Source organism: Martes martes (assembly GCF_963455335.1).
Source record: "Martes martes genome assembly, chromosome: 17".
In the NCBI taxonomy this organism is placed as follows: Eukaryota; Metazoa; Chordata; class Mammalia; order Carnivora; family Mustelidae; genus Martes; species Martes martes.
The window spans coordinates 7,405,960-7,550,138 of NC_137905.1; the positions used below are offsets into that span (position 1 = coordinate 7,405,960).

Consider the following 144,179-nt stretch of genomic DNA (forward strand, 5'->3'; position numbering starts at 1 on the left):
GTGAGAACCCTGTTTTGGAGACGATTCATGGCACCCAGTTAGGGTTTATGAATGAGGCAGGAGAAAGTCAGGACCCCTCGAGCCAGCCCTCGGGAGAGTAGTTCAGCTGCCAGTCTCTGCCAGTCCTTCGCAACCTCTTTCCCCACTCACTGGGCCCCTCCCTCCTCCGACGGCAGCTGCTTCTGGAACTCTTCCTGACTTCTGCACCTTCGTCCTTCTTTAGGAGAATTCTTCCCCTGCGCCTTTGCTCCTCGGGCCTGGGAGGCCCACAGTCACACAACAGACCTGGAGCACACATTTCTCATTTGCTGCGGAACCGGTCTTCTCGTCTTTCTCTCCAAGCCCACTTCTGGACATCTCCAGAACAAGCCATGTCTCCTTCACTCTTGTTAAACCCCACTCCCGTTTTCCCCAACACAGAGACTCCTGGGTAGGGCTATCCTCACAGGCAGAATTTGAGAATTCTCCAGTTATGGTTTGGTAAGTGATTAGAATGCACATTAGATTTAGATCACCTGCATTTCACCTTCAGAGAAGTATACTTAAGACAAATAAAATACCTGTTTCACGAGAGAAAATTGAGAAAATGGTCTGTCAGGGCCTCTAGGACATCCTTCAATGGGACAACAGTAGAATTTCGGTACAGTTTTCAAATCCTTTCTTATTGTTGGATTTACTATGCCATCCTGCGAAAGAAAAAATTACTTTACATAATTATTTAAAAAAAAAAAAACAACAGAACAAAACAGTGGAATTGGCTGGGACCAGAAACAAGGAATGACTAAAGATGGGCATAAGAGATCCTTTAGGGGAGATAAAAATGTTCTAAAATTAGATTGTCGTGCTGGTGGCACAACTATGTGGATCTACTGAATAATTAAATTTTTCACTTAAAATGGGTAAATGTTACGGTGAATCAAACCATAGCTCAATAAATCTATAAAAATTTTTCAAAACAGGGGCACCTGGATGGCTCAGTTGGTTAATCGACTGCCTTCGGCTCAGGTCATGATCCTGGAGTCCCAGGATCGAATCCCGCATCGGGTTCCCTGCTCAGCAGGGAGTCTGCTTCTCCCTCTGACCACCCCCCTTCTCATGCTCGCTCTCCCTCAAATAAATAAATAAAATCTTAAAAAAAATTTTTTTTTCAAAACCAAAAAATCCTCCATGTTGTTTAAAAATCTTCTATCCATTCCTTTAAAACTCCTCCTCCTAAACTTAAAATTTCTGTCCTTAAAGCCAGCTTTCTTTGTTTATAAGTGGTATATTCCATTTCTCAGGCTCAACATTTTGGTACCACCCTAATTCTTCCCTTCCCTTTTACCCCACCCTCAATTATTGGGAGCCCCTAAAAAACCCCTCCTTTGATTGTTCTTCAGGCCTTCCTCCTGGCACCCTGACTTCCTCTGATCCTTAAACTCCTGAAGGAGGTGAAGGCAGTTGACACAACTTTTTACATAGCAACTTGCATATAGTCACCATGCTAGGTTTGAAACTTAATAATCATTATAGCAACCAGTACTTATATACAGCTTTTATTACTGTCAGACACATATATAATATTAACTCATATAATCCTAGTCATCCTTTGTTACTAAGTATGTGATTGTCTTTTTGGCTGGGAGTTTAAAATACCTCGTGACTTCATTTAGCTTGGAGTGCTCTGTCCCTGCACCCCTGATGAGCTCACATACTGCAGGTGTGACACACCTATGACCTCCAGCGTAATTCCTGTCTGGCCCTAAAGGGGGTGGGGTGGGGTGGGGAAGGACCTCTTGACAGGTCACTGGAAACAACCGGAGATGTACTCATGTAACCAGGGCTCAAGGGTAGAAGAGCGCCTGGTTCCGGGGGTCCCAAAAGAGACCAACTTTGGCCACTCACCACTGACACAAAGGCAGTGAGACAAGTGGTGGTGACACAAGAAAAGGGATTTATTTCAGTGAATCCAGTACCAGGAAGACAGTGGACTAACATCTCTAAGACTGTCTCCAAAGTGCTGAAAATACTTTCAGGTTTATGTTAGGAAAATGTAGGACAAAGGTCGGTGGATATGGGCAGGCAGGCGGGAAAGGTCAGGTCAGTCGCTATCTTGGGGTCAACCATGCGGGGTTCTTACTGGTGTAAAGGGAATCCCTGTTGCTTGAGGGAATAGTTTTGGGTCCCTGTCATGGGATGCCCCTCCCCTGGATCTTTTGCCTGAGTTAAGAGGTGAGCTGGAAAGAAGAACATAATCAGTTAGAAAATACAGACTGAGGTCCAAGTGGAAGGGGTAGAACTTCCCTATGACTCAGGTCTCAGCTGTTGCTGCAGCGCTCAGGTAGGTATCCTGGTCATCTAGTGTTCTGATGAGCGAGGATTCAATACTGTTGGAACATGTCCACTTCCCTCTCTACCAGTAGTGTTTCTGGAGAAGTGAGAAATGAATAATCACGTGTCTAAGACTCCTTCCCTTTGCCTTCCCAGTGGATCTCAAGAGGAACATGTTGATCTTGTTGAGTCTGTGTCCACTCATTTAGAGGGAAAAGAAGCTGTTCTTGTTTTATTTTTAAACAACATAATTTATCTTTCCATATCAAATTCAATTAGTCCTCCATGTCTTCCACACTGGTCCATTCTTTTACAATCCTACTGTGCCATACTGCCCAGATATTCATATTCATTTGGGTTATTTAAATGGTCTCTTACATAATTTTCCTTCCTCTTCTAATGTTATAACAAATGTGACATTCTGAAAACTTATTTGTATGTATCACCTAACAGTGTGTTATGCCTCAAATCTCCCATTATAACTGTATCTTTTTCTGTTCCCTTTTCATACACCACCCTACTCAGCCTCACATTCTTCCCACTTCCAATGGCTCGGTCTATGCAGGCCCAATTTGCCCTACATTCTCCTGGCTCTCTTCAGACAGACTGCGATGGCGGAAAAAGCACCTGGCATGAAAGACCTACAAACCGCTTCTACCACCAATTAGGGTTGTTGCCTTAACCTCTCTGAGTCAGTTTACTCATTTCTGAGATAGATACAGTAGTTAACTCTCAGGATGATCTTGTATTGGATTAGCATAAAGCCAAGCCCAGATCATAGCCTCAATAAACAACACTCCCTTGTTCTGCTTACCACCACCCAGATGTAGAGATCTGTTTCCTGTTTGAATTCTGAGATAATGAAACTTAAGCTATCTTAAATATTACCATTTTTTCCCTAGAGTTCTTTCTCCCCAACTAACTTTCTTAAGGGCAGAAACTATCCTGTACACCTCTTGGTATTGTCTTAACCCTTAAAGAAGAGAGCATTTGCCTACTAACTGGCAGCGCATTTTTTGAAAGGCAGTCCAGCGTAGGGTGGTGGTTTTCAACCCTGGAGCCTGTGAAAAATCACAGGAGACACTTTAGTTTGGAGTGGGGGGATTAGGGATCCATACTTGGTTTTTAAGTCTCCCCACATAATCCAAAAATACAGTCTAGCTTTGGAACCTCTTACACAGTGGTTAAACGCCTGGGTTCTGGAATGTGGACTGCCATAGTTTGAATTCTCTACCTTGCCACTTTCCTGTGACCTTGAGAAAATGAACTGCCTTGGCTTCCTTACCTGTGAAGAAGGTAAAACAGGATCTACTTCATGGTTGTTGTGGGGATTTAGTCAATAACACAGTGCTTATCATGTAATCACTCAATTAGTTATTATTGTTATTTGCTGTGGAGAGTTTTGTTTCTTCTTTTGCTTTCTGCCAACCAACTTAATGCCAAAGATCTAATCTAAACCAGTACTTTACATTAAATTATTGTCCTTGTGAAAGTCAGGCTGAAAGGCTCTTCTGTTAACACTGGCAGCTACTAGCTTTAATGACAACTGACATGGTCTCTTATCACCAAACTCATCCTACTCACCAGTTCATCTAGTGGTTTTGTTTTTTTTTTCTTTAATGAAATACTTTCAGTTAACTTGGTATTTTTCCATCTAGTGTTATTAGCAAGAAAAAATGACATGTGGGGAGAATATTAAGAAAGACTGAGAAATTCTTCATTCACCTGACAATTATCAAATTCCTCTTAGTGATATGCCAGGGAGATGGCCCCTGCCTATGGTCCAGGCTGTTCAGATGTTCCACAGAATTGCCTACATGCTCACTTCTAATATACTCTCAACTCTGCTTAGCATGCCTTTTTTTAAAACTTTTAATTTTCATTTTTAAGTGTTTTATTTATTTATTCATGAGAGACAGAGGGAGAAGCAGGCTCCCCACAGAGCAGGGAGCCAGATGCGGGACTTGATCCTAGGACCCTGGAATCATGACCTGAGCCAAAGGCAGACACTTAACCGACTGCGCCACCCAGGTGCCCTAACATGCCTTTTTTATTATCCCTTTTTAAACTCCCAATCATGTTCTCAAAGACATGTTCACTTCACTTTTTTTTAGAAGTTAATGTTTTAGAGATGTTTTAGGTTCACAGCAAAATTGAGCAAGAAGCACAGAGAGTTCTCATATATCTCTCCCTCCCCAAACGTGAATAGCCTGTTCCACTATTAACAGTTATCCCCTACCAGAGTGGTACATTTGTTCCAATCAATGAACCTACATTGGCACATCAGTATCACCAAAAATCCACAGTTTATATTAGAGTTCATTGTTGCTGTTGTATATTCTATGGCTTTTGACAAGTGTGTAAGACAAACATCCACTGTTACACTATCACACAGTATTTTCACTGCCCTAAAAATCCTCTGTGCTTACACCTATTCCCAATATTCACTTAAACCCACACTGGCAAGGACTAATCTTTTTTTGCCTTCTCCAGAATGTCATATAGTTGGAATGATACAGTATGTACCCTTTTCAGATTAGCTTCTTTCATTGAGTAAACTCTTGACCTGAATTTCCGCCATGTCGTTTCATGGCTTGATAGCTCATTTCTTTTTAGTGCTGAGTAATATGCCATTCTCCGGAGGTACCACAGTTCATCCATCCATTCACCTACTGGTGAACATCCTGCTAGATTCCGAGTTTTGGCAATTAGTCACTTCTCTTTACGTGTCTTCCACCACCTCCCTCACCTTTCCATTCTCACTGTTACATCATTAGTTCAAGTCATGATGACTCTGTTTGGATTTTAATCATTAACCTCTTAACTCATTTCTAGAACTTCAATCTTTTTTTCATTCACTTTGCCAGATTCATTTTTCTAAAGTATAGCTCTGATCATGCCATTACCTCACGCAAACATTTTTAGTGGCACCCCATATCTTGCCGGGTCCAAATTTCTCTAGCTTAAGACATTCAAGTCCCTTACTATAAATACTTTGAATTGCCCTTCTCTTCTGTTACTTACCTGTTTTGTCTAATGGAACTACTTGAAATCCCCCAAACCTTTTCAAGGGGAAGAAAGTATTTGTATCGTCTGTTGCATTTGGGAATGTCTGGACAGAGTAAACGTTCAATAAAAACTGGGAGCATTATACTGAACATGTTCACGTGGCCATCAAAGCCAAAATTGTATCATGCACTAGGATGAAACACTAAAGACAGCTGTAATGGACACTGACCATCCCCTGGTGGCCTTTATTACAGGCATGGCAACAACCTGAGAGCGTTCACTTTCCTGCTTTCTGAGGGCCAACTCCTCACCCTCCCCATCACCAACTTCCCATCCCAGTTCCAGGGCCTTCCTATCCTGTGACAATAAACTCAAGACAGGATGGCTGGAGGGGGCGCCTGGGTGATTCAGTGGGTTGAAGCCTCTGCCTTCAGCTCGGGTTGTGATCCCGGGGTCCTGGGATAGAGCCCCGCATTGAGTTCTCTACTTGGCGGGGAGCCTGCTTCCTCCTCTCTCTCTGCCGCTTCTCTGCCTACTTGTGATCTCTGTCTGTCAAATAAATAAATAAAATCTTAAAAAAAAAAAAAGACAGGATGGCTGAGATGAGGATGGGGGAGATAAGAAATGGGGGTGGCACAACACCGCATGAACCGCAGTGAGAAAGTCATGTTTTGTTCTGGCATCCTCTATATATGTTCAAAAACAAAATTCACCAGACTTCTTGTACTTCATCTTTTGTATGCATGACTAAAAGGAGAACACAAAAAATACTTCATGTTTTGCATTCCTTTTTTGGGTACCTGTTACACACAACATTTTAAAGTAAAAAAAAACAAGCATTTCAAAAATGTTTATGAAACATTTTAACCAAAAGAATTTGGGGAAAAAATCTGTGAGAGGAAATAATAAAAAAACAAGATGGAAAAAAGTAAACACACGGAAGAAGAGAAAAGCAGGAGTAAGGACACACTTTAAGGAGAAAGGGTAAAAGGAAACGATTTTAAGAACCGTGGCAAAAACTGGCGGGGACAAAAAAGGCACTATAACTACACCAGCACCTGACTGCCTTTGCAGAAAGCATCGAAGAAGAAAATCAGTTCGCTCTGTTGTCTTCTTACTGTAAATTTAAAATTGCAGGTCTTTGTATAATATGGCCTACAGAATGACCTGGAACCTTTCTTTTCCTTTGTTTTTTTTTTTTTTCTTTTTTTCTTAAAACAAACTTTCTTGCGAATCATTAAAAGCAAACCCTGGACCGAACATAATACAAAATCCTTTAACCCAGGTTTCAAAAATAAAAATGCTGCTGGGTAAGAGGTTCTTTAAGGGCCCTCCTGCCCCCTTCACTGCTTTCAAACAAGAAATAAAAGAATCTCTGAGAAATGTCCATTTACTCCTACTCTTCCTTTTCCTTAATCCCCAGCTTTCATTTCCTCAGGAATCCCCCTGTAGGCAAGGGAGATTTCCTAGGAGGAGATTTCCTAACAGGAGATGAAACAGAGACATGTATCTTAAGAACCCGTGTAACACCAAAACACAGCTGTCCTTACACCTTACAATTCAATCCCTATTCTTAACCACTACCCTTCAGAAGGGTTGGTTAATTATTTACATTAAGAAGGGAATATTTGTTTGGGGGCAGGGTACCCTGTGAAGAAAGTCTAGAGTAAAATAAGGACCATACAGCAACTAATGGGGAAGGGGATAAAAGAGTATCATAACCTAGAAAAAATAAAAACTAGGAAAGAAACTAGAATTTTGCAAGTGCCTGTAACCAAGAGAACCAGCAGGAAAAATTCCCACTGAATATTATGCAAATCTGCCAAGCAGCTAAACTCAGACTACCTTCAGGGCAGTATGTAGGCAGGCACTTGATTGGTACCGGAGTCTCTCCAAAAAGCTTCAAAACCACTGGGAGCTCCCAGGCAGCTCTTCTCCCCAGGCCTCCTCCTCCTTCCTCCCTCCTCCCAATACTTTGAAAACAACACGTGTCAAGAGTAATGTTTGAACTCAAGAGCCTTCTCCTCAGGATGCAGACAGAGAGTAGAGATTCACCCCACTGGGGCACCTCCGTAAAGGTACACAAAGGCTATTGTGTCACATAGGTCACGCTCGTGAAAGAAAATGAACCCCTTTCCTCCCATATAGCAGATGCTCATGGTTGGCTGGGTGCTGTGGTTAGAAAGGCAGAACAAGACAGGAAAGTGAGCCTCTCTGACAAGAAAAAAATAAACAAAAACAATGATGGTTCTGGGTGAGATTCCTTTAATTCCTCCTGAAACAGGTCTCCCTAATGACCTATGAAGGAAAATCAGGAGAGTCCACTTTTCCCTTCAACATTTTTAGTTCAGAAAGGGATCCTGAGGGCACTGTCCTGGGTGTAGACAAGAGACATCTGAAAACCGGCTTAGAAGTGGGAGAATGACTTCACACAGGTTCTAAGCAAGGGAGGATACTGCTGCTCAAAATTTTTATCTGCTTCAAACATACGCCTCCTCCTTAATCTCATTATACTTTGTATGTGCGCTGTGCATTGTACGTGTTTGTGTATTTTGTAAATGTATGGGTATCTCTAGATATTCCTAAACTTAACGTCTCTTAAAAACATAATTAGCAATAGACCTATTCTATGCTATCACGCTAGTCCTGAAGAGCAAATGGTATCTTTGTGCTTAACAGATGCTTCGCAAAGTCTTGAGAGTGAAAGAGCTCCAGACAGGAATTCCAGACAAAAGGACAATAAAACTGTTAGAGCGATCTCTGGGCCAATATAGTCGGGCAGCTTCTCTTGGGCTCAGAGAGGTGCAGTGTCCTGGCTGGTTCTCAGTGAGGACACGGTACGAGAGGTGGGCGACGGCCGTTGTCTCTGAGCCGAGAGAATCAAGGCATGTAGAATTTCTGCAAACATATAGTTCACCCACTTAAGTTAAAATAAAAAGGAAGAATTTCCTTGAAATTTAGTATGATAGAGAAAACACGGTCGAAGACCAGTCCCAAAGACCACTGAAGAGGTACTGCACTGGAGTCCTGGAAGAAACGGCCTCTGTTCGGAGGAGAACTGCAGCCCCACCTGCAGGGCCCCCCTCAGCACCTCCTGACCCCGCTCCCTCATCTTCACGGGGGACCATGCGGCATCTGTTCAGCTGGTGCCAGACGGGGTGGGCCTCTCATGGGCACCATGTCTGGGCTACTAGAATGTATAACCTCTGATAAATTCTCACCGGAAGCCCGATTCTAAGGAAGTCTCCAAGGAGGATCTCCGTGAAGGGCAGACAGAACCTGCAACACGTTGGGCAATTCAAACTTACTCCTGAATCCGTTCAGACCATCCGAAGCTACATTCACAAAACTGCCGTGAGTGTCATGCTTCGGAATTCCGTCACTGTTGACACGGAGAGAAGCGAGTAAGGAGTGGGGGGAGGACACTTCCCGTTGTAACGACGGGGAAATTGGGACTTAACAGGTGTAGGGTGGGGCCGGACCTCTGGATTTTCGGGGAGCTGAGCTCTCCACAGACGTGCACTGAGGGGTAAAAATCACTGCCCCACTTCACAGACCGAGCAAGGGATGGTCCCACGACTGTCATGTTAACGTACGGGTTCCCTTTTTAAGAGAAGTCCTGCGGGAAATTTCCCTTACGTCTCCCTCCTGAGCACACCCGATTCTGCCAATACTGGGAAAACGAGGCAAAGCTGCAGCGCCCTTTTAAAAGCCGGGCAGAACCTAAAGGCCTCACGCAGGTACTGTGGGTGTGGTGGAAAGCTCTCGGGCTGTACAAGCGGACACCGGGTTTAAATTCCTGCTCCAGTCCGGCTGCGCAATCCGCTTCTCAACAGCAGGATGAGGATGAGACGGGCCTCCGCAAGTTACTAGGAACTGCCGAGGTCCCTGTGTCGAATGCCCGGGCCGCGAAGCCAGAGGCCAGCCGTGCCGGCTCGTCCGAGCCAGACAGCGGAGAGGCATGACACAGTGTTTTCTACTGGGTGTCCCTGCGTGCTCGCCCCCACTCTGCCCCGCCGGGACTCCCTGGCCGGTTTGGCCCGTTTTGTGGCTGGACGCCAGCCGGCGACGCTGCACACACGCGCACACACGGCGCAATCCCGGGCGCGGGCCGGGATTCCGCACGCCCCGCACGCCCCGCACGCCCGAGCCCGCGCCCAAGCCCCGGAGCGCCAGGCCCGGGGAGGCGCCGTTCCGCGGCGGGCTCACCTGCAGGCGGTGGCTCTTGACCAGGTGCATGTTGAGCGCCGGGCTGTTGGGCAGGATCTTGCCGCAGCCGCGCACGGTGCACAGGATGTTGGTCCGCACGGCCCGGGACAGCTCGCTCACCGACGGCTGGATCAGCTCCCGGGCCGGAGGCGCGGGACCCGCGGGCTGCTGTCTCGCCGCCGCGGGCCGCGGCCGGCTGCCCCTCAGCCGTCCGGGGGGCCCCCACGGGCCCGAGGCGGCGGCGGCGGCTCCCCTCGCGGCCGTCGGGGCGGTCGGGACACCCGAGGCCAGAGCCGCGGACCCCGCCGCCGCCGCCTCAGACGCCGCCATGGCTCCCGCACGGCAAAAGAACCGAGCGAACAGGCCCCGCCTCCCGCCGCAGCCACTTCCGGCAGGGGGCGGGGCCGCCGGCCTCATTAGCATCCGGCGGGGCCGGGACGGCCGCGGCGCCCCCTGCCGGCCATGGAAGGACTGTCTGCGGGAGGCCGCTGCCCGGTGAGGCAAGAGGGTTACAAAACTTCACAGGGGTTCTTGGGAACAGGTCGAAGGTATTGGTCCCACTGATTCATTTTCATCTTCCCAGAAAACTTAACTTTGGGCATTAATTGTATAGAAGAAAAAGCGATACGCTCAGGAACTTTATTTCCCCAAATATTAGAAACAACCCAAATATTCAATGGCAGGAGAGGCAATAGTATGTTAATTACATCTATTGTTCATTGAGGGTTTACCATGTGCTAGACTTTGGGGAAGGCACTTTTCACTTTGTATCTCATTTTGTCCTCAAAACAGGTGTCGCGGGTATGTACTGTAAGTTTTACCCCATTTTGCAGAGAAGAAACTAGCCCCAGGTCGCATTGTACAAACAAATAAGTTGCTATGGTTGAGTTAATCATTTTTAAGGGAGACTGGATTTACTTGCCTGTATCTTTTTTGTTTTTGCCTCTTCACTGCTGAAGTCCAATTACTACTTAGGAGACAGTATGACTCAGGGCAGGGTTCCAAAACCTAAGTACTTGGACGGACTAGCTAGACCAAGGAAATGAGCACAGGAGGCCAGGTGTAGACAAGAGAGAAGTGAGGACTAGTGAAATGAAAAATCCATCCTTTGTTTAAAGGATGCTACTCACCTTTGGTGTTGCTAGATGTATTTTTCAAGGTTTTTATGTGAAAACTGCTAATTTATATGTATCAGAAGCTGTACTAGTTTTTTATTGCTGCAGTTACAAGTTACCACCATCTTAGTGGCTTAAATCAACACAGATTGTGGCAGAGTTCTGACACAAGTACTACCCTAAGATCAAAGTGTGGGCAGGGCCGCATTTCTCCTGGAGGCTCTACAGAAGAATCTGCTTACTTGCCTTTTCCAGCTTCTCAAAGTCCGTAATGGTCAGTTGAGTATTCATCATATCACGGACTTGTTCTCCCTCGGATCTCTCCTGTTCCTGTTCCACATCCCCCCCTCCCCCATTCCACTTTTGAAGATCCTTGTGATTACAGTGACTCCATTCAGCAAGTCCAGAATAATCTCCCCTTTGCAAGTCCCTTTGCCTTGTAAGGTAATGTATTTACAGATTTCAGGGATTAGGATGTGGACATCTTTGAGTAGGGGGCATTATTCTGCCTATCACAGAAATTACTTCTGCTTTTAAAAGTACTGGGGGACAAATAAACAAACTCTACAGCTATGTGTGTGGGGGACAGCACCTACAGGCTCTTGTTTCTTTTGGCATGGTGTCTCAGAGTGCAGGCTCTCGAATTTGAATGCCTGGGGTTAATGTGAGCTCAGCCACTTACTAGCATAGGCTTTGGCATTCACTAGAGTAGCATAAGACTAGTAATGCTGCCTGCCTTATAGGATTATGGTGAAAATAAGATAATGCACATAAAATACTTAGGGCCGACACAGCAAGTACTCCAAAAATGTTAGCTATTCATTTCTGGAGACCCTACCTAATGTGCCATAAAGTCCTTTGGCAGTAAGGTCTTTGAGTCTACACTTCCTGATCCATCTGTCCCCAAGGCTGCATCTGAATGCAGTATGTGTCCCTGGATCATCAAGTACATAACATAAGTTCCTGTGCAAGACAGCGGCCTAGGAAGAAACTGAACTCACCTCCTCCATGGAATACGCCAAATTGTATCTATTTAAAGAATCATTCCTCCTAAGGAAGAGCTGAGGGCCGACTGAACATCAAGTACAGAACAGAAAGAGTTCCACGTATTCTCATTTCCTCAAGTAGGTGCCTCTGTCTGGGAGGGCCGTAGGGTGCAGCCTCAAATGATTCCCCTATGGCTGGGTATTACGATTAGTATCTTCCTTGTTCAGGCTCCAACGGCCAAGCACCACGGAGGGCTGCGAGCCTGTAGGAATCCATCCAGGAACCTGCAGAGCCTCTGTGCAGACCTAATAGAGGGCTTCAGGCACCAAGCAAAAATGCCTACCACATGTGTGCACATAGGGACAGATGCTCGATACCATGTCTATGTCTTCAAAGAAATTAGCATTACTGAGCCCCTGCAGACCCAGGGCCTCACTCTGAGATAATGGAAGTGTCTATGCCGTTTGCTAATTATGTCTAAAAATGTATTCTTCCCATATCTGTAATCTATAGACAATACCATTACATTATAGAGCACTGTTCAGCCCTGCTTCTCTGACTGTATTTACATATCTGTATATTAAGCCGGTTTTGATTTTCATCAAAAGTAACAAATGTGGCCGCCTGGGTGGCTCAGTGGGTTAAGCCTCTGCCTTCGGCTCAGGTCATGATCTCAGGGTCCTGGGATCGAGTCCTGAATTGGGCTCTCTGCTCAGCAGGGAGCCTGCTTCCCTCTCTCTCTCTCTGTCTGCCTCTCTGCCTACTTGTGATCTCTCTCTGGCAAATAAACAAATAAAGTAAAAAAAAAAAAGTAACAAATGTACCAGTTTTTAAATATCTTTGTTCACAAATTGGTGTTCTCTTCTCTGTTTTGACCACTGGCTGACTTCAGCCTAACTGTTCAACTTTCTAGCAGCTGGAGGCACCTGACCTGTGTGTTGTTACATGGCTATTTTATCTCTGGCTTTATTCTGTCTTCTTTGCTTTTTGTTTGCTTTCCTATTTGCCCAGAGTGCCCCATCTTTTCATTTTATCATCATTGTAATATATGTTTTTTATATCCCAAATCTTTGGGTGGAACAAAATAGGAACTATATTTTGAAATGTTATTAAAAAAGGACACACTATTTAGAGATGATCACAGAAAAATTTCCATCAAAAGTAACTGATACACCAGTTTTGCAATCTTTATTCACAAATCAGATAGTATGGCGAGTCTGAATGTATCATAAAACAGATTACAGAAAGTATCATGTTTACAATGAAACTATTATTTTATATTACTGAATCATCTGATATGCTACCTCCTGCAATAACCTCATGGGCCCAACTTTACCTCTGAATGGACCAATTTTATGATCTTCCTAGAAAGTTTTGAGTTGAGGATGGTTCCTTGCGGCTGCTTTCCAGGATCCAAGGTTTCAGACAAAATCCTTGGAAACAAGAACTTAGAACCTGATCTCTCCACGACAGAGGAGAGATAGGAATGAGAAAAAGGAGTGAGAAAAATGTCACTCTTTAAAGGCCCACAAGTGCTATGCTTTGCAGGATATGGGGGAGACGGTACATAGTGGAGGAGGAAAGAATCAGTCCCAACAATTATACTGAATGTTTCTGAACTGTAAATTTAAAGAATTAATTCCTAAAACACAAGTTCATAAACAGAAACTATCCAGCTAGCCGTTGACTGAAATTCCTAGGAAAGAGTCAAAGAGATGCTGTGCTTACAAAACCACATACATCTTATTTATCTCTAATTTTAAAATAATTCATTCCCTTATTGGGTATGCAAGTAAGCAATGGAGAAAGCGGTGCATCTGCAATTCCTGAAATCAAAAAAAAAGAAAAGAAAAGAAAAGGAGTCAGTTTAACAATGGCCGAGATTCGAGGGTGGATCATGGACCCCCATGAGGTGTGGAAGCCGAACACGCAAAATAGGGCAAGAGGGGATGGTGGACGGGAGCCAGGAGAAAGCTCAGAGGTCATCAGCCAGCAAAAACAGAGGATCAAATGCAGTGTGTTGTTAATTCTGTAAGATAAGCTGACTACTTACCAGCTGGTGCTAAGGCTTTCAAAGCTTCCAGGAGATGCGGGCTGGAAAACTTTATTAGGCACCGGAGAGGCTCTTTTCTCTCTGCCAAGATGTCTCCATTGAGGTCACTTTTGAATTTTGTTTCAAGCTGTCAACACATACATTTACAAATAATTACTAAATATATGAGCTGGAATGGTAAACTATATTGAAACGAGGTTTGCATTTCGTTAATTCTTGTCATCAAGAAATACAGAGATTGGGGGGATGCGGGCCATTTAATTTGCGAACCGCAAATGCACAAGGCAACCAGTGTGTCAAACGATATCACACACAAAACACCTTGGTGCTTGACACACAGGGACCTGGGAGGTGAGTTCGACCCTCTGGGGACCTTTACCTGAACGTTTAGTTTGCAGTCCCTGTTTGTTTGTTTGTCTGTTTTAAGATTTTATTCATTTATTTGAGAGAGAGAGTGCGAGCATGCAACCATGAATGGAGGGAGGGGCTAAAGGAGGGAGAGAGGCAGACTCCCCGCTGAGCGGGGAGCCTGATGCCTACAGGGAGCAGGTGGGGCTCAATTTCAGTACCTGAGCCAGAGGCAGACACCAAACCCAGGCGCCCCCTGGTTTGCATTCTTCTTCTTTTTAAAATTCAATTCAATTAGCCAACATAAAGTACATACTTAGTTTCAGATGTACTGTTGTTCAACAATTTATCATTTGCGCCTAATACCCAGTGCTCATCACATCCTATTGCATTCTTAATGGCAAATTACCACTATCTGTTGTAATCTGTCATTTTGATATAAAAATGTCATGTTTTCTGAGTCAGACCATGATTTCTTTTTACCTTATTATGGAAGATTTCAGAAGTACACAAAAATAAGGAGCACAGTATAATGACAGCCCGTGTGCACATCCCCCAGCTGAAACCATGATCAATTCAGTTAGTTTTGTTTCAACTATGACCCCACCTCCCTGCTCCTTACGGACCACCGCCGCTGGATTATTCTGAAGTAAATGCAAGACACAATACTATTCCAATGGCGAATATTTCAGCATGTATCTCAAAAAGACCTAAGAAGACCTCTTTTTTAAAAACTTCACCCCTATAACCTTATCACATCTAAAAAAATTAGTAACAATCTGCCAATCCTTTAATATCATAAAATATCCAAGTATTGATGCTTTAATAGGTTCTTGAGTCTTAGGTTTTAATTTCATTTTTTTTTAAACTTAAAGGGACTCTTAAAATTTAGAGGCAGTATGCTGAAATATTTAGAGGGTTAGTAATGTCTATGACTTGCAAATGGTGCAGAATAAATCAACAAAAAGTAAGTAAGTGTGGCAAAACGTTAACAGGTGGGGAATTGAAGCAAAGGGGAAGTGGGTATTTGTTGTGATCCTTCCAGGTGTTCTGAAGGTTTGGCATTTTTCAAAATAGAAAAGGTCGGGAAAATTTGTAGAACGTATGAATCAATGTGTACCTTGACTTACAGAGTAGCGATATTCTAAACTGTATATACGGGTTGATTCTTGCGGATTCTTATTCCCAATCAGTGGTTCTCTTTAGTGGGCAGAATCAGCCAGAGGGCTTGTAAGAACAGATGGTTGGGTCCCACCTCCAGAGTCCGTGATCCAGTAGGACCACAGTGGGGCCAACAATCTGCATTTCTTACCCGTTCTCAAGCGACGCTGATATGGTGGGTCCAGAGACCACTTTAGGGAACCAGTGTCTTAGAGTATGGGCTGTTCAAAGGAACTGGGTCAAAACTGCCATGTAGGGAGCCCAAAGTGAAAGATATCAACTTTTCCCACTAAAAGAACAAATCAAAGAAAAGAGGTATTGGGCCTGAGTGATCAAATCAATGATGGATTTAAAGCATTGCCTGTGGCTGTAGGGGCTGCTAAGCAGAATGGATTTCATGGGGGGCGGGTGTTAGGAGTATGAGCACAAGTATTAGATTAGGGCAATCATGATATAAACCTTGAATTCTTCTAATGTGGGGAGTGGGCTTGCCCCCAAGCTGGGCCTCCTGGTGAGCAGCAGCACACTTCTGGAGTGAGGTAGGTTTGTAGGATTGACTAGGCTACTGGTTTTTCTCCTGGGATGCCGACTGGGCTATGTTATGACGTGTTTATTCATTCACTCTTTTATTCAATGAGTATTTGTGCACACTGACTACAGGTAATGTTGCTCTAGGTGTGGATGGACTAGAGGTATAGCCGGCAATTTTCTCCCCTCAAAAATACAGGTTTTGGCCAGTTCCACATAACTAAATTAATATGTAAGATGAAATAAAAAAGCAAAGTTGTGATTTCTGAGTCTCCTTTGTTAACAGAGTCACTTAACTAATATGATAAAGAAGTCCATTCTAACTCATAATTCATCATACAAGATTAAAGTGATACTGACTACGTTTATTGTGGTGAGCCCTGAGTAATGTACAGAATTGCTGTATGCCCGAAATTGCTATAACATCGCGTGTCAACTCTATTCAATAATTAGGAAAGGAATTAAAAAAAGAAAAGAGTGATAAAGGAAGATAGAGTTTCTCGTAACTGTTTTCCACTTAAAGTTTTAAAAACATATGGATAACTCGTAGTTCAAATTTATAGCAATGTCCCACCTTATACTGTGCGAATTCTAGTCTTGGTTGAGGATAGTCTCCAAAAGTTTCTTGAGTCACTCTCTGGACTCTCTCTTTTTCTATTCTGTTTTCATGAATGATCCGCGAATCCACTATAAATGGAAGATTTCAAAAGAAAACAGATAATTAGAAATGTATTTCAGTCATAAAATATCCTCCTCTCATTCCCAAGCTTTCAACTTGCTGGTGTTATTTAAAAATAATGTTTAGGGGCGCCTGGGTGGTTCAGTGGGTTGAGGCCTCTGCCTTCGGCTTGGGTCATGATCTCAGGGTCCTGGGATCGAGCCCCACGTCGGGCTCTCTGCTCAGCGGGGGGCCTGCTTCCTCCTCTCTCTCTCTGCCTGCCTCTCTGCCTACTTGTGATCTCTGTCAAATAAATAAATAAAATCTTTAAAAAAAAATAAAAAAATAAAAATAATGTTTACTGTTTGTTCTCTTGATTGCAGTAATTCCTTTCGTAGGAAAGTTGCAAAGTGCAGGCTGATAAATAAAATAAAAATCCCCCATAATTCTACCAAGGCAGAGAAAGCACTGTTAACATTTTAATACAATTCTGTCTACATTGTCATATGATCTCCCTGATATGAAGAATTTGAGAGGCAACGTGGGGGGTATAGAGGGTAGGGAAGGAAAAAATGAAACAAGATGGGACCAGGAGGGAGACAAACAACAAGAGACTCTTAATCTCACAAAACAAACTGAGGGTTGCTGGGGGGATGGGGGTAGGGAGAGGTTGGGTTGGGTTATGGACATTGGGGAGGGTATGTCATATTGTGAGTGCTGTGAAGTGTGTAAAGTTCATGATTTGCAGACATGTACCCCTGGGGCTAATAATACATTGTATGTTAATAAAAAATTAAAAAATAAAAAATAAATAAATTTCTGTCTAGCCTTTTTCTTAATGAATAGAAAGGTATGTATTTTCTAAACTGGGATTATAAAATACACACAATTTTGTATTCTGCTCTTTACTTAATGTGAAATCAGTGGCAGTCCTTGCAACCATTGGAAAGTCATAAAAATGTTTACTCATAATTGCTGTGCCATTTCACTCGATTGCCAGATCACTGCTGAGAGACAGGAAAATGTTCATTTCTAGAAATCTAGATTGTACCCCACCACTCTTTTCAACTTTCTGGTCCGCTACAGCAGTTTCTTAGATTCTTCTCCTGGGTTTTCCATGGAAAGACTCCTGCCATCTGCGGGTAGCAACACAGTCCCAACTCTGATTATTCAAGAAGTTTATCCAGCACATTCAGAGCTGGGCTCGGTGCAGATTAGAATTTCACGCCTGGCTTTGGCGATTCCTAGATGTGTTACTTCGCCTGGCGAGTTACTAAACTGTTCTGAAACACAGCTGTCTGCTAAACAGGGATTTTTCAGGGGACTATGATGAAGAGGAAGGAAGTGATACCTGTGCGTGTTGGAGTGTGGTGCTTGGCACACCAGAAATGCTTGACTGTTAGTTAATTTTTGTTTTTAAGTGTTATTATTTGATGCTCTCATAAATTCTAAAAGGAACCTATGGTAGCTTAGTATCCCTTTTCTTAAAAAAAATTTTTGTTTTGTTTTTTTAAGATTTTATTCGAGAGAGGGACACCTGGGTGGCTCAGTTCATTGAGCATCTGCCTTCAGCTTAGGTCATGATCCCAGGGTCCTGGGACTGAACACAGCATCAGGCTTCTTACTCAGCGGGGAGCCTGCTTCTCCCTCTGCTTGCCGTTCCTTGCTTGTGCTGCCTCTCTCTCTCTGACAGATAAAAACATTTTAAAAAAATCTAAAAAAAAAAAAAAAAAAGATTTTATTTGAGACAGAGATAGTGAGAGAGCGAGCAGGAGTGGAAGGAGGCAGAGGAAGTGGGAGAAGGAGACTCCCCGCTGAGCAGAGAGCCCACGTGGGACTCGATCCCAGGACCCTGAGATTATGACCTGAGCAGAAGGCAGTCGCTTAACCGACTGAGCCACCCAGGAGCCCCTTAGTTTATCTTTTCAACAGAAAGTTAATTTTCAATTTTTCTGAAAGCAGTGGATAGTTCTGAATCCGGCTCCGAGTGATTAAATGTTTTACCAAGTAACAGAAACCTAGAAAGGAATGATGTGCTTCCAAATTTCGGTTTTATCTTAAAACACACATACTGTGTATATCCAGCTCCAGGGTTCTGTCCTGCAGAGGTACAGTGGAGTTGTGAGTTTCAAAGGTCTAAAAAAAAAAAGGAAAGAAAGAAAAAAAAAAAAGTGAATCTTTACCTGATTTTAACATCTTAAAACATGAGTAATAAATGGTTTTAGTGCCTAACAGTGTGTTGAATCTTTATTTATTTTTTTCAACCAAAAGAGATTTGAGGCCACATCCAGGCTGAGTTAAGCACTTCTCCCAGACAGGAGACTGGCAGAGACTGCTGGGCCAGCAACATGCCTGTTTTGAATGAGGAGCTCTGTCCTTTGTTAGCATAAAAATGGATCTGGATGAAGCCCGGGGTCGTGAGTGCAAAAGCTAAAGGAATCCCAGGCAGGATTTGCAATGTGCTGCTTCAGCATTATGGCTCTGTCTTCATCACTGTGAAATACCCCCCGAAGCTCCTGGAAAAATCATTGTCCTACTGAAGTCCGTCTCTCGATCGTTTTTTCCCTTTGCGGCTGATGTTTTTATAATTAAGTGCGTGACAGTGTGAATTATCCTAGGGATGCAAATGTCACAGCAGAACATGTGGAGGTAGGTAAGAGCGGTGGTTGCTGTGGGCAAAAACCACTAACTTTATGTTAGATTTTTTTCTTTAAACAGTGGCTTGCAGAGAGCTGTCACTTCTTTCTACTTAGAACAGATGAAAATACGTAAGTGTAACCTGCCTAAGGGCTCAAAGTTAGACCCAGAGCATTAACAATCCACCTACAGGAGTCTTAACACGTGAGCACACTGTTGCCATGCATAGGAGAAAACGACGGAGTCTGTGAGGAAGGCCAGATCCCTCCTTATCATTAAAGGATATAATGCATTCAAATAATTTAAACCAACAGAATAATTATGGGACTTCGTAATAAACCAGTGCTTTCTCCTTTCCTTCTAACTCTTGTATCACTTGTATGACTGATGGGACAAAAATGAAATCGACTTTTCTCTTGCATAATCGAATAATATAATTAGCTTTGAAAGATAGTGTCGAGTTACTCTAAAGATAAAATAAATTCTAATTGGAATACCTGACTTGGAAATGCGGATCTGTAACATAAACTCTAATGACTAGGGAACAGTATAAAACAGAATGCGATTATAACAAGAGGAAAGTGAGGCACTATGATTTCCTTTCATGTTAACTCACTGAAAGCCTTCTCCACTTCAGTAATATCTCGAATGACCTCCTTCTGTCCGAGGTGGACGTTCCCACCTGCGCAGACACTTCTAAGTCAATCAAGTGTGAACCAGAAAATGGAGGTGTAACTTGAAAGAGCATCACTGATAGGCTCACCCGATTATACTGTTTAAAAACAATAGCCTTCAGAGAGTCCAGATACCGGCTTCTGAGGTCCATTTTCACAATCTTATGGTGATTGCTGGCAACTGTCAGCGCCTGGAAGTGAAAATTTGCCAAGACTATTAGGACTACCCAATATTTATAGTATTATAGCCTGATATTTATAGTATCTACAATATGTGGTTGAATTTTTGTTGAAATTTTGGTTGAATTTTTGCATTAAGCACATATTACTTCTAGATGAAAAGACAGTAACAGAGAGCTCCAAACCAATGCTTGTGCCATGCTCCCACTAGTAGAACACTTTCTGCTCCTTATTTTAGGAAATCAAGAATTACATGTGGCATTTTATATAAAATGTTTATCGAGGAGTTTAACTCTATGCAAACCTCTGAGATAAGAATAATAATAAAAACATTATAGCCTAGGGTACTTGGTTCCCTACCTGACCCAGAAGGGGCATATAGCTTTTCAGCGGACAGGAGGAAGTGAAGGCGTAGGGAGTCTGGGAGTAATACACCACATAGACAGGTTTGTACTGATTTGGCTTTCTATACTGTGTTCCCCAAGCGATTCGAATCCATACGGCATTCTCCTCGGCATCTCTGAAACTGACCGTCACCTTAAAAAAACCAAAAACCGAAAAACAAGAATTAAGTTTCCTAATTAAAGTCTGTGGCACCAGGGGCCTTTGCTGACTCAGTTGGTAGAGCATGGGAGTCTTGATCTCGGGGTCAAGAATTTGAGCCCCACATTGGGTGGAGAGATTACTTAAAGAAAAAGAAAATTCACATTAAGAAAAAGTGTATGGCACCAGCAAGCATTCCTTAGGGGTGAAGGATGTCACCATAACCTTGCACGTAGGCTGAGACCCAGCAGTCTTTCTACTTTTTATTACAGTGTTTGGGGGATCTTTGGGAGAAGATTTTGTGGTTGCTTGGGAAAGACACATTTATGCCTTGCAGAGTCTTTTGGAGGGAACACAAATTTTAAATCCTACAATCAGGGTATCACAATTTTTCAACAATTTCTTGGGCTTGTCTCTAAAGAACTCTTCTCTGATACATATGATTTTATGAAATAAGGCAGCCTAACAAATGACATGCCTGTTTAATAATGAAGGTTTTTCAGCATCAAGCACAGACCTATTGTGCACTGTAAGGTTTAATAGTAAGATTTCTATGTAGTAAAGGGCTCAAATATATTAATCTCGTATGCATTTAGCTCAGATGCTAACAATTACTCTAAAGTAATGCGGCAAGAATATAGAAAATTCTATTTCATTTCCATTTCATGGATAAAACACAGATCTTTCTCAGCTTCTAAATGTGATGGCCGGTTGGTTTGGAATTTAATGGCCTGTTCCTAGATTCTTAGCTTCCCCTGGATTCAGCTTCCCCCAGGGAGGTCAGAACCCGGATGGAGGCATCTGAGACAGGTGCATTTGGCTTGCCCACATCTCTTGACTTCCTTCCCCTTGTACCTGACTCCAGAAAAAGCGGCTGCAGTGTGGCTGCCAGCATTAGCAAAGAAGGCAGTTATTCCAACGCCGCCCACTCTATCTATCTGGCTGCTTTCCCAAATTCCCTCAGAAGGCAATGAACTCTCCCCGGTCCGGGGTGCAGACTGCTCGGAGCGTGTGCTGTGCGCGGAGCTGTCTGACCTTCCCAAGTGAACAGCATAGCCCTTGGCCTGAACAGGTGCTCAGTGGACCTTTGCTGGCTTGAATGGAAAAGGGCAGGGTCTGATTCTGAATAGCCTCTTTGTGTCACATTATAAAAGCAAAGCCTGTCCAATTGAGATTGAATGCGGTATGCGGAGGGCACAATTTTACCAGAGGGAGAAAATTGGTTGCACTCAACATATTCAGGTAATCTCTGTAGCCCAGAATGAGGATAGCTGAAATAAAGCCTCACGGAGAAGCTTAAAGAGCTCTGTGTCCTCCTTATATTGGATGCAGAGTTGGGCACACATGTCTAAGTGTATACCTGCCTGGAGAGAGGTGCTGTACCACTTATCAAAATTTTCATAAGGCTCTATGATCTAAAAAAGGTCAAATAAAAAAAAATCAATGGGCTAAGAGATAAGGATATTCACAGAGTCAGTATAATCCTGGCCCAGATGGCTTTCAGAGTCTGTCTCACATTCTTCTAGTAAAGATGACATTCAGATCCCCTAAGAGGCAGGGCCCCAATGCAGACCTTGACTATTTTCCTAAGAAACTACCTTAATAGATAGCATCCTTCAGTAGCCAGGAGAAAGCATTTTTCATTGAGGATAGCTCAGATAAATATTGTTCAAGCTTAACCGGGACACTTGCTGGCCAAGGGTCCTAAGTGGTTTGGTTAACCTGGGACTGTCCTGCTGGCCAGGGTACTCTGGCCATAAATTGGTTAGAACTGGCCACGACCCACAAGCCACAGACATATCACAAACAAGTTTAGTGTGGGAATCAAATGAAGCTTACAACGAACAGAATTGCTATATATTTAACCATACTAATATATTTAGTACAGACTATCCTATGAAACTACATGATATATAGGTATAAAAAGGGGAGTAAATGTACTACCTTTTTACAATTGAAACATATTTTTTAGCTTGTATTTTCTTTCCCTGTAAGTTTTATTTCCTTTTTAAAGATTTTATTTATTTATTTGACAGAGAGAGAGAGAGTGAGAGCAGGAACACAAGCAGGGGGAGTGGGAGAGGGAGAAGCAGGCTTCCTGCTGAGCAGGGAGCCCGATGCAAGGCTCGATCCCAGGATCCTGGGATCCTGACATGAACTGAAGGCAGACGTTTAACCACTGAGCCACCCAGACACCCTCTCTGTAAGTTTTCTAAGAACATTGTATTTTGAATAGTTTTACCTGGTAAGATATACAGTTAGTCTCTCTCTCTTTCTCTTTCTCACCTGCAGAGACGTGCACATACTCAAAGGCTTTGAATCCCCTGTAGCAGCTCCGCCCATCACTCCCCAGGCAGGCTCTCAGCTCCCTCTCAGACCAGCTTCTCTACCCAATTGGCTCAAGGGCAGGAAGTTCTTAACCTGCAGTCCCTGGATAGAATTCAAGGTGTCTCTGAACTAACTGAAATGGAGCATCTCCTTCAATTGTGAAGGTAGGCAACAAAATAGTAGAATGTTAGGATCTGTTACTTTGTTATCTGTAGAAATCCCAAATCTTTTCTTGACACATTATAACTGTTGAACCTGCCTCAAAAATACCTTTTATGCCCATCTACTTTGAAACCAGTTGTTTTTAGACCTACTGTGAGATCATTTACTGTTACTAATGAAGCACATGAATTAGCACAACTTGGTATTTTAACATCTTAATAATGGTATTTTAACATAGTTGGTTTTACTTACATTTCTATGTATTTTATTATGGCACTTAAAATAATCTTGTAAGAAGTCATCTGTAACTTTCACTAACAGCAAAAGGGGTCCTTGGCATAGAAAGGTTAAGATGTCTATTCTACAGCAGCAGGCAAGTCACTTTTCAGTCCTGGAGACTCGACGTAGCCTGACATCACCAGCATCAGCCTTTGGGCTGCTAGTTATGAGGAAAGTGAAGTCGAGCTGGGAGTCTCCGGTCAACTGAGAAATGGGGTAAGCACACGTGGGCCAGCTCAGAGCAGGGGAGACAGAGAAGACACAGGGTGGTGGGCCTTTGCGGCCTTTCAAGCAGGAAGACGTGACTAATAAAAAAAAGCTCCTTTGTTCTCCCAGCCTTTCCCACTCACTAGTCTGCCTGAAATTCATTCAGGAGGCAAAAGCTTTTAGAACACAGCGGTGATAAAAGAGGAAATCTCACAACTGAAATACGTGGCCATTGAAGCAGGAGGATGTGGGAGCATCTCGCTCTTCTCCTAGAACGGTTGGGGCAGGAGCCGTGCGGTTCAGACAAAAGAAGTTCCCGGTGCCAAAGAGAAGGGCAGGAAAGACTGTCGAGGGGGAAGAGGGCACTGGAAGCGAGCAGGTCTCTCTAGGCTTCTGATCCGGGGTGAACAGGGCGGGAACACAGTTGCGAGTGTTTCTCGGGAGGAGTTAGCCAGTCATGTTCAGCTTCATACGGAGGCTTGCTTCCACAAGGGTCCAGACCATCTATCCCCATTTATGGACAGCTGGCTTGGGATTCTGTGCCAGTAAGGCTCTTTGTTTAAAGAAAAGCAGGTGCACATGCCATACCCACAGTCCAGATGGGACTCTCCTTTAATCTCTGAAAAGTGCGTAATTTCATGGTAAGAATATTTTTCAAATAATATAATAAAAAATATCAACTGAGGAACAGAGTAGCAAAGAGTGCTTATTCACAAAAGAGAAAAAGAAAAAACCAACCCCAAAAAGGAGAGGCATACCTTCTCTTGGCTCACAATAATCCTTGAATTAATTTACAGATCAAAGTGGACCCACACTCAAAATGATGAAGATTTTGTTTTGTTTTGTAAACTTGATAAAAATGATTCTAAGGTTCACCTTGAAGAATAGTCAGGACATTTTTGGTAAAGAAGAGTAATTGCGGGTAGGGACAGGGTTGCCTTGCCTTAATGGTTATTAAAATATTTTACAAACTACAGCATTATAGGAATGAGGACTTTGCAAAGAATGTGCCCAATCCATTCATTCCCAGCATTTGTTCCGCCCTCGCTCAGTCGTGTCAGAGGGCAACAGGACGGTCGGTTTCCTCTCAGGGAGACTATGGGTAGGGAGGAAGACTGACCATAAAAGCAGGAAGTGGGAGGAGTATGGTGATGGGGGAACTGCCATCTGGGTGGGTCAGGGAGACTCCCCGAGGGAGACCTAGTTAAGTGGAGGCAGAAGGATAGGGAGGAAGGGAGGAAGGAAGGAATGAGCTGTGCAAAGGCCAGGTGGTGGAGGTTGTTCCAAGGAGAGGGAATAGCCTATGGCAAGTTCAAGAACTTGAAGATTGGTTGGGTGTGGCTGGAGCTGCAGATTAACGCCCGAGAGGCAAGCAGTGGATTAGGAGTGCATGGGCAGAAATGAGGAGAAACAGATCAGGAGTAGAACATAGACTCTTAAGAGCATGAACGAATCAGAAGGATCCAATGGTGATAAAGCAGTGGAAAAAGCTACCTCAGTCAGCAAATGGTGTTGGGACAACTCACTCGCTTCTGAAAGGGAAGAGGTGAATGACTCTCTCCCTCCCTCCTCTCTCCCGCTAAAGTTAAGTTCCCAGAGCCGAAACTCGCGGGGGGAGACTGCAGAAGCTTGGGGAATGCTCTAGCAAAGGGCAGAAGGAAAGGAAAGGAGTTGGTCACGGAGACGATGAAGAGTAGTTTAGGAGGGCCAGAAGACAAACATTCAGGAGCAAGAGGGTCTGATGGCCGATTCTCCGACGGCGTGACCTTCCTGAGCGTGAGGAATTGATGTCATATGACTGGCACACAGCAGAGCTTGAGCTGCAAGAGCCGGTCAGTGTAGACGTGAAGAGCATGAGCGCAAGCCACCTGCCTAGATTTCGACCCTGGCTCTGACGCTCACCACTGTGGGACCCACCCGGCTTCATCAGTAGGGTTCAGTGAGTTAGTGACCGGCAAGGGCTTAGCCCCGGGCCTGGCATGCACAGGTGTTTTCGATCAGCACTGCTGTCGAAAGAGAACCATCCGTGGGATTTTGTGACGTCACTGGTCCCTCTGAACAGGGAGGTTCTCACACTTGAGCGGGCATTAGCATCACCTGGAGGGCTTTGGCCCCCTCCTACTGTGTCTGAGGGAGCCCAAGTATTTGCCTGTCCAGTATGTTCCCAGGTGATGCTGATGCTGCTGGTCTGGCGATCACACGAGCACCACTGTCTTTCACAACTCCCTTTCGATATGGAGGTGAGAGCAGTAGCCTGAATGCAAGGGGCTTAAGCATGAAGCTGGCAAGGATGCATTACCCTTTTAAAGGGTCTTTCTGAAAAGGTTTTTGAGGGGGCCAATATCTCTCCAGTCCTTCTGGACCCACCGAGAAATAAGGCAAAAGAGTTGGTAGGTGGAGGCCAATGCGTATTACCGAGACACTGGTGGTGGCTCCTACCTGCAGGCAAGTGACCCTCCAGATAAGAGAATCCAGTCAGGCAGGGCTGCCCATATGGTCACTGACAGAACCACTCCGGGTAGCCTCCCATGCAGGGGCTGAGCCGGACCCGGGGGAAGAGAGAAGAATGGGTGTCCCAGTGGGCATGATGGCTCTTCTTCAGGCCAAGTTGGTGGTCCTGCCAGAATAAGGTGAAGGGGACGGTAACGGGGGGCCAGCACCACTGTGCCAGTGGACATATCAGGAGCAAGAAAAGAATATTTCCCTCCAAGAGTGTTGTAGAAAAGACAGAGCTTGAGGATGAGGATGGGGAGGGGATGTCCTTCCACTGAGACTTGAGCATGATTATAAGCAGTAGAGAAGAGACTGCGAGTGTGAAACAGAACAGAGAACGGCAAAGCAGGGGCCTTATGGGGGCGCAGGGGACGGACTCTGGCCTCACACAGAAGGGACGCTGTGAGAAAGGAGATGGGAGAATAGGCCAGGGACAAGGGGTAGGTAGAGGTACGGCAGAAGTCACAGGGTGAGCTGAAGAGATGGGAAGCCCCAGTCAGGGAGTTTGTGTATGGAGAGGGAACACTGCTGTTCTGCAGAGGACGGCTAGAGCACGGTGACTGGGACAGGTTTTTGGGAGCGTCTTGCTATGCAAGGAGGACTAAGGCAGAGCAGAGTGGGAAGAGGATGAAGTAAGGGAGGCTATTAAAAAAAATGATTGCCTGAACCTACAACAAGATATTTGGTGGTGGGGCGCCTGGGTGGCTCAGTCAGTTAAGCGTCTGATTCCTCTTGATTTCAACCCAGGTCAAGACTCAGGATTGTGAGATCGAGCCTTGCCTCAGGCTCTGTGCTGGGCGAGGTGCCTGCTTAAGAGTCCCTCCCTCCCTCTCCCTCTGCCCCTCCCCTCACTCTCTCTCTCTCAAAAGGGAAAAAAAAAGATACTCGGTGGTATTTGTGGAAGTGGAACGGCAGCTGAAGATTCTAGGGGTGCGCTAGGCTGCACTGACTGGTCCTGGAGCCACCGCCAACCGTGGCTACTGCACGAAAATTCTCTACAGTTACCGAAGATTAACATTCTAGTTCTGCGGTCACACTGTCCGCATTTCAAGTGCTCTGCAGCCACGTGTGGTTACTAGCTGGTGTGTGGATGCAGGACATTTCCGTCAGGGCGGAAGGCACACAGAATATTACTAACTAAAATTCTTACACATTAAAAAAAAAACAAAACTGTGCAGATGCCTTGACACTGAATTTCATGGAAATGCAGGTAAATTTTGTTCTTACGTTTTTTAATGCTCTCTGAAGAATTTTCACAAATGAACGTTTGAATTGTTCCATATCAAAAAGGTCAATGTCTTCACCTGTCAGAGTGAAAAGAAAAGGCAAATCAAGCGAGTACAATGTTCAAGAAATATATCTGCAAAGATACTGAAGGTGAGCATTTTGCGTGACCTCAAAGAGCCACAGTGATCAAATGACACCAACCAGTACCTCAGAGCATCACCAAATATATTTCTCTTTTTTCCCACAAAAGAGCAATTTTGAAATCACTCATTTGAAAGAAGAGACATTTAAAAGGAACCTATTACTCTTCATTTTAAAATTCCCAGAATATCAAATACAGATGTTCAGTTTAAAATGGGTCACCCGGCTGGGTCAGCTGGAAAAGCATGTGACTCTTGATCTTGGGGTTGTGAGTTCGAGCCCCATGCTGGGTATAGAGATTACTGAAAAAAAAAATTTTTTTTTAAAGATTTTATTTATTTATTTGACAGACAGAGATCACAAGCAGGCAGAGAGGCAGGCAGAGAGAGAGGAGGAAGCAGGCTCCCCGCTGAGCAGAGAGCCTGATGAGGGGCTCGATCCCAGGACCCTGAGATCATGACCTGAGCCAAAGGCAGAGGCTTAAACCCACTGAGCCACCCAGGCGCCCCTGAAATTTTTTTTTTTTAAATGGAAAGCATTACCTGGTTCTTTACTCATCTGAAAAACATCCCAAACTTTCTGGTGCCGATGAAACTGAGTATCTGAGAGAGAGGGGAAGAGCTGATTACTATTATATCCTAGAACTCCCAAGGAATGAGCTTATGAATGCATATTTTAAGCATGTATTCAACATAATATGACACCAGAGAAAATACTAGTAATTTACAAATTAGGTTGTACACATTTTTATTCAAAATATAACTTTTATATGGATTTAATTTTCTCCAGACAACTAAAATAAATCATGAAGAATTAGTGATATAGTCAAGATTTGGCATTTACTCACACTTTGACCATTTCTCCTCTTTCCACACGACTCTACTCCCCAGACCGTGGCACTCTCCCAGCATGACAGGGAGGACGCGCTCCCCACGACTGGCCCTAGCACTGGCTGTTCCCTTTGTCAGGAGCCCTCTTCTTCTAGCTGGTGGTACGCCTCATTCTGGTCTCTACTGACAGGCCACCTATGCAGACTGGCCTATCCCGATCCCTTGCCCAAACCCACCCGCCCTCCACTCTGCTTTGGTTTCCTCTGTAGCACTTACCACTACCTGAAGCCACGCGTGTTCCTCCCACTCACTTCACCATGACCAAGCCACCAGCAAATCGGGTCCATTATAATCCTTGTGGTTCTTGGTCCCATTCGGCTCTCTCCGTCCCCACCCCCCCACCCCACATCACCCTCTCACCCAGGCTACATCCCCCTCTTGCTCAGATGCTCTAACAGACTCCTGTAGGCCACTCCCATCCTCCTTGGTCTCTGTCTCTGCACTGGGAGCTCTGGAAAAACAAGAACCTGATTCTTTCTTGTTCGAAATCATTATTCTTAGAATAAAGGCTGAAATCCTTTGAGACGCCTCTAAGTCTCCATAGCATCTGCCTACCTATGCCTCATTTGGTTTGACCCCTCCGGCATCCCTGAGCTCCCCTTTCCCGCCTTCTTTCCACTCCTCTACTTAACCCTCCTACTCCAAGACTTGCAGCTCTGTGCCCTTTGCCCTCCTGCTCCCTAACCTCCCTTCTCCTCTATGCCTAGTTAATGCCACTCATCCTCTGGCTCTCAGCTCATGTCTCGAGGAAGCCTTCCCCAAACCGTCGGTGTGGCAGATCCCACTCTGCTCTCACAGAACCCCTCTATGCTCTCCTTCACAGCACCTGCTACTGTCTGCAAGAAGGCATTTGTGTGATTAAGCAACCTGTCTCCTCCATAAGGTGGTGACCTCTTAAGAGAGAATGAATCAACCTGTTGGAGCCACCAGCACCTAGCACACACCTGCCACGTAGTGGTGCTCAATGAACATTTGAACAAATGCATGAGAAATGGGAATTACATGGATCCACCTTATATGGTCTAGGTATAATCCAATCCCTGAAAATTAGACTTAACCAGAGGCAGATGTGTAAATGAATTCAGTTATTTCATAGTTGGAGCAAAATATAAAGCTGATTTTGTTACACACCAGGTCACAGAAAGTTAATATAAATTGATAATCATTAGTAAATACCAGGCTTTGTTCTAAGAACTTGACCAGGACTCTCATTTCATCCTCATCATAACCTTATGCGATATCATCCTTATGATATGGGTTTGTCAAATGACAATATTGAGGCACAGAGATGTCAACAGCCTCCCAGAGGACACACAGGGAGACAATGATAGAGCCACGAACTGAATCCAAGAAATCTGGCCTTGGGGCCTGTGTTCTTAGACCCTATACTCTGGTTCCTCCTGATGAGGAGAGTAGACATCTTTAAAAAAATACAGAAAAGAAAACTAGGACACAAAGGGAAAAACCCAAAGAAAGGGAAGGGGAGGGGAAATAACAAACACTGTAATAAGAAAAAATTCTTGTAAATGTATTTTCAAGTTCTGTTAATAACAAAACAAAGCCTAACAAATATCTACTAAGTGCTTCCGGTAGCCAGAGACCGCACTAAGAGCTTTCCAAGCATTATCTTGTTTAAGTCTCTGAGCCGTGGTGTGAAGTAGGTATGACTGCTTTCTCCGTTTTACTTAGGAGGAGTCTAGGCTCAGCAAGGTGATGGGCTCAGGCCAAGGACACGGGACTGGTAAGTGACATAGGAGGGACCGAAACTAGGTCCACCCGACTGAAGAATCTGAGCCCTTACATACAGAACGGCCTCACTGATGAAACAGGACTGGGGTCTTCGGGGGCACCTGGGTGGCTCAGCTGGTTAAGCGTCTGCCTTTGGTTCACGTCATGATCCCAAGGTCCCAGGATCGAGTCCCACGTGGGGCTCCCCGCCCAGCGGGGAGTCTGCTTCTCCCTCTTTCTCTGTTCCTTTCTCCGCTCTCCCCCTGTTCTGTCTCTCTCACTTGTTCACTCTCTCAAATAAATAAATAAAATCTTAAAAAAAAAAAAAAAAAGAAGCGGGACTGGGGAAGTGTAACTACAAAGCACCGACACTCACAAATAATGTCTAAAAGGGCGGCGTCACGGATACTTGCACGTCTCTCCTGAAAGAAGAGAGAAAATATTTCGTAAGCGTGGTGATGGTTTGTTTCTGCTCCATTCACAGTAATTTTAGGGTTGCTTGAGCAACTGTGTCCAGTCTCCCCACTCTCCCCCCACCGGCCTCCTGTTTCGTTTTTTGATCAGCTGTACCCTTCTAAACTTCCTCTGCATCAGGGGCTCCCAGCTGGGCACGACTGACATTTAGTCGGACAACTCTGTGTATGGAGGGCTGTCCTAGGATGTTAAGGAACGTTCTGGCCTCTACCCACTACAAGCCAGGAGCATTCCCACAGGTCTGACAACCGAAAACATCTCCAGACATTGTGTTCTCCGGGAGACAAAACCGTCCTAATTGAGAACCGCTGCCCTACGACATACATTTTCATGTATATAGTGTTTCTCAATGCTGTACGTAAAGTTCTAGTTTATCCTTTTTAACATCTGAAGAATGTTATATGGATGTGTCATTATTTATTCTCCTACGTAGAGCTGTTTCCAATTTTTTGTTTTTTAAAAAGGCTATTTAATATCTTTATTTATATATAAATACTTATACATTTGTATCTAAGTATATAAATGTTTATTGATTATAATACTTATATATACCTCCCAGTTTTTTATTAATTTTTTAAATATAAATTTCCCACAGTGGAATTGCTGGGCCATAAAGCGGATTTATTTAAAAGCGAATGAAGGGGGGCGCCTGGATGGCTCAGTGGGTTAAGGCCTCTGCCTTTGGCTCAGGTCATGATCCCAGGGTCCTGGGATCGAGCCTCACATCGGGCTCTCTGCTCTGCGGGGAGCCTGCTTCCTCCTCTCTCTCTGCCTGCCTCTCTGCCTATTTGTGATCTGTCTGTCAAATAGATAAATAAAATCTTTAAAAAAAAAAAGAAAAAAGAAAAGAAAAGCAAATGAAGGAAGAGCATACACGAATATGAAAGTTCCATATTGGGGCACCTGGGTGGTTCAGTGGATTAAGCCTCTGCTTTCGGCTAAGGTCATGATCTCAGGGTCCTGGGATCAAGCCCTGCATCGGGTTCTCTGCTCAGTGGGGAGCCTGCTCCCCCCGCCACCCCGCCTACCTCTCTGCCTACTTGTGATCTCTGTCAAATAAATAAATAAAATCTTAAAAAAAAAAAAAAAAGAAAGTTCCGTACTACACTTGCTACTTTTCTGGAAATATGAATTAATTTTAAATTAAAAAGCAAATAAGTTAATAAATACAAGTGAAAGATGGAGTCTCTCTCCATATAACTCTACCAACCCATTTGAATATTATTTTTTCATCTTTGACAATCTAATAGGTAAAAAAAGAATACTGCTCATTCTTTTAATCTGTACTAATTGTTTTTTCTCCCATGGTGTTCACTTTCTTACTGATTCGTAAGTCTTCTATGGAAGTTGCAAAGGCTAATCAAAAACGAGTTTCTTCCTCACTGGAGTAGTACATAACCCGCATTCCTTCATGGCTTAGCAGCTGCCTTAAATCTCTTTTGGACTCAAAAAAGGAAGAAAGAAAAAACCAAAGGGGGAGTGTGGTGCTTAAGGTTCATCATTTTGATCACTGTTACCTCACAGAGCAGAACCAAGTCCTGAACAAGAGATTCCTTTCTCTGCCGGAAGTTTACAGTCTGCAGCTGCTTTTCAGACAAAAAATCCCAGGCTTTGAGGATTGGCATCATTTCAGTCATTGGAATTTTCATGATGGTCCTCTTGATAAACTCGGCAAGGGTTTCATCCATCTCTTTGGCACTTTAATAAAAACAAAAACAGCACAACAAAGTATGAACCAAATACAAAAGTTTAACTTAACTGAATTTTTCAGCCTATCTTTAGCCAGGATTTTGATTTGTAGGTCAAACACCCAAATGTTTACCTTTTTTTAAGGCACTCTACAAAGAGTGTTTCAACAGGAAGATTTTAACTATTTTCTCCTTAAGCCGTATACTCATTTTTACTTAAAAACTTTTTTAAAATTTTATTTATTTATTTGACAGAAAGAGTGCACAAGCAGGTGGAGTAGCAGGCAGAGGAAGAAGCAGGCTCCCTGCTGAGCAGGGAGCTGTACATGGGACTTGATCCCAGGACCCTGGGATCATGACCTGAGCCAGAGGCAGACGCTTAACTAACTAAGCCACCTAGGTGCCCTATGCTGTATATTTAAATATGCTTTGGAGGTTTTAAAAATTAGTCTTTTCTCTCCTTGATTGGCTAGAGTATTTTGAGCTTTTGATGGTAATGGTAAGTAAATCATTCGTTCATGGACTGATTTGCATAAAAAAATCTGAGCACCTGTGTGTACCAGGCACTTTTGTGGGCATTGGGGACAGTGACATCTTTAACCGCAAAGTCTAAAGTCCCTCGTGGTATAGAGCATCCATTCTAGTGGGGAGACAGAGGGAACAGGAAAATCATAAAATGTGATTCAATGCTGCAGAGAGAATGGAATAGAGATAGGAAACCAATACTGGTTAAAATGGAGCAGGCTGGGGATGACTGGGGGTGGAGTGAGCAGTCCTCATAAAGAAGGGGACATTTGGAGGACAGAGTGAGCCACATGGCTGGCTGGTGGAAGAACTTGCTGGGCAGAGGGAACAGCAAGTGCAAAAGCCCTGGGGCTTTCAAGGAACAGGGTGAAGGATGCCTCTAGTACCCTCTACAAGAATCCAGGGTGTGACTTATTTTTACCATTTGAGTGTTTGTGGAACACTGCATATAATCTATTACCACGGCCCACTTCCAGAAAAGATATGATAGTCAACAAGATTTTAAGAAGGTACTGAAAGCAGCAGTTAGAACAAAAATAAACTATAACGAGTTGTGAAGAAGGAGTAAAACAATTGAATTAAGAACATGAGAAGAGAATCAAGATCATGAAAACTGAGCCTGATCTGTTTTCTTATCCAGATACAGGACCAACTTCCCTTAAGGTCAAAACTAAAATCCTTACCAGGGTCTACAAGGCCCTGCGTTTGCTTCTTGCCTCCCTCCCCATACCTACCGCTTTCTCCCTGGCTTTCTGAGCTCTAGCTACATTGGCCTTGAGTTCCTCTAGTACAAAAGGATCCTTCCAGAGACGGGTCATGTGTACCTGCATTTACCCCGGGCCTAGAAGTTTCTTCTCACACATATTCACATGTGTGGCTCTTGTAAGTGAGGTCTTAGCTTAGATGCCTTCTAGTCTGAGAGACTTACTCTGACCACCCATTCTAAAGGTAATTCCTCACCTTCCATTGCTTATTGTCTTTACAGAACTACCTAAAATTATCTCGTTTATTGATTACTGTATTGCTTTACGATATCGAGCCACTAGGATAGGAACTATGGTTTATTCATGGCTATATCCCTAAGCGTGCCTGGGGATGTAAGCAGTCTGGGGAGTATTAGGGCCCAGCAGTGATATATCAAACCAATGTCTGTCACTGGATTTGGGGGAAGGCTTGTAAAAATGCAGATTCCCGGGCCCCATCTATTTGAGCTGGGAGGTGGGCAAGCACCCGGTAGGGTGTTAGACCTTGCTTTTTTAAAAATTTTTTTGAGATCTTGCATTTTTAGAATGCCTCAGAAGATTCTTAATTCCGGGTAAAGTTTGCGAAATGCCTTTCTACAGACTTCTAGTAGGAGCACTCAATCTCACCAATAAGGTTGGTAAACCCCTGCATAAACCCAGCTGATTCCCCGTGACTATCTAATTTCTTTTTACTTCTGGCTCTTCGTAGGGCAGCGCTTGGCACATATCAGGTGCTCAAGACATTTGCTGAATGAACGAACGCATGACAAAAAGAACTCTTTTAGGATACTTTTTTGTAGATCTCCTCTTACACTGAGGATCTGCCACTGGACCATAAGGAAGAACACGAGAGGCGCATGTACGGAAAAAAAAACGGAAGCCAAGCCTGATTAAAAAAAAAAAAAAAATCAAAAGATCCAACACTCGGCTGAGCCTCAACCCATGCCTCGGAAAGCACAGTAGCCCGTCACCTGACAACTGGTGGGGGGGCTCCGGAGAGGACGTAATCCAGGTAAGGCTCCGCCCCACTGAGGGCGGATGTGACGTCATGCCCAAGCGTCGCTACCCCTACTCATTCCAGCTTCAACTGTCGTCCGTCACCCCTCACCCGAGGCCAAGCGCAAAATCCTTACCTTGGGACGTGTGGCAGTCGCGGAAAAGTCGCCTCAGAGGTCTGGGATGTGGTTTCCTCAAGGCTCCCGCCACATTCAAGGGCCCGATCCCACGCCGCGCGCGGGTGTCTTGCAGTCAGTCATCGCCGACCGTGTCTTCTCAGCAGCTCTTCCCGCCCGCTGCGCCTTCAAAGCCACCAATTGCAGTTCCCGCCGCCCTCCAGCCCCGCCCCCCCCGGAGCGCCTCTTTGGACTGTACCCTGGGCACAGGGGGCCGCGTGGGAGAGCGGCAGAAGTGAAACTCGCCGAGTCCCCGCATCACCCTTGTTAGCGGAGAACGTTAGTTAAATACAGTTACTCTCAGCCCCATACATCTCGCTTGTTGGTTCGGGTTGCTGTTTTTAGGCTCCGCCGGGCCTCCGGACATTCGCACTCCCTCCCCGACAGCCCCCGGAAATGGGCCCGTCCAGGCCGGGTGGCGCATGCGCCTCAGAGGCCAGGAGCGGCGGGGGCTGGTCAAGCCGTGGTAGGTCAGCTGTGGAGGGCGTGAGAGCCTTCGCCGCCCGGAGGGGGCTCAGCTCCGGCGTCCTGACTGCCGCCTTCTGAATGGGGAGTCTTCGCTGGTGACTGTCGTTTGAGCCCTCCCGTTGTGGCCGCGAGTCCGGTGAGTCTCGGCAGTCCGGGCCGTTCCGAGGAACGCTCTCTTTCCGGCCGCGGTGTCCGGGGAGGCCGGGGGACACGCACCTGCCCCTCCTCCCGTCCCCTGCTGGCGCGCGCCCCGCCGTTCCCACCCGCCGCTCTCCGAGATGGGGACCTGGAAGGTCCGGCCGCTGGTCTTCAGGGTGGTGGTGGCTCTCAGCTCGCCGGCAGTCCACCGCGCGGGGAGCTGGAGGTCTGTCCGGGGCTCTCAGCCCTCAGGCACTTGCTGAGGACGTGCGGGTAGTTTAGAGCATGCTTGGCCCAGACCTTTCACTCTGCTGCAGTCTGTCCCGCCACTCGCGAGTCTAGTGATCCCGGGCGGGCTCCTCCCCTCCCTGAGCCTCGGCTTCCACGCCGGTAAAATGGTCGTAACCCACGGCATCGATGGTGAGAAGGGAAGCCCTTCCCAGCGTTTGGTACGGTGAGCGCTCAAGGAATTGTAGGATTATTATTGTTACCAGCTGGGGGTTTAGCATTTGTTTGTAGACGGTGGGGGCCTTGTTACGGCACATCTCAGCTGCAAAGTTGCCCCCAGTCTGTCTTGCGAAGTAGGAATCCAGTGAGATCCTCATCAGTACACTTTTGAAGGAAAGGAGACATTCAGATCCCTTTCACTGGGTTTAAAAATCACCGTGCTTGTAGGTTCACAGTAGGTGCTAGTAAATCCGAGTTCTGGAAACCTAAAATCTTAAGTGCATAAAAGAAGTTCGCACTGGCAAACTTGTGTTGTGACGCCTCTTGTAACTCCTTTCCATACATACAGGCTTCTGCACGTGCTTAGTTTATTTAAAATGAGCCTTATTTTCGCCTTTTTTTTTTTTTTTAAACTATGTTGAGGTGTGAAGCAATTCTCAGATCTATAATAATCCTAAATTCAAGATTTGGCAAACATTAATTGGGCATTTACTGTTTGTATTTACAAGAATATTCCTTCACTAGCCTGTGTGTTCTTTGGGGTATATGGACTGATTTTATATGGCCTGGTCTGTGTTTGGGAGCACTAATCACTCAAGAGCATATGTTTAGATTTGGTCACTTTGAACCTGCGAATAAAAAGGTAAGGTAGGTAGTATACTCTGCTATGTCTGCTGCCTCTGCTGAATATGGTGCGTAGTTTGACATAGTTGCAGAAATACTATTTTAACTAATTCCAGTGCTTTCTGAGAAGTAGACTTTTAAAAAGATAGGTTTTACAAAGCATTAAGCATTAAGTGTTAAGTTCACAGTTTTTCCTAGAGAACAGCTTCTTCAGACTTTGCACAAGACTTTTCTGGACTTGTTTTTTGTTTGTTTTAAAATGACATCAGAAATTGCAGCGTAGTGTAAATTTCTTTCTGGTGCATACACCAAACAGCAGAATCTTTCGAAAGAAAACCCAAGTGGCATTAAAATAAGAGGTTTCCTCCTTGTGACTAAAGATTTGCTGAAGTGTTATTAGAATGCTTACTGCTTTTTCTCTACCAGAGTTAATGTCTTGGTTACTCTTGGTTTATTTTCTAAAATTGTGCCACCTGGTGGTTGAAATCTGTCTATCATGGAATACTCATTAGGAAAATTTTAGCTCATTGTTGGTAGAATAAGGTGAAGGAGTGATTAAATAAGCCTGTAATTTTTATGCCTTTAGTGAGAGTACCATACTGCTTCTGTTCTCCCAGCTTACCCCCAAATACAAGTTCAGATTGCTTTGCAGAGACCTGTCACCCAGTTACAGAACAATCAGCTTGTCCCGGCTGAACATCTTTTCGAGTTTCAGTGGTTCTTTTGGTATAAATGTGTGCACACTTCATTCAGGCAATAGGTGGAGTTGAAGTGGTGAGGGAGGCATTGTAACTGTGACAAGTTAACCCTTCTGATGTTTTCTAAATGCCAAAGTAAAGGTGGGACTGAAGTTTTGTGTTTAAATGATAACATTTTGAACGGAGTTTATCCCTTTTTCTTATAAAAACACCCATGCATGAGGTCTTAGCACAAATGAATGTTCCCTTCACTTTTGTTCAGCAGCGCGCCTGGTGTTAATTATTTTGTTACTACCCTTTTGGAATTGTTCCGTATATTTTTTGTGGTGACAAGTTTTTTATCCACTGACTGAATTTTATTTTTGGAAATAGGTTAAAATCACTTAGTTATGAACTTAGGCTTGAGAATAAACTTAATGCAATGCAAGAATAGGCTGTGGCATCCATAATTGATGTAGCCAGTCTCCTAGGGGTACATGAGGACAGATAACTGAGAACTTCACATAGCAGCCTGTTTCATTGTTGGACAGCTCCAGGAAGAGGACACCTGCCTTTGTTAATATCCACCCTTTGGTTTCCAGTCCTGTCCTGGGAAGGGCCTTGGAAACACTACTGTAAATTCAGTTCAGGCTTTCCCATCATGTGACAGAGTATTTCAGATATACAAATAATACTTTATAGATGTCACACTCACTGCTCACTGTTTCAGATTCTCCCACATATGTTATCTTAAACCTCAGGACCACCCAGAGACACATTCCAATTTACGGAATTGGAATTCCATAAATTGGAATGTATGAGCTAATTCCAATTTACGGAATGTAAATGTAATGTAATGTAAATGTAATGTAAGAGCTAATTCCAATTTACGGAAGAAGAGACTTAGTCTCAGATTAAGTAACCAAAGTGTTATGACTTTAACTTATGGACCGATAAGTCCACAACTTTTGATTGTAAGTCCATTGTTTGTCTTACTGAACCAGGTTGTTTATCTGTCTCCTCTGATGTGCACTTCCCTAAATTGGCAAATATTCCCAGTTTCATTAATGGCTTCCTGTTTAAACCTAGAGTCAAAGCCATCTTAATCCTGAGCACTCTCTCCAGATATTTACTTTGTCAATATTTGGGACTGGCCGATCAGGACAAACACAGTACTGTTCTTTTTCTTGAGGGAGACAGACAGGATAATATTACATTGACTTCTTTGGAAGATAGGTCTAGAATTATTGTCTGTTGAACTTGTAACCAGCCAGAGGGTCTTTGGGAAATAGTTTTTACTCTCTGTATTTATTTCTTATACAAACTGTCTGTCCTGGTGAGAGATTGCATTGGGTAGTAACTCTACCACTTACTACGTGACCTGGGGCTTAGTTTTACTATGAAAATGTGAGTAATGCATATTTGAACTACGAAAAGGCAATTTCTTATGGTTTCACTGAATTTATAAAGGTACCTACTTGCTACAGTTATGGAAGGATTGTAAGACTTGTGCCTAGTGTGTGGTAAATGTTCAACAAATTGTTTTCAACACTAGTAATGTAGATATATTCTTATGGCTTTGAAGGAATCTTAAAAGAATATGGAATATACATTTAGTTTTCTTCAGTTTGTAAGTTACTTCGAGTTATAATAATGCTGATTAGAAGAGGCTTTTAAAGATGACTACTGGAAGATACCAGCACTCACATCAGTGTGTTCTAAGAGCAGTGCCATCGTTTTATAGCCGTACTTTGTAGATTAACACCCAAGAGTCCGGGAGTACACCTGTGTGTGCACCAATGGTTACAAGAAACCAGAGGACATTGGGTGCCGGGAAGGAGTGTGGGTACAGGGTGAATCGAGGTAAAGAAGAAAAGCATATATCACTAAAAAGATAGGGTGAAGGAAAGAAGGGAATGACTGGTAAAGCAAGGAATTTGTTAGATAAGAAATTTGGCCAGTGTTTAGAACTGTAAGTTAAGTAGTAGCTTAGCTTTTTACCAAGAAGACTAGGAAAAGGAAACCGTATGAAACCCATTTTCTTCTTGGACGTAGTTATGTTGGATAAGTACGTAGAAGGGAAGACGTCTTATTGGTGCCCTGGCTGGGTCTACACTGACATAAACTTTTGAAATAGAGGGAGGAAAAATATACATCGTGATACGTATGCATTTATACTTGTATACCATGTGCAGTATTTATCCCACCAGCCAAGTGTCTTCTAGAGTATTTAATTTACCAATTAACGAGGTCATTTCAGTACATTGTGAGCTCGTTTCCAAACTTTAAAAGTGTACATTTGAGGGTTCGTTGATAGAAATATGCAAAAATTTTTTGTCAGATATATTTACAAAATATAAAGACATTTTCTAGGTGACCAAGCTAGTATACATCTTCCTTCAGAAAAAAGGGAGCCAGAAATCAGATAACCAGATAACTAATAGGTGTAAATGTGATATATTGGTATAATATTAAATGGTTTAAATTGCTAGACTATACGAGATCTTGTTTTTCTGAGGCAAAAAGATTATGTCATTAAAAAGATTTTGTAGTCAGTGGCAGGCAAACCAGACTTGAACTTGGCTGCATTTCCAGTTTCCATTTCAAACACTTAGCTGGCCCCAATGGCCCTGTGTGTGATCTTCAGCTGTGGTATGCTGTGTGTGCGTGTGTGTGCGCGTGTGTCCTTGAGTGGGTCTACTCAGTTGGAAGTCACTCAATGGAATAGTGATCTACTGATATTTTTATAAATTGAGTTCTGCAATAGTAGGAATACTGTAATTCTCTGGAATTAATTTGTTTAGATATTTTTAAGGATTTTACTTGTGAGTAGAAGGTAGATAGGCCATTTGAATTTCTTGAACTTTTTGGTATTAGTTCTATTAAGGTACAATTTACGTATCATAAAATTCACCCATTGTATGTGAGTTCAGTGACTTTAGTGAACTGCAATTGTGCAACTATTACCACAATCCTACTCTAAATCATTTTTATCACGTAGAAATATTACTTTGTGCACAATGGCAAATAATCCTCACTCTCACTTTCAGGCCCAGGGAACCCATCAGCTTTTTTTTCTCTACAATTTTGCCTTTTCTGGACATTGCATATAAATGGAATCATATAGTCTTTTGAATCCGGCTTCTTTCATTTAGCTTGGTGCTTTTGAGGTTCCTCCATGTTGGTGCCTTATCAGTGCATTCCTTTTCCTCTCCAAGTAGTATTCCATTGTCTAGATACACCATATTTGTGTGTCCAATTACCAGGTTATTGGATATTTGGATAGTTTCCACTATTGGTTATAATGAATAATGCTGTGAATATTCATATACATGTCTTTGTGTGCCTATGTGTTCTCATTTCTTTTGGGTAGATTCTTAAGAGTGCAGTTTCCGTGGTCCGGGTCGTTTGGTAAGTTTGTGTTTAAGTCCTTTAAGACACTGCCAAATTGCTTTCCTAAGTGTGTACTATTTTATGTTTCCACTAGCAATGCAATGAGGCCTGTTTTCTCTGCATCCTAACTAATGCTTGTTATTGTCTGACTTGTTGATTATAGCTTTTCCGGCAGATGTGTAGTTACCATCTCATTGTGGTTTTAGTTTGCCTTTCCCTGTGACTAATGGTGTTTAGCATTTTTTCATGTGCTTAATTAACCATTCCTGTATCATCTGTGAAGTATTTATTCAAATCTTTTGGCTGTTTTTGGGTCCATTTTAAATGTTGGGTTGTTTGTAAGCATTCTTTATATATTTTAGATAACAAATCCTTTTTCATATATGATTTGCAAATATTTTCTCCTAGTCTGTAACTTGTAGTTTATTTATTTTTTAGAGCAGTTTTAGGTTCACAGCAAAACTGAACAGAAAGTACAGAGATCCCGCTTGCCCCCTGCCCTACACATGCACAGCCTTCCCCACTGTCAGTATCCCCCACCAGAGTCATGTTTTTACAATTGATGAACCTGCACTGACGTGTCATTATCACCCAAAGTGTGGCTTGTCTTTTTTTTTTCTTTTTTTTAAATTTATATATGTTATGGAATGCTCACCACAATAAATCTATTACAATATTACTGATTACATTCCCTATGCTGTGTTTTTCATCCCTGTGTCTTTTCATTTTCTTAATAATGTATTTTGAAGTGAGAAAGTTTTTTAAGTTTGGTAAGATTGTACCAATTTTTTTCTTTTATGAATTGTGCTTTTGACCTATCTAAAGAACTCTTTGCCCAACTCAGGTCATTATTTTCTCTTAGGTTTTCTTCTTGCAACTTGTAGAAGATTAAAAGAATTAATTGTTTTGGTTTTTTTTTTTTTTTTTTTGGTAATGTTTTCCAAGTTTAAAAAAGTAGGTTAAAGGAAGGAATAGGTAAATAGTGCTACATAACTGTGGCAGACACTTCAAAATAATGTTTTTCCTTTGACGTTGGCTGCTGATTTTCTACTTTGTGATAAATTTAATTTCTTGAATTCAGCTTCTTCCTTTCATTGTAATAATTGCATTTTATGGCTATCTCTGCTAAACTGAAAAACTTTTTTCCCATCTGGTTTTTGTTTCTCTTCATTGTCTAGTTGCATTTTTCTCAGCCAGATGTTAGGAATAAGAAAGCAGTCCATATGAACTGACATTAATGTGAGATTGGCTAATGAGGGTTTAGCCCTCTCCCTCAGGAATATGCATTTTAAAAGGATTAATAAACCAATTTTCTTATTTTATAGAATTTCATCTGAACAAAAGGAGTTGTAGTTAGTTTCAGGTATGTGGGGAAAATAATTGAGATCAGGCTTGTTAATATAGGCTAGTTGTTTCTACTGGAGCACTTATTTCCAGGATTGGGTCTCTTGAGGACTTCTGCTTTTTTCTGAACCTGCAGGTTCTCCAAACAACACCTGATGGCTTGCTGAATCTGTGAAATTGTTGGATAAGGAAGCTGAGGCTCAGGTTTAATAATTTGCCAGAGGTCAACATTGTTTTCTGATAAAGTTCACTGCACGTTTTTACTGAAATAGTTTTAGGTCGCATTAACAAATACAGTCACACATATTCAAGACACTCTTGTATCCACAGGTTGCTCTGCTGTGCTCCGTCACCTCCTAAAGATGCATCCTGACTTATCTCCACACTTGCACACTGAAGAATGCAACGTCTTGATTAACTTACTTAAGGAATGTCACAAAAATGTAAGAGTTCAGAAAAATGACCATAAAGCAAAAATGAAACTTAAGTACAACACACTGATATAAAATGTTATCCCCACTAATGGAAAGGCATGGTAATATAGTGGATCTTAGTTTACCAAAGATTAGTACCTGATGCTTGTGATTTTCAAGGCACCATCTCCTTTCATGATTAGTAAAAATCAAGCATGGTGGTTCATTAGGGAACTTTTGAAATAATATATAATAGTTAGAATCCATGTTCTTACCATAAAATACTGTTTGTTTGTTTGTTTGTTTTTGTATTATGGGCACTAGAACAGTTATGTTAAATTCTGACTCTTCTGATCATAATGGAATTATTTTAAGATTTTTCTAAGATTTTCCTTGATGTCTGCCATTCTGTGTTTAAAGGAGATTGAATCATTTTTTATAATAGATGTTAGCTAGATTTAAATTATGATTGGCCTAATTTGGCAGATTTGCTCACTTGTTAGTGGAATGGGAGTAAAATTCTGTGGTTTAAACCAAAAATAGAAAGGAAGTCCATTTTTGGAAATCATTAAATGAAGCTGATATTTTTACAGATGTTAACTATTTAGCTTTTTTCATATACTTGATATGTGAGACGGTTATAAGGAGAATGTTTTTCTTTAACTTTTCATGATCTGTTATTTTCCTCATGATATTCATAAACTGTAGATATATCAAATTATAATAATATCATTTAAATGAGTGAAATTTGAAGACTTATGGTAAAGTAATGAGTAATACCTATGACCTTTGAAGTTGGATATTTTTGTTGGTTCGAAGAATGTTGTTGTTTGACTGTATACTTTAGGCAGATTCTTTTCAGCATACATCTAGATCAAGAATTGATACTGTCTTTTTAACCTTAATCATTATATGGGTGTGCAGTAGTGTCTCATTTGATTTTAGATTTACTCCCCTGATGGCTAGTTTTTGAGCATCTTTTCATGTGCTTATTGGCCATTCATATAAAGTCTTTCGCCCATATTTTATTTTTTTATTTAAATTTTATCTATTATTTTTTCTCTTTTGCCAATGTTTTAAAATTGGGTTGTTTGCTTTATTATTTAATTTTAAGAATTTTTTTTTTCATTCGACATGTAAGTCTTTTGATGAGTGTATTGTGAATATGTTCTCCTAGTCTGTGGCATCCTTTTTCATTTTCTTAAGGTTGTGTTTCAAAGAGCAGTTTTTAAGTTTGATGAGGTCTAATAACCAGGTTTTTTTTTCTCTTACGGTTTGTGGGTATGTGGGAAGGTTTTTTTGTTTTTGTTTTTGTTTTTTGTTTTTTGCCTTTTAAAGATCTTTGTATGTTTCCTGGTCATGGAGATTTCCTCCTGGAAGTTGTAGAGTTTTAACTTCTACGTCTAGGGCTGTGATTCATTTCAGGTTAATTTTTGTGTATCGTGTGGGGTATGAGCCAGTATTTCTTTCTCTATGGATATTGTTGTTCCAGCACCATTGGTTGCAGAGACCATCCTTTCTGTACTGAATTATCGTGCTATCTTGGTCAAAAATCGATTGACCATATGTGGCTGGGTCTATTTCTGGGCTCTGTAGTCTCGTCTACTGATTTATGTGTCTATTCTTAACACCGGTTAATTCCGGTGTTATCTTACTGGGGCCACCCTGGCCCCCTGACTGTTTTGTCCTCTTCTCTGTCCCCTTTCACTTGACTGGAGTGATGTTCAAATGTAAGCTGAATTGTTGTTTCCCTCTAATGGCTCCCTTTGCCTGCAAGTTTTCAAATCTGAATTTCTTATTTTGTGTTGTTTCAGGGCCTTCATGGACTTGTCCCCTACTTACCGCACGGGCCTTATCACCCTCCTGCACCTCTTCTGCTTGCTCCTGTGTGCAATTGTGCGGCAACACACTTCCCTCTTCTAAGCCTTTGTGCTTGCTTTCTCCTTGCTGGTCTCAGAGCCCTTCCCACTGGCTCACTTTCCTGTGTGCTAGACCAGATTTCCTCATCCTTCAGGTTTGCTTCGGCGTCACTTGTTACTTCCTCTTCCTTTTCTCCTTTCCTGGCCTGCATTCTCTTAGTGTAGTCACTCTGTACTCCAGTAACTCCACACGTCACATAGTTCCTACTTAAAGATAGTTTTCACACTTTTGGTCTCATGACTCCTTTACACTTCATTAAAGATCCCAAATAACTTTCATGTATGTGGGCTATAGCTACTAATATTCACTGAATTAGAAATTAAAACTGAGGAATTAATAATATAAGTTTATATACAAATATAATAATAAATCCAATATATGTTAATGTAGTAAGTTTTCATAAAAAATCTTATTTTCCAAAACAGAATGAAAAGAATGGCATTAGTTTTGCATTTTTGTAGTTCTCTCATACCTGGCTTAATAGAATATAGCCAGATCCTCCTATCTGCTTTATGTTCAGTCTTTGGTGATATTGCCCTTTGTGCAGCCTCTGGAAAATTCCACAGTACCCTTGTGAGAAAATGGAAATGAACAAAACAAATAAGATCTATGATTTTCAGGATAATAGTTTTTATCGTGTACATGCCTGGAAAGGTCTTGGGAACTGGTGGGTGTCCTTGGACTACACTTGGAAAACTACTGCCTTATAGCAATCACTTTGTTAGCTGGCTCTTCCCTCTGACCATGTACTGAGAGTAGGGTCCAGGTGCACCTTCCTCATTGCTATATCCCTGGTGCTTGGGACATTGTCTTCAAGATATCAATTGATTGATTCATTTATTCAATCAATTGCTCAGTTAGTTTGGTTCTCTAGACATAGACATCGCACACTAGAGGCTTATGCCATGTGTGTACAAGAGAAATGTAGACCCCAGGCATTTCATAAACCAATTCCAATGGAGCACTTTGGGTTTGTTTTTCATGTAATGTCACAAGAGTATAATTCTTCTTTGGGTTTAAGTGTTGGGAAAGGAAAAAAAAGAGCTTCTGTCTTGGATTTAAAAATAAGATGTCTGTTTATGGATGATATGAGTCAATGTAAACCAAACTATGAAATACTGCCTTACATTCTGAAAGTCTAATCCTTTCTGTTCTGCTTCACCAGAAGGTGTGTGAAAATGCATGGTTCCTGTTCATTTGTTGCCAAGGAAATAGTTTAGGAAAAATACATAGGAAATAGTTATTCTGAAAAGGTCCTTAGGGGACCAGTAGGAGATCTTAGTTTACCTTAAATGCTTGCCTTAAAAAAATGACCATTTTTCCACTGTGGACCAGAAAAGGACATTTACAGTGGCAGGGAAAGAAAGGATTAGCATGAGGCACAGCTTATTAATTACGTGTTGTCTGGTTTCCATGAAAGCCTTAATTAGAAAGAAAAGGAAAAGGTGCTTATTATTACAAGTTCAGCACTTGTGGCATGTCATTATAGGACATCACCATGCTGTCTTACCCATTCCTTAAAAATGGTGATATGCAAACACACTAATTATAGCCCGACTAAAATTCGTGTTCTTGACTTCATTCTTCATCTTAATCTGCTTCAGAGCATTCATACTTTTTGCTGTGATAATTGTCATAGGCCTTGAAATCACTAGGAGATTTTTATTTTTCTTGGCAAAGAAAGCAGACTTTGAACTTTAGATCTAGGTTTTCTTACATTTTGGATTAGTGGCTTACTTACGTGGCCCATATAGGCCATTTAGTAATGGTGTTATGTGTTTCTGATATATTTTGATGACATTTTGGATGGAGGCAAATAAGAAAATTAGTGTTTGCCCCAAGCATTTATTGGGTAATTCTTCAAAGGGACAGAATGTTTGCTAGTGAAGAAGTCACTGGTCATGTTAATATGGCCACCCCACACTTTGACATCGCTTCCTGTGATAGATGATGGTTGTGCTGTGATTTTCACCTGCCCTTAAAGAAAAGGGTATTAGAAAACAGAATTGTTTATATTCTGTCGTTGTGAGGTTTGGGTTGGTTAATAGACTTCCATTTTATCAAGGAAAGATCTTTTTAGTTTTCATTTCTATCTATAGAGCATTTATACCTTCTTTTAAGAAGGCCAGGATAAGTCCGTTTATTTGTATGTTTTATACCTGTGATTTAACTCTTTGCTTATTAACAAGGTGGTGACACATTAAATCCATTTCTGTAAATAAAGTATTTATTTCCAAAATACTCCATTTATTTCTGGAATAAGTATTTAAATTCTATGTGCCAGAGACCTTAGTATATTACGGGATGAAATATTTTACCCCTCTTCTTCCTTTTAGCACAGCATTCTGAAATTTTTTGGTCATTGCAATGATCTCGATCGGGAGATGAGAAAATGCTTGAAGAATGAGGTAAGAAAAGTGTTAGAGGATGAAAGTGGTTGAACAGTAGAATAGAACCTTTCTGAGCAATATTTAGAATACCCCCATTACTAATTTTTATTCCAAATTTTAGTATAACAGAATTGACACCTTATATGTATGTCCTCTCCTAAAACCAAGTGGAGAAATGAAAGACATTACTTTTTTTTTCTCCATGCACACAAATGAAAACAGTTTCCTTATTATAATCACTGTAACTCCTCTGGATGAATTGTAAGGGCTAGGAAACTGAGTTTGTGTAGTAGAAAGACTTTGGTAAATCAGCTCTTAGCTATAGCAGGTAACTAACACTTTCTGGGCCTCTGTTTCCTCATAGAACATGGTGGACCTGGACTTGGGCTTCTTACTGGTCTAAAATTATGAATTTCTTCATAACCATGGCATGTACGAGCCATGCGGATCTAGTTTGACTTGATTGGAAAGACTCATTTCCTGGACCCGGTTTAAGGCCATGACTTCGACTTGGGCATATAGCAGAGTGCTTTTGAAAAGAAATTTAACTCCATTTCTGTTCTGTTCATCAGTTTTATGTCTCAAACCTTTAAAAATCTATACTAAAAACCGGCCTTCCTGTTTTCTTTCCTTTTCTGTATTTTTGAATTTTTTTCCTATTGGCCTCATATTGAAAGGTATTAGTTATAATATTTGAAGCTGTGCAGCAATTATCTATCTTCACCTTTTGTATTTTTAAATCAAGCTTTTTTCCCCCCCTCCATTCCCAGAATCCTTTTCCAATGTCTTTACCGTTTGAAGAACTTTCTAGAGTTCTGAATTCAGGGTTGTAATTTTCTTTGCACAAATGTGTACATAAAAAAGTTTTTTTTTTTTTAAGATTTTATTTATTTATTTATTTGACAGAGATCACAAGCAGGCAGAGAGGCAGGCAGAGAGAGAGAGATGAAGAAGCAGGCTCCCCACTGAGCAGAGAGCCGGATGTGGGACTCGATCCTAGGACTCTGGGATCATGACCTGAGCGAAGGCAGAGGCTTTAACCCACTGAGCCACCCAGGCGCCCCATATAGAAGTGTTTTAAATTGATTTTTAAAGAGTTTTTCTTCATATTTACATGTAAAACTAGTTTGAATGAAAACTGAGCCTAGGGCTTTGTTCCCCTTTTAACAGAGGATGAGAAAATGAAGCCCACACTACTTTATTCAGTATAAATGTTTATTTCTCACATGCTTTCAGTTGTGTTAGATTGCTTTTTTCCTAAGCTTAGATTTTTTTTTCTTCTTACAGTTTGCTAATTTTTGCCATTGGTTTGGTGATTAGATCTTGATTCAGAATTTTCTTCCCAGGTGGTCCTGAGCTGTTAGCAACTGTTTGGTAGAATGCTGTATATCTTTTTCTTACTTTGAGTTTGTTTTCATATAAATTTTGGATTTTCTCCTTGACGTATTTTCTAAGTCCTCAGTGTGGTTTTTATGTGACTTTATTACCTGATTTATAGATGTTTTTGTCTGCTCTTTCCTCCTCTGGTCCTCTGAACCTGTGCTCACGTATTTCCTCTCTGCCTTTAATGCTTTCTAGTTGACCATTTCCTGCCTCTTATGCGCTCCTCTAACCATCCCCTTCACGCGCCATTTGAGTACTTCATTCCTTGGCGCTTTCAATGAAAGAAAGGGTCTGGCCAGTTCCCTTATTAGCCTCTCTTTGCTGCTGTGTCGCTGCTTTTGTTCTTTCTGTGGAAATAATCACTAATCTTATTTCGTCCCTTTTAATTTTCCGATTCAGTTTGGTTTGGTTTTGTTGTTCAGTGAAGTTTTGTGAATAACATCATATTCATCCTTTTTTTTTCTTCTTTTATTCAAAGGCCATCTGGACTCCCTTTGAGAATATCTTAACATACATTTTAACAGAGATTTTATTTTAATTTGCTCTTTAACTTATTTTTTTTTTGTCTGCCTCTAACGTATCATCTTCTGAAGATTTACTCTTAAGACCCTCCTCCCAGCCTGATTACTGGAGGCAGTCTGGTATATGTGATTCAAGATTGATACCAAATATTTTTCTCAGAGTAGGTATCCCATTACGTTCTAGAACAGTGCCTTTAAAAAAAAAATGGTTTTTAAAATGACGAATGCCCTTTCCCCCAACAATCTTAAGAGGAAAATTAATGAGTGACAGATAAAAGGAATGATTTTGGTTAAAGGGACCTGGTGTTTCATCTGCAATTTGAAGTGGCCCTTTGATGAAGAAGAAAAAAAAAAGTTTGAAAACTATCATTCCAGAGGCTGTTAGAACTCTTCAGTCAAAACTTTAGATCTAGAAATCTTTTTTTTTTTTTAGTTATTTTTAAAGATTTTATTTATTTGCCAGAGAGAGGGAGAGAGTACACACAAGCAGGCAGAGAGGCAGGCAGAGGTAGCGAGAGAAGCAGGCTCCCTGCCGAGCAAGGAACCCGATGTGGGACTCCATCCCAGGACCCTGGGATCATGACCTGAGCCGAAGGCAGCGGCTTAACCAACTGAGCCACCCAGGCGTCCCTAGATCTAGAAATCTTCTTAGAGATGATCTAGCTTAGCCCCCCTTATTTGAGGTTATGAGACCCGAAGATGCAGTAAATATGAACCTTCCCAGCATTGCCTCAGGTGTCCAGGCAGGGGACCCAGTCAAGTTCCTGCTTAGTTCTCTGTCACTGATTTTCATTTCTGCGGCCTTTTCCCATATATCTGGCTCCTAAAAGATTTTGATGTCTAGCTGTTCACATATACTTAGTTCTTTCAACTTGAATTTACTTTTTTTTTTCCTTTTTCCATAGGGACCCTATGGAAAAAGGAAAAAAAAACCTGATTCCTTCATTCACCTTTAAAATATGTCTGTCGATGTATATAAGTCTGTACGTATATCCATACAAAAGCACTTATATTCACGTTTCTCTGCTTTAAACAAGTGCTTTTTCTAAGTGCCAGGCTGTGTATTTCCTGTTACTTATAACCTTCTGGCCAGATCCAAATACAAGGCTGAAAACCTCCAAGGTGAAAACTGCACTTAGATCCAACCGGCTGCAGAAATGTAGGATTTGGAGAGAATCCTGTTTGATGGCTATTCATAATGAAAAAATCCTGGGAAGTTCAGCTGAATATAGATTTCCATGTAAAGTAATAGGGTAATGTGGTTGCCAAGGGCCGATTACTCTTGATAATATTTATATTAGAAATAAAATGTGTAGGTCATAAGAGCTAGTAGGTCCTCTGTAGTCCACATCTGTCAGACTGCATGGAGCATTGTATTTAATTCTGGTTGTGATAGTTTTTATAAGGGATATTGATATTAAAGCACCTTATAAATGGTACGTGGTAGCTATTAGAAGGCAGAAGCCATGTTCTGTGGTCCTTTGTAGAAACCAGCAATGCTCGGCCTAAAAACAGAGGTAGTTAGTGGGTTTTCTGTAATCAGATATTTGCATGAAGAAATGGAGGGCAGTAGGAGAATTTACAGGGAAACACTTACTGGTTCAACATTAAAAAAACCTTTGGAACAAGTAGAAGTGTCCAACAAACAGCTCAGGTAGTGAACGGCTCATAACTAGAAGAGTTCAAGCAGAGATTAGATGACTTTGATAGATTGTGAGTTCCTGCAGAACAGGGATAAAACTCACTCATCTTAAATATTTACTGAATTCGTATTTTGGGAGAAATTAATTCAGTAAATATTTGTACACCTGTTAGGATGTAGGTGCTGTACTGTGTTTGCAGTTTCAGATTCAGTGAAATAGACAAATGAGAATTTTATCAGCAAAAACTATTTTGCAAATATTTTAAAATATTTAACTCAGCTGATACTAATGGTAATATAATCTGCTGTCTCTTTTCTCCCCCCTTCCTTTTATTTTCCAGTACATGGAAAAGAGGACCAAGAGCAGGGAGCATGGCAATGCGATGAGAAAAAGACTTTTTAATCCCGCAGAGGAATCTGAAAAATAAATTAGAGGCATACCTCGTTTTATTGTACTTCGTTTTATTGAGCTTCGCAGATAATGCATTTTTTCAAATTGAAGGTTTGTGGCAACCCTGCGTTGAGCAAGTCTATTTGCGCGTTTTCCAACAGCATTTGTCACCTTGTGTCTCTGTATCACATTTTGGTAATTCTCACAGTATTTCAAACTTTATAATTACTATCATATTTCTTATGGTGATCTGTGATGTTACTATTGTAATCGTTTTGGAGTGCCACAAGCGTGCCCATATAAGACCGTGAACTTAATCAATGTTGTATGTATTCTGACTGCTTACCAACCAGCCGTTCCCTCATCTCTCCCTGTCCTTGGGCCTCCTTATCCCCTGAGACTCAACATATTGAAATTAGGCCAGTTAGTAATCCTATGATGATGGCCTCTTTGTTCAAGTAAAAGGAAGAGTCCGCCATCTCTCACTCTCAGTCTGAAGCTCGACGTGGTTAAGCTCGGTGAGAAAGGCACGTTGAAAGCTGAGATAGGCTGGAGCCAGGCCTCTTGCACCAGTCAGCGAAGTTGTGAAGACAAAGGGAAAGTTCTTGAAGGAAATTACAAGTGCTACTCTGGTGAACACACACAAACGTTAAGAAAGCGAAATAGCCTCGTTTCAGTGTTGTGGACAGAAGATCAAACATCCCCTTAAGCCAAAGCTTAATCCAGAGCAAAGCCCTAACTCTTCAGTTCTGTGAGGGTTAACAGGTGAGGAAGCTGCGGAAGAAAAGTTTGAAAACATTGGTTTGTGAGGTTTAAAGGAAAGAAGCCATCCCTAGGACCTACAAGTGCATGGTGAAGCAGCAAGGGCTGGTGTAGAAGCTGCAGCAACGTTGAGGCAAGACCTTCCACCAGCAAAGGATTATGACTTGCTGAAAGCTCAGATGGTACGGTTAGCACTTTTTAGCAATAAAGTATTTTTTAAGTAAGGCATGTATGTTGTTCTTTAGACATAATGCTATTGTACACTTAATAAACTACAATACTATATAAGCATAACTTTTATATGTGTTGGGAAGCCAAAGAATTCATTTGACTTGTTCTGCTGTGATACTTGCTTTATTTTGGTGGTCTGGAACGAAATCTGTGGTATCTCTGAGGTTTGCCTGTGTCCTTTCTCTGGATGCCGTGGCTGAGAGAAGACCTAAAGACTCTTGGTCTTACCTCCAAGAATCTTACCTCATTTGGTCTCCAGAATCCTTTGAATGGAAAGTGACCCACGGAGAAAGACGGAAACCCTGATTCTGAATATTTGTTGGGTGGAACCTTAGATACGCTCTCTCATCTGCCAACATACCTGACTTCCAACACATTTCTTCCCTTTGCCAGCAGTCAGTTAATATTTGTGTAACTTTCTCCTTCAGTAAAATAATTGACTTTAATTATATTTTCTCTGTTCTCTTAGACTTTCCTAGAATTAGGGCAAAATGGTCCCATTAGACTTTGCTTTTTGACAATGTGGTGATTCTGGATCTTTAAACATTGAAGACAGAAGTTGGGCAAAAAGAGTTTGGAGAAGTCCTAGCTATGTTAATGATATGCAAATGACCCAACTTTATTGTTCCCAGACTCATTTCCAGCAGGCACCCGCACCCCTCCCCCCAGTGCTCTTTTCTGCTAGGTGTTTCTGAAACCAGTGACAATCTGGAAGTCAGCAACTTCCCTCCACAGCCACAGCAGGGACTTGATCTTCTTGTCAGATGAGGTGTCAACAGTCTGTGAGCTGTGAGCTCCTTCTAGTGAATTCTGTGTGTATGTCCAGAATGAGGCCTTGCTGACGTCGGTGTTTAATAAGCGACTTCCCCATCATCAGCGGTGTTCAAGAGGCTGGACATTCACTTAGCAGGTGGTTACACAGGATAACAGGCATTCGGTGAAGGGATGAAGGAAGAAATAGAATTAATTCTGAGGGCCTTTACGAGACTGAGATTCATACATATTTATTTACTTAGCCCCTTTCTCCATGTCAGTATAGTTCAGAAATGAGACATTTGCCTTTAGAAGTTTATAGTAAACTGACGAGTTGACTATTACAGTAGTGTTGTAGCCCCATGATGAGGTAGCTATCATGGGAAACACAGAAAGGGCATCCATGCCTGGCCTTCAGGAAGAAGGAGCCATTCTAGGAAAGCTACTTTAGCAAGGGAACCTTTGACAGACAGTGAAATGAGAATACATTCTGGGGAGCTTCAAAGTTGTTTAGCATAACTGGAATGTGAGGGCTGATGGTGGAGCAAGATAAGAAATGGCTTTGTGGGGCCCCTGGGTGGCTCAGTGGGTTAAAGCCTCTGCCTTCTGCTCAGGTCATGATCCCGGGGTCCTGGGATTGAGCCCCACATTGGGCTCTCTGCTTAGCAGGGAGTCTGCTTCCCCCTCTCTCTGCCTGCATCTCTGCCTACTTGTGATTTCTGTCAAATAAATAAATAAATAAAATTTAAAAAGAAAAAAGAAATGGCTTTGAATTCAGTTGGAATTTTTCCTTTTTTTTTTTTTTTTAAAGATTTTATTTATTTATTTGACAGAGATCACAAGCAGGGGGAGCAACAGAGAGAGAGGCGGAAGCAGGCTCCCTGCTGAGCAGAGAGCCAGATGTGGGGCTTAATCCCAGGACCCTGGGATCATAACCTGAGCCGAAGGCAGAGTTTTAACCCACTGAGTCACCTAGGCGTCCCCAGTTGGAGTTTTACTTCAATGCTGTTGTGACCAGTTGCAGATTTAATACGGTGATTAGGGATTTGTGGAGGGCTCTTAGTTGGAAGGGTGATATGTTTTGATTTGTATTTTAGTAAGATTTTTCTGGTTATAGTTTGGGGGATAGATTGGAGAAGGGAAATTACACCCAGGGAGTCCCATTCGATTTTTGCCCTAACTTAGGTGGTAAATGAAGGCCTGAAACAGAGGAATGGCTTGAGATCCAGAGGAGTGGCTAGATTTGTGGGGAATTTGGACACAATCAGCATGGCTGATAGGAGGTCTCAGGCCCCTGTGTCTGCATGCTTTTGGGGCCCTGCCCCGATTGGGAGGGGGTGTAGCAGAGGGGCGGGGTAAAGTGCTGCGTTTGAGGTGTGTGCGGAAGACCCTGGGTGGAGGTGGCTTTCCAGCTTGTGAGGATGCAGATCTAGAACGTAGTAGCCTGGATGAGAACGGAGTTGGGAGACAGCAGCTTGCATGTGGCTGCAGCACCCTGTGGGCCAGTGTTGACAGTGCGCCACCAGAGGTGTTTTATAGAGCAGGATGAAGCTTTGGGATCACTTGATTTTTTAAAATGCCACATTTTGGTGGAACATGTGGACAGTCTGTAAGTTTTATTGACTTTGCACCCTCCGCCCCCCAGCAGTATCGATAACTGACAGTTGGGTGGGTCTTCTATGTATTTACATCACGGTTTCAGGACAAGAGAAGGAGCCCCATATGTGGAGAAGGATGAGGCATAGAGGGAAGAGGGTAAACCGCAGAGAATGGGGCCATGGAGTTCCAAGAGGCTTCTGGAGGAGGGAGTGTCACTGGATCAAATAAGGACTGAGGCGCCCTTTGAGGCTTTGGTACTTCTGTCATCCCTGACCTGAGAGCCGCTTTCTGCGGTGAGGAGTGGGAGGGAGCTTACGGGTAGCTGGGGGACACAAGTGTATTTGGAAAGGCTTGGCTCTGAACAGGAGGACAATGTATGGTCAAGAGAGGGTCGTACAAAATCAAAAGGAAATGGTGAGTGACACTTGGGGATGGACGTATTTGAAAAGAATGCCAGAAAGGAAGGAGGGATTGATTTGTGGAGTGAAATGGAGGCAGAAATGAGTGAGATTCAGGGCCCTTGCTGATAAGGATACCGCTTTTTTTCCAGAAAACTAATGAGAAACTGAAAACTTGAAGCACCGTAGGAAATGGACAGCATTCCTTTCAGAGAGCAGTAAGTGCCTGTCAGCACGGGACGCACTGGACCCAAGTCTGAGACACGCCAACAGGGTTACCAATAACTAGTTATACGCAGGTAACTGTTTAATAACTCACCCTGAGAAACAAACTTAAAGGGCGCTGCTTTGTGGCCTTTGCCGTTGTCTGTGGTGTACACCTCCTGCCAAGGCAGCTGACGACCAAGCTGGCGTCACCCCGGTGGAGCTGGGAAGACGTGCTCATGGGAGGCTCTCCTGAGCTGGTCCCAGCTGCCTCTAGCCCTCCTGTGGCACACCACCCTGTGACAAGGAATGCAAGGGATCATCACTGGTTGCCCACTGATGGCCACCTCTTCTGCTTCTGGCATTTTGTCAGTTGGAAGTACCTGTGGCTGAAGATGTGTGCTAACGCGAGACGGCCATGCCTCCAGCAACAGAGCACCTACGGGCCACGACGGCTGGAGTTTCCGGAGTCTGCAGGGCCATGCCGTTTTGTGCAAGAGTGAGGAACCATATCCCAGGTGGACTAGGGAGGAAATAGGACCTGCCTGTGCCTTGGTGGCTGGCTTTGTGTGCCAGCACTCGACTGTCTGCATTTCTTTCTGTTGCGATACCATGTATGACCTTCTGGTTCAGGACATGTCAGTTACCTGCTTTTCTCAGCCTTCTGTGGGTCAGCGTGAAGTCTCATAGTTTTCTCCTTTGCAGGGCAAGCGTACTTTCCTCCTGGGGATTTCTGGGTGGTAGTGGCTGTTGTTTTTAATTTTTAATTTTTTTTTTTAATTGCCACTTGTAAGAACCTAAGAGGCTAGAGGGAGATCGGGTGCGAAGGAGAAGAGGTCCTGTGTCCTCTCGCCTTTTTTTTTTTAATTTTTATTTTTTTAAAGATTTTATTTATTTGACACAGAGAGAGAGATCTCAAATAGGCAGAGAGGCAGGCAGAGAGAGAGGGAAGCAGGCTCCCTGCTGAGCAGAGAGCCCGATGCGGGGCTTGATGCCAGGACCCCAAGATCATCACCTGAGCCGAAGGCAGAGCCTTAACCCACTGAGTCACCCAGGTACCCCTCCTCTCGCCTTTATCAGGCACCTGGCACTGCACTGAGTGCTGGTGTTACAGGGATGAATGAACTGGACCTAGTCTGGGTGAGGGCTTGGGTCTCCAAGGACCACCTAAGTCCTGGTAAGAAATTTTGTTTTCCTTTCAAGGGCTTTGGGAAGGCATTGTCAGGTCTAGGCAGGATGCAGAGTGAAATGATAGAAGTACTTCACTTAGTGTGGATTTCTAGTGGCTTTGGGTCATAAAGGACCATCTCTTGAAGAGCTCAGGCCAAGGTTTTCCTGAGAAATCTAATTTTGTAGACCGCCGTGCGCCCTGATTCTCTGTTCATGACAAATTTATTAACGTTTTGCTGCAAGAAACACGACACAGTTTTACTTAAGAGTGAGTATAGAAAGTTGAACCTTTTCTGACCCTTCATAAATGGAGTTTAAAATGACTTTAATCTCCATGGGGTTTTTGGCTCAAAGCACAGAGTTTGTTTCCCGAGAAAGAGTTTGGGGTAAACTAATAAAGGTAATGTCATTGGCCTGCCAGGGGGACACACCAGAGAGCTTTCTGTGCTCAGCAGAATAACAAGTCTGTAAGTCCCAGGCGAGCTGCCTTTGCCACCACCCTCGATGGAAATTGGTGCCCTTTAAATGATGTTACACCTGGCGGCTCACATGTGCCGGATCCCACTTTCCGCCATGGTCATGGCTGCTTTCCCCAGTGAAGTCACTGAAGGAGGTGGTCCACAGTGGAGAGTACAAGGGGCGGCAAGAAGAAGCCTTGTTGTCATCAGTCTCGTGTCTCGGTGGCATTCCAGGTGGGGCAGGTAGCCTAGGCTGGAGGCCTGGGGGCCAGTCTTCTTCCTCTAAGCACAGCTAATCACCTGGGAAGACGGGACACAGGAGACGAGCGTTATGGTAGCGAGGCAGGGTGGGAGAGCAAGCTGGCTGAGCTGCTCTCCCTCGTGGAAGACTCTGGCTCAGTGTGAACCACCTCTGACAGCATGAGGACAAGAGTGCCGCACGTATGTGAGTCACTTTTGCTAAGCTTGCTAACATTGCCATTCTCTTTGTAAAGGAAACATCTCACATTTGCAGAAGTATACAGACTTGATGAACACCCACATACCCACCCTCGAGCTTTATTAACTTTGACGTTTTGCTGTGTTCGTTTCGGGTTATTTTTTAAAATAAAACATTACAAATGTGGGTGAAGCCTTCTTGTGTGTCTTACCCCAATCCTATTCTCCTTCCTTTATCAGAGGGAACTGCCACTCTGATACAGTTCATGCCCATGTATGATTTTGTACTTCTAGTATACATGTAAGTATCCATAATCTATTATTTTGCATGCCTAAATATTTTATTTTGAAGTTGTCATGATGCGTATAGCCTTCTGTAGCTTACTTTTTTCACAGTTATGTTGATAAATGAAGCTCTTCTTTATTCATTTTAACTGCCATGTAATATTCCATTGTATGACTGTGCCACAGTTTATGAATTTTCCTGTTGAGGGTCATTTTAGGTAGTGAATTTTTGCTGCTATTAAAGCACTTCCATTAGTATTCTCACCTGTCATCTTGTGGAGTCTGTGACAGTGTCTCTTGATTAGAAACCTTAGATTTTGTTGAGCTGTAAGAACACATCTCCAACTGTACTAGAAGTTTCTAAATTAAACCGCAAATAGTTGCAGACATATAATTAATCCATCTTACTGATACTGAGTTGTTTAAATCTATGAACATGGTCTATCTTGTCCATTTTTTCAGGTCTTTTATGTTTCTCAATAAATTTTTATGATTTTTAAGTGACAGTCTTAGGCATCTTTTGCTAGATTTGCTCTTAAGTGGTACTTTAAAAATTGCACGTTCTACATTACTATTATTGGTATAATGCGGTTGATTTCTTTATATTGATCTTATATTCAGAAGGCTTGCTGAATTTTCTTAATTCTAATAGTTTATGAATTATTTTGGATATTTCTGTGTAGACGGTCATGTTGCTTATGAATATATGAACAGTATTGCCTCTTCTAATGCTTATGCTTTTTTAAAATTTGCACTTAGTTCAGGCATCTGGTACAAGGTTTAATGGAAAGATCAGACTGTTTTTGATCCTGACATGCGATCCTAACATTTCACCGATATGTACCATGTTTGCAGTAGGTTTCTGGAAGATGCCTATGCCTGATTAAGGAAGTTCTCTGTGTGGTCGGTTATGTAATACTTGGTAGTAAAATCCTTGCTGCCATTACATGCGTGATATGCGTCACACTCTTTCCCTTTCGACTTCTATCACTTTACGTCTCTGCACTGCCTTCTTGGTGATTTTTTCAAATCTGTTTTCCAGTTTATTAGCTTTTCTGCTGTGTCTTCTCTGCCGTTTCAATGACTATCAAGTTTTTACTTTCAAGGATTGTTGAAATACCTTTTTAGAAGTTTTATTTGGTTCATTTTCAAATTGACCTATTTTCATAAAGATTTTAAAAATATTTTTAATTCTTTGTTTTATTTTTTCATTTTCCTTAATGGTTTTTAGTAATAGTTCCAGTATTTGAAGTTTTTGGCATCTTACACTTCTTCTTGTTTGCTGTCTCTTCCTTAGAGCAGATGCTTTCCTTATGTGTTTTTCTTAACTGTTAGGTATCTCTAGTGGATTTATTTAACTGGACTTTGTGCAGTACAACTTGAAGGTCTGTCTGTATGCCCTTGAGAGCTCTTGCATTTGCCTCTGCTAGGTACCCCAGAGGTGTTACTGACTCAGAGCCAACTTTTGTGCTAATTGTGTTTAAGGATTCTTGGACCACTTGAGTAATTACTCAAGTTTAGGTGTGGGAAGATTCATGATTATGAATTCTGGGTGAACAATTTTTTTCTCATCTTATCCCAAGATAAGTCAGGTTTTACTGTGGTCTCCCTATGCTGGTGAGTAGATGGCTGTTTTCTAGTTACCTTTTCTTAGAGGGGTACCCTTTGGTGGTCCTGGCATGGCATGGCATTCTTATTTCTTGTACCACACCTACAGACCCAGCTTTTTTTATCTTTGTCCTGTGTGTGAATGAAAATCTCAGTTTCTAGGTTTACTGGGACTGGTCTAGGGTGCCCAGCCTCTGCAGACGCTTTTACCTTTTTGGTTCACAGTTTTCTGGGTTCAGCCTCCAAAGATTTTCTGTTTTTTCCTCTGTGGTCAGCTGTGCCTTAAAACTTTCATTTGAAATATGTTCTTTAGGGGCACCTGGGTGGCTCAGTGGGTTAAAGCCTCTGCCTTCGCCTTAGGTCATGATCCCAGGGTCCTGGGATCGAGCCCTGCATCGGGCTCTCTGCTCAGCAGGGAGCCTGCTTCCCCCTCTCTCTCTGCTTGCCTCTCTGCCTACTTGTGATCTCTGTCTGTGAAGTAAATAAATAAAATCTTAAAAAAAAAAAAACAACCATGTTCTTTAGTATTTTCAAGTACTTGTTATTAGGAAAGTTTTCAGATAACCCAATCAGCCACATTTTCAGGAGCAGATGTCCCGTGCTTAAAATTTGAACCTGCAGAGATGGCCGCTTGTGAGGACTGGTTGTGCTTTGAGCAGTTAGAGGACTAGGTCTTCATTCCTAGAGGACAAGTAGGGAGTGAAAGGAGTTGGGAGGATGTGGGGAAGTGGGAAGGGCGTGGCAGGGAGGGGAGTTATAAGGGAACATTCTCTTTTCATAGGTCTTCATCTGAATCTGGACTCTGGCTGCCCAAACTGTGGTCCATGGACCAGCAATTTCATCATCACGTGGGAGCTTGTTAGAGATGCAGAAACCCAGGCCCTGCCCCAAACTTACTGAGAATCCGTATTTTATTTATTTATTTAAATTCAGTTAGCCAACACATAGTACATCATTAGTTTCCGATGTTGTGTTCAACAATTTATCAGTGGCTTTTAATAAAATCCCCAGGAGAGAAGTATCTTAAAAATTTGACTTATGGGACACCTGGGTAGCTCCATCAGTTAAATGTCTGCCTTCAGCTCAGGTCATGATCCCAGGGTCCTGGGATCAAGTCCTGCATCGACTCCTCGCTCAGTGGGGAGCCTGCTTCCCCCTCTGCCTGCCACCCCCCCTGCTTGTGTGCACAAACGCTCTCTCTGCCCCCCCAAAATAAATAAATAAAATTGACTTAAACTATCTCTGATAGTTTAAACTACCATAAAGTGACATAAACTACCATAAAGTGACTACTTCTTTGAGGTTAAGTACCTTCCTCCTGTCTTGTTGGCCACTTCTCTAGCTTAGTTCTCTTTTTCCAGTTAATTTTTTAAAAAAGATTTATTTGAGAGGGAGAGCGTGAGTGGGAGTGGCAGAGGGAAAGGGAGAGAGAATCTCAAGCAGACTCTGTGCTGAGCTGAACTTCACCCTGAGATCGCGATCTGAACCGAAGCCGAGTTGGATGCCCCACCGGCTGCGCCGCCCATGCATCCCCTTCTCCAGTTAATTTTTAAGCATTTCTCTCTCTCTCTCTCTCTTTTTTTCTTTTTTTTAAGATTTTATTTATTTATTTGACAGAGATCACAAGTAGGCAGAGAGGCAGGCAGAGAGAGGGGGAAGCAGGCTCCCCGCTGAGCAGAGATCCTGATGTGGGGCTCGATCCCAGGACCTTCGGATCATGACCTGAGCTGAAGGCAGAGGTTTTAACCCACTGAGCCACCCAGGCGCCCCAATTTTTAAGCATTTTTAAGCACTTTTCTGGAGTGGCTTTTGTACCTAAGTTACTTTTTTTAACTTATTTATTTTATTTTTTATGTTTTAAAAATACTCGAATTTTAAGTAATCTCTGCACTCAACATGCAGCTCACACTAAGGACCCTGAGATCAAGAGTTGCGCATTCCACCGCCTGAGCCAGCCGGGTGCCCCACGCTGAAGTTTTTGTTGTTCTGTTTTTCACACTGATGCTTTTGAGAACAGTTCCAGTTGGTGATAACATTGAGGGAGTGTTAATACGACATACTGGCATATTGAATATGACAGCAAGATCTTAACTGGAGAGCAGAGCCATTATGAAACTCTCAGGGCATTCGCTTTCTACTCAGCTTTTCGGGGCAGGGAACGGAGACGCTGAGGCATTCTGTGTGGGGAGCTTTAGACCCAGCTGACCTGGAGCGTTTGCTCCACACACAGACCATTCATAATTCCCAATATCCCCAAGTGCCAACATCCCATTTTGTCCCCAACCTCCCCCACACTTACTGTCTCTTGTCTTTTTGATGATGACCAATCTAACAGGTGTGAGGTCATGTCTCATTGTTTTGATTTGCATTTCTCTGATGACTGGTGACAGTACCTGTCGACCATTTGTACGTCTTTGGAAAAATGTCTGTTCAGGTCCTCAGCTCATTTTTTACCTCCATTGTTTTTGGGTTTTTTGCTTTCGAATTGCCTAAATTACTTCTATGTTTTGGATAGTAACCCTTTGTCACATAAATGGCTTGCAAATGTTTTTTTCCCACTCTGTAGGTTGCCTTTTCATTTTGTTGATTGTTTCTTTTGCTGTGCAGAATCTTACCAGTTCAATGTAGTCCCAATTGTTTACTTTTGCTTATTATTGCTCGTGCTTTTGCTGTCGTCTGCAGAAAACTGTTGCCAAGGCCATCGTCGAAGAGCTTTTTCCTAATTTTTTTTCTAGGAGTTTTACAGTTTTCAGGTCTTATGTTTAAGTTTTAAATCCATTTTGTGTTCAGGTTTAAGGGTCGTATAAAATTAAGAGACTCAAGAAACTCAACGAAATGCAGTATATTAACCTTGCTTGGATTCTGATGGGAACAAACTAACTGCAAAAAAGACATTTTGGGGGACAATTGAAGAAATTTGAGTATAATTTGGTTTCAGATGATAAGAGATTACTGTAATTTTGTTAAGTGTGATAATGGATTATGATTACCTTGAAAAAGGTGTCCTCATCAGTTAAAGATGCATTATGGAAGTATTCACGGTGGTGGGGGGAGTGGTAGATGTGTGGGATTTACTTTAAAATACCAGCAAACAAAGTGAGTGCAGGGGGGATTCGATGAAACAAGATTGGCCATGAGTGGATAACTGTCGAAAATAAAAGGTGGAGTCATAAGGGTGTATGACAATTTTCTCTTTAATGAATGCTTGAAATTTCCATAAAAATTTTTTTTTGAAAGCGTCTTAGATTCTTTCAGTCAAGAAGCAGTTCATCTAGAAATACAGTGTGTCATCAATGTGTACTTTTCTGAGAAAAAGACAATACTGTAGGTTCTTCTTCTCCTAGGTAGGATTTATTTTTGTTTTATTTGATTCTGATGGGTTCTGGGTTTTTCTGCTAAAGGCAGAGGGCAGCCTGGAAAAAAAAACAGGCAGATGTTGACGATGGAAACACTGAGAGTGGAATTAGGAATATGTTCAAAATATGAGATGTGTGTATATATATATATCCTCATACAACCCTACTCATAGCTATTTTACAGGCTTTTTTTCTCCCCAGGCCTTATTTTCCATGACAAATTCCTATAAGTCCAAAATGTCTATTTTACACTTTGTTGACAGCCAGAGTACTGCCGTGGTGGAAAGGACTTTAGAGTCAGACAGACCTGTGTTCAGATCCCAACCCTGTCGCCGATGAGCTGTAGTGATGGAGGGCAAACTTACCTAAACTCTCTGAACCTCGGTTCCTTTGGCTGTGAAGCGGGACTGATTCTTGTACCCACTGCGCAGAGTTGAGGTGAAGATTGAATGATCGCATTTCAGGTGTGGTGTGGTTTAAATCATATTCTTGGAATACCACAGAATCCTAACATGTGTTGGGTGCCTGGGTGGCTCAGTTGGTTAACTGACTGCCTTTGGCTCAGGTCATGGTCCCGGATTCCTGGGATGGAGACCTGCAACGGGCTCCCAGCTCCATGGGGAGTCTGCTTCTCACTTTGACCTTCTCCCCTCTTATCCTCTCTCTCACTCTGTCTCTCTCTGTCTCTCAAATAAATATATAAAATCTTAAAAAAAAAAAAAAAAAGAATCCTAGCACGTGTATGTATATGTTAGAAAAACCTCCAGAACATGGCCATGGGGACGCAAATGCCTGCTGTCTGCCCTAAAAACCCTTTCTTAATTGTGGCATGTAGCTTTCTGTGTCAGTATAAAGAACTCGCTTCTCTGAAGTGAATTTGAGCAGCATTCCTCTGTTTCTGGAGTTGACTACCGAGAAGTGCATTTCCAAGTATTTGTCTCACTTCCCTTTGGACTTGATTTATCTTCTTAACTTCTCCTTGGGGAAAAGAGTGAGATGGGAAAACCAAACTTAAGCATTATTTGATTGATCGAAGAAGGTACTGCTAGATTTCACCAGGGCTACACCAGTGAGCAGGACTCAGCCTGGGTTCTCAAGAAGAAAGAAGAGATGGTCGTGTGAACAGCAAGTTTTTAGAGTCAGAATTTTTCACTAGAATCTTGGCTTCTCCGCATTTCGGCAAGTCATCTCTCTTTACTTCTTTGAATCTCAGTTTTCTCAGTCATAAAGTGGAGGCCTCTGCTTCACTAGTTGTGTGGATCAAAGGAGACCATAGCATTGCTTTTGAATTTTGAAAGGCCACACATACATTCTAGAGAGTGTGTGTCAGCCTTCTCTGGGCATCCCAAGAGCATCAGAACAAGTTAGGAGCCGCCCCGGAATGTGCTCTAGACTCTTCTGGGACATTAGCTGGGTCTGAAACAGTCTAGCCCCCTTGTCTTATTCTTGATCTCCCTGTGCTGCTCCTGGGCCTAGTCAGGAAGGTGCACAGGGTGTGGTCCTTGGCCTATGTTGCAGGATCCCTCTAAGCCAGCAGAAAAGCCCTACTCAGCAAAGAGAAGGTGTCGGGGTAACAATCCCTGTTGTCACTCTGCACCTTCTTATAAGTCCTTATGGGATTACCAGGAAAGGCCAGCTAGTGTACTGGGTGTTGGAAATACAATATGAACAAACAGACATGGAGTTATTAAGTTGGGTGAGAAGTTGGCTGGGTGTTCTGTGTGTCTGATGTAGCACTGTCCAGTAGAAATTCCCGTCATGATGGAAATGTTTACCTGTGCTGCATAATTCAGTAGCCACTGGCCGTCCGTGAGTGTGGGGCTCTCGAAATGTGGCTTATGTGACTGAGGGACTGAATTTTAAATTTAATTTTAATGAATTTAAATTTAAATAGCCACAAGTGGCTGGTGGCTACCATATTGGACAATATTGGACAGTGCTGGAAATATTCTGAGAAGGTTAAAAGGACACCCAAGCAGGCCAGAGGCTTGATTTCCCTTCTTTAAAAAGCACTTGGAGACAGAAAAGCGGGCTCTTAGCTCTGCTTCCCACTGCCTGCCACCTCTTCTCTGGTTTAGTTTCCTGGTCCGTAAAATGGGAACAGAGGGAGGATTGGATTAAATTTTTCCCCGTGTTAAATTTTGACTCTCTTATGATGTGCCTTTTATTTTTATAGTACATTAGTATCCTGTGGCCACTGCAGCAAAATGCCACAGACATAGTGGCTTAAAACAACAAAAATTGATTCTCTCAGTTTTGAAGGCCAGAATTCCAAAATTGGTTTCATTGGGCTGAAATGATGGTGTCGGCAGGATTGTGTCCCCCCCTGAAACTCTAGGGAAAAATCTATTCCTTGCCTCTACGAGCTTCTGGTGGCTCCTGACATTCTTTGGCTGGTGGCTGCATCCCTTCAGTCCCTGCCTTCGTGGCCACGTGGCCTCTTCTGATGGATCTCCCTATGCCTCCTTCTGGTAAGGGACCCTTGTGATGGCATGTAGGGCCCACCAGCTAATCCAGGATTAAAGTAGGAAATCAGGGCTTTCCCCATCTTGAGACCTTCAATTTAATTACGTCTGGAAAGACCCCTTTTCCAAATAATGTAACGTGTATAGGTCCCAGGTATTGGGACCTGATCTCTTTGGGGGCCATTCATTATTCAGCCTCCTATACATAGTAATATTTAGTGATAGTGGGTTTGCTTTAAACCTGTGTGATTCCATGTGTTAAATTTGCTGCCTGCCCACATGTTCTCCCAGGGAGAATTTTTCTCAGCTTTCTGAATAGGAAGTTGAGTTTGATTAAAAAAAAAAAAAGCCTTCCCTACTCCTACCTTGATTTGTTTATGCCAGAGCATTTTCACTAAAAAAATCAGTTAACTTACAAATGTGCCCCAGTCCCTACACTGCCACCATTGAGATACTCCCCACAGCGCCCCCAGTCTCCAAAACGTGTGGAAGGGGGCTTTGACTGGGATTTGAGTCAGGAAGATCGAGACAATTGCGTGTGCATTAAGAGGAGAGAGCATTTGTTGGATCAGCTGGGTAAGTGATGTTTCTCTCATAGCATACTCATAAATTGGAAAATATAAAGGATTGGCCCCGACACAGCCCCAGAACAGCTTGTTACTCTGATTTGGAATGTCATGTTTTAGTGTTACTTAATCAAATCTGAGAGCAGTGGTTGGGGAAGAAGACTTTGTAAATATTGCTCTGAAGCTTTCACATTTCAACAGAAAACAGATGCCAAGTGTTTTCGTTATTATCAATGTTCAAAGTTATTGGAATAAAGCACAGATCTACTCCTTCGTATACAGCAAAATGCCAGCAATGGCCTGGGGTAGGGGGAAGGTGGAGGATGGGGAGAGAAAAATGAATTTGTGAAGTTTGAATGAGGAATAAGTTGGCTGGAAGACCTGCATTTTTTGCAAATAGACCTTAAAGTGAAATATTTATCACCAGAGGGATATAAAAACACAATTATAATTTACTATGAGTCACAAACACTGTTGTTCAACCAGGGAAGAAAATGACTTGGAGGCAGAATAAACTTAATTCATCTGTGTCTTTTAAGAACAGGGTGTTCTCTTGGTCTGCTCATGTCCTTGGGTTAAATGGCTAAATGTCTATTTTGTTCTGCAAGGCAGTTATTGGCTTTATTACTGGCTATTTGGGGTTGCTTCAAATAATGAATAATAATACTAAAGTAATAATGTGTTAATATATTAAGTGCCAGGCCCTGTGCTTTGTGCCTTATGGAACAAATCTTTCATCGAACCCTCATGTTGTCCTATAGGATAAATATCATGATCCCCATTTTATAGATGAGGAAACAGGCTTGAAGAAGTTTGACACCTTACCCAAAGTCTCTCAGCTACTGGGCATCACAGCTGAAGTTTGAATCCTTTGCCTTCTGATCTAGAGCCCAGCGCTGGGTTACTTGCTCTCCCCTCTCCAAGTAAGGCGGGCTTAGGAACTCCTTTCACTTTTTCTGGAAAGCCCATGTAACTGCTCTGGCGAATTTTGCTGTGTGGTGTCCATTCATGGTCATTGTCATATGGTGGTGAGGGTACTGTGGTGCGGGGGAATTGATGTTCGTATGGCTGCTTTGTAATGTCAGAGCCTATATGCTCTTTCTTTCTTTCTTTCCTTTCTTGCTTTCCTGTGACTGTGTCTTTCGACTCCCTCATAATTCTTAGTGGAAGAAGAGATAGGATTGCATAGCTTTCTGGGGATAGAGAACAAAATCTTTTCCCCACATCTAAAGACTATTTCACTTACTTCCTGGCCAAGAGGATATTTCCCCTTCAGATTCCTAGTCAGTTTCTGATGGATGAGTTAACACTCTGGTTGTCAGCGTGTGCTTGGAGCGGGCACTTGAGTTCTGTGAGCTGGTACCATACAAGACTGCATTCACCCCTTCTTTCTCTCAAGCTTCCACCATGTGCCAGGCTCCCCTGGGGAGACACTTGTGAACGTGGCAGGCCTCATCCTCAGCCTCCCAGAGCCCATGGCATTTTCACTGGGGGTAGTACTGGCATTTTAGGTCAGAGAGTTCCTTGCTGTGTAGCTCTGACATGTTCATTTTGGGCATCCTTGGCCCTGACCCACTAAATTCCCAAGCAGGGGGATAGCTGAAAATGCCGCCACACATTTCCATGTGTCTCCAGAGGGCGCTGCAGCCCCTGGTTGAGAGCCACTGCTGGGGAAGCTGGATTCGGACCAAACAAGAAGTTTGGATGCAGTCCCCACTGTCTTGGGTGTGGTGCACATTTGTCTTTTTCTAGGAATTTGGCCCAGACTAAATTAGGACAGTAGAAGGAGGTATTTGAAAGAGGGAAAACCAAATCCATTTATGAGCTCAGAAATTTGTTGATATGCTCCCCACCAAGATGGGACCAGGAAAGCTGCTTTTCTTCTTTTTCATCCCTTCTTCCCTCCTCCCCCATCCACTTCCCAACCCCCATCTCCAGTAAGGGGTAGACAGGATGGACCTGAACAACTGAACCTAAGCCAGAGCCTGAGGGAGGCCCTGGCTAGGAGGCTTAGTGTGGGTGAAGGTACCCAGAGCCCCATGGGAGAAGGAGAGAAGAGAGGAGGACTCCTGACTGATAGATAACTTGAGGGCAAAGGTAGAGACATCTTTTCTCCACACTCCAGATCCCATGAGTGTGCTGAGTCAGCTAACAGTAGGATTTTCCCAGGAACTAGACTATACCCTCCCTCCCTTCTTACTGTTAACAGCACAGCAAAGGGTTTATGCAGAGAAGAGTGAGGCTGGGAATCTGCCCTAAAAAAAGCTCAGCATCTGCCCCATCCCTTTGTCACAAAACCTACTGAGTGCTAAGCATTGTCTGGGGTCTGGGAGTGAATGGAGTAAACACAGTGGTTGGTTGCCCATCCGTGTAGAGTTTGGAGACTAGCAAGAATGGCAGACCATTTAAAGAAATTTAGCAGACTCACAAATTTTAAAGTAAGGCTCTGCATGTGTTGGCAAGGATATAGAGGGCAAAACTCTCATCCCTAGCTGGTGGGATAGAATGTGGTATAGTCTATATTGAGAACAGTGAAAGTTAATGATTTACACACCTTATAACTCAGTGATGCTACTTCTATTCTATCCCCAAAAGAAACTCTCCCAGGAATACAGAGTCACATACTGAGAATGTTCACAGCAGCTTTCTTTGTAGTAGTTAAAGGAAAAACCGTCAACCTAAACGTTCGCGGCCAGGAGAATTAATCCATTCATTGGAATGCATCCATGAAAATGTGAGAACTGGAACCTCACATATTCCTGTAGGCGTGACTCACAAATGGCGATGATGATCTGTAAAAGCGAGTTGCAGAATAGTATGTACACATCCCATTTATATTAAGTTTAAAAACATACAAGAGGGTGAAACATATTGCTTAGGCATACAAACGTATAAAAACAGAATGAGATCCATGGGAATGACAAACCCTAAATTTACAATGGCAGGTAACTCTACAGAGGAGGAAGGGATGGGATTGTGCCGGAGGATGCAGAGATGGTCAACCGTAGCTGTGTTTTGTATTTTAAAGTAGACGGGATGGCGGGCATGTTGGTATTATTGCACCATCGTTTATATACAATGCCTACCCATCAGTGTTCCCTTCCCTGTCTTTCCTCCCGGACCTCCATCTTGGTTAGGTATCTACTCCCCATTTATGCATTCTGGGGAGACCGTGGGGAACCTGATCCCCCCCCCCGCAGGGTGCAGGGCCTCATTAGTTTGACGATGACCCATCATTCTTATGATTGGTTCAAAAAAGGGGGAGGGGGGCATGTGGTCTAGTTCTGGCCAATGAACTTGGAGAGATTTGCTCAAGTCATCTGGAAAGTACCTTCTCTAAGGAGAGAGCTACAGAAAGTATCTCTCTGTCTCTGTCTTCTCATTCTCTGACTCTCTTCCTGGACCTAGAAGAGGAAGCATGGAGCCCTGCTTGCCTAGGACAGCCTTCTTCCCACAGTGAGGGGAACGCCCTTGGGGAGTAACCAGTGCTGTAAATGGCAGAGTAGAGTGATAATTAAATCTGTCATCTTGATCACCCTGGCTCTGAAGTCCATCCCAGCTCTGCTCCTCCAGAATGTGAGCCAGTACGCGTTGAGGTTTAAGCCACTTGGGTTTGGGTTCTCCATCATCCTGCCGTTGAAAGCATTCTCACTGACCACCTCGGTTGCTGTGGAAGCGCACAATAATCACGTCCTAATCAGCAGAAAAATGAGGTGTTGCTGAATTTCTCAATTTTCAGTTTTTCCCCTGTTTTGACTTAAACATTTGTAGTCTGCTCTGATGGTTGACTATCGGTAGTAGAAAGTGTTAGCCATCGAAGAAACCCATCAACAAGAAGGAAACCGAATGTTAATGGACAAGATCTTGAAAAGTCCGGTGTGGTTAGTGTGTCAAATTGCTTTTTTTCTGCGAATATGTATATTAGTGTCCTGTGTCCACTGTAACAACTTACTACAAACTAGGTGTCTTAAAACAGCAACAGTTTAGTCTCCAGAGGTGTGAAATCAAGGTTTCAGCAGGGCAGTGCTCCCTCCAAAGGCTCCAGAGGGGATTATCTTCCTAAAAAGTGGTTCCTAATTCATAAAAATAGGAATAAATAGACCAGTATTCACTGGTGTTCTGCAGAAAGCATTCAGTCTTCTCTTTCCCAAGTTGGATAACTGCTTAGTTAATGGTTGAGAGATTTTTTTCCCCAAGATTTTTATTTATTTATTTGACAGGCAGAGAGGCAGGTAGAGAGAGAGAGGGGGAAGCAGGCTCCCCGCTGAGCAGAGAGCCCAATGCAGGGCTCGATCCCAGGACCCTGAGATCATGACCTGAGCCGACAGCAGAGGCTTAACCCACTGAGCCACCCAGGCACCCCTGATTGACAGATTTTTAAAGAAGATTTTAACAGAGGAGGAGCACCCGTCTGGCTTAGTTTGTAGAACATATAACTCAATATTGGGGTTGTGAGTTTGAGCCCCATGTTTGGTATAGAGATTACTTAAAACTAAAAAAAAAGTCTTAAAAAGATTTTAACAGGAAATAAAGTTGTATGATATTAATGTTGGAAAACATTTTCTTGACAGTGTAAGTTCCTGGATCCTTGGGAGAGAGGCAGTGTTCAGCCTCAGATATATCCCAGGACAAATGTGGACAAAGAGGCCCAGCACCAGATGTGGGTTTGCCAGAAAAGGAAAGTATGAATGAAATTAGCGGAGAGCAGATGGGTGTGAGAAGGGAAAAACCAGTCACGTTATGAGGCCATTTAATCTCCTCTGAGAGGTGGTGGATAGATCCCAGGAAGACAGCTGCAGACGCTGGAAAGGAAAGAAAGGACACCAGACTTGGACTCAGAGAGACCCACTCATGTTTCTGATGTGTTCCCATATGATCCCCGGATCTGTTTTATCTCCCCTCCATTTGAGGAAAATTGCATTTCCTGACCCAAGTTTATGTCATAAAAAATGGGGGTGACGATGCATGCCTCTCAGGGTTGTTAGGCAGATGAGTCCAGGGAACCTCATCCATGTGAGAGCTCGGTTCATGTCTGTTGAATGAGAATCTAAACTAGGAATGTCTTCAGTGAGTGGCTAGTTGGGGCCACCTATGGTGGGTATTACCATAATTCTTCAGATTCACTAGTTCCTACAAGGTTTTGATTAGAAATGGAAAGGCCAAAGTAAACACACTGGACTTCACTTTCTAGCCACAGTGGAGTAACGGTACAGATTAACCCTCTCACCACAAACAACAAGGCCTGACAAACTATGTGCGGCAACTTTGGTCAGCCAGTGGACAATAGGTGTAGCAAGACTGATCCCTGAGAGGTGGGAAACTTGAATCGAGCCCTGTAATCGTTCAGCTCCCTGCTTGGGGATGGTGTTCTAACTGTGGCAACAGGAACTGGAATTCGAGCAGAACACCATGGTCCCACTGACTGCAGGAGGCATAGGTCAGAGTTGAGGGCAACTGAAGAAGCTAGAATCCATGGGGCGGGCGGGGGGGGGGAGCTGTGTGTGGTGGTCCCCTCTGAGTCTGGCTGAGAGACATGTGCAAACAAGACTACCGGAGGTTCACCAGAGAGCGGCTGCTCCAGGTCAGAGAGGAGAGGATATGTACTAGAGGACCAGCAGTGCTGGTCTGGGGCTCATTGCATTTTCAGTCCTGCCAGAGTGGAGAGAGCTAATTGATGGCCTGTTAATGGCTCCTTAATGGCATCTGGCTGAGGTGCTAGGAAGGTTGTGCCTTAGGAGGAAGGACTGTCCTAGAGCAGGGTTTCTCAACCTTGGTTCTATTGCTGTTTTGGACAAGAGAGTTCTTTGTTGGGGGTGGGGGGGGGAGGGGAGCAGTGGGGAGACTGCCCTGTGCATTGTAGGATAGCTAGCATCCTGGCCTCCAGCTGCCGGATACGAGAGTGCCACACCACCGACTTGTGAAAGCCAATTGTCAAATGTCCTCTTGAGGCAGATTCATCCCAGTTAAGAGCTACTGCCCTTGGGTAAAACCCAATTTGTACCTCCCCTAACAGGACCCAAAACAAAGTCATGATACGATGTGCAGTAGACAGGTCTCTGGTTGTCTCAGTTGGTTAAGCATCTGCTGTTGGCTCAGGTCGTGATCTCAGGGTCCTGAGATCGAGCTCCACATCAGGCTCCCTGCCCAGTAGGGAACCTGCTTCTCCTTCTCCCTCTGCCCTTCCCCCCAACTTGTGCACTCTCTCTCTCATTCTCTCTCAAATAGATAAATAAAAATTCTAAAAAAAATAAGATTTGCAGTAGAGGCAGAATTTTGCATGCTCATGGTTGAGTCCTACCAATTGCATGCTCATGGTTGAGTCCTACCAATTGGGAAGCACTGGGCTTTCCACAGATATGCACTAACAGCTCCTAAAACTAAACCTACACCAGTTCAAGATGATCCACCAGGAACTGAACCGTGGAAACAATGCCTTTGAGGAGAAGATAACAAAATCCAGATGTGTCGACAGTCTTATGTACTCTATGCGCAGATTAATCACGACACCCAGTATTTAGTCAAGAGATGCTAGTGTACAAGCAAACAGGAAAATGTACTGTTTAGTCAAGAGAAAAAGCAGGCTTGGTCCAGATGTTGGGCCTAGAAAAGGAAAACTCTAGGGCAGCTATTATAAATGCATTCTGAGAACTAAAGGAGTGAACAGGTGATCTGTGCTAAGAAGTGAAGAACACAAGAGCAAATGGAAATTCTAGCAGAGGAAGTGAGAAGTGAAATGAATGCTACCTGAACGTTCTTAGTTCAGAAGGCATGATCCAGGAACTGGACGGCAGATGAGTAATTGTCGTCCGATCTGAAGAACAGGGAGTGAAAAGATGTCCAAAAGTGAACTCAACCTCAGGGGCTTGTGGGACAACATCTGGTGGTCTTTTGTGTGTGTCCGTAGAGTCCCAGAACCAGAAGGAGGCTGAGAGAACTCACCTGCGGCAGACCTATACTATAAGAAATGCTAACGGGTATCATTCAGGCATAAGGGAAATGATACTGAAATGTAAAAACCAACCCAGGGACCCCATCATATTAAAGCAACAACAACAAAACATTTCATGATCAAGGCAAAAAATATTCCAAGCTTCGTCCCCCAATAATATTCAAGGGAATCAAAGTCACAGTCCACAGCGATACACCCCTAAATCTGTCCAGTGATTTTAAAATATGTCCACAAATTCGTCTGTGTTCCCCCCTTCCAAAAAATGGAGGCCAGTTCCCTTCCCCTTGAGAGTGCGCTGGACTTGGTGGCTCGCCCCTAGTGGACAGAATAGAGTGGAAGTGACGGTGGGGGATTTCCAGGGCTGGGTCATGTCCCTCCCGTTCCCTCAGCTGGCCCACTTGCCCTGGGGAAGGCGGCTGCCACATTGCAAAGACACCCTAGCAGCCCTCTGGGGAGCCCTTGTGGTGAGGAGCGAGGCCTCCTGCCCACAGCCACGTGAGGGGAGCTTCTCGTCGTCTCATCTTGAGGTGACTTTAGCCCCGCCCGGTGTGGTAACTGCACCCTCATGAGAAGCCTTGAGCCAGAATAACTCAGTCTCCCCAGTTCCTGACCCGCAGAAACCATGAGATGATACATCTGTATTGCTATGAGCTGCTGAATTTGGGGAAAATTTAGGCAGCAATAGAGAGCTAATTCATCCCCTTTTCTTGGCGCATCTTGGTTAGCCACTCTCTCACGCTATCCAAACAGCCCCAGAGTCATCCCAATTTTTGTTTTCCTCTCTTCAAAACTTTCACGGATCCCTCACTGTTCAGGCCCTCTTCTCTCCTTTCCTTCTACTTTCTTTCTCTCTCTTCTCGTTTATTGTTTGCTTATTTTTATTTAGCGTTTTCCACGGCAAATCCCTATCCCCATTTCTTTTGTTCTTCCCCTGCTAATTAGCTGATTTTCCCCTAAGTGGGGAAGACCCCTAAGTGGAGGTGATCTGGGAGATGGGGCAGAAGGAGGAAATGGTGAGCAGGTAGCACCAGCTTTTCTTACACATATGTCCATCCTTTTGTCTCTATTACATTAGTTATTTCTATCTGAATTCTGTTATTTGCCTACTGTCTGTCAGGTGCAATGCTAGGAGTTTTAGATGTGTGTATTTAATTCCCAAAACACATCCCAATGAAGTAGATGCTATTACTGTCCCATTTTTCAAGGAGAAAACTGAGGCACAGAGATTAAACGACTTGCCAAGCATTGCAGAGCGGTCACGCAACAGGGCCGGGATTTGAAGGTTTGTGTAACTCGGAAGCCCAGCGCTGAGGTCTCTGTGCACGTTGCACCACACTGGGCTCAAATCAGCTCAAACTCATTGTTAACATCCATAAAATCCCAGGGCTGACTGTCTCACACACTCAGTGCGAACTAAGACATTTTAAGCCCCTGTGACCTAACTTCCTGCCTTGGGCCAGAAAGGAACCCAGGATGTCCAACTCATACTGAACTCCTGGTGGCCTTTCTCTTTCTTCAACCTCAAGTGGGATGTGAGCAGAAAATTCCTGGAACATCTAGGTTGGGGACGGACACACACACACACACACACACACACACACCCTTCCCAAGGAAAAACTTCCTGACCACTACTTTTCCATTTGTTAGTCATTACCGTAGGTGGCATTTGCCCCACGGGATTGAAATTACACACCCTTGGTGCATCACCTGACATTCGAACCTTCCTCCACACCGTGAGGTTTGGCATTGGAGGCAGTTACCTCTGCTGTCCGTACTCCCATTAGTCTTCAGGAAGGGCTCATGTCTTTAAAAAAAAAAAAAAAAAGATTGCTTATTTTTTATAATTAAGAAAGTAGCACAAAGACTATAGACGGGAAAAGTTCTCAAAACCCAAGGCCCAGAGACAATGATTATCCTTATGGCACACTTACAGGCTTTCCGTTGGGCCACTGTATTCTGGTCTTTGGTGAGTTCTCTCTTTGGGTACCAGATATTGAAAGCTTCAGCTCTCAGGATTTTCTGTTTTTGCCACTGAAACCTGGCCTGTCTGCCGCTGGGTCTCTGTCCTTGTCCAAGTCACAAGTCTCATCGCTTTGTGTCCTCTTCCCGACAGCCCTGCTGGAGGGTTCCCTCTGATGAAAGGTGGATTTGTCATATGTTCTGTTGTTCCAGCCCATGCTTGTTTCTTGGTCTAATTGATTGTGTTATTGTTCACAGCCCTCTTCTTCCTCCCTCCCAGGGTTCTGTATATCCATACCGTTTGCCACATGATTTCTAGGAGCGGTTCCAGTGAGCGGAATATATTTCTCCCAGGAGTTATGCCAGTAGGCGGAATATATTGTCAGGCTTGGCCATGGGACTTGTTTGGCCAGTGTGATGTGAGGGGACGTGACTTTATGCCACATCGAAGCAGAAGCTTTTTAAGATATTGCATAGTTTGGGTTGGCCTCTTGCCTTCCTGCCTTCCGCAGTGTGACGGGCATGTCCCTGATGGCAGCTGCTCCTTCAGCCTGAGCCCTGGAGTGAGAAGACAAATGGAGCAGAGTGGGGCAGAGATGCGGCAGAGTGCAAGAAGTAAACCTTGTTGTGGGAAGCCACGGAGAGTTTTGGGGTCTTTTGCGGCAGCAGAACACTGGCTAATACATTGGTTCTCCAGGTAAGCTAGGAAGTGTCCATCTTCTGGGGCAAACTTTCTTCGTTTGAAGCATCTAAATTACTTCCAGCTCCCTCCCCAGACTGAGGCATGACATCACTCTGCTTTCACTGATGGGGGTCAAATGCTGGCACGCACTTTCATCATGTTGATGGAAAGAAATGCAACATGGTGGCTGAGTTGGAGCCCTGCCTCCCTGGTTCTGCTCTGTCTCTCACCTCTGTGTGATCTTGCCAATCTGCTTAACCACTTGGTTCCTCTATGTGGCTCATTTCATTAAAACGAATAGCACCTACTTTAGAGTTTTGATGTGAAGAACCATGCAGTGAAAGGTGGCTGTGAAGCTTGTTGTTACAACACTTCCTGTTCACTGACTCTGTCCAGGCTGTTATGAGAGAAGTTCACAGAATGCAAAGAACTTACGGAACTGGAACCGGGCCTCCAGCAGCTGGGGCTCCTGCTACCTGTCTCTCATCTCTTCTGTTTTCTGACTGATGTTATTCTCTCCTCTTAAAGATTAGTTTTCTCCAGAATTCAAGAGGCAAAGGGACTTCCGTGCTGTTTCCATTTACATAGTCCAGAGAAGATGGCACAGACTCGGGTCATGTTTCCGTCCCTAAATCAGCCTTTCTGTCCAGAGCATGTCCCGGGTAGCTCTGTGCCTGGGTTCACATTCCCTGTGGCTTGGGGCAATGGCAGGGGTCCACTGGTAGAAGCAAGTCACGGGTAGTGGTCGGAGGGATCAAGACGGTAGCACCACAAGTGAAGTTACCACAAAGACCAGTGTGTGGTTACCAGCACTTGGACGTGGTTTGTGGTGGTGGTTGGCAGCATGGAAAAGACATGTCTTGGACGTCAGGGAGCTGTGTGACCCTGTGGAAATTTCTTAACCTCTGTAAACCTTGATCTTATATAAAAATGGGGATGATAATTTCTGTCTCGCGTTTGTTATGATTAAGTGAGATAACATTTAGGAAAGTGCCTGGAACATCTGCTCAACAGATACTAGTAACTACTCCCCAGGTCCTGCTGGGGACCCTCAGATAATGTGGCTCTCCCCACCCCCAATGTCCCCATTTCCTACTTCGCAGTGAGAAACACAGCTCTCAGGTGGAGCCAAGGGCCCCCATCAGTGGCTCACTGCGTTCTGTCCCTGGAGGGAAACTACGTGGGACAGCAGATCATCAGAGAGCATCCTGAGAATGAGACTGGAGTATACAGAAGAATTTGGTGTTTCTTTCAAAAATTTTATTTATTTGCGGAAAAAAAGGTTTTATTTATTTCACAGAGAGAGTGAGAGCACAAGCAAGGGGAGCTGCAGGCAGAGGGAGAGGAACAAGCAAGATCCCTGCTGAACAGAGACCTCAATGCGGGGCTCGATCCCAGAACCCTGGGATCATGACCTGCACCAAAGGCAGATGATTAACCAACTGAGCCACCCAGGCGCCCCCGAGAGAATCTGGTGGTTTTAAGAAGAGTTTCTCTGTTAGAATGCCTGAAATACTTTCTCTTACTACATTAGCAATCTGTTATTTACTTGGTATGATGAACCCCCCATGAGAATCCAAATGAGACTATGGATGTTCTTCCCCGAAAGATGTACAATTGTACATACAATTTCAGGAGGTTTACAAGACTCCAGGAAGCCCAGCCATGGGACCCCCCCCCCCGACCTGGTGCAGAACCCCTGCACCACATGGGGAATCTTGCCAAGGGAGCTCTGATACCTGTTAACCTGTATGACGCTTGGATGGGTACTGCCAACTCTTCCTCGTCAACCCTACTTTGGCCAGGCACGCATGTCTAACCCACGCTGAGAAGCATTTTTTTTTTAAATTTATTTATTTGTTAGAGCGCGAGTGAGTACAGGCAGACAGAGTGGTAGGCAGAGGCAGAGGGAGAAGCAGGCTCCCCGCCGAGCAAGGAGCCCGATGTGGGACTCGATCCCAGGATGCTGGGATCATGACCTGAGCCGAAGGCAGCCGCTTAACCAACTGAGCCACCCAGGCATCCCATGAGAAGCATTTTCAATGTCAGGTAACTGAGACTCTAGCCACAACATCGCCCTCAATAAGTCTTTTTCAACTAGGTTGCAGTCAAGTCTTGCCAGCCCCAGGGCCATTCTGCCTCTTCGAGTTGATCCCATACTTCTATCTTGTGGATTTTGAAGTTTATCTCCCAATGGATATTCTTATTTTAGTGTTCTTTGGGGCTATCAGGACCCTTCCGCTTGTGGTAGCTGGAAAATCCATGTTTAAAATGGCTTAGGCAAAAAGAGGGAATGGCTTACACAGCTGTTCAAGAGTCATGTCTGACTTCAGGCACAGCTGCATCTAGGGGCTCCGGTGTCAGCGGGGAGACGTAGTCTCTTGGGCAAACTGTCTTCCTTTGTGTCAGCTCCCTTCCCAGGCAGTGTTTTCTGCGTAGCAGTAGCGTGGCTGCCAGCAGTTTCAGGCTTACGTCCTAGTCACTCTCAGAAATGTAAACCAGCTTCCCACAGTCCGCCTGGGAAAAAAGCAAATGCGAGACTTATCTATCTCCTTTCCCCATCTCCAACCAGAATGTACTCATTCCCTCATCCTACTCTGTTTGAGATGATGTGGTCGTTAGAGGGGCCAGAGTGAGAGAGGACTTGCAGGATAAATGCAGTGCAGTTTAGCATGTGGCTGGAGTGGACCTGGGGAGCAGTGTAAGTGCAAAAAAGCGAAGAATGTCCTGGAATCAGTGAAAACTTTCATATGGCTGGAGGAAGGTGCTTGGGTAGGAGTGTTGAGAGATGAGAAGAAATGGGACAGCGTGGCAAGGGATACAAGACCTTGTTTACCATGATAAGGAGCCTGGGCTCTTGGAGAAGCAAAGGGCAGGGTCTCGCAGAGCTTCAAGCTCCTGACACAACCTCGTGGAAGATTTCAGAAAAATCGCCCTGACTGCAGAGTGAAAGATGAGTTGGAGGAGGAGGGCCCCAACCTAGGAGTCATCTTCCTGGAGAAGCTGTTGCCATCTTCCAAGAGGCAAAGGGTGGAGGCCTGAACTGAGGCAGATGAAGGAAGAATGGGTTTCCAAGCTTTTAGGAGGCAGAGTTGACAGAGCTGGAGACCAGAGGACGGGGGATGAGGTAGGAAGGGTCTAGGGTAATCCCCAGGCCTCTCCACTAGGAAACTAGAAGGATGGTGGTGGCCTGCACGGAGACAGGGAACGTGGGAGAAGTGCAGGTGGAGGGGTGACAGGGAGACGCGTTTACTCCTAAACCCGTTAGTGCCCTTGGGTCATCAGGTTGCAGCCGTCCAGCTGTTAGCTGGGGTCCTGCATCTAGAGCTCTGCGTGGGCAGACATGAAGGTTGTGGGTGGCGAGTGGTGGTGGGAGCATTGAGAATCTAGATGGGGCATCACCAGCACAAGGAAAATGCCCTGCCGTTGCTATAATTTTATGTTTTTATTAGTGTTTTCTTCTGTCTCTGTGTCTTCCCACTGTGATTCCAAGTCCTGGTGGGGAGGGTGAGTCCTCTTGGCCACGTCGGGTCATGTACTTACACTTGATGTGGGGAGGGCAGAAGACTTCGATTTTCAGCTACTCACGATGGCACAGGGCAGGTGAGTTAGTTTCCCCAGAAGAAAACAAGATGATATTAAGCATAAAGAGGGGGGAATGGATGCCATAGGACCCCCAAAATGACAAATGTCCATTTATAACTCCACCACTTACTTCAACCCGTTTTCCTCCTGGCGATTGCTGCCGAGATGCTAAGAGTTACTCCCCCTAAAGCGCTGACACCCTCATTGGCCTCGTGGTAGTTTATTATTTTTTATACCAATGATCCAAAACAGTTCTGTAGGTAGTGGGCACAGGGCCAAAGTAGTTCGTAGGAAATATTTCAGAAAGGACACATTTCCTCAAGCACTTGGTTACTTATACTCTCAGGGCACAAGTGACGATGACATAGACCACTCCTGTCCGGTGCGAACCAGCACCTGAGGCCATCAGTTGTCCTCCCTACAAAGCACTTCTAATGAGTGGATGAACTCACATTTTATAGGGAGCCCTTGACATGTGTCCTGGTCAGCCCAGGTGGTCACGACCACCTTCTTCACCTTCTTTATTTACTCCTCACGCCGACCCTGGGATGTAAATGGCATTTTCTGCATCTTAAAAACAAGAAGGATGAGAGCTGGAGGGGAGGCATCAGGTGACTTGCCCAAAGACATCGGGTGGAAGGTGGCAGAGCTGAGCTGACACCCTGAGCCTGTCATTCTGCAAGTTCTGGGCAGGTGCTGGGAGGCCAGATGGAGCAGGAGGAACTCTATGCGAGTCACCATGTGGGGCTCCTGGTGGCCTGGAGTGGGGGGACACCAGCCAGAGGCGAGGGTCCCAGAGCACGGGGCTCTAGTCCTCTTCCAGGGAGAAGGGCCCCTTCTCTCTGGCCGGAGATCCCACGGAGCAACTCGGGTTTAATAGACAAGCCGGCTGATCTCTTCCAACAAGGCTGGCCGCACTGTCCGCGTGGGGATCCCCCCTTCCCGGGGATGCCGGCGGGGGGTGAACCTGACAGCTGCGGGCGCGGAGGAGGAGGAGGCCGCGGCCGGTCCAGGTTGGCCTCCTCCGGAGCCCGTGCGTGTCTCCGAGGCTCCGGACTGTCTCAGCAGGAGTTCTGGACACAAACGGATAGGCTGGAGGAAAGTAGGTCAGCCTGGGACCGGGCTGTGCTTGCTGCCGGCGCTGGCGCCTCCCGCCTCCCGCGCTGCGCTGGGCTCCTCCTCCCCGAGCACCGCCCGCTCCTCTCCCAGCGCTTCGCTCTTCTCTTTGGGAGGTGGGGGGCACCCTGTCCACCTGACGCCCTGCCCCTCCCTCTCTCCTCCTGCACCACCTCGCACGTTCACTTCCGCTGTCCCTGCTTCTTAATACAACCCATCTAGAGTCTTTCTGAACAGGTAACTTGCTTGTTCTAAACGGATCAAAAGATGCACAGAAGTTGACTCAGGAGCAAAGGAAAAATCCCACCGCTCAGAAGTAACCATCGCGACACTGGGTGAACAACAAACTGTTCTAGATATATTTTTATGAGTTTAAAAAAAAAATTTCTTTTAAGAGGAATGAAAGGAGGTGAGGGAGGGACAGAGGTGGGGCGGGGAGAGAATGAAGATTAAGTGACTGGAGATTTTATTTATTATTTTATTTTATCTTATTTTGAAAGAGCACATAGGAACAGGGGGAGAGGGAAAAGGAGACAGAAAATCCCAAACAGGCTCATCACTCAGTGGGAGCCAGACATAGGGTTTGATCACACCACTCCATGACCAGATCTGAAATCAAGAGTCCTACACTTAACTTGACTGAGCCACCCAGGCACCCCTATTTATTTATTTATTTATTTATATTTTTTTATCGAGTGGTTGGAGATTTTAAAAAGATACATGTTCCGGTTTTTAGCCAGTATAATTACTCTTGCTGAGAAAGATGAGACTATTAGCATGTATGAGTTTCCTCCTATCACTTCTTTTGTTTCTTGATTTTTAAAAGTTACACTATTTTTAATTTTCCAGGTTTATAACATTCACATTCAGTTATTTAAATATATTTTCCCATAGTTCTTTACTCTTGGTTCTCTAGTGAAATAGATTCAGTGCTCATGATCACAAGTCTTTTGCATCCCTGAATTATTTATTTAAGGTCATCTCTCAGTTGTCTGGATTTCCATGGAGGTCGTTGTTTTCAGAATGATTTATAAGTCCTGTATTCCTTGAGCAGCATCCTGAACTGGATATAACATTCTCAAGATATACTTTCTTCCATTTAGAACCTTGTAGACATTATTCCATTGTCTCCTGGCATTGAATCCTGCAATGGACCTGTCTGAGGATAGCTAGGAGTTTTTTTCTTCCTTTTAGGAAGTGTTGTTTTTGTTCCTGGATATGGGAGGAATTCTTTCTGATTCTATATAATCCCAGCTTAACTGGGATATATTTGGTATTGAGCATTATCAACAAAATTTTCCTGCATTAGAGTGTGCCTTTTAGAGCTGAAAAGTCATTATTTTTTTTATACCAGGACAGTTTTTTGATACTATATCTGTAAGTACATCTTCCTAAATCTTTTTTGGATTAACAGTTTAACATCCATATGTTGGAGAATTTTTGTCTTCCATATCTGTTAGCTTCTCTCAAACAGTTTTAAGATGTTTGTCATTATAATTGTAATGCAAGACTTTTGTTTCACTAATTCAGTTTCCACACAAGATCAGTTCCTTGCTTGCTGTCTTGAATTATTTAGTGTTCCATAAACTGTTGTTTTGGTTCTCAGTTTGTTTCCTTAGTTCTTAAAACTCCATTCAGAAAAATCTCATTCTATTGTTTTTATTCCCATGTTTGGAGCTCTCACTTTTCTTTTCTATTTATTTATTTATTTATTTGAGAGAGAGAGATCATGAGTTGGGGGGAAGGGTAGAGGAAGAAGCAGACTCCCCAGGGAGCAGGGAGCCTGATGTGGGACTTGATCCCAGCACTCTGGGATCATGACCTGAGCTGAAGGCAGACAGTTAACCCACTGAGCCAACCAGGTGCCCCTGGAACTGTTGCTTTATTGAGATTTATGTTCTTAATTGTTGCTGATATGAAGTAGCAATAAGGGATTTCCTCCTCTCTTTTGAGTCATGTTTTCTTCTTGCTCAAGTTCTTTGTTTTATATTTACATGTTCCTTCCTCCCTCCCTCCCTTCTTCCTTCCTCCTTTTTTTTTTTTTTTTAAATTCAGTAAGTCTGCATAGTTTCTGTGACATTTCTTTCCATCTTTCTTATGCTTGGGCACGTCTGCATAGAATGTCTGCAAACATTCTATTTGCAATTATATAGTGTGGATGACTTCTTGACTCTCTTCCTACCCTATCTGAAACCAGATTGTTTCCTCTCCAAGCTCTATTTCAAGGGCCAAGTATTTTGTATTCCATCCACTTATCTGTGACCTGGGGGAACGGTGGAGGGAGACAGAGAGAACTAAGGAAAAGGACTAGGTTGCTTTATCCTGCAAGGGCAAAAATGCTGTCTGTTACAGTTGGCTGGGCTCTATTCCCTCTTCTAAATTATACCAAATATCCTGGATCAAGGTTCACCCCACTCAGTGGGATGGGGAGGTGTTGTACCTGTGTAACAACCTATTTAGCCAGAGCTATGCCATCCAGTTAAACAGTGATTTTGTCGTTTATGCAGTAAAACTTAAACTGACCTTGGCACCCCCCCCCCCAGGGGACTTACTTAAAAGCAAGTCCAGGAAACCAGTCCCAGGTAACAGAGCCCAAATACAAGGGCGGGTCGGGCCAGGGGGAGACATCCAATCGGTGGGGCACACATACTGTCTCCCTAGCTACCAAGGAGAGTGGGCCCCGCCTTTTGGGCGCCAGTTCTGACCAAGGTGATATGCTAGTTCAAATAGCTACTATGGGGTGAATTGTAGTTCAATTGGCCACCCGTGTGTGACCTAGCATGACTATGCAGCTTTCTCTCTGTGTTACAATCTCATTGGCCACCTCTGTGTGGCCAGTCCCAACCACATGTCCTTTGCTCTATAAAAGTTAGTCTGTGAGACAGGGAGGGGTCTCCCTCTCTGTAAAAGGCGGCCCCGACCGGTTGGTTTGATTCTCGATGCTTGGCTCGAAATAAAGCTTTGCTTGACCTTCCCTTTGTCTCGCTCCTTTGATTACGGACCTAACGCCTGTGGTCTCCCTGTTTCTTTCCAGCAGTCCTTTCCCCTATTTCTGTATCAGAAGAGAAAAGTGTAAGAGTTGGAAGATTAAGTAAAACTTTCCTGGATTTTGTTGATTTAAAGGGACAGCTTCTGGGGGATGAGGGTGGTTTGAGCACTGCGCCGTGTTATACCTTTTGCTTTGCTCCAGAATTTTTTGTTCCTTCCTTTAGTTGATTTTTCATTAGTTTACCTTTTTGGTATTTGATTGCTATTGATGACTCTTTGTTTTTTTTTTTAATATATTTTTTAAAGATTTTATTTATTTATTTGACAGACAGAGATCACAAGTAGGCAGAGAGGGAGGCAGTGAGTGAGAGGAGGAAGCAGGCTCCCCAGTGAGCAGAGAGCCCGATGTGGGGCTCGATCCCAGGACTCTTTGATCATGACCTGAGCCAAAGGCAGAGGCTTAACCTACTGAGTCACCCAGGTGCCCCAACTCTTTGGTTTTATACTGGTTTAGCTGTTTTGCTCATTGTGTTAGGTGTTGGGAATGGGGAATTTTGAAATGGAATTTCAGTCACTGTTTTCAAACTCTTAACCTGGCATTTCCGAAGTTGTGTTCTGCACATGACCACCAATTGCCCACAGGCTCACGTTTTGATTTAAAAAAAAAAGAAATCCTCCCTGGCCCTTGTCGGTACTCATTCAATGGATCATTTATTCAACAATAGTTATGTTTAAGACACTGTGGTAATTATACTGTTTTTTACTGTTGCTTCCAAATCACACATACTGTACATCCCCACACATCACATTGATCCAAATAACGTAAGTGAGTTGAGAACATTTTCATATCATGTAAGAACTACCAAAAAGAAGGAGGAGAAGGAGGGGAGAAGAAAGAAAGAAAAGAAAAGAAAAGAAAGAAAGGAAGGAAGAAGAAAAATTTAAGAAATATTTTCCAATTTATTAAAAGGTAGCTTAATTTTTAAACACATTCTTTCCATTTTAAAAAGTCTCCTGGCAGTGTTCACTGTAGAACCAGCTCCTAAACAGACACACGCACCAAAAACAAAAAAACAGAAAACAAAAAACCCTGGAGTTGTTTAAAACTTTCTGTCATCAGCCCTGCTATTTATTAGTCTTCCGACTTCCTGTTGAGCCAATGCCTTAAGTTTTTGCTATTTCCTGATACTTTTGCAACATCTTGTTTATGTGGTACATTATACTTTAGAAAGTATTTTCCATTGATTTTTTTTTTTTTTAACTCAACACTCATTATTTACCTCAACTTACTAGTGAAGGAACCAAGTCTTAGAAGGTATGGTTTTCCAACACTGCTGGTAAGGGAGAAGCAAAATAGAAATGGAATTTGTCATGATCCCTGTCCTTGTTTTCCAAATAGTTCTGCCTCCTGGTGTCTTGAAATACACGGGAGATGTTTTTGCTTACAGGAAATATAATTTAGAACTTGCTTATGGTGAAAAGCCATTATACATACAATTCTGTACATTTTTTTTAATCCAAGACTACATCATTAGCATTTTTTAATTCTCCTCAGTGTTCCAGACGTCATTTTTAGTGGCCGTGTCATAATTTACAATGCAGTAGTCTACTGTTGGACATTTAATTTCTAGTTGTTATTTTCCTGTAATAGCTGAAAAAGTAATCAACATATTTGTGATATGTAGCTTTTCGCTTTTGTTGAGTTATTTCTTTAGTATAAGTTTCCAGGAATGAAGTTATTGGGAATATTTTATAATGCTGCTTTCCAGAGAGGTCATCTTGATTGATAATGGCATCTGTAATGAACAAGGTTTTGCTCCAACTTGGCCTGCGTTACATATAGTTTATTTTGTGAAATGTTGAAATGTTTGAAATGTTGCCAAATTGGGTAGGTTTAAAATGATATGTCCAGGTTGCTTTAGCCTGCGTTAAAATTTAACAGCGTGGATATTTTTTCCCCATGCTTCTTTATGATTTCTACTGGCCCATGCAAATTACCTATTTATATTCTTTACCTATCTATTATTGGGTCTTGAAGTGTCCATATAAATCAATTACCTGGGGTTTGACATGTTTATTCTAAGTATTTTCCCCTGTTTATTTTTCCCACACTTAAATTTTTAAAACTTGAGGCACAATTTGCATATAGCAAAAATCCATCTTCTTTAGGGGCTTTGATAAATGCAAACAATTGGGTCACCACCACAACAGTCAAGATGAATTCCATGACCCCCCAAACCCCCTTGTGCCCCTTGGTAGTGAACCTCTCCCCAGACTGTGGTGACCACTGATTTGTTTTTTGCCCCACAGTTTTGCCTTTTCTAGAACGCCAGATAAATGGAAACATGCACTATGTAGGTAGCCTTTTGAGTCTGGTTGCTCTTCCTTGAATGGGCTGTGTTCCTCCTCCTTGCCGAGCCCTACTCCATTCTGTGGCTGGAGCAGCTTGTTCCTACCCCGTTTCTGCTTTAACCCTTCTGTTTTTAGTTCTGTGACAGCTCCCTTTCGAAAATTTTTGACTTTTAAATACTTATCTGTCAGCCAGCCCTCTCCTTTTGCTATCATTTCTGTTGAGATTTTGCTTCAACAATTTCTTTGCAAATAGGAGAATTCTAGGAAGCCTAATCCATACATTTGTCCACTGTCCTTTCCCAGAGGGGCTGACAGTTTGTGGACGCCTCCACGTCCACCACCGTGGGCAAATTCATCTTGGATAAAATGGCACAGTCCTGGGGCTCCCCTGCTGTGAGCTTTCAATTTCAGTGGAATTTTAATCGTTAGTGGCAGACATGAAAATGCCAGAAATGAAACATGTTCTCCTGGAGGCAAGGGTAGATGCCTGGCCCAGCAGGGATGCGGTAGCACCAAGAAGTGTGAGGAAGCCGGGTGACATCTCACCTGGTTGGGATACTTGGGCATGCTGAGAGTAAGCATCAATTTAAATTCAAGGAAATGGTTTGTTTTTTACAGCAGTTGAACAGTCAAGTAATCAAACATTCTCCTTGGCAACCTCTCTCTCTCTCTCTTTTTTTAAGATTTTATTTATTTATTTATTTGAGAGAGAAAGAGCACAAGCTGGGGGGAGCAGCAGAGGGAGAGTAAGAAGTAGGTAGACTCCCCGCTGAGCAGGGAGCCCATGTGAGGCTCGATCCCAGACCCTGAGATCATGAACTGAGCTGAAGGCAGAGGCTTAACCGACTGAGCCCCTCTCCTTGGCAACTTCGTAGAGCATCTCACAGATTGTCTCTGGTTCCTTACATGGGCCATTATTAGGAATCCAAGCTTTTGGAGCTTCCTTGGAGATATGTGGGTAAGGAAGAAAGCTTATGGGACCTGGTTAGCATGAGGATTCTTGTACCCTACGGGAAGCGGTCCACTTGGCAAAGAATCTGGGGTTTTTCCAGATCTCTGGTCATGGACAGAGATGCATGAAACACCCTTGTGTTCCCTTCGGTAGGTGACCTTGCTGAATAGGAACAGCCTTTCTGAGCCCCGGGATGAATGCCTGTTGCCACCACTGGACTGTAACCTCCAGGAGGGCAAGGCCATGTCTGTTTTTGTTGCTTTTATATCCTCAGAACATAGTGCTTCCTGAATGTTTTATTAAGTAGATGGATGGATGAATGGATGAATTAATAAACTGAAAACTTTCTGGCCTATTTCCCAAAGCAACAAAGGCGTGCATCCCATAAATCCATTCAGGAAGCTGACCATGTTCCCCTGCTGGGGCGGTTGGAAACGAGTCAGCAAGGCAGACCTTGAGATGGGGCCAGGGGAGCCACCTGAAGGCTTTTGGCTATAGCTTCCAAGAGGCCGAAGATCTGGATGAAAAGGGAACCCACACCTGTGCTGTGGGGGCTCAGAAACGTCCAGATTCTCCATGCAGAGCTAACTCAGCAGCCTGTGAAGCGTCTCTTCGTGGTACAGTTCGGCAGTCAAGGCTAGAGGGCAGGGCTCAGCCTGATGGGGGATCTCTGCCACTTTCAGGGAGCCAGGGCAGGGGAGATTCACAAGAGTGGACAGAAGACAGCTCCTTGGCACAAGAGGGTGCCAACACTGGGCTATTATTTGAGTAGATTATTGTCACATTTTCGGAAACTGTTTCTTGAGCCCTGACAGCCTCTGTTCACATCTGTCTTCCTTTCTTCCTTCTAAAGATACCTTGTAACCCCCACCAGGAGGTGAGTCCTGGGACGGCTGTCCTCATGACTTGTTATTCTCAGCCTCGCCCGAGTGACACTAAGTTAGCAGAGTGATCTCGAGCCCCAGTGGAATGCAGACCTGGTGACGTGGGTCCCTTTGATAAGGATATTGCCACGTCCTTGGGTTGGCAGTGCTGTGGTGGAGACCTTACAAACCCAAACACCTCTGCGAATCTACTGGTTACTTTCTATTTGTTTGCGTGTTTCTTTTCAGTGTTGATACTCTGTTGACAAAACAAGTAGTTTAACTTTTTCTTTTTGCAACTCTTAGGGTTACACAGTCCAAAACCCTGTATCTGAGTAGAGTCTACCAATGCGGAGAAGTTTGATAGAGACAGAGGCTTTGCAGGGAACCTGAAAACCAGCCACTAAATGACAGAAACACAGGCTACAGCCACCTCCCCACTGTTCAGCTCCAGCCGAATATCCCATAGAAACCTGGAGCTCCGTGTGTCAGAACTGAATGCGGAGAAGTTTGATAGAGACAGAGGCTTTGCAGGGAACCTGAAAACCAGCCACTAAATGACAGAAACACAGGCTACAGCCACCTCCCCACTGTTCAGCTCCAGCCGAATATCCCATAGAAACCTGGAGCTCCGTGTGTCAGAACTGAATACATCCCATGTCCCAGTGACCTCTCTTACCTACAACACCGTGAATATATCCGCTTGTTCATGTGGGTACCCACGAGTCACTTTCGACTTCCATCTTCCTTCACCCTCATATCCAGTCACCCACCAAGTCCTGATGATTCTGCTTCCTAAATGTCTCCCTAGGCTGTGTACTCCTTCTCTTCTCCACCATCCTCTAGCATGTCCAAGCAGGGCTACTCAGAGAAGAACCTTCTGACCAGTCTCCCTGCCTTCATTATAAGCTCTCCTCAAAGCTCTCCTCTCATCCATACCCCAGGCCATGGATGTTCTGCATTCTCTTAGGAGAAAGGTCATTTGTGAGCTCACCTTTGCGAGGTAGCTTGCTTCATGCCCTTCTTGTAATCCAGGCTCCTGCCATACAAAGCCTCTCTCAGTTCCTGTAATGTGTGGACCACTCTCTGTACTTCCCCTCCATCCTGGCCCCCGACAACTTATTCTTGCTGCATGGCTAATTCCTACCCATCCATTAAACCAAGTTAGACATCTCTCCTTGGCGCCCCAACGTGGCAGAGCTGGGGGCCTTCCCATGTAGCCCTCTAATGCCCTTCCTCCCCACTACCCCCGCCATGGCAGGCATCAGGCTGTGTCATAGTTGCCTGTTCATCATCGTAGTTTCGTTGTCCACGTCAGAGCGTGGCACATAGTAGGTGCTTAATAAATGTTCATACAATGAATGAATGAACAAAAACAAGAGAGATTAACTTGGCAAAAAATGAGCATATTAAGACCTAATAGGTAGGGTACCTAGGTGGCGCAATCAGTTGGGCATCCAACTCTTGGTTTCAGCTCAGGTCATGATCTCGGGGTCCTGAGATCGAGCCCTGCATCAGGCTCCATGCTCGGTTCAGAGTCTGCCTGAGACTCTTTCTCTCCCTCTGCCCCTCCCCTCCCTACTCTCTTCTGTCTCTCTAAAATAAATAAATCTTAAAAAAAAAAAAAAAGAAGACCTAATAGGTTACCAGGATATACTAATGAGAGATTATGACTTTGTGGGTGAATGATAGTGGTTATTTCTAATTTCTTCCCTCTCTTTCCATTCTCCACCTCCTCCTTTTGGCTATATACTTTCTAAAATTTCACAATTAACATGTATTTCTTTTCTAGTTATATAAGAAAAAAATGATTCATTCATTTTATTGCCCCAAAGTATGAATTTTGCATTCTGGACTTTGAATTTTGCATCAAAAGTGGAGTCATTGAACCGTGCGTGCTGCTCCTCGAAGGTCAGCGGCAGCCCGTGACTCTGGATGCATTTTTCTCATTTAGCTACATTTCAGCATTTCAAGGATTTTCAGCCAATTAAGATGGATGCAATCAGATGAAATGGCTTAAAAAAAAGTCTTTAAGATGCAAAAATAGGCAAAATAGCAAACCACACTTAAACGGAAGCAAAAACACCAAAGGGATGAAATGCTACGTATCATGGAAAAAGGAATAAATTCTGACCCATGATTGCTACAAAAAGAAAATTAAGGTGGGCATGTCCTTGGGCGAATGAGGTGAATGGCTCAAGAGTGCAAGCAGGGAACGGATTCCCCCGTGTGTGCACCACGCAAGGCCATCTGGGTGACTGCACTGTGTTCTGTGTATTCTAGACGGTCCTTCACCGTGAGGCCCTGCCCATCCCACCTGCGGGTAGGCGACCCTTGGCTGGAGGAAGCCATTCTTCCCCAGGTCAGTCACCTGGGTGCCAGGGAGTTCTCGGACAGGAAAAGGGGGCTGGAAGATTTATCACGTAGGGGAGAAGGAAGCGTCTTGCTCTTTGGACGTAGACTTCAGGGAATCAAAATGTCCGGGAAAGGGCGTCCATTCTGCATCTGCCTCCCGGCTGATTCCTGCCCCACACGGCCATTTGTTCCAGTTACCCAGGTGCGTGGTACCTTCTCCAGTACCTAGTGCTGTCAGACACACAGTGTTTGCATCCGCGCATTCTGTGGGGGAGCAACACCAACAGGACACAGTGGGCTTGTCTGTGCACCAGTGTTTGGGGCCTCAGCTGCGACAGCTCCACAAGGCTGGTGGCTGGAGTCAGCAGAAGCTTCTTGACTCCTCTGTCTTGTGGCTGATGTCAGCTATTGGCTGGGGGCCTCAGTTTTCTCTCCACATCATTCTCTCCATGTGAGCTTGTACCTGGGCGAGTTTGGTCATCCTCTTAGCATGACTCAGGCTTCCCCCAGGGCAAGCATCCCAGAAGGGATGAGCCAGGCAGAAGCTGTATCCTTTGGATGACCCGTCTTCCAGAGTCACATGGCACCGGCTCTAATGGGGAGACCATTCCCAGCCCCTATCCTGACTCAGATAGCCCAGTGCCCGGCACGTGCTATTCTCCCAGTGGAGATGGGTTACATGAATAAATGCTACAAGGTGCCTGATCAGTGGGGCTGGCTGGGAGCTGGAATCTAGGGCTGGATTAGATCCCCAGGTGACCGTATTTCCAGTAAGTCCCTGTGTTTAGTTCCCCTTTGCTCTCCCCAGGTATTTGCAAACCCTGATAACGTGCTTCAGCCTTGACCAGGCTGAACTAAGGTTCCTCATTAAGTCTAGGGAGGGTGTTAAGTGGGAAGCAGCGCCGCCTAGTGGCCAGGGTGCTGGTGCCGGTGACAGATCCCCAAAGGCAGGCAGGTGTCTGGGCAGAAGAGCTGAGATCCAGATGCCTCTGCCCACAAGGAGATGCATTGAGATTCATTTCCCGGTTGTACCCTTGGGGAATCTGGGTTTTACTGGCATTAGTGAAGGTCACTTTTGATTATAATTGGAAAGACCCCTTCACATAAATGTGCTAACCGAGGGCTGTTGTGTCATATGTTAAACGTTGCAATTCTTTAAAATGTGACTTTTAGTAGCCATCACTAGGTTAGGTGACTTACAACAACTGTGGCTTACCTTTGGCTTATAACTTCCATTAATAAAAAACCACGTAATTATGCCCTGACCTCATTGCTAATCCTCTTCCCTTTGCACACTCTGCCCTGGTCCAGTCTCCTCTTTGCTCATCTTCAATCCCCTGCAAAATGCCCCATCTCAGGGCCTTTGTGTCTGCTGTTCTCTCTGCCCCAGGTACTCTTGCCCCAGGGTACATGGCTCACTCGTCATCTCCTTCAAGTCTTTGTGCAAAGAACATCACCACCTTCTCAATTAACAATTGCAAACCTCCCGCCAAAGCTGGCCCCGTCTCCTCTCCAAAAAACTAAGCTGCTTTTAATGTCATGTAATAATGCTAATAGTCTGACTGTTTCCACTAGACTTTAAACTCTAGGAGGGCAGAAATTTTTATTTCCCTTCTTCCCTGTTGAAGCTCCTAGCACAAGCCTCTTCCGTGCTCAGTAAATACTTGTTAAATTAATGATTGAACAACTCAGTTAATAACTATTCTTTATGCTGGGCATTTAACAAGTCACTTTTTAAAATTTTCTTTTAGGGTACCTGGGTGGCTCAGTGGGTTAAAGCCTCTGCCTTCAGCTCAGGTAATGAACCCAGGGTCCTGGGATCAAGTCCCACGGTGAGCTCTCTGCTCAGCAGGGAGCCTGCTTCTCTTCCTCTTTCTCTCTTCCTGCCTCTCTGCCTACTCTGCCTCTCTACCTAACCTAGTGATGGCTACTAAAAGTCACATTTTAAAGAATTGCAACGTTTAACATATGACACAACAGCCCTCGGTTAGCACATTTATGTGAAGGGGTCTTTCCAATTATAATCAAAAGTGACCTTCACTAATACCAGTAAAACCCAGATCTCTGTCTGTCAAATAAATAAATAAAATCTTTAAAAAATAAAAAAATGTTCTTTTATTATGTTATGTTAGTCACCATACAGTACATCATTAGTTTTTGATGTAGTGTTCTATGATTCCTTGTTTGCGTGTAACTCCCAGTGCTCCATGCGATATGTGCCCTCCTTAATATCCATCACTTGGCTCTCCCATCCCCCCATCCCCTTCCCCTCTAAAACCCTTAGTTTGTTTCTCGGAGTCCATAGTCTCTCATGGTTCATCTCCCCCTCCGATTTCCCCCCTTCATTTTCCCCTTCCTTCTCCTAATGTCCTCCGTGCTATTCCTTATGTTCCACAAATAAGTGAAACCATATGATAATTGACTTTCTCTGCTTGACTTACTTCACTCAGCATAATCTCCTCCAGTCCTGTCCATGTTGATGCAAATTTGGGTATTCATCCTTTCTGATGGCTGCGTAATATTCCATTGTGTCTATGGACCACGTCTTCTTTATCTGTTCCTCTGTTGAAGGGCATCTCTGCCCCTCCCACAGTTTGGCTGTTGTGGATATTGCTGCTGTGAACTTACAATGAATTGTTTTGATGATTTACTCCAGCAATCTATCAGATATTTCTTTTTGTGTCTGTTCCATAGACGAAGAAATAGGCTCAGGGAGGTCAAGTAATTTGCTTGGGGGAACACAGCTACTACCTACCTGGCTGAGTTTGGAGTCGAGTTCATGTGTGTCTGATTTCAAAGCCAATGCTCTATTCGGTCGCACTTTCTCCCTTACCGATACAGACCCAAAGAGACCTAGCCCTGCTCTGTGTCTGGATGACGAGGGGCAGGATCAAGAAGAGCAGACCTACAGTTCCAGGGTCGGGAAGTACGGTCTGGGCAGAAAATGTGTGGGATGTGGGTTATTCTCCACACCGTTCCATAGACGCTGCATGCCAGAGGAAATGTCTGTGAGTTTCAGGAGAGCCCCGTCTGTCGCAATCTGACCTGAAGGCACTGGGGAGACCTATTCCACCCTGACTACACACCGATCAAACTTCCTCTTAATGTTTCCGAAATAGTGGAATTCAGGGAATTCCACGTCTCATGTTGACAATCATGATTATAAATGATTACAGGTTCTGTGATGATAAGTATAGGGAGTCTTTTTAAATACAGGACTTTTTCCTTAACACAAGGCATTTTAAACTAAGTGCCTGCTGTGTGACTGCTCAGTGCATGGTCTCAGTAGTGATTCAAAGGAAAAGGCTGGAGGAGTCTGTTGCTGTGAGGTTCCCTCTCGTAGCTTGGAGATAAGCTGGATGGAGAGATCTGAGTTTGGAATGGGGCTCTTCAGGCGCCCCAAGCCTGAGCAAGGAAGTGTGGTGGTATAAATCCATGGTTCTCAAAGTGTCGTCCCTGGACCAGTGGTGTCAGTATTATCCCTGGAACTCATTAGAAGTGCAGAGTTTCCCCTCTCCTCTACCCATGTTGATCTGGGGCCCAGTAGCCTGGTTTTAACAAGCTGTCCACGTGGTTCTGGAATTTGAGAACCACTGGTGCATACATTAATGCAAAAGTAGGGCCTCACTCATTCTAGTGGTTCCCCCACCAACATTTGTCCCCCCACCGCCGTGGTATAGGATCAAGGGTCAGTTCTGGGTTTGAATGCCACTTTGAATGCAAGGGTAGTTAATTTCTCTGGGCCTCAGTTTCTTTCTCATTAAAATGGGGATAAAGAACACCTGCTTTATAGGGTTATTACAGTTAAAACGGAAGCAGACCATGTGTATGACGTTCCTGGCACGTAGTGTGTATTCAGTACCTTCCTCTGGTATTTGCGTCCTGCTTCCCTCCTCCATTAGTCTGGACATTTTTGGTTATGAGCAACAGAAGGCCGTTCACAGTGGCTTAAGGAAAAATAAATATTTGATGGGTTCAAGGAATTCCTCGAATAACTGTCCATACTTGCTGCCTCCAGTTTCTCTCGTCCCACTCATTTTGAACCCACCCCCATCGGGGTTTTGTACCTCTGCTCTCCCACTGAAAGTGCACTTTGGGTTTGCAGGGATGACCTTGAGGCTCAGTCCAGTGGCCCTTTCTGAATCCTTATCTGATGTGTCTTATCAGTACTCCTAGAGACTGTTGGTCATGTTCTCCTTGATAGGCTTTCCTCCCTGGCTTTGGGGACAACCTCCTCCCCCGGTCCTCCTTCCACTGCTGGCTGACCGGTCTTCTCTGCTGAGTGTCCCTTGTTCTTTGACTCTCTAAAGGCCGAAGTCCCGCAGAGCTCAGGACTCGGACCTCTTCTCTTTTCTACCCCTGCTCTCTTCCTAGGGGATCTCATTCAGCTTCATAGTTCTGATCCGAACCACATGCTGCTGCCACCTTGCCAATGTATATCCCCAGCCTGGACCTCTGCCCTGGACTCTATTCCAGAATATCCACCGGCCTTTGTCCTGTCTCCACAGAGATGTCTAACAGGTTTCTCAAACACCGACCCGTCCAAACAGAGCTCCCGTTAGCCCCCATTCCCCGCCTCCCACCAAATCCCGCTCTGCCACAATGTTCCCATCTTGCTGGGATTGGTCAGACCAGTGTCACGTGTTCATCTCTGAATGGACAGGGGGTTGGGGGTGGTGGAAGTTACCGGCTTCCCTACGCACTGCATGGAAAATCAGAGAAACCTGTCCTTCCAAAGGAAAACTGGGGTTGCTCTTACTGCGAGAGAGTAAATGGGTGTTGGGAAAACAAAACCACAACTGTACTAGTCCGTCTGATTTTAGACTTATCTGAGATATCTGACAGGTGGAAGTCTTGGGAAGCAGGGAGCTGCTTGCAGCCGGGCACAGAAGCTGTGGCCCTTGGTTTGGGAGTCGGAAAACAGTTCCTCGTCCAGGACTGTGATGAAAGGAGAGGCCACGGGCCACCTCAAACCAAAATCAAGGTGTTGCCAAGCCTCTATTCCTTCTGGAGGTGCCAGTGGGGAATCTGTTTCCTGGCTTTTTTCAGCTTCTAGAGGCCACACACATTCCTTGGCTTGGGGCTCCCTTTCATCTTCAGAGCCAGCAACGAAGCATCCCTCTGACCCTGGGACCCTGTTTTCATCCTCACATCTCCGTCTCTAACTGCCTCCCTCTGCCATTTTTAAGAACACTTGTGGTTACATGGAGCCCACCTAGATCATCCAGGTCACTGTCCATGTCGGAAGACTGGCTAATTAGCAGCAACCTTTATTCTTCCTTGCCTTCTGAGGTCACATATTCACAGGTTCTGGGGATTGGGATGTGGCTTCTTGGGGAGGTCCTTGTTCTGCCCACCACAGATAGGACAGATGGTTGGCTCAACCCGGTTTACATGGCAGGTGGGGCAGGGCACCGTGACTGACAAACCCACAAACCCCCTCATGGGTTGGCGGCAGAAGAGTTTCCCAAAGAAACAGTGAGTGGCGTCAGAGAAGAGCACAGGCCCGTCTCTGTTCTCCATGAGAGTCTAGGCAAGCTTTAGCAAGCATCTGTGGGTGCTGAACAAGACGCTCACATGCCCGCATCAAAGCTGCTTTACGGTGATGACTTCTGGTTCCAAAGTGGAAGTGCCCCATTGTGATGGTTAATTTTTCATGTCCTCCGCTCCTCTGGGGAGCCCTGACTGATGCGCTCCCGGGAAGAGAGTCAGGAGCCCTCGGTCTGCCTGTATTCCTTGCTGAAACAAGTTTGAAGTTTCCGTCAAGTGTGGGAATTCTAGAATCTTCAGGCCTCACCGGGATGGGGTTGGAGAGAGTCAGCCTGAGAACCTTCTGACTGGCTTTTTCCGTAGAGGGTGGCAGATTCTCCAGAGCTGGAGGTAATTCTCACTGTACAAAAGAGAGCCATGGGTCAGAATCCAACACAGCAGCCCCTTTTCTCTGTCACCTGCAGGAAGCAAACAAGGTGACGCGGATGTTGGCTGGGAGCCCAGTGCTCTCTGGAGCTTTGCAGAAGAGGCGGACCCTCCCGCTACCCCCCCAGAGTTCTTCTGTGTCTGGGTCTGCACTGGAGGGGGAGAGGCAGGCGCCCAGCCCCAAGCAGATCGGTGTCCCCAGCCTCATTTGCCTGGGCAGGCACCCACCCATGAGTCTTGAGGCTCATGGCACTGCTTTGATGTGGAGACACAGCTGGCAGGGGACTAGCTAGGTCAGGACACTTTGAGAGCACAGACAGACAGACACTGCCTGTAAGGAACTGAATGTTTGTTACCCGTCCCCCGCCAAATTCATCTGTTGAAACCCTAATCCCAGTGTGATGGTGTCTGCATCTAGGACCTTTGGGAGGTGATTCGGTCATGAAGTAGAGCCCTCATGAATGGGAGTGGCACCTTTGGAAGAAGAAGCTAGAGAGTTAGGAAGTTCTTTTTCTCCTATGTGAGGATCCAAGAAGATTGTCATCCGTGAGCCAGGAAGCAGGTCCTCACCAGCCGCAGAATCTGCTCGTGCCTTCATCTTGGGCTTCTCAGCCTGCAGACTGTGAGAAGTACATCGCTTGTTGTTTAATCCTGCAGTATTTATTATAGTGGATTCAGACAATGCCCTCGATACTCTTCCAGGGCCTGGAAGCAGGAGAAGGACTAATGTGTTATTAATCAGCCCAAGGCAACCTCAGCTCCCCATTTCTGAAGTTTGGAGTTGGTTGGAGTCCAAAACTTAGAGGATATATATATATATATATATATATATATATATATATATATATATATATATGTGTGTGTGTGTGTGTGTGTGTGTGTGTGTGTGTGTATGTGTGTATGTATATGGCTGTGTTAAGATATTTCCCCTTTCTTTTGTCTAAACCCTGGAGGAAGATTAACCACGGAAATTAGAAGGAAACATGGAGGGCACCTGGGTGGCTCAGTTGGTTGGGCGGCTGCCTTCGGCTCATGTTGTGATCTCAGGGTCCTGGGATCGAGCCCCGCATCGGGCTCCCTGCTCAGCGGAGAGCCTGCTTCTCTCTCTCCCTCTGCCTGCCACTCTGCTTACTTGTGCTGTCTCTCTGTCAAATAAATAAATAAAATCTTTAGGAAACATGGAATATTTCTTTCTGAGAGGCTGAAAACAAGTCCCGAAGTCTCCTTGAGTTTGTTTATAGAGAGAAAAGTTTGGACAGAGCTCTTTAAAAACTGGCTGATGGAATGTAACCTTCAAGATGAACACCTATGCAAACCAGAGAGCATTCTCAAGCTTCTGGGTGGCTCATGAAGAGAAACTGTGTCTGGTAAATCTTGGGAAAACAAAAATAGGCTAACAAGGTTGAGAGCAATGGAAGGCTAGTTAGAAAGGTGGCAGATCACCCTGGACATGGGTCTCTGCATATCCTGAAATCCTGTCTTGAAGATTTCTGTTCTGTGTGTCTTACTAAGGTTTTTCTGTTTTGATACATTAAGAACTTAGAGTTACCTTTTTGAAGCCTTCTTATTTCTTCATTTCTCCTCCTTTCACCCCAACACCCCCCATGAATTTGCCGTTGTTGCCAAATGGATCATTTGAGTTGGATGCAGGAGTTAATTCAGGGAAATGAACGTCTGCTTAATGTACATGAAGCTTTGTCTTATCAGGCAAATAGCACCTCAAAGAAGGGTAGTGGATATCATCTACAAGATTAGAAACCGTTCTGCTTTGATTTGTTGATATAACTTTTCTTTATTTAACAGAATAGAAAATTTAGTGTAAACGTGTACTGGACAGTGAAGCCATCTCAGTAGGTTGTTTTAAACAAGGATTTCTCAAGTGCCACGTAGCCATCACCTTGGTAACTTGGTAAAATACACTTGCCTGGGTGTTACCCCCAGGGATTCTAACTTAGTGCCTCATGGGTGAGGTCTGGAGATCTGTGTTTTAAAAGTCTTCCTTCAGGTAAAATGACCATCCACTGTCATCCCAGCCACACGTCCACCTGAGGGCAGAGGAGTCAGGAGGGAAGCCACAGAGTCCTGGGCGTTAGCCTCAGAGAACTATATCCATAAAATGTCAGGAATGTCCCAGATGGAAATCAGCAACGTGGGACAGGGACCAGTGGCTGGAAGAGGAGTTCTATTGGGAGGTGGTGAGGGCCCTGGATTGCTGGGTAGATTGGACCCCTGGGCAGGTACAGACAGGACTCTGAGCTGCCAGGATCTTGAGCTCATGGACGATGACATGTGAAGAAAGCATGTGTGAGGCAGGACGGGATCAGTCCATCAGGGAGGCACCCAGATGTGCAAGGAACAGACAGAAGATACAGGTGAAGTTTCTTATCTCAGACTCCAGAGGGAGAGCTGACGTTGCCTGGGGAGCCAGAGGCTGGGACTGAGAAACAGGGTGTCCCGAGTGACCTTCAGTGGGGAAACTCCAGGAGCTTGCAGGGAGGAGAAGGCAGCAGATTCAGAGACACAGTGTGCATGTGTCTGCAGATCACTTGCTTAAAAAGGTCTGTGGTCTAAGGAGGGAAGAAATACAATGGGATTTTTAGGTGATCGAAAGGTCATTGTAAGTTTGGGGATATCCGAGCTGGTTTGTGGGCAGAGGAGGAGAGGCAGGTATTATTGATGTGGAGGGAAACAAATCATGGAGCAACAGTGTTTTAAAGACGGCTTAAGGAAGGATCCTAGCAGGAAACAGTCCACTTCAAAAGGCTTAAGATTCTTCATTAACCATCCATTCTCAGAAACGTTGTTTGGGTTAAGAGAATCAAGGGATGTTGAGGCACCCAACGACTAGCAACAGCTGGCAGCCGTTACCACCCATGGCTTTGAAAGGGCAAGAGGAGAGAGTGGGGTGTGGGAACCCCATGAAAGCTGAGGCTGTGGGCCAGACCGAGGAGCTGTGGTCAACCAGGAAATGCAGCCACACCCAAACCTGGTCTGGCAGAGGGGGCGCTAGGGAGCGAGGACCTCCCTCCCCTACCCTGTGATCACCTGCAGGTGCTGTCTGTTGGTTGAACGCACCTAACAACTACAGGGGAGAGAGAATCATGGCCTAATCCTTATAACCCGTGAAGAGGTTAGTTTACGTGGTAAAAGAAATTTTACAGATGGGATTAAGCTCACAGTCTTGAGCTGGAGAGAGTAAACTGGATTTTCTGGGTAGACCCAGTGTGTTCACAGGAGTTCTTATCAGAGGAAGAGGAAGGCAGGAGACCAATAGTCAGAGAAGGAGATGTGGCCATGGGAGTAGCCAGGAGTCAAGGAATACCAGTGGCCTCTGGAATTTGGAAGAGGCAAGGAATGGATTCTCCCCAGGAGCCTCCAGAAGGAGCAAGAGCAGCTGACACTTTGATTCTAGCCCCACAAGACTCACTGTGGACATCTGACCTCTGGAACTGTAAAAGAGTAGGTCAGCGTTGTTTTGAGCCCGTAAGTTTGTGGTCATTTGCTACAGCAACAGGAGACTAATTCAGTAAGGGAGCTCCGATGACACATTCCAGAGAAGTCAGCTTCGGGGACACGCAGGACAGAGAGGGTGAGGAATGGAGCAGAAAGGACAAATGGCATAGGAACAGATGTCCACATCTAGAAATCAGATTTCTCTGGAAAGCTGCCTTCCCTCTGCTGAAGGGTAGTGTGAAGACTGGAGGATGACTGGATGGGGGCGTGTTTTAAGCTGTGAGAGGGGATATCGGCACACGATACTAGGCGGATGTACTTGATTTTGAGTGTAGTAGATGAGGTGGGGCCAAAATCATGTGAGGCTAGAATAAGAAGCCAAGGCAAGGGCTGGTGAGGGGACACCCCTTCACCCCCGCCAACCAGCATCATTCCTCTACAGTAGTCCCTGATTTCTCTTTGGGTTTCATCTTTTTCCCCATTCTCATTCCATGTCTTTGGGGGACCTATCTCCTTCCTGTCAGTGATGGGCATGCAGTCTAGGACTACCCAAGCAGCATAGCTCTGTCCTTCTGGCCAACTGATGGGTTGGAGGATAAGCACGTGCTTCAAGCTGGTCAATCAGAGTGAAACCCAGGACTTGCCCAGCAATTCCCTGGAAGAGAATTTCTCTCTTTTCTGCTGGACTTGAACCTGGGAGGGCATGAGGGCGGAGTCTGTCTGAGTCGCAAGCAACACAGCCGAAGTACAAGATGGATAGACGTTGGCGACATTGTTCAAGTCCCTGAATCCAGGCACACCACAGTCTTCCACAGTTCTGGTCTTTTCTGTTTTATGTCAATGAATTTTCCTTTTTGCCTAACCGTTTGTAGTCCTCTCTAATTGAAATGCTGCCCTTCTGACACCAGGCCTTTGCTTGGGACCAACCCCGCCCTCCACTTGGCCTCTTTAGATCCCATTGTGCATGGAACATTTGCTCCCCTGTGGCTTCAACACCTGTGTAATTTATCAAAGAGGACTGTAGACAAGGGGACAGGTCATTGATGACAGGTTTTCTGAGTGGAGAAAACTGTCCCCAAAATAGGATACTTTGTGCCGTTCTTGAAATGGTTTCACCATCAAGTCACAAAGGGAGGTTTTTGTCCCCTACCTGTGTAGCTATGTAACATCGCAACAAAGGCCCAAGAAACAATTTCTCTTTTTCGGAATGAATAAATATAGAACTAGCCGTTGCCAGAAAGCAATGTGCTAGATAAATGTACTCTCCTAAGAGAACGATTTTCCTTGTAAGTGTACCAACTGAACCAGCATTGTTTTAGTCCTTTACCCTTTGCAAAGTATCATCTGCCTGAATCAACCCACATTAAAACCACCCCAAGAAGTGGGTATTACAATCCCCATTTTGTGGATCTGGAAATTGAAGCTTAAGAGGTTAAAACAGGTCCCTTGAGTTCCCTAATGATTGAGGGTCAAAGATGGAATTGGAACCCTGGTCTCTGGGATTCCACGATCCCATGTAATTAACATCACACCGAGCTGGCCAGGGGAGAGAGTTCATGGCAGTGTCAGGAGGATTTGGACTTGGAATCCATCTCATACTCTCTGATGCGAGGACAACCTCTATGGCTTCCTCAGACCATTGAATAAGGGTCAGGGAAAAATCAGAATGTCCTTAATGGAAAACAGGGGCAAGAGTTCCGAGCTTACCAACTCGGTCTTCCTTCTTGATATTTCATCAAGTCCTGTTGATTTTGCTTCTCAAGCAGATCTGCATATTTCTGACCATCTACAATCCCCCAGGTTCGTTTGCCTGGATAGCAGCTGTTGTCGCAGGACTCTTGTTTCCACTCTTGTCAACTCCAGCCCATTCTCCAAAATGTGCAGGAGTGAAAGAAACAGAAGTGAAGTTATGTTCCTTCTCTACTTAAGACCATTCAAGATTTCATCTTCTCTTAGGATGAAAACCAAACAACTCAAGAGGGCTTTTCCTGAATGACCTGGCCCGCTCTGACCCCTCACCTCCATAACTCACATCTCTACCTCCATCTCTGGGCTCCAGCCACACAGGTGCCCTCCAGCTCCCTTCAGTGTCATGATCCCTTTGGTCCCAGAACCTGTTCCTACTCCTGGGATGCTCTAACCATTCTTCTGACATTCAGAAGAAAGGAGAGCTGTGAGCATTGCAGAAAAACCAAGACAGAGGGATTCTTACCCTTTAATGAGGTTATGTTAAAGATGATGTCCCAAATCAAATGTTACTCCAGTTAGTTCAGGTCATTTCCGGGGTGGAAATGTTTCTCACAGGTGCTGGAACAAATCATTCTTGTTCATTCTCTTTGGCTGCTGTCTCCTCATGTGACCCTTTTCTACCTTTATTGATAGAGTCCTGGTAGGTGGTTCTCTAGTCTTTTTTGCATCCACACCTTTGCAATGCCTTCGTCATGGGTGGAGTGTATTCCCTCAGTCCTTGACCATCTGCCTTGCATTGTCCAATGGTATATGTGTGAAAGTGAGGGGGCTCGCCCTTTCCACTTGTACTCTTGCTTCTCTGCCATTATCATGCGGGGAACATGCCCTGGCTAGTCAGGTGTTACAAGGAAGAAGAGAGCTACATGAAGCAGAGGTGCCTCAGTGGATCCTAGCCTAGATTAGCTAAATTCTACCTGACTTGAAGACACATGATGATAATAATGATTGCTGTTTTAAGATAATAAATAATTGGGGGTGCTAAGGGTTTTTATACAGCAATAGCTGATTGATACAATTTTCCATGACAACATCGACCTGCTGGGCATAGCCATTTCTGCTGGTGCCCTGTGGTCTGTGGCCAATGGTGTAGGTGACTATCCTTTTTCTCCCCCCAAACTCTACCGTATTTAGTTGTATGGACCTTGCAGTAGGATGGCTTGTGCTCAACTTCTTGGTCTCTTCCGAGCATAACTCCTTCCACTTTGGGCCATCACCCCTTCTTCTATGAGGCTCAAAACCAACTCCTAGGGTTGGGTAAAGAGACAGTACTCATGACACCCCCTCCACTAGCTTGCTTTTCCCAGTCCCTAAACTCTAAATCTCATCATACGCTTTCATAAAAAATAAAATGAGTAGAATAAACAAAAGCATTCTTGCATTGACAGCCCTGCAAACTCAAGCAAACACCTGCCCTTAGACATCAGTAGCCTATTTAATTTGGCCAACGGCCAGTTTCTCTGTGTCAGTTTTGGTCTCTAAGAAGCAGACATTAAGATGGGATGAGACAAGTGGAAGATTTATTGGGGGATTGGCGTGATAAGGGGGAAAAGGTAGGACAAGCCTTCAGATGAAATCCATGCCTGGCACCTGTGAAAGGAGAGTAGGAAGGAAGGAGAACAGAAAGGAAGAGCCTCAGACCACAACACAGATAGAAACACATTTTGGCCGGGCTGATGAGGAGTCCTGATGCTAATGTCACCCCTTAGAGGAGTCCCCTGCTCCGTGGGAATGGACTGGCACTGTACTGTGCTGTTCTCAACCATTGGGTGGAGTAGCCTGAGAGAAGGTCAGCCTCAGTATGAACGTGATGTAGCCAGACAGGTGGCAGCTGTGGCTGTCCATCAACCGCGTACCCACAGTAGGGGAGATCCGAGCGATCCGTTTTCATGGCTACCATACTCTGAGTCCCAGATTGGCCCTCACTGGCTGTGTATGCCCTGGATAGTGAAATGTATTCAAATAAAGTATTAAGAGAATAGGAGGTGGGGGAGGGGAAGAAATCAGATCTCCCCAGGGAGAGAATCTGGCCTCTTTAGAGCATATTCTTATGGAGCAGACATATGGACTAGCTGTCCCAGAGACAGGCACCCAAGGCAAGGCAGGACACCAACCAGCTGGCTTTGGGGCAGGTAGCAGGTCCTGTGGTTGTTCACCAAAATGGTATTGATTATCAAAGGGCACATGGTAGCAAGACAGGAGTATGAGAATCATGTATGCACTCTCCCCTTCAGGGCAAAGGAGGAGGGAACACAGAATCCTTAAGACCTAACTCCTACAGCCAAACTTGAAGCACAGGCGAGGAGGTTCAGGGTCACAGTGGTCATTCACTTTAACAAATACTGATTTCACACTTGTGCTCAGAACTGTACCCGGGACTAGGGGAATGCTCCAGAGAGCCTCCAGTGGTCCCTTCAGCCCCACTCTCCAACCTTCTCTGGTTTGCTCTGGACCCAGTAAGCTGACTTGTATGCATGAGGCCCCAGTGTACTCTGGTTCCTGGTTGGGCCAACAGGGTGCCCCGGCAGGAGATCCGGAGGTAGAGGGAAGGTGGAGTCAATTGCTTCTTCCTCTGGCTTCCTCCCTGTGGTTGCCTCACATCTCCATGATTGGCTCTCACTGTTTCTCTCAAGGGGGCTGATTCGAGACAACTCTTTCCTTTGTGGCTTCCCTAATGAGTCCTCCCTTCCTCTGTTCAAGCCTAGGGTAGTAAGTCCTGGGTTACTGCCCCTACACCTACTCCTTTGTTTAAATCAACCCTCCTCCAGTTCTCCAGCTCAGTTGTGCCATCCATGTCCCATGAGGCTGGGAGGGATGAAAGAGCAATTAACAAGACAGACCTGGTCTGTCTGGGGCAACAGACATTAACTTGATCGGGTTTGGCTGCCACAGCAAAATACCGTAGACTGAGTGACTTAAGAAGCAGGCACTTAGTTCTCCCAGTTTGGAGGCTGGAAGTCCAATATCAAGGTGCTGGCAGATTCAGTTCCTGGTGAGGACTCTCTTCCTGCCACTTCTCGCTGTGGCACAGGGCACACACTAAGAGCACTCGAGTCTCTCTTCCTTTTATGGTAAGGACACTGACTCCATCACAGGTGCCCCATACTCATGACATCATCCATGACCTTCCAAAGACCCCATCTCCAGATACCATCACATGGGGGAATAGAGCTTCCATATATGAATATGGGGTGGGGGATGCCATTTAACCAATAGTAGACATCAAACAAATTATTCCACAAATATTTAAAATTATAATACAATAAAGTCTATGATGGAAAAGTGCTTAGTGCCCCCTATCTTCGGTCAGTTGGGCATCAGAAAGGGCTCTTCTGAGGAAGGGACATGTTTCATGTGTTCTGTGCTGGGCATGGAAGGAAAGTTTCAGAAAGTTTCAGGCAGAGCAATAGCACACCTGAAAGCCTGAGGTGGGAAGAAGCTGGCGGTGTTTCGGGAGCTGAGAGACGGCTTGGCAACAAGGGAAAGCAGCCTAATGATGGCATTGGGGAGAGTGGCTGAGAGGAGGCTCTGGGAGGGTGGGGACCATCGGGGACCACCCCCAGAAGATGGGTAAGGAGTCTGCATGGGACGACAAGCTCAGCCTTCCTGAGAAGTTCCTCAGAACTTCCAAAGGGAAGTTCTTCCCTTTGTTCTGACCCCTCAATGGGATACACTATTTCTATTTGGCTATTCCCTTGTTTTACCTTCTCGAGTCCTGGGATTTGAGGGTCCTTTGAACTTATTTTTCAATTCATACTTCATCAGTTCATGCAATTCTCAGTTTCTCTCTCTCTCTCTCTCTCTCTCTCTCTTAGAGATTTTATTTATTTATTTATTTGACGGGGGGGGAGAGAGAGAGAGAGAGAGAGAGAGAGAGAGAGGTGTCACAAGTAGGCAGAGAGGCAGGCGGAGAGAGAGGGGGAAGCAGGCTCCCTGCTGAGTAGAGAGCCTGACTCGGAGCTTGATCCCAGGACCCTGAGACCATGACCTGAGCCGAAGGCAGAGGTAACCCACTTAGCCACCCAGGTGCCCCTTCCCCCTCTCTCTCTTAAAAAAAGAAAAAATAGGCTTTAAAGACCAAGGTCACCTACTGATCTTGAGAAGGATATGGGGTTAGGGGCCTCCTGGCTGAGCCAGTGGACAAATCCCCAGGTCAAAACTGCTGAGTAAAGGCTGGGCTGTTGTCTTCTGCTCTTCTCATTTTTCTCTGGGCTTGAGGGTGGATGGGAAGATTAACTCCCTGTGGCTTGGGTGATGAGGGGGTCTAAATGACTCAGAAGCAGAACCAGCCTAATGTGTAGGGGGCTGGTTATAAAACGTTCCCAGATGCCAGGGCATGTAAAACAAAGTGCACTTGGCAGAACACTGTGGGATCTCATTTATTGGGTCCATTATCTGAATTATGAGCAATTTGAAATTAGGACCATGAGATAGAAATAAAAGATAAGGGGCGCCTGGGTGGCTCAGTGGGTTAAGCCGCTGCCTTCGGCTCAGGTCATGATCTCAGGGTCCTGGGATCGAGTCCCGCATCGGGCTCTCTGCTCAGCAGGGAGCCTGCTTCCCTCTCATTCTCTCTGCCTAGCTCTCTGCCTACTTGTGATCTCTCTCTGTCAAATAAATAAATAAATAAATCTTTAAAAAAAAAAATAAAAGATAAGAGTGTTTGTAGTCATCCTTGTCCCTGCTTGTCTGTGTTGTGGGCATCGTGGGGCCTCTCTTACTGTTCTCATGTTTCAGATCATTTAATTAAATTTAATTAGTTCTCCTGGACCCTGGAAAAGGAAGGAGGGAGCCAGCATTTACTATGGACTAGGTATACATGAAGCATTTTGATCCTGGAAGCCACATGCAGCCATTCACTTCATCATTTGGTCTTCCCAGAAGCCTTCCATAGAAGGTATTACTACCCACATGCTGTGGGAGAGGGTATGCTGGAGCTTAGAAAGATTAGATAACTTAATTGTAATCCCTTATTAGAGTTATATACCCATCTGTCCATCCATGCAACTGTGCATCTAGCCATCTGTCTGTCTATGCATCCATCCACTCATCTTCAGTAATACTCACTGACCATGTTTTATATGTTCTCCCCTGGGCACTGAGGTATCATCAGGGAAGGACCACCTGGTCTCTTGCCTTTATGGAGCTCACAGTCTAGTGGGGTGGGTGCTCAGACCTCTCTGGATCCCTTGAGTGAGATGTCTCAAAGATCTTCTTATCCATAGCCCCATTTCCAAGGTCTCTTACACAGTTGAGCTCTGAACTTGGGTGTCTAGAAGAACTAAGGGCTTTTCAATGACATATGAGCTACCTTCAGCCTTCAAACGGAATGTGTTTTGGTTGAGTGGTGATGTCAGTTGCCAAAAACTAAGGGGGTTTCCCAGGATATGGGACTTTTAATGCTAAAACCAGAAAGTCCTAGGCAAACTTGGATGGTTGGTCACCATAGTTCCATGGTTCTCAACAGGGAAATGATTTTGTTCCCTCTCTCAAGGAATAAGGCAATGTCTGGAGACAGGTTTGGTGACACAGGGGTGGGGGAGCTGCTCCTGGCATTTGTGGGTAGTGGTCAGGAATGCTGCTAAACATCTCACAGTGCACAGGGAATCCCCCTTCACAAAGAACCCTTGAGTCTAAAATGTCAATCAACAGTGCCGCTGACTCTAAAATGTCAACAGTGCCGTGGCCGAGAAGTGCTGCCCTGTTTGGGTACAGTGGCATGGGAGAGATGAGTACTTAACCAGCAGATGGGTTGATCTGGGCTAAAGTGAAAACTGAATGGCCTTGTGGGCTACCAGGTGGTTTAGGATCAGCCCCACCCCCTTTCATGATCCATGGTTCTGCTGGGTCATTGTTTCTCAGCCTTGCTCCGTTGTAAGAATCACTCCGTTTTAAGTTAGCCAGGTTACTAGGACCAGTCCAGTCCTGCTGAATCAGAATCTGCAGGATAGGAGACAGGGAATCTCAATTTTTGTCGAGTTTGGGAAACACTGTTCTGAGTCTCCAGTGGAGTCGCTCAAAGTGACTTGTGGAGGCACCTGCTGTTGGCTTCCTCAGTGGTTTGGTGGTGGCCCTGCCACACTATGGGACCTGGTCAGGTCCTCACGCTCTCACCCACGGATTACTTGAGCCGTGGGAGGCTAATTGGCCATCTTCTCTATGAAGTCATCCTGAGTGGATGTTCACTCAGCTGGAAAGGCTCTTGAGGTCAAATGTGGACCCCAACTTGAGGAAATGGAGGTCCTGAGGTCCAGGAAACACTTATCACAGAGGGAGAAGGAGTGGGGCCATGACGGAGACCTTGAGAACCTTCTCTCAGGAGATGATTGCTGAGGCCCTATAGGTAGGGGAAGCGGGCGGGCTCCTGAGGACTGACCATAAACCCACAGTGAAATTCTCTCTACTAGTAGAGTAGGAAACCGTTATCTCTTTGTCTGATTTTGTTTATATCCTGCCATGTTCTATAAAGGATTTTGAATCAGCTTACAAAAAACCTTACATGGAGTAACATAGGAAAATGTACATAAGAATTAAAAAATTCACCCCAGAGGAATTATGCATAAGTTGGGGGAATCATCCTCAAATTTGACTTTGAGCTTCCTACCAAAGAATATGCTGTAGCGTTAATTAACTCATTCCTTAAATATGTCTCAATTATTTCTATGGTGACAGGTTGTATTCTAGGTATAGGCGTCGGCTGGTGATCTCGAAGGTCAACGATCTATAGTGTAGTCTAGTGGCTTTGTTCTTATTAATGACATGTCATTGACCTTGACATAGGCAAACACAAGTGTGTCTCTGTGTGTCGAAGTAGTAGTAATAGTACTAGAAGCCCTAGCATATGACAGTATTGCACCAACAGTTAGTTAATTTAATAGTTAATAGTTAACATGGATAACCAATGCAGCTCACTCTGGGCTAACCAAGATGAGGCATCTGATGGAGGTAGAAGTATGTGGGCACAGCGGGAAGTACCATGTTAGCCCTAAGGGCTTAATTATCAGAATGATGTGCAGAAGGGATGGGAGACACTTGTTAAACCGGAGAGTGGTAGGTGAGGGTGGATGAAAGTTCTCCCACACGTGAGGCAAATGCTGCCAACGCCCTGTCCATATCCCTTGGCCTGACCACACGCCAGAGGCATTGTATTGAAGTATCCATGCCTCTCCATCTGAGCGCCTGCTCTGGCCCACACATAGGGGCCTGGCTAGAAGCTGAAGAGTTACCCACGTCAGGAGTAGCATTCAGCCAGTGGTGCGGGGAAAGTACAGGGTAACTACCCTGCTTTGTCACCTCTTAGGTGGGAAAACTCTGGCATGTAGTCTGCACTGTGTCCGGACTTCCCCAGTGGAGCCGAGCCCCGCGTTGCCCATGGCGGCCGCCTGCTCGGTCACACGGTGCTTCTTTCCTTGACCCGTGCTCCCACTTTCCTGCAGATGCTGTCCCCAAAACTACTTGCTCTCAGGTTCTTAACCCCAGGTCAGCTTCCAGAAGAACCCAGTTGTCCTTATGAATAGAAAATCAAACACAATCTATCTTATTTAAAAGACAGCAGTGGTTTGGCCACTTTGAAATGCTGCCTCTCCCATCTCCGGCTCTTAAGCTCAATTTCAGGGTCCTGCTGTGTAGCCAGATGCAGACACGTGAGAGTGGGTGGCCACATAATGCCAAGCACCTGCTCATGCAGAAGCCCTTTTGGGGCAGCCTCAGGTGCACACAGATTTGCCCAAAGGGACGTGGGAAGTGGGTGGGGGTGTTGAGGAGAGATATGGGAACGGAGAATAGAAGCAGTCAGGCAGGCTAGGCTTTGCTGACCTTGCCTCATTGACAGGAGGCACTCATTTCTGGCCTTGTGATTGTACATTGAGGCTTTTTGTGGCCTCGGTAAGTGGGGGTTAGTATAGCAGGGTGGGCCACGTTCCAGGCTCTAGATCCAACCGAGGTGGCCTTAAACCTGGAGCTGGCATTCAGGAGCTCTTTGACTTTGGACGACTTACTTGGTCCCTTGGCTCGTGTGATTTTCATGAAATGAAATGATAACATGCACAAAGAATTGTATGCATTGTACCTGACATGCCAGAGAGCATAATTGTAGCATTTATAACATAGGTGACTATGTGTGTCCACATAACGTGCATGTGTGTGTGTGTGTGTGTGTATCTCTAAAATATAATTAGAGCCTAGAATATGCGGCTGGCTTGTGCTCCAAAGTATGTATCTGCGCAGAGGTCAGATCCATCCATGCAGGATAAAGACCCATTTTCTTTAAAAATTGTTCTCGATATTAGAATTCCCAAATCTCCCCAGAAGTGGAAAAAATAATGTAATGAACCCCCAAATACCCATCAGCCAGCTTCAGCAGCTATCAACATGTCCCTAATCTTGCTTTATCGTGTCCCCAACGTTTGTGTCCTGGAGCACGTTGAAGAACTTTCCAGTGACCAGTCACAACAGCTGGCATCTCCAGGTTGCACTGTGGGGGGTTTTGCCCCGTTCTTCTTTGCCCAGGGCTGGGGACCCTGCCTGGAGCCCCACGAGTTGGCTGTCTGCCCAGGGCCACAGGCTCTCCGTCATGGTCCCTTCCCACAGTCCCGAGGACCGATGTCCCCGCCCTCCACCTGCGTGCTTTTTCCTCCCAGGTGGCGCTTTGTACCCCTGGTTTCGAGGTCGTATCTCATTTACAGCCAGGTTCCTGCTGCCTGCTTCTCTAGGCTTAGCCGGTATGTATCATTCATGCTGAGCGTCTATCTCGATTCTGGGAAGGTGCTGCTGCATCCCCATTTCACAATAAATATCTTTTTAAACGGCCTGGTGTTCAGGCTCACTTTTCATTGCCAAGGAGGCTTTTGACGGATGACCTGAAGAATCGCTTCCCTGTGACTGACAGGGGAATACAGCATCACAGCCTCCTCTTCTCTCCCTGCGGGAGGCTGGGTGAGAGCTGTGACATGAAGTGCCACAGGCTGCCTCCAGCAGAGACATTTACCCCAGTTACTGCCTGGCTTCTTTTACCCCCACGGGGCAGCTGGCTGCCAGCCAGGGAGGCAGGTCCATTTTGGGTGTGCTCCAATGGGACGCTTTTTCACAGGAAAGGCCTCCAGGGGCGAGGTGAAGTAGGGCTCCCTGCTCACTAGGCTCTGGGAATGCCCTTGCTTGAGTCTGCAGGTGGCCCATAACGGCATGGTTTCATAGTCACCTTGAACTCCCCTGAACACAGAGGTCTGCCAGGAAGAGAGCTGTGGTTACAATTCTCTCCGGCATGGAGGCCCCAGGCTGCGAAGGCTGGTCATTTTGAGGTCACCACAGTCCCTGGGTTCTCTAACTTCATGAAGCACCTTCTTCCATCCCTCATAATAAAATGAGCCCACCTCCTGCGTGAAATGTAATTCCCACATAACCACCCAGTGGCAGTTAACTGGAGGCATGGGGCACGTTCTTTCCTCGAGCCCTCAGTGAGAGCATGGCCTTGTGAACGCGAGGAGGCCTTGAAGACCAGTGGTACAGAACCATGATGGGCCAGAAGAGGTCGCCTACATTTTTCAGTTGTATTTTCCTGTGTTTTCTGGAGGAATATATTGCCCAAGTCTGGAGTTTTGTGATGTAAAAAAAAAATGAGCTTGCGGCTCCAGGTGACTCACTGCAACGGCGACAACAAGCTGACCTTTTGTGTTCTAGGTGACCTGGGAAGGTTTTTCAGTCTTTAGATGAGGATGGAATCCAGTTTTGAGGGACCCGGGTTAATTCTGCTTTAATGATTGATGATGCTTCAAAGCTCCAACCAAGTCCGTCTCAGAAGTCAGTCAATAACAAATAAAAGTGCCATAACAGAGAAGGGCCCCCACAGGGCACCAGGAGGCTTCTGAGTGACTCGGACCTCTTCACTTCGAGATTCATCATCAGGTCGTCCTGCTGCCCACAGTTTGGTTCTCTGTGTCCCTCCGAATTCACGTTGAAATTTTAACCCCCAGCACCACAACATGTGAATGTATTTGGAAAGAGTGTCTTTAAAGAGGTAATTTACATTAAAATGAGGCCATTAGGGTGGTCTTTCATCCAAACTGAACGGTATCCTTATGAGAAGTGGGGATCCGGACATAGACACAGGTAAAGGGAAGATGAAGTGAAGACACAGGGAGAAGACAGCTGCGTACAAGCCATGGGGAGAAGCCTCAGAAGAACCAACCTTGTTGACGCCTTGAACATGGAAACATGGACTTCCAGCCTTCAGGACTGTGAGCCAACGGATTTCTGTCCTTGAAGCCCCCTACTGGGCGGTACTTTGTTGTGGCCCCGCTAGCAAAGCAATACAGTTCTAGTTGTGTTATTGAATGTCTGCCTTAGTCCCTTGGATGGGGAGTCACCCTCCCCCACTCCCACCCAGGTCAGTCCTCCCCACCCCCTCCCAGGGCTGGTGTCTAAACTCCACTACACTTTTCTGAAGCTAGCTCTCGTGACCTGGGACCGTCACGGCTCCCGGATCCCTTGCTGAGATGCTGTTGTGGATCTTGCTTGCTCGTCATCCTTCTTTTGGGAAAACTCACCGTCTTCCATGCCTTGTGTTTCAAGTTAGGGCAGTCAGTCATAGTGATTTTTTGGCCTTTCCTCCACTGAGCCACTTGTCCGGTGCACGCCCTGCACCGTTATTCTTGACCAAGAAACATTTCAGAAGGAGAATCAAACAGTTTTGGCACCAGATGAGGGGAGACGGTGGAAGGTACCAACAGCTGCTTTGGGCATCTGGATGGATGGTTGTGAGGCTGGTAACATGGAAGGAAGAGCAGCTTTGGGGGGAGACGATGAGCTTTGGTTTTCAACAGCTTTGAAGTGAGCTGAAGAAGGGATGTCTTAGGAGGGCTGGTTTAGGACAGAAGGGGACCCTGGAAGAGTAATAATTGATCCTGGTGTGAGAGAGAAAAACAATATATATTTTTGAAAGATCTATTTGAGAGACAGTGAGCATGCAGGGGGTAGGGCAGAGGGAGGAGAGAGAATCTGATGGAATGGAGGAGAGACTGGAGCTACCAGGGGCCCCATCGCAGGAGCCTGAGATCACGACCAGAGCCGAAACCAAGAGCCAGACACTTCACCGACTGAGCCACCCAGGCACCCTGGAAAATGACATTATGAACAGCCACTTCTGGATCCCAGCGAATGCCAGGTCCAGCTGAGCCTGGTTTTCAGAGGTGGGCCTGGAGCCATGGTGGGGAGTGGAAATTGGGCAGGGGTCATTATTTTGCGTATAGAAGGGAGAGAATTTGAAGTTCCTAAGGGCCCTCAGGAGGTGAGGGGTGAGCGAGAAAGCTGGAAGGCGGAGACAGCAGGAGGCAAGAAGCCCAGAGACCCGAGGCAGCCTGGAGTGTCCCATGCGGAGCAGGGTGACACATGGAGAGTCCCTGCCGAGGCAGAGGCTCAGGAAGGGGCAGCACGAGACGGACGACTCCCTGCCTTGCTCCCAAGCACACAGACTGAGCACAGTTTGTTTGGTTTTGTTTCTGGAAGGAAATCGAGGAAGGGTCTGGGTGTTGGTATTTTCAGCCAAGTGAGAGCATCGGAGATGTGGTTATGAAGCCTGTGCGAAGGGGTCCCAGCTGACAGGCGGCTCTCACGGGCACGTCATGGGCCTCAAGTCTGAGCTCACCGCCGGCTGGCTCGGAGGCCTCCTTCCAGACCGCTGCGTGCCACCTCGCGGGGAGTGCTTCGTGCATGTGTAGTTTGGCCCGTCGCCTCGAGAAGGCTCCCCCACGAGAAGTCCCCGAATGACCCACCTTCCACTTCTGTCCAGCGGCCTGGCCTTGGCGATGCTGGTCCAAAGATAGCACAGAAATTGCCCGTTGCCACTTTGAGATCACAGTCGGGGATTTGGCTGCATGTAAAGAGGCAAGGTTCACTCAGCAGCTTCAAAAACATTTTTTTTCCCCCCAGCCAAGTTTCTGTTCTGCTAGCAGTTCTTGCTTGTGACCTAGAAGCGGCCAGTGCCCCAGGGAACGATGCTGTCTAAACTTCCTCCTATTTACTGGCCTCCCCTCCCCCTCCCATTACCACTGGGCACTTGGGCTTCCCAGCAGCCTTTGCAGGCCAGCCCTTCCTGCACCCCACAGCCTGGCTCCGACCCTCGTCCTATCAGGAGCAGGCCCGTAGCTGGATGGCAGCCAGTCGCAGCCATGAATGTTGGCACCGGGCTTAAATCCACACTGGCCTCCCTCCTCCCTGCAGCGGGTCCAGCCTGGTCTTCCTGTTCTAACTTCTCTCTCTGTACGGGCCAAGGTGCGTGTGCAGACTCTCCTGGTCCAAATCGTACTCGAACAGCTGGGATTTCTGTTTCTACATGCATTCTGAGCTTTGCGCATATGTACTCGGAAAATGTTGTCTGTAAATTAATTTCTCTTTTGCACACCGGGTTTGTTGGATCCGTTAACATATGTACTCCCCCTCTGTCCACCCCCAACTTCAAGAAATTCCAGAGTCCTCTTTTTCCTTGTCTTTGAACAGAAGTGATTACCTGTCTGGTTGCCCAGATCTGCTTAGGAGCAGGGCCAAGAGTTCCCTCTTAGACACACCACTCCGTGCCCACACCCACCCCAAATCCTCTTAAAGGCTCAGACTCATCCCCTTTATCACCATCATTTATTCATTTGCAAGAATACTGAAGCCCGCTGTGTGCCGGGGACTGTACTGGGTGCTAAGGGCAGTGCTGAAACCAACAAGAACGGCCCCACATCTGGAGCTTGCTGTCGAGCGGGAGACAGAAATAAGCAAACGATTTAATCAACTGATGTAATAGGAAAAGATGAGAACACCCAACGCCGGCTGGGACATTCAGGGAAAGTTTCAGGAAGAAACGCCATACGCATGGGCCCCACAAAATGTTGACATTAGACAGGGAGGGTGGGGTGGTATCGGCCTTAACTACGGCCTTAAGCCAGGCCGCATGTCTGTCACGCAGGCAAATACCATAATAGCACCAGACATAAAGACACGGGGAAAGACCTTGGATCCGTGGTTTTCCCATTTCTTGGTTCAAAAGCTCTTCCTCGGCCGCCTCTAAAAATGGTATCGTGGTGAACTGCTCGTCCCTTTTTCGCCCAGAGAGCCCGTGTTTGGTAGAGTCGAGACTTTGGAGTCTCAAGAGTCAAGGCTTCTTCGGTGTCCTAATGGATAACTTATCGCTCCTGCAAAGGTCCAGTTGGAACCCCCAAGGTCAGCCTCATCCCCGAGCTCCACTTTCCGGGCCGCTGACCATGAACTTCCCCTAGGAGTAGCGCCTTAAAAGTACTTGTTGAAGGTTGGCAGACAGGGAAAGAGCAGTATTATTTTATACACGTGAAACCAAATCAGCCAGCAGCTTCGGGGAATTCAGTTAAATCTGGAGTCATTTCAGGGGGCTCAGAGCAGGGAGCATGTATTGAAGGCTTGCTGGGTGCTGGGTGCGAAGTACCTGCTACATATGATCTCCTCTCATCCTATAACCGCCCGGGGCAGTGGGGACTACTGGCTCTCCAGTGTAGACACGCGGAAAATCCAGCCAGGCCCCGTGACTTGACTTGACCTGTGTCTCGTGGTCAGTCATGAGGCAGGTTTGAGCCTGGGCTCCTGCCCCTGCTCACTCTCAAGAATACTGCTTTCTCTTTGTTTTTTTTTTCCTGCACAGAACTGAGCTCCCTTCTAGGTCCCTGGGTTGATGCTTCAGGTTAAGGTTTGGTCTGGGGAATCCGGGCATGATGAGAGAAGGAGGGAGGAGAGTGTGCACAAACTGAGTTGTCCCGGCCAGAGGGCAAGGCGGCAGACCCATTCTCGCAGCTTCTGCGCTCCCCCAGGGCCACCCCACGGTGGATGGGCGGAAGCAGAAATCCAGCACAGCTGCCCGTGTCAAGCCCAGAGGGGAGCTTTTCTTTCCCGTGTTCTGCAAAGGTGCCAGAACTAGCCCTGGCCCGCTCCCCTGCATACCAGCGCTGCGCAACCGCCCCTCCCTCCTGGACGCGCCGCTGTGTCTTGCCTGTCCTCGGGGGCAGACCCAGCTCCTCAGAGCCCATTTTTGCTTCCCCACCTGCCACCTTTAGATCTGAGACTTTGGAGGGCCGCCGTGGTTCTTGCCGTACCCCAGACGCACACCCAGCTGCCGGAATCTGACATCAGGATGTGGATTCGGGTTTCTGACTTTCCAGGGAGGGGATTCCAACAAGAGCCGAGCAGTAGGGGAAGATGGAAGAACAGAAAGAGAAGAAGACAGAGGAAGAAATAGCATGGACTGACCATTTGAGGTCACTAAATGAAGCCTTAAGAGAAAGGGGCCACATGTCTCAGCCTGGGGACGAGATCCCTGCCCCTCAGCCCTTCCCATCTAATGTGGGAGATAAGCTGGACCTGTGGGACTAGCAGATGTTTCCAAATAGACATACAACATTGGGTTTTTTCGATGTCCCCCAAGTTAACTGAAAAAAATATTAGATGACAGATAGGAGAACAATTAAATATATTCTTGGAAAGCTAACTTCTCTAGCCAGATAAGAAATAAGATGACATTTTTTTCTTTTAAAGATTTTATTTATTTATTTGGGAGAGAGAGAGCACGAGAAGGGGGAGCTGCAGAGGGAGAGGCAGGCCCCCGCTGAGCAGGGAGCCTGATGCGGGGCTCGATCCCAGGACCCTGGGATCATGACCTGCGCTGAAGGCAGATGCTTAACAGACTGAGCCACCCAAGCGCCCTGTCGTTTGTTTCTTTTTAAAAGATTTGCGTGTTCCCATAATATAGGGGATACGTGTCTGGGTTTGTGCGTATGTTTTTCTAGGCACGCCTGCTGACGTGTGTGTACCGGTGTGTGACCATGTGCGTTTGCGTGTGTGCTCCCGAGGCTCTCTGCCTGCAGCGTTAGTAACGCACAATGTCACCGTTGCTTTGGAAACAGCATTCTTGTCCTGGCACGCTTGGGGACAAGGGGGCATGACAGGCTGTGACATGACTCTGTGTGGTTTGTGATTCTCTCAAGGATGCAGAGGCTCTCGGGCAGTCGGTTCCCTCTCTATGGTCTGTGAATACACAGGGCCACGTGGGGAGGTCCCATTCAAGAAAGTTATAAAAGCTTCATTTGGAAGCGAATCTGGGAAAGAGAGCTGACTGGCTGTGTAGACACGCTCTTGGATCTTTGTTTTCTGCTCGCTGAGGAATGGCTCGGATTTCTTCTCAGAGAGGTCTCTTGAGGCAGGGATGGTGTGGTGATGCCCCTTTCCTGCCACTGGGGGGCACTATATAGGGCATCCTAGAGGGCATCCTATAGTTTTACCTAATGGAATGTTAGCTGCCACGTCATATTTCTGGGATAGAGAGGGCTTTTGTGATTCCTGCTAGGCAGCGAGGAACCATCCGGTTAGAGTGGGGGCCTTTTGGCAAAGCTTTAAGTACAGGCTTAGATTTATATACACAGTACATGTGCCGATGTGCTTTTTATTTTATTTTTTTTAAGATTTTATTTATTTATTTGACACACAGAGAGAGATCACAAGTAGGCAGAGAGGCAGAGAGAGAGGGGGAAGTAGGCTCCCCGCCGAGCAGAGAGCCTGATGCGGGGCTCGATCCCAGGACCCTGAGATCATGACCTGAGCCGAAGGCAGAGAAGCTTAGCCCACTGAGCCACTCAGGTGCCCCCCAATGTGCTTTTTAAATAAGGTGCTTCTACTCGTGTCTCAATATATAATGTCATTACATCATTTAAGAAATCTAGGAGCTAGACGGTAAAGTTCCAGGCATGAAAGATCCAGCCCGTGTTCCGAAGGAGTTAGCGGAGAAAGTGATTAATTCAAGAGATAATTGCAGCAAAGTGTGATTCGTGCTAAGGAGAGATTTCAGGCGTGGGGCAGCAGGTACCAGGTGTGTGTGAGGGAGGGCGAAGCCAGCAGCAGTGAGGGGTGGCGGGTTCTCCCCGCCTCTCCCCAAGCTCGATCTTTATTCACACCAGCTTGGGAACTCGCTGTTCCCAGCCAATGAATCCGTTGAGAGGAGAATGGTAATGAGAGAAGGAATGTCAATGTCAGTGTTACTTGGGGGAAAAAACCCACACCAACAGGCTCTGCTGGATTGTAATCTGACAGATAAAAGCACTGACTGCAAATTGGTGTGGCTGTCAGTGAATATTAAAGCCGCTTTGCCAGTGATCACCGAATGGGAGTGAGAACATGGTACTAATGATCTTGACAAGAACAGATGTCGTTTATTTGGTCCGCAGGATGGTGGGCACCGTGGGAAGAACTTGGCAACCCTTGTCTCCTTGCGTCCCCACTCATCCTTGGCCCCAGTGTTTAGTTGAGAAAACTGCCCCTCGACGGGGTTAACAGGTGGCGAAGCTGTTCCCGTCTCTGTGTCTCAAAGGCCCGAGTCATTTCCTCTGTACCCCCGCCCCCCACACCTGTGGCAGACAGACAGATGGACTTACAGTTGTAACCGGCTTCTTGCTGGGCGATCAAAATCAACTTCTCTCCTTCTCCCCTCTGCCCACTCCTACGCACAAAATAGGACACATTCTTGTCTTGCCCCTGGTGGAAGGTGAGATGGGCCCGATTGCTTCTCCAGGCACCCTTAGATAATACAGAATGCTCTGTCCTCTTTATATCCCAAAGGGTTCTCATTGTGGGAATGGGTATGTTCCATCCAATGTAAGGGTCCAAACTCCAGGTGTCCCTAAGTTTCTGGCCTGCCCTCCCCTGGCTGGATCTGTTGCTGCCAGCAAGCCCGTAGTGGGAGAGGCTGTGCCAATAGCTTCACCCCCATTTCTCTGCCTTTTGCCTCACCCAGCTTGGTAAGTGGTTTCTGATCCCTCCAGGGTCCAAGTGGTGGAGGGCGGAGGGAGAAAGGAGTCACAAAAGGTCTTACTTGTGACGTCCGGTCTTGAACTTGCCGCCATATCATAGGTTGCATGAAGAGAATATCATTTTAGCACCGCCCCCCCCCCGAGGCAGATCTGTTTAGTTTTGGAAGAACAGGACCACTGAGAACTAGTAATGATCGCTAAAACTTAACTGAGATCATTTAATGTGCTGTGCAAACACATAGACAATCAGAAGGAACTACAATTACTTTTCCCCATTTTATGGGAAACTGAGGCTCCAAGAGATGAGTTATCTGTCAAGGTCAGATAGGTGATTACATGGGAGACCAGGGATTTGGGCCCGGAGAGTCTGAGTTCAGAACCTGGCCTCTTAACCTCTCTGCTATCTGAATTGGAGAGCTATCAGAGAGAAAGGTGCTACTCCTTATCATCTTGACCATTTGCCTTCTTTCTTATTCTAGGAAATATTATTAGACTGGATAGTATTTCCTTTTAATAGCTGGCACTGAAGCAAATCTAATGAAAATGAGTAACCTGAAAAAAAAAACCCACTTTCTGAAATTGTACTAATTTATGATCATAAAGAGAACTCTCGTGTTTGAAAATAACCAACAACTCAATTGGACGGTATGTAAAGAATTAGGAAAACAGAACAAATCTCAAGGGAAGTAATTTGTGTAACTAGAAACTATCTCAAGAAATTATTTCTTGCATTGCCTGATAGTTGGGAACATATTTCCTACAGTCAACATTTTCATACAGGCAATAATCTTATACGTATTTGCACCCAGAAATAATTTGTGGTAGGAAATAAGACAACCCCCCCCAACACGTGGCTCAGAGGGAGAGAAGAATATATCCCCGATCGTGGGTCTCACATGTAAAGTTGTTATGTCATTTGCTGCAATTTGTCCCTTTCCTGATGCTGGAGTTTATTGGCACTCACAAGAGCATCGAAACACTCTTTATGTATTACAATTTCCAGAAAGCATTTTTGTTCAATAGATTGGGATATTTTGGGTAGAAGTGAGCATTTTGGAGTAGGTGACTTGCATACGTCAGTCTTCACCCCTTTGTCCAAGCCACCCCCTCTGTATGGTCCATCTTCACTGTCTACCTGTTGAACTCCTACTCATCATACAAAGCCCACACAGATTGTTACCTCTTCGTGGAAGCCTTCCTAATGACCCCAACCAGATGTGCTCTCTGCCTCAGTTGGGCCACAGAGAGTTTTATAATTCACCTTTGCAACATTTTACCTTATGAGAGAGTTGCCAGCCTTTGTGTCCTGTGCTAACTAGCGAGTTCACACTTAGGTAGCTCGGTCCAGCTCTGGAGGACAGGGTGCCAAACCAAGGCCCACAGCCCAAATTCAACCCACCAGCTGTTTTTGTCCGGCCTTTGGGATAAGAATGATTTTTATATTTTTTAATGGTTGAGAAAAAGTCAAAAGAATGATACTTCATGACATATGAAAATGATACACAATTCAGATTTCATTGTCCATAATTTGATTTTCATGGGAACACATCCGTGCTCATTTGCTTATGTATTATCTGTGGCTGCTTTTGCATTAATACAGCAGTGCTGAGTAGTTATGACACAGACTGGCCCTTGGAACCTAGAATATTTTCTGTATGACCCTTTACTTTTGTTGACTTTTGCTCTGGAGCAGGTGTTCTCAAATTTTCATGTGTATCAGCATAACCTGGAGGGCTCATTAAACCACAGAAGGTTGCCCCCCCCCCCCCAGTTTCTGATTCAGAAGGTCTGAGGTGGGTCTTAAGAATCTGCATCTTTAACAAGTTACCAGGTGACCCTTCTGCTGGTGGTTGGGACCCACACTTTGAGAACCAGTGGTCTAGTGGTCAAGGAAGGTCTTTGAAATCACAGATACATCTTTAACTCATCTGTTATTTGTCAAGCAACTGTCTTCTCTGGAGCTGAGATTTTCCATCTGTGAGATGGGGCTCAGGACAACCTGGTCAGATTATAGGGAGTCAGTCGAAGTTTCGAGAACATCTAGTAGGGATTCAGTATTTTCTTTCCCTCCTTCCTTCTATTCTCTCTCCCCACCCTTCCCTCTGAGAAGGCACTGGCTCTGAATCGCCTTTCTTCGTGAGGCTGCTTGGGAATTTCACAGCATTGGACAACAAGTGATGTGTCTCCCTCCATATGGTGCTTGTCATGTAGCTCAAACAAATCAGCCTGGGAAAACCATTCTCACCAAATTTACGTAAGCACGTACTGTGTATACGTTTCTTCACTAAGGAACAAAATTAACATCAAGGACTAAAAAAGAGATCATCTGTCTACTTCACAGAAGTTTTCCTGATGAAGGCAGAGGACAGGGCTTAAGAAATTAGTGGTTGCCCTTTAGTTAATTGTAATCAGGTGGTTTTGTCTTCCTTCCCGGGAAGAATGATAAAGGGCAAGTGCTTGAGAAACAAAACCAAGCTGAAATCTTCCAAGAAGTAGATGGGAGTGCCGTCACACAACTATAGGTGATTTGAAAGGAGGGTTTTTCTTGAGCCTGGTTTTAAAACCATGGTTAAATTAAGCACACAAAACCACTAAGTTTTCCCCAGGATTGTTTTTCTTTAGAACTTAGCCATTCCTGCGTCCTAAAACTGTGATGAGAATCAAGTGAGATAATTAATATAATTGTATTTGAAAATTATAAAGTACTGTTTAAATGCGAAGGAAATCAGGATTAGCACATTAAGTCGCAATGTAATTAGGCGAGAAAGAGCTTAATGTATTGCATGAATAGCAGGGGCTGCAGAGAATTAGGGGGTGCTGGAGGACCCCACTGCTTTTCGTCTTAGCCCCCGGGGAACCTCTGCACCTTAATTTACCTGTTAAGCTAATTGTAGAGAAGGCCTTTTAACCTTCTTGCTCTCAAATTTCTTACTTTGTTTCTCTACGTGTGGCAGAATGTGAAAGATGAATTAACCTTATGGGTTCCCTCCACTAGGGCACAAAGCCTCTGTAGTTGGCTGCCCTGAGTGCCAGTTAGAAAGAAGTACATTTTCACCTTACCTTTACATTTTTGCTTGAGTGCCCCCCACCCACGAACTCTTGGACTTCTTCAGCTGTGCCTACATTTGCAAATCGTGTTTATCTTAGTAACCTCCTTTTACTGAGAAAAACGTGTTTTTAGGCAGTGGTGTGCTGGTAAATGCCTAACAGCTCTCTGGGGACATGTATGGAAGTTTATTATCAGTATGACAGATTTAAAGGATGCACAGCACACAATTTACAAATGATCAACTCCACTGTACTCCTCATTGTAAAGCCCACATAGCTGATTGGTTGCCACCGGATGCTTTTATTGATTTGTGTCCGTAGCCAACCTATGGTGGCTGCTGACCAGCAAGTATAGTTTTGACATGAATCCAAAATTGGTTGGTTGATACTTTCCTGTATGTTTACTAGTCAGATGAAACTGACACAACCAAAGACAGATTTAGGGATGTTTTCCCATGATACGAGCGACTCCCTTGCTGAACTGGTTAATAACATTGAATAATGGAAGAATTTTTCCTTAATTTTTTGTGAGATTATGACTACAGATACAACACACATTTAATTTTAATTTGCATTATATTATTATTTGTGTGTTCTCCATCATTTTCTTTAAAAAAAAAATTTTTTTTTTTTAAGGGGAGCCCAGCATGAGGCTTCAACTCACAACCCTGAGGTCAAAACCTGAGCTAAGATCAAGAGTTGGACGCTTAACTGACTGAGCCATCCAGGCGCCCCCTCTCCATTACTTTCTTATTTATTGGTTTGACAGATAGAGATCACAAGTAGGCAGAGAGAGAGAGGAGGAAGCAGGCTCCCTGCTGAGCAGAGAGCAGAGAGCCCGATGTGGGGCTCGATCCAAGGCAGAGACTTTAACCCACTCTGCCACCCAGGCGCCCCTCTCCATTACTTTCTTAAGCCTAGATGATCAACAAAACAATGAATTGAATCCTGATTTGCAGCATTTATCACTTTCTGTGGTGTAAATTCTCCTGTTGATATGTACTTGGGTGCTGACTTGGGACTTAGGCCCTGTTCATCAGTGTGGGGGAAGGGCCTTCAAATGGGGTATCCCTGGCTCCCCTTGTCTTGCCCTCACTTCCAGTGTCTGCCCTCCAAGTTGGGAGCATCCGCTAAATTTTCAGTGCTCGCTACGCTACCCATTCTTTGCTAATTTTACTTCTTTTTGCTTATTTCTTTCAACTTAAGGGATGGAATTTTAGAGATGTGCTCTGTAGCTATCATTTTTAGGGGTTTCTCATATTTTAAACATTGCAGAGAATTTTGAATGTTATAAAGAGGAAGAAAATGAAAAGCAGCCATAATCCAATTTCTCGAGATGTTGATGTAGTTTTCTTGGTTGCTTTTTTGATGCACTCAGATATACGATCTCACACTTTCTTTCTCTAACCAAATTAGGACCATAGTATACATTCATGTTTAAAGCATTTTTTATCTAAGTGTGACATATAACCTGAAAAATGCAGAAATCAATAAATTATTGCTACATGAAAATACCCACATCACCACCACCCAGGTAAGGTAGTGGGATATTACTAGACTCTCTGAAGCCCCTCGTTAAGCCCCCTACAAATTTGTATCCTCTCCCTTTCCCCCAAAGTTAAAGGCTATCATCTATCACAAATTAATTTTGTGATTATTCGGCTTCTACTTATAATTAGAAGCCTATGGAATATACTCTTGTGTCTGGTTTCTCTTTCTTAGCATTAGGTTTGTGAGATTCATCTCTGTTGGTGTGTGTAGAATTTATGCATTTGGACTGAAGATTTTTTCCCATTATATGAATCTACCGTAATGTATTTATCATTCTACTTCTGATGGATGTTTGGGTTATTTCCAGTTTGAGTCTATTTTGAATAATGCTTTTATGAACATTTAAAAAATATGTCTGTTAGCGTACACATGCCCTTATTTCCATTGGGTAACCACTAGCAGTGAAGTTTGTGTGCAGACATGAACTTGCAGACATAAGTTGTAAGGTTGCATACCTACAGGTTCCGGGGGTAATGCCAAGCTGCTTTCCTCAGTGCTCGTTTCCATTTACACCCCCATTAGCAGTGTAGGACACTTCCTGCTACATCACATTCTCACCAACACTTGGCATCATTGTCCTTGTGTTTTACACCCTCTTAAACACAACATCATACTGTGAACATTTCCATGCCTTATCATTATTTGTTTCATTACTTTTAATGGCCACATGCAGTTTATTGAATAGAGCAGGGATCGGCAAACTTTCTCTGTAAAGGGCCAGAGAGTAAATATCTTCAGCTTTGTAGGCCCACTGTCTGTTGCAACTATTCAGCTCTGTCATTGCAGCACAAAGGCAGCTATAGACAACATGTTAATGAACGAGTGTGGGTGGCTGTGTCCCAATAAAACTTTATTTATGAAAACAAGTGGTGGGCCAGTGTTGGCCCTCAGGCTGTCGTTTGTCAAAATCTGATATTTATTTACTTTCCTAATTATGATACCATCCATACTTGTTTTTAATCAGGGAAAAAACACTTAAACCTACAATAAACATCGCCTATTTGTTTAATGTCTACTATGAGCCAAATGATGTGCTTAGTTTTGAGAACGTGGTTGCATATCACTTGCAAATAAATTCTTCAAGGATCTTACACTCTGATTGGGGTAGATTCACAATTACTATCCCGGCCTGCCCGCCTTTCCTCCCACCCCCCAAAGTGAATCTTAACTGAAACTCAGTATGTAAAACAGATAAAAGCAGAACTGTTTGACTCAAAAATATCTACCTCAGAGTCCTAACAACCTGACCACTTTCTGGCCCCAGTAGTTCTCCTCTGTTTAACTGTAGGTCTCTACTGATCACAGCTTGAAAATCATGACCAGACTATCAAATGTAGCATGTTGAAAATCTTTTGTTATTATGTCACTGCTTTGAATGTTCTCATACATAAATCTTTGATCACGTTATTTTCCGCAATAGATTTCTAGCAGAGAATTTATGAGGTTAAAGGATGCAACTATTTTGAAGGCTCTTGCTCTATTTTGCCAAAACATTTTTCAGTTTGTGCTACCAGTTTTACATGAGTTGTATGTCAAATTTGCCAATATCCAGTATTGACATTTAAAAAGCATTTGCAAATTTGGTAGGTGAAAAATACTACCTTGTTGTTTCAATTTACATTTCTTTGATTAGTTGAGTCCTGAGCATTTTTTCGTATTTATTAGTCATTTGCATATTTTCCCTCTGAATTGATGAGAATGGGACATTTTGAACATCACTGAAATAGAGTTTTGGAAAGAAATTTACAAATCACCGCCCCCCCCCCCCCCCGCCCGCCCACTCCAGATACCACATTTTGAATTGGAAAAAGGTCATGGCCAAAAAAAGCAGATTTCTGTTGAATCCTCCTTGGTGTCTAGGCCTGTATTTTATTCTGGACATATTACTATTCTCAATTTGATAAAAATATTATATTTTTTCAAAGGTTGAAAAAACTATTTGACATTTTACAGGTACGGACTGAAGTGTAAGAGAGACACATCATGGTGTCCAAGATGGTAAAACGTGAACCTAGATGTAATAGAAGTAACTAGGTGTGTGTGATGGCCTGAATGTTTGTGTCCCCCCTCCCCCTTCCAAATTCATGTGCTGAAGCCTAAACCCCCAGAGTTGGAGGTGGGACATTTGAGAGGTAATTAGGTCTTGGGGGTGGACATACACAAATAGAGTTAGAGCCCTTATAGAAGAGATAGGAGAGAGATGATCTCTCTCTGCTCTCTACTGTCAGAGGATTCAAGGTGCATCTTGTCTGCAAGGAAAGAGGAATTACCCTCACCAGACAGTGGATCTGCTTATACCTTGATCTTGGACTAACCAGCCTCCCAAACCGTATGAGATAAATTTTTGTTGTTTAAGCCATCCAGTCTATGGTATTCTGACTGAGATGGAAATCTGTATTCGTCCGGGTTCTCCAGGAGTAGAACCAATAGCATGTATCACTCTCTATATATCTTTCTAGATACATATTTATTATAAGGTATTAGCTTGTAATAAAAAAGCTAAGCAAGAGATTTATTGTAAAATATTAGCTCCCATGTTATGGAGACAGCGAAGTCCTACAATCTGCTGTCTATGAGCTGGAGACCCAGGAGAGCTGATTGTGTACACTGAATGCCTGAGAGCCAGAGAGTGGAGAGTGGATGTTCCAGCCCGGATCTAAAGGCCTAAGAACTGGAGAACTGAGGCAGGAGAAGATGGATGTTTCGGCTCCAGCAGTCAGGCAGAGAGGGAATTCACCCTTCCTCCACCTTTTTGTTCTGTTCGGGCCATTAATGGATCGGTGGTGCCCACGCACAGCGGGGAGGGCCATCTGCTTTACCACAGTCTGTGCACGGGCTCACCCTCCACCCGAGTCACCTGGCTTGTTTCATTCCTGTTTGCAGTTCAGAGTTTTTGAAGGTCCTCAGGGAAGCCTCACCTGACCCCTGAGATTAGGTCAGAGTCCCAGTTCTGTGAACCCCCTGACTCTACTTCTCTGGCATCATCACAGAGGTAATTAAATAACCGGTTGTGTAATTCAGCCTTTGATGTCTGCATTATGGTTTCCATGTCAATTAGAGTAGAAACGATTGGAAGGCAGAATCAGAGCAGTTTTATTGGCCATATGTCACACCTCATGCCATACCTGTCAGGTAACATCCCAGTGCAAATACTGAGGGGGAGAGAGAGAAAAAGGGAGAAAGGGAGAGAAACTTATGTATATATTTTATTTTATTTTATTTTATTTTTTAAAGATTTTTATTTATTTATCTGACAGATCACAAGTAGGCAGAGAGGCAGGCAGAGAGAGAGAGGAGGAAGCAGGCTCCCCGCTGAGCAGAGAGCCCGATGCGGGGCTCGATCCCAGGACCCTGGGATCATGACCTGAGCCAAAGGCAGAGGCTTAACACACTGAGCCACCCAGGCGCCCCTGAAACTTATGTATATATTTTAAAGTTGGATTTCTTTTCCGTCCTCTCATGGATTCTGACCCCGATGGAGAAAATATTATCAAGGGGGACAGGATACATGACCTTGTTCCTGCTCCCTTTGTCCTTAGTTCCGGGAGATCCTCTCCCTGCATCTCCTTGTGAGCTTTTCGCTTTCTGTCTTCAGCACCTGCCCTCAAATGCTAAAGAACATGGGTTTTCAACATCCTAGTGCTTGATTACCTCCCACCCATTATTTCCAAAAGTTGTGCAGGAAACTACCTGAAGTTTACCATCATCAAGGGAAAGGTAAGGATTGTCACCTGGCGGCTGTGTTCACCAGATAAAAGAAACACAAGGTCGATGGTGGAGTAGTGAAACATTACCTAACCCTGGGGTTGCTGTGACCAGGCCCCTGATACCTAACGCAGGAATATTTCCCCAGTTCCCCTGAAGTCATCAGCACATACCATTAGGCCAGAGATAGGCTATGAATCCCATGAGTGTGGGGACCTCGAGGGTGTTGCTTGCTGCTCTGTTCTTGTAGCCTCACAGTAGTCCAGCAGGTAAATATGTGCACAGTAAGCACTTGCTAGGTGTGTGGAGGAATTAAGCTCTCGATTCCACTTAGATTTTATTTTAGTGTGTACCGTGATTTAGGAACATTTATTTTCCCCACCAGTGATCAGTCTGTAACTTCAATGGCAAATGTCAAATAATTTATCCTTTTCCTATTGACTTAAAACACTACACTCACTGTATACAAAATTACATACTTACTTGGTGCTCTTTGGTCCTTTGTATTATGTTTGTGAGTCTGTTGGTCTATTTGATCCCATTACCATCATCCTTTTAGAAACTGTCCTTGGTTATGTTCTTCTAATGGCCAATAATAAATTTATTTATTTTTATAGAAGGATCTTACTTTCCTAGATGGTGTAAGAAGATAGTACTTGAATATCCTTGGGGCTCAGAGCCAATCACAGCATATCATAATACTGCATTCTGTTAACACACTTCAGTTAATATATACAGCGTAGCTAGTCATTTTATTTCCAATTGTGGTGTCCTATTTTAAAATTAAGAATACAGAATATATTAAAAGTACGTTCTACTGAAGGTGCCTGTTTACTAAGTTAAAGGAACGTTTAGCAGCTCGTAACAATGTCCTTTTCTCTCTCTGGACAGTTGTGAGTGAGCAGGAAGACTGTCTTGAACTTCTGGGCTTTGAGAAAAGAGTAGGAAGTAAAAGATATTGTAGAACACATTATGCATTTCTGGAACTGCTCCTCCTCCTTCATTACTAATTTTCAAAATCTTCTTGGCTATTCTTACCCCTTTATTATTCCTGATACACCTATCAATTATCATGCCAAATTCTGAAAGGGAAATCCTGCTGATATTTTGACTAGAATAGAGCTACATTCAACGATTAATTTGGGGAATTTTCAGGTCTTTGAAATATTGAATGTTTTCATCTGGGAGCATGATGTGTTTTTCCCCCAACTCTTTCTCTGTTGTCTTTGATGCCCCTTAATAAACATTTTCAGCTTCATATGTGTCCCACGTCCTCCCTCGGTTGCTACTCCTCTTCTTCCGTCTTCTCCCTGCTTTCTTCCCCTCTTCCCTTCCTTTCTCCCTTTCTTCTCTTTCTCTCTCTCTCATCTTCATTGTGAATGGATATTTTTCCCCACTAACTTCTCAAAACTGGTCACTTATTTAAAAGATAATTATTGAGTCTGTGAATAGTGCCAGTTTTATTCCAAGTAATCTAAGCCATTTAATTTTTGTCATGGTAAAATAAATATAATGTAAATTTTACCATTTGAAGCTTTGTTAAGTGTACGGTTTAGTGGAATTAAGTACATTAACATTGTTGTCCAGCTGCCACCACTAACCATCTTCATAACTTTCTCAGTGGCCCAAACTGAAACTCTGCATCAAGCCATTGTCTTTTGAGTAACCAGTGTGATCAGACATTTTAGAAAACTCTGCTATTATTCTGAATTGTTTTACAATAGATTTTTGCTTGTTTTCAAGACATATACTTGTGTTGTATGCAAATACAGATAAACTTATCTCCTTTTTAGTAGATGCCTCATTTACTTTTCTTGCATTATTGCAATGGTACATGGAACTTCCACCATAATCCTAAATAACGGAAATGATTATGGGCATCTTTGTCTTATTGTCTATTTTAATGAGATTGCCTTTAGCTTTTTTTTTTAAAAAAAGATAGGTATTCTGTTATTTAGTGGTTTACCATTTGATATGGATATTCTTTGCTAAATTATAGAAGTATATTTCAATCCCTATTTTGTTGGGGGATTTTTTATTAATCAGGGATGGATGTCCTATTTTATAAAATAATTTTCTGCCTTTATTAAATTAGACAAAATTTCTACTACTTAGTTCCTAGTAATGTGGAACTTTTTTTGCATTCTTAAACTTCATTTTGTTGTAGCTCTGGATCTCTTAATATGCTGCTTTGTTAGGCTTGTTTAAATGTTATTTGGATCTTTATGGAAGTGCTTAGAAGTGAGAGTTCTGAGAGAGGAATTTTGTTTTTTTATCCTTCAAGGTTCCTATTTGTATTTTTCTCTTTCATTTCTTTTTTTTTCTTATTAAATTCACTAAATGTTATCTTCTGCTTAATTAGCCATTTCAAAGAACTAGTTCTTAGATATGTGAGTTCTACTATATTTTCTAGTGTATTAATTTCTCCTTTATTGTGATTAGTTCCTTTTCTATAGGTTTTGGACTTCCTGTCTTGAATCTTTTCATTATTTCTTATTTCATAGTAAAAACATTTAAGACTATGAATATTCTTCTGAATGCAGCTTTGACTGAATTCTGTGAAATGTGCCATCTATTGTGGTTGGAGCAATTTTCTAAAGTGTCTCAATGTATAGATTTCACTTCCACCCTGACCCAAGAACTACTTCAGAAAGTGTTTAAAATTTTCTGGTTATAGAATGGCGAGAACATGTGGTCTGTACAAATTCTATTTTCAAACATTTTCTGAGACTTTCTTTGTAGAGAAATAGAAAATGGGTATTTTCTAGATATACCAAGTTTATTTACCATGTCAAATGTGTTAGTTTACCTTTTTTGTAAGTTCTTCCTTGAAATTTTTATAGCAATTTCTCTATGTATTTTGATACCAGTACATAAAGTGTCTTGACCATTGTGTATTCATTGGTTCTGCCTTTACCAGGTGGTTGCATTTTTGTGTGAGGGAGGTGTTCCTGAAGACATTGCAAATCCACGACTGATTTCTCGTTGGAATAAATGTATAGTTTGTGGGAGAGGACATTCTTGGTGTGCATAAATCTTCAAACACTACAGTGTATTTTTGCTTTAATAATTCGTCTTTGTTTTTCCATTTTCTTCTGCTATGTTTTTCAGAAGCTGTTGTTTATCATAACAGCTTTTTAAAATTTTTCTTATAATATTGTATCATATCTAACTATTTAAGTTTTTGGAGTTACCATTAAGCAATAACAATTATGTTATTATTTAGCAAACATTCCTATAAATATGCAAGTAGTTTAACATTCAGGTTTAACAATTACATTTTATTACAGACTTATTATTACTGTATACTATAATAAAATAATAAATACCCACAAAAATCATCTACAGAAGTTCTAGCATTTAACAGAAATATGGGTCCCAGCATAATGACAAAAGATGGTGGATATATTTGTTTTCTGCTAACATGGTGCCATCATGTGGCAAATCAGTCATTATCATCACCATCATCATTGTCACAACAAACACATTAGTACATGTGCAAGGCTGTGTTCTAAGTACTTTAAATATTTACTCATTTAATTCTCTTAAGGTCATATAAAATGGTGATTATTATTATCCCCACTTCATAGATGAAGTTACCAAGACACAAGGAGATAAAATACATAGCTTGGAAGTGTTACAGCATGTAAATGACAGGAATGAAAAACAGACAGCCTGGCTCTGGAGTCCACACTCCTAAGTACCATGCTATGTGGTCTCTTCACCATTTACAATTCACTTGGTTGGAAAACTGTAATTTTGCTGTGTTTTTCAAGAACTAAAAATGCTGGGCTTTGCGTGATTTCAAAATTTGCACATAAGGTACAGTTTTCTTAAGATATTTATATCCTACTATTTAGCTTACCTAATTCAAAATCACACACAATGTAACTATACTGTTTTGCTAAATTACATTAAGAAAGCTTGCCTGAATTTATATCTATATTATGATCTTACTACCATGATTAAAAAGAGATCCTTGTCGACAAAAGGTAATGTAAAATGACCTGTTGTTTTCATTGCAACTTTTATTGAATTAAAAATAACTTTATTGACCTTAAGTGACTCTTCTGTAGATTTCCTGCCTATGTCAATTTTTCTTTCTGGGGTTTGAGAGTTTTTCTCTTTGATTTCTGAATTCTTTGTGATTTATTTATTTATTTATTTATTTATTTATGTTAGTCACCATATGGTATCATTAGTTTTTGATGTAGTGTTCCATGATTCATTGTTTGCCTATAACACATTGTATTTTAAAGGTATCAACTAATTTTCCAAGTTTAAAGCCTTTTGGTAGTACAAATAGTACAGTTGCATTCAGTACGATTTTGAATTCTGTCCTTTGTAATTTTTTCGTTTGCCTTTGTGTCCTAATTTTCTTTCTGAGTTTTTATGCGGTTGATAGAAAATTTACACTTTCATATTATCAAGTCAGTTGCTGATTCCCTTTGTGATTTATTATACAGGGATTCCTTCTACCTCAGAAAGCTGATAGATGTTTCATAATATTTGTTCTTTTTTTTAATGATACAGCTTTGTTTCCTTTTACTCTTTGTTCCAGCTGGGATTTCTGTTTGTGTGTGGCAAAAGGAGAAATTCTTTTTTTTTTTTTTTAAAGATTTTATTTATTTGACAGACAGAGATCACAAGTAGGCAGAGAGGCAGGCAGAGAGAGAGAGGAGGAAGCAGGCTCCCTGCTGAGCAGAGAACCCGATGCGGGGCTCGATCCCAGGACCCTGAGACCAGGACCTGAGCCGCAAGCAGAGGCTTAACCCACTGAGCCACCCAGGTGCCCCAAAAGGAGAAATTCTTATAGTGGATCTTTACACTCCCCTTGCAGTTGTTAGCTAACATCATTAATTATAATCATGATCTCTGATTTTAGATGCACCTTTAATTAATTTGATATACATGGTAGATGCTCTTTCTCAATTATTAGTTCTGTTCTACCAATTCCCTTTGTCTATTTTCATATCGTATCACACTGTTTATTGCACACTGAGATAGCTGTGAGGGCTAGTCCAACTCCATTGGTATTATTCTTCGACAGCCATATCTATCTATCCTTCCAGCTTCATGTAAAAAGAGGTTACAGAGGCATTTAGAGCCTGGGCTCTGGAGCTGGACTTCTCAAGCTCAAATCCTGAGTTAGCCTACCTGCCTGAAGACCCTGGGCAGCTTGCTTAACCTGTCTCTGTGCCTCGGCTTTCTCACTTGCAAATAATAGTATCTTCCATGAGAACGAAAGGAGTGTCTTCTTCATGGGGCTCTGGAGAGGGTTAATGGAGTTACAACAACTCCGGACCACATTAGAACTGCACACCCGCTCCGGTGAGAGGTAGGCGCTTTCGAATCACCGCCAGTGCTCGTAGGCTTGTGACTACAGATACAGGGATTAACTTGTACACACTGTTTACTCCTGGCACCACTTTCTAGGACCACTTACTGACTCATATCCTTTATCTACTCGGTCAAAGTTTGATGCATTAGAAACTACAGCATTTTGAAAAGCTTGCAGACCAGCACAGGGTGGTTACTTTTGCTTCCTTATCAAGCACATGCTGTTCGTGAGCAAATTTGGAACTTGCTCTTCTTTCCTTATCTTTCGAGGCTAGATAACTATTAACATAACTTACCCAATAAATACTTGTAGTTTTCTTCATATGCCACACGTAGTTTTCATGTAAATGCTTTATAGATCTTGTAATTCTTTTGTTATTATTATGAATTGGATTACTTTACAAAATGTTTTCTGATTCATTATTACTAGTGCTAAAGTTATGATTTTTTGGAATACATGTTTTAGCAAGCCACATTACTCTTTTGCTTTTCCTTTTATAACTTCTACTGAGTTGTTTTTATTCTTATCATTCCCCAATGTTTGTCTGGTTTAGAAACTATACTTTCTTTTTCTATTCTTTTAGCACCTTCCTTAAATTTTTAATGACATGTTTAACTTAGGTTTAAAATTAGGGAATGTCTTTGTCTTTTTTCAAAAATATGAAGGCCTTAAAATAGGTTTAACTTTTATTTCCCCCTGCCATCTTCCATCTTTTTATTATTTGGTGGCTCTACCTCAGGTTTTTTTTTTTTTTTGACATTATCTTTTGAAATTATTATAGATCCACAGGAAGTTGCAAAGGTAATAGAGAGAGGTCCCTGTATCTTCCACGGTATTCCTTGTAAAAGTTATATTCTATGTAACTATAGTGCAATATCCAAACCAGGAAGTTGACACTGGTACAATGTCTGTTTTCAGTTCTGGGTCATTTTATCACACGTGTAGATTTGTGTGACCACCTCCACAATCAGAATGTGGAGCTGACCCAGCACCATAAGTATCTCCCTTGTGATATTCCTTTTGGCCTGCCTCTGACCCCTGTTCTTCCACTAACCTCTGGCAACCACTAATCTCTTCTCCATCTCAACAACAGTATCACTTTGAGAATATCATGTAAGTGGGATCATACAGGATGTGACCTTCTTTTTTTTTTTTTTTTTAAAGACCTTATTTATTTTTTGACAGAGAGAGAGAGATCACAAGTAGGCAGAGAGGCAGGCAGAGAGAGAGGGGGAAGCAGACTCCCTGCTGAGCAGAGAGCCCTATGCGGGGCTCCATCCCAGGACCCTGAGACCATGACCTGAGCCAAAGGCAGACGTTTAACCCACTGAGCCACCCAGGCGCCCAGCATTTGACCTTCTGAAATTGACTCTTTTCACATAGCATAATGTCTTTGAGATCTATCCGTGTTGTTGAGTGTCTCAGTAGTTCATTCCTCTTTGTTGCTCAGCAGCGTAACACCATTTTCTTTCAATTCCCCTACCATTTGTGGTTATTATTGTTACTACCCTTAGATATTTTTGAGATGTTTAACAGTTTCTCTACTTACCATTATTTCTTACATCCCTCTATTTCCATCTGAGTTCAAATTCCTACTTTGTAGAAATACGACAGCCTTTAGTATGTCTTTCAGTGGGGTTTTGTTAGTGCTAAATTATTTCCATCTTTATTGATCCATCTTTATTTATCCTTTGTCCCACTTACTCTGAATGTAGTTCAGTTCGATAGATTTTTCTAGATTCAAAGTTATTTTTTCACAAAACTTTGAGGATATCATACCTGACTTCCATGTTGTCAAAAAGTCCCATCAATCTATTTTTTATTTACAGGTCACTTTGTTGATTCTTCTTTGCTGAATACCCATTTATTTATTTTATTTATTTTTTTATTTATTCTATTCCATTTTTAAAATTTATTTATTATTTATTTATTTATTTATAAATTTATTTATTCTATTTTTATTTATTCTATTTATTTTTATTTATTCTATTTTATTTATTTATTTATTTATTTATTCTATTTTTATTTATTCTATTTATTATTTATTTTTATTTATTTTTATTTTTATTTATTCTATTCCCATCTCAGAACAAATTTCCAGAATTTTTTTTTATTTTTTTATTCCCATCTCAGAACAAATTTCCAGAATAAAGAGACATGATTGTTTTTTTCAAAGTACAGAAAATTCCTAGCAAACACTGGTTTAGTGTTACCCTCTTTTCTATATTCTTTCTCTAAAGTCAGGAACAAATGATGTACAGTAAAATTTCCCTAAATAGGCGTAATGTTTGGTGAATATTAACATTCATAGTCATGTAACCACCACTATGATGTATAACAGATTATTTCCATGGTCCCAGGAATTTCCCTGGTTTCCCTTATAGTTGATGCCCTATTTCTATCAACAAACCATTGGGGTTTGTTGATACTGTCGCATGTAGTAGTTCCTCCCTTTTTACTCCTGTGTAGTATTTCATCATAGGGCTAAACAACCATTTGTTTATGCATTCACCAGTTGATGGACATTTGGGTTGTTTCCTGGTTTGTGCAGTCATGAGTAAGGCCGCTGTAAACATTTGTGAACAGATCTTTAAGAGACCTATGTTTATTTCTCTTGGGTAAATATCCAGGATTGAAATTGCTGGGTCATATGGTAATTGTGTGTGTAACTTTATAAGAAACTGCCAGACTGTTTTCCAAAGTGACCACGGCATTTTCTCTTCCCCCCATCACCTATGTGTAGAGGTATATTTACCCCATATCCTTCCTAGCACTTAATATTGACAGCTAAAAAAAATTGTCCATTCTAATAATGTAGTGGCATCTCACTGTAGTTTTAATGTGCATTTCCCTAATGATGTATTGAGCATCTCTGATGTACCTATTTTATCATCTATATATCTTCTTTGGTGGAGCATTTGTTCAAATTTTTTGCTCAGTTTTTAAAAGTAGATGTTTAAAACTATTTATTTTGAGAGTTTTAAAATATTATGAATATGAGTCCTTTATCAGATATATAAACATATTTATTGCAAATATTTTCTCCCAGTTTATGGCTCATCTTATCTTTTCCTTAACTGTCTTTCAAGAAGCAGATGTTTTTAATCTTGATGAAACCTATCTTTTTATGTTCTTTCGTGGTCTGTAATTTTTGCTTCCTGTGTAAGAAATCTTATCGTTCCCATGATCGCAAAGATTTTCTCTTATGATTTATTCCAGAAGTTTTGTAGTTTACATTTTATATCTAGGACTGTGACCTAATTTTTGCACTTGTGGTGAGGTAAGTAAGCATTGAAGTTCCTTTTCCCACTTCTAACAAATTTTGATATGTTACATTTTCATTTCCATTTACTTCAAAACTTATAATTTATAGTTTTATAATTCCCAGAGTTCTTCTTTGAGCCATGTATTATTTTAGAAGTGTTTCATTTTGTTTTCACATATTTGGAGGATTTTCCAGATATCTTTCTGTTACTGATTTCTTTCTTTTTTTTAATTTAAAAATATTTTTATCATGGTAATTTTCAAACAAAGCTAGAAAATTGATTTCTAATTTAATTCTATTCTGGTCAGAGAATGTGTTTTATATGACAGATATTTTAAATTTATTGAACCTTATTTCATTGTTCAGAATATGAACTATTTGGTTAAGTGTTCCATGGACTTAAAAAGAATGTAAAATCTTGCTGTTTTTGCCAGAATGCTCTGAGGATGTCAGTTACATCAAGTTGATTTATATTGTTGTTCACATCTTCCATATATTGGCCGATTTTCTTTTTCTTCTGTAAGTTATTTAATTGAGTTTTGAAGTAAATTCTGTGGATTTGTCTATTTTTCCTTGTGGCTTGATTAGTTTGTGCCTCATGAATTTTGAAGATCAGTTATTAGGTGCATACTGTTAGGATTGTCATGTGCTCTTCCTGAAATGACCCCTTTATCATTATGAAATGATTTTATCTACTCTTGATAATATTCTTTGTTCTAAAATACACTCTGTCTGATTTTAGTATATCCACCCTAGGTTTCTTTTCATTAGTGATAGCATCCTTTCACTTTTACCTATTTATGTCTTAATATTTGAAGTGCTTTTCTTGTAGGCAGCAAACATGAGTTTTGATTTTTAAACTCTGATAGTCTGTATTTTTAAATTGGTGTATGTAGGCAGTTTACATTTAATATGATTATTAATTATGGTTAAATTTAAACTGATAATCTTGCTATTTTCTCTTCACCTCATCTATATTTTGTTCCCTGTTTCCTTTCTTCTGCTTTCTTTTGGATTGAAGGTGTGTGTGTGTGTGTGTGTGTGTGTGTGTGTGTGTGTGTGTCTGATTCCATTTTCTCTCCTTTGTTAGTTTATAATACGTAACTCTTTGTTTTGTTATTTCTACATTAGGGTTTATAATATAGATCTTTAACTTACCACAGACTACGTTCAAGTAATATTATACCATTTTACATATGAGAACTTTACAATAGTGTACTTCCATTTCTTTTCTCCCTACCCTTGTGCTATTGTGAGATACATTTTATTTTTTACATATGTTATAAACCCTATTACACATTGTCAAATTTTATAAAGCCAATTATACTTTTTGAAAAACAGCTTTACTTAGGTATAATTTACCCACTGGAAACATACAACTGAATGGTTCTCCGTAAGTTTATAGAGTTGTGCAATTATTACCACAGTCCATTCCTGCCATCCCGCAAAGGTCCCTCTACTCATTTTCAGTTAATCCCCATTACAAATTCAGCTCTAGGCAATAAGTAATTTGTTATCTCTCTCTATAAATTACATTTTCTGGCATTTCACAACATGTCATCTATGTGTCTATCTTTTTCACTAAACAATGCTCTTGAGATCCACCCATGATGTTGCATGATCTTACAAAAATCTTTTATTGCTGAGTAATATTTCATTGTCTGGATGTACATAATTCATTTTCCCATTTGTACACTGAAGAACACTTAGATTGTTTCAGTTTTGGGCTATTACAAGTAAAGCTGCTGTCAACATTCATTTCATGTCGATTCTTATGTGAACACGTTTTTAATTTTTGATGATAAACACCCAGGAGTATAATTTCTCAATTGTATGGTTATATATGTTTAACTTTCTAAGAAACTGCCATACCTTTTTTTTCAGAGTGGCTCTCCCATTTTGTATTCCAGCCAGCAATATATAAGAGGTCCAATTGCTCCACATTTTTGTCAGCACTTAGTATGGTGAACATTAATTTTAGCCATCCTAATAGGGATACAGTGGTATCTCATTCTGGCTTTAGTTTGTATTTGCCCAATGGCTAGTGAAGTTGAACATGTGGTTACTTGCTGTTTATCCATTTTTATGGAGTTTCTGTTTAAATCATTGCCCATTTTCTATTTGGATTTTATTGTTTTCTTATTGTTGAATTTAGAGAATTCTCTCTATATTTTATTTTATTTTATTTTTATTTTTAAAGATTTGTTTATTTATTTATTTATTTGACAGAGATCACAAGTAAGCAGAGAGGCAGGCAGAGAGAGAGTGGAGGAAGCAGGCTCCCTGCTGAGCAGAGAGCCCGATGGGGGCCCCATCCCAGGATCCTGGGATCATAACCTGAGCCAAAGGCAGAGGCTTTAACCCACTGAGCCACCCAGGCGCCCCAAGAATTCTCTCTATATTTTAGATAACACCTACTTTCTAGGATGTGTGACTTGCCAATATTTTCTCCTAGTCTGTAGTTTGTATTCTCATTCCATTCATAGGTTCTTTCATAGAACAAAAGTTTCTAATGTTCAGCTTACCAAATTATTTTTCGTGGATCTTGCTTTGGGTATCATGTCGAAGAACTCTTTGCATAATCTGAGTCACAAAGATTTTCTCCAATATTTTCTTCTAAAAAATTATGGTTTAACATTTGTTATATAAATGACCCAAAGGTGGCTTCTGTTTATTGGCCCTCTAGGTTATTTCTTCACTTCAGGCTGAGACTTACTAGCTCCAAAGCCCATTGGTGCCAAATCCATTGGTGTAAGCTTTTGCATGCCCTAATATTTAAAAAAAAAAAATAGCCCTAAGCAAGCATATGTAGAGCCTGTTGGCTGTGCATACCCTGCGAAACCTCACCCAGCATCTGTTGTACGTTAGTAAGATTATAAAACCCCAAGGAGCTCTCTGACCAAGAGACTTTCTGCTGTGTGGTCCAGTGACAGCACCTAGACATGCAAGCCCCCTTTCTGATTCTCCCCTTCTGTAGGGGCCCCCTTGCCTTCCTCCCCTCTGATTGACAGCCTCCTTACTGTAAACTTCTGGCTGGTTTCATGTTGTGAGAGAGTTTCCCATATCCAACCTCGACCCAATAAAGCGTGTGTCATGTCTTTTCATGGTCATGTCTTTTTCATTAATTAACCCCCAAATTCCTTTATGTTGTACACCAGTTTACATTTAGATCTATGATCCCCATTGAGTTAATTATTCTTGAATAACTGTGATTTATTATTATTTTTATTTTTTTGCTTTTAGTTCTGTTATTCTAATACTATTCATTTTAGAGTATCCCTTCTCCATTTAATTACTTTTGCATCTTCATTGACGATCAGGGGGCCATACTTGTTTGGGTCTATTTCTGGACTCCATATTCTATTCCATTATTTTATTCTTTTTGATCACTACTGTGAATGGAATTGTTTTCTTAATTTCATTTTTGAATTCTTCATCACTAGTACATAGAAATACAACTGATATTTGTATGCTGATCTTAGATCCCGTGACCTTGTTAGATATTGTATTATATTACAATGTTATGGTTTCTTTTTTATTACTTGTTATTTTCTACATATGTTATCATGTCATTTTCAATAAAAACAGTTAAATTTCTTTCTTTCTAATTTGAATGCCTTTCTTTTCTTTTATTCTTTTTTTCAGATGCTTTATTTTACTGTCCAGACAGTATGATGTTGAATAGATGTATTGAAAGCAGACAGTCATGCCTAGTTCATGAGAATTAGTCTTTCACCTTTCAATATGATGCAAGGTGTATATATTTTTTTAATATATTCTCTGTATTGCATTCCTGGGTAAACCACAAGATAAGAAAACACTTGATGTAGTATATATTTGTTGATATGTTGGTAAATTCAATTTGATAATATTGTGTTTAATATTTTTGTGTTTATATTTATGATGGATATTGGTCTGTACTTTTCTTTTGTTGTAATGTCTTTGCCTTTGTTATCAGGGTAATTCTGACCTCAAGGAATGAGCTGGGGAATGCTTCCTTTTCTATTATCTTGGGAAAAATTTGTGAAGAATTGGTAATATTTCTTCTTTAAATACTTGATAATATTCTCTAGTGAAGCCAACTTGGCCTTTGGTTTTCTTTGGGTGAAGATTTTAATTATTACTTTAATTTCTTTAGTTGTTGTGTTTCTGTTCAGACTTTTTTTTTTTCTTTTTGAAAGAGTTTTTGGAATATCTTTCTAGGAATCTGTTAATTTCATCCAGCTTATCTATTTTTTTTGGCCTAGACTTGCTCATAATATTATAATTCTCTTGTTTTTTGTAGAGTTAGCAATATGTTCCTTCTTTTGGTCTTGATTTTGCTTGTTTCCTTTTTCTCCATTCTTTTCTAGATTGGTTATTCTAAAGATTGTCAATTTTCCTGATCTTTTCAAAGAAACAACTTTTGGTTTCATTATTTTTCTGTTTCCTGTCATTTATTTTGCTCTTCTTTTCCTAGTTTCTTAATGTAGATGTCAGTTATTCATTTGAGACTTTTTTCTTTTCTGTTTTAGGTTTTTAATGCCAGCTCTAACTGCATTCCATAAACTTGAATATATTGTGTTTTTGTTTTCATTCAATTCCAAATATTTTATAGTTACCCTCGTGCCTTTTTCTTTGAGTCATCAATTATATGGAAGTATATTATTCAAATTCCACATAACTGGGTTTTCCTAGATTTCTTTCTGTTGTTGATTTCTCTTCTTTTTTTTTTTTTTCTGTTGTTGATTTCTAATTTAGTTCCATTGTGGTTAGAGAATACACTTTATATAATTTTAACCTATTTGAATTTATTGAACCTTGTTTTATGCCTAACATATAGGCCATCCTGGAAAATGTTCCATGTCTGCTTGAAAAGAATGTGCATTCTCTAGCAATTGGATGATGTGTTCTAATTATGTTAAGTTGGTTGATAGTGTTGTTCAAGTCTTTTTCATTATTACTGATTTTCTGTATAGTTGTTCCGTTAATGATTGAGAGTGAATTATTGAAATCTCTAATTATTGCATTGTTTATTTCTCCTTCGGTTCCATCATTTTTTGATTCATGTGTTTTGAGGCTTTAGAATTAGTTGCATATAAGCTTAAAGTTGTTATATCTTTATGGTATATATTGACCCTTTTATCATTATGAGATATTCCTCTTTATCTCTAGTAATATTTCTTGTTTCAAAGTTTATTTTTTCATAGGTTAATATAGCCACTATAGCTCACTTGTTACTTAACATTGTAAATGTTTTTCCATCCTTTACTTTCTACCTATTTGTGTCTGAATTTAAGGTGTGTTTTCCACAGACAGCCTACAATTGGCTCTTTCTTTTAAAAAAAAATTCCAATGTGATAATTTCTGCCTTTTGATTGGGGCATTTAAACTGTTCATGTCAATGTAATTTATTTATATGGTTGGATTTACACAGGTCATTTTCCTTGTTGCTTTCTGTGTCCCCTGCCTTTTTTGTTCCTCAGTTCATGATTTACTGCCTTTTCATGTGCTATATAAAGATTTCAAGTTTCTATTTTAATTCCTTGATAGATTTTTTTAAACCATATTTTTCATTGTTTGCTTAGTGGTTTCTATAAAGATTATTATATACATCTCAATTTGTCACAATCTTCTTCAGATTAATACACTCTTAATTTTAATAAAATAAAATAAAATAAAATAATATAATATAAACATAAAATATAAATATAAAATAAATAAATAAATAAATAAAATAAAAGAATAAAATAAAATATAGAAATTGCTGCAATTTGGCACCATTCCTGTCCCCTCTTTATATTAATCAGTATGTATTAAAAGGCAACAATACAATGTTATAATACAATACAATACAATGTTATAATCACTGCTTTATGCAATGTAATGTAAATTCTCAAACAATAGAAGATAATATATTTATATATTTGTACATGTAATTAATAAATATAATATGTTAATTTTTTATATTGATCTACATATTTACCATTTTTAGTGATTTTTATCTCATCTGTGTATTCAAATAACTGACATCATTTCCTTTTAGCCTGAAAGACCTCCTTTATTATTACTTGTAATATAGGTCTGCTAGCAACACATGCTCTCAATCTTTGTTTATCTGGGAGTATCTTTCATATTCATTTTTTGAAGGGTAGTTTTGCTGAATATAAAGCTATTGGTTGGCAGCTTTTTCTTTCAGCACTTTATATGTCACCCCTCTGCTTTGGCCTCCACTGTTTCCCGTGAGTAGTTTATTGTTAATCTATGTCATTGTTCTGAGGGCAACTGCTTTTTTGGTAGCATGGGTCTGTGGCCAGTGTGGTTCTGTCTTCACTGCCAGCCTCTTGGAATTCTGCCTCAAACCTCAGAGTATGATCCCAAGCTGCTGGTGCCTGGAGCTTGAAGGAAATAATATAAAAGTAGCCTACACATGGTAAGCTTCAGCCAACATGACTGAGACCAGGACTAGAGTGTCTCTGGATCACCAGGCCCGTGACACCTCTTGGGTTACCTGGACACTTGGCCTCCTACTGGTCTCCCTTGATATCATGTCATTTTTGTCTTACTACTTTCAAGATTTTCTCTTTGTCTTTGGTTTTCTAGAATTGGACTATGATGTTTCTAGATGCAGAACTCTTTGTTTTCAATATACTTAGAGTTTGTTCATCTTCTGAGTATATTAGTGTATACTAGTATATACATATTAGTGTTTTAATAAAAGTTGGAAAGTGTTCAATCATTATTTCTTCAAAAGAAATTGTCTGCATCCCTCTGTCTTCCATTATATGGATTTTGGTATGTTTGATGTTCGACCATGTATTTTTTGAGGCTCTATTTCTTTTTCTTCAATTTTTGCTTCTCTATTTTTCAGATTGGATAATTTCTACTGATATATTTTCTTTTTTTTTTTTTAAAGATTTTTATTTATTTATTTGACAGAGAGAGAGAGAGAGAGACACCCCAAGTATGCAGAGCAGCAGGCAGAGAGAGAGGGGGAAGCAGGCTCCCTGCTGTGCAGAGAGCCCGATGCAGGGCTCAATCCCAGGGCCCTGAGATCATGACCCAAGTCGAAGGCAGAGGCTTAACCCATTGAGCCACCCAGGCACCCTTGATCTATTTTCAAGTTCACTTATTCTTTCTTCTACATTGTCTGGGTTAGTATGAATATATAATGACATATATTCATCATTATAATATCACACAAAATATTTTCTGTGCCCTAAAAATTCTGTGTCCCACTTACTTATTCCTCCCACCTCCCAACCCCTGACAACCACTGATATTTTTTTTACTGTCTCTATAGATTTGCATTTTTCTGAATGTTATATAGTTGAAATCATATATTATGTAGTCTTTTCAAATTGGTTTCTTTCCTTTAGTAATTTCTTAATTGCTTAATCCTTAGGATTACTCCATATCTTTTCATGGCTTCATAGTTCATTTCTTTTTTTTTAAAGATATTATTTATTTATTTGACAGACAGAGATCACAAGTAGGCAGAGAGGCAGGCAGAGAGGTGGGGGGAGGCAGGCTCCTTGCTGAGCAGAGAGCCCGATGTGGGGTTCGATCCCAGGACCCTGGAATCATGACCTGAGCTGAAGGCAGAGGCTTTAACCCACTGAGCCACCGAGGCGCCCCCATAGTTCATTTCTTAGTGCTAAATAATATTCCATTTTCTGGATGTATCATTTACTTATCCATTCATCTACTGAAGAATATCTTGGCTGATTATAGTTTTTGGAAATTATTAATACATATTTTATAAGCATCTATGTGCAAGTTTTTGATGGATAGATTTTCAACTCCTTTGGTAAATACTAAGGAGGAAGATTGCTGAATTATATAGTAAGGATATATGTAGTTTTATAGAAATCGCCAGTCTTCCATAGTTCCTGTTCTGTCTTTCATTCCCATCAAAGGTGAATGAGAATTCCTATTGCTCTATATCCTTGCCAGCCTTGGGCATTGTCAGTGTTTCAGATTTTGGACATTTTAATAGGAATTTAGTGGTATTTCATTGTTTTAAGTTGCATTTTCCTGATGCTATATGATGAGGAACATGTTTTCATTTGCTTATTTGCCATCTGTTTATATTCTTTTTTTCAAAAATTTTATTTATTTATTTGACAGAGAGCACAAGCAGGGGGAGAAGCAAGCAGGAGGAGAAGGAGAAGCAGGCTCACCGAGGAGGGAGCCCAATTCAGGGCTCGATCCCAGGACCCTAGGATCATGACTTGGGTTGAAGGCAGATGCTTAATGACTGAGCCACCCAGGTGCCTCACCATCTGTATATATTCTTGGTGAGGTGTCTGTTAAGCATTTTGGCCTATTTTTAAATTGGATTGTTTATTTTCTGGCTAGAATGTAACCTAGCTATGGAGGAAAAAGAAACTTCGCTGAGAAAGCCATAAGCCAAAAGAAGAAACTTGAATGATGAGTCAAAGTTGGATAGGTCAAGAGAGAAGAGGTGGGAAGGAGAGAGAAATATATAGATAAAAGGAAATAACTCCAGTACAAGGAATTAAGAAACAGGTGCCACATTTGAAGAAGACTGGAGGATAATCAAGTAAAGAGGAGAATGATGCCTAAAGTATACAGGTTCTAGAGTTCTGTATGATTATTTGAGATTTGAGATATTTTTCGTAAAAGAAGAACCAAAAAGAGAAGTTTTAAGTAGCTATAAGTAGTGGGTAGGTCAGTAACATGAGAGATCTCTCATATTGCAGAATAGTGAATGAATGTAGGTGTGGGATACAAGATTTGTTGCTGGGAATCTGGATTTGAGGCTGTTATAGAGTCTAGTTAAGAGATAACTGTGCCTTCAAGAAGGGTGGGAGTGGTGGAGGTGGAGAGAGATATACAGACATGAAAAATACTTAACATGTTGTATCAACAGTACTAGGTGTTTGGGTGGAAAGTAAGAGAGAGAGAGAGAAGAGTAACAAATAGCTTTGAGATTTCTGGAATGAGAAGCAGAATAGGTTATGGTGCCAGTTTACTGATTTAGGGAATAATGGCACTGGAACATGACTGGGAGTGGAAGGGAGAGAAGTTGTGAAGGCAGCCCAGGCCATATTCAGGAGATAAAACATGTGAATCTGGAGCTCATGGGAAAGCAGATGTGGAGACATGGATATGGGAATTGTTGGCATATCCATGGTAATGGAAGCTGTGTAGATGGCATCAAGAAGAAAGAGCCTAGAAGATTACCCAACTTTAAGGATGGATAAAAGGTAGAATCAGAAAAAGGAGAATGAGTAAAAATACTTCAGAATGATGGGGAAGGAAACTTTGAAAGCTTGAAACCTTTAAAACCAAGGAAAAAGGTATTTCTCAAAAAGAGTAGATGGTGTCCAATGTTGCAGACAAGTCAAACAAGATGAGAGCTGTAAAGTGTCCTTTGGATTTAGTTATAAAAAAGCATCAATTTTTCTTGGTGAGAGCAGTTTCTTGGTGACAAAGTGAAACAGGTGGAAGTCAGAATAAGTTGGTTGAGGACTCTGTTGGAGATAAGGAAAAGAAGGTCATGAGAATAGACTGCTCTTTCGGGAAGTATGACTATTACCCCGATTTCTGGATTGCCTAATCCAAAGGCTACTTCCAGTTCTTTATTTTTCTTTGAAAACTTGACCATTATGTGTCCTGGGAAGGCTGTTTATTTGTCAATTTCATCTGAAATACAGTTGGTTATCTCATTCTCTAAAGTTAAAAATGTTTAGTTTGTATAAATTTTCTCTTAACCATACTTCTGAATATTGCTTTGATCTACTTGCTCCTTCTCTGCCCAAAGGTCCATTCATTCGTTGACTCTTTGTAATCTATCCACTTTATCTGCCAACTTTGCTAATATTTTCATTTTCATTCAGTGTTGCCTTAATGGTTGATTTTTTAAAAAAAATGCTGTGTTTCTCAAATTTATCTTCTGCATGATTTAATCAAGCCTTGAAAGCATTGAGTCTTTTTTGTTTTTCATATTTTAATCACAGTCTTTTAAATTGATTGTTGGTTTATGTCAGATGGTTCTTAGCTCATAGAAAATGTATCCCTTGTATCTTACCAAAATAAGAGGTGGGTCTTCTTTGAACTATTTCATGAAGTTTACTATAAGATTGTTTGTCCAGGAGTACAAACATAAGACTGTATGATGAAATTATTTTATGCTTGCTCTATCTTTATATATTTTTAAAAATTTTATTTTTTAAATTTCTTTTCAGTGTTCCAGAATTCATCGTTTATGCACCACACCCAGTGCTCCATGCAATCTGTGCCCTCCATAACACCCACCACCACGCTCACCCAACCTCCCACCCTCTGCCCCTCCAAAACCTTCAGATTGTTTTTCAGGGTCCACAGTCTCTCATGGTTCATCTTCCCCTCCAATATCCTTATATTTTTTAAAAGAAAAACCATTGCCTGCTTTTAAAAATCATTTATTATAATAACTGAAGAATGATTTCCTGATGATGGTGAGCTCCACTGAGCTGGGTCTGTGATGGTAAGAGTGGTATTGGACGGACGAAGAATACCTTTATCTGACGCTATTTTATGGTGTGAAAAGCTCATAAATTTCATGGGACCAGTGTCATTTGTTACTGAGCAGGAGATGGCTCACATGTAGAGGCTGAAAGAGAAACCCGAAAAAGAAAAGCAGAGGAAGTGAAAGCAGATGATGGATCTTTTCATCAATGCTGTACCACCGTTCCATTCTTCAGCTTCTGTGCTGCCGCTGTGACATCAAATCCTGCTGAGAAGGGACGCTCGTACATCCTGCTCTTCAGATTAACAAGGATTTCCTGGAAAATGAAAACTTCATTAAAAAAAGAAATTAATGATTTTTACGTATGTGTCAGTTTTTTAAGGAAATGAGTGCAAAGCAAATTCTATGGATGAGAATTGATCAGTAAAATCTATTTGCTGTTTCCATCATTAGATATTTAGATCTATGTTATTTTTTCCATCTTCCTGGCACAGAAGTTAATCCAGCTACTTCTCATGGATGCAAAATGGTAACTTGTGTTCAACACATTCTTCAATTACTTTGCATGAAACATTCATATTAGAT

General features: G+C 43.3%; 3 protein-coding genes across 8 annotated transcripts in view; 1 reads left to right on the forward strand and 2 right to left on the reverse strand.

Moving 5' to 3' along the window:
* Positions 1–9,858, reverse strand: part of ATMIN (ATM interactor) — a gene marked incomplete at its 5' end in the record, with an annotated part of 14,603 nt that extends 4,745 nt beyond the window's left edge. The window contains 2 exons of the mRNA XM_080828121.1: positions 561–686; positions 9,529–9,858. Coding sequence (XP_080684247.1) covers positions 561–686; positions 9,529–9,858 — 456 coding nt within the window. The remainder of the gene's footprint in view (positions 1–560; positions 687–9,528) is intronic.
* A 2,924-nt stretch (positions 9,859–12,782) lies between these two features.
* Positions 12,783–34,617, reverse strand: CENPN (centromere protein N). 2 transcript variants are annotated; one of them, XM_080829572.1, is made up of 11 exons: positions 34,431–34,617; positions 31,859–32,039; positions 30,244–30,289; positions 27,792–27,851; positions 27,109–27,185; positions 20,230–20,406; positions 19,779–19,880; positions 18,451–18,514; positions 16,295–16,407; positions 13,684–13,810; positions 12,783–13,456 (listed from the first exon to the last, which is right to left on the reverse strand). In XM_080829572.1, the coding sequence occupies exons 2-11, from the start codon at positions 32,027–32,029 to the stop codon at positions 13,374–13,376; spliced, it is 1,020 nt and encodes a 339-aa protein (XP_080685698.1). In that variant the 5' UTR covers positions 32,030–32,039; positions 34,431–34,617; the 3' UTR covers positions 12,783–13,373. The 2 variants fall into 2 exon arrangements, with proteins under 2 accessions (XP_080685698.1, XP_080685699.1); XM_080829573.1 differs by lacking the exon at positions 20,230–20,406.
* A 283-nt stretch (positions 34,618–34,900) lies between these two features.
* Positions 34,901–51,662, forward strand: CMC2 (C-X9-C motif containing 2). Of its 5 annotated transcripts, none has more exons than XM_080828126.1 (5): positions 34,926–35,073; positions 40,197–40,234; positions 41,891–42,003; positions 46,230–46,301; positions 50,171–51,662. In XM_080828126.1, exons 3-5 carry the CDS (start codon positions 41,923–41,925, stop codon positions 50,255–50,257), a joined length of 240 nt encoding a protein of 79 aa, XP_080684252.1. In that variant the 5' UTR covers positions 34,926–35,073; positions 40,197–40,234; positions 41,891–41,922; the 3' UTR covers positions 50,258–51,662. The 5 variants fall into 5 exon arrangements, with proteins under 5 accessions (XP_080684251.1, XP_080684252.1, XP_080684249.1 ...); XM_080828123.1 differs by lacking the exon at positions 34,926–35,073 and adding an exon at positions 35,183–35,301; XM_080828124.1 differs by lacking the exon at positions 34,926–35,073 and adding an exon at positions 38,147–38,230.
* Positions 51,663–144,179: the final 92,517 nt, after the last annotated feature.

Excerpts from the sequence above, each read along its gene's own strand:
- CENPN (XM_080829572.1), bottom strand. The coding sequence starts at position 32,029 with ATGGATGAAACCCTTGCCGAGTTTATCAAGAGGACCATCATGAAAATT. Across the intron at positions 30,290-31,858 it reads ACTTGGTTCTGCTCTGTGAG|GAGAGACGTGCAAGTATCCG; the intron begins GTAACAGTGATC and ends CTCTTCTTTCAG. Across the intron at positions 13,457-13,683 it reads GAAAGCCTTAGCACCAGCTG|GAATTGCAGATGCACCGCTT; the intron begins GTAAGTAGTCAG and ends TTTTGATTTCAG.
- CMC2 (XM_080828123.1), top strand. The coding sequence starts at position 35,216 with ATGGGGACCTGGAAGGTCCGGCCGCTGGTCTTCAGGGTGGTGGTGGCT. Across the intron at positions 35,302-40,196 it reads CACCGCGCGGGGAGCTGGAG|ATTCTTAAGAGTGCAGTTTC; the intron begins GTCTGTCCGGGG and ends TCTTTTGGGTAG. Across the intron at positions 42,004-46,229 it reads TTAAGGAATGTCACAAAAAT|CACAGCATTCTGAAATTTTT; the intron begins GTAAGAGTTCAG and ends TCTTCCTTTTAG.